This window comes from Cetorhinus maximus, chromosome 22, assembly GCF_964194155.1.
Source record: "Cetorhinus maximus chromosome 22, sCetMax3.hap1.1, whole genome shotgun sequence".
Taxonomy (NCBI): domain Eukaryota; kingdom Metazoa; phylum Chordata; class Chondrichthyes; order Lamniformes; family Cetorhinidae; genus Cetorhinus; species Cetorhinus maximus.
This window is the reverse complement of record NC_135900.1, coordinates 10,221,737-10,365,915: the sequence shown is the minus strand read 5'-3', so window position 1 is coordinate 10,365,915 and position 144,179 is coordinate 10,221,737. Positions and strand designations below refer to the sequence as shown.

Sequence of the window (144,179 nt, the reverse complement as noted above, 5' to 3'; positions counted from 1 at the left end):
AATGAAATATTAGCCTTCTTGTTAACCAATGCAGCCTGCCCTAGTGCTTTTCCTTTGTAGCAGTTTGATAGAACTGATTGGCTTGCTACGCCATCTCAGAGAGCAGTTAAAGAGTTAACCACTTTGCTGTGGGTCTGGAGACACATACAGGCCAGACGAGGTAAAGATGGCAGATTTCCTTCTCTGCAGGACGTTAGTGAACCAGATGGGTTTTCAACAACAATCCAGTTGTTGTTTCAAAATCGTCATTACTGAGATTATCTTTTTATTCCGGATTTATTAATTAAATGAATTTAAATTCCCCCAGCTGCCATGGTGGGATTTGGACTCATATCCCCAGCGCATTAGTCTGGGCCTCTGAATTATGAGTCCAGTAGGTTCCCAATGGGAAAAATCAGTAAAATCTGGCAAATAAGAGTACTGGTCCAAACTAGTCTTGTATACCTTAAAATGGAATGCCAGTTCGGACCAGTACTCTTATTTCCCAGCTTTTACTGTTTTTTTTTCCCCCATTGGGTATCACTGTGCAAGTGTTGTGTTCGATTGTTTGGTGTTTGTGTTTGTTGAATGCTTACTTTGTTGTCAGGCCTGTTGGGTGTGGTTACAGAGAAACCGAAAGCAAACAGTAAGCTTGTGGCTGCGGACATTTTAAAAGCTTTGGAGTAAGTCTCCTGTTCACACATGGAATCTGGTGAGAGTCATCGCTGCATATCTCAGAGACACAAACCACAATATTACTGCCCTAACCCCACCACCACCTTTGATAGCTCTGTGAGGGTTCCTTTTGAGTAACTGAGCCACGCAGACCAGGGAGGCCCTCATTGATTTGCTGGTTTATGCTGAGCTAGCTGATCTCGATTTGGGTGATATTTGGCCACAGTTGGCCTGGGGTCCATAGCCCCCAGCTGGAAGTCTGAGTAGGTGTAGATATTACGTGGGACCAGATCAGGCTTGGTTGTAATGCCTCCTGTGGATGTACGTCCGGATAACTTACTGTCAGGACTCATACCCATTGTGTCAATTGGGATGAGGTACTAGCTATTGAGTGGCTGTTATATATTGTATATTTGTAAAGAGCTAGGAACTAGTTGTTATAGGTAAGTGTTCCAAGGGTCCACATTTCACAGCTGCACTGGAGATTGAGGTGATGCATAACAGAGCCAATTCAAACTGGTTCTTCTAGTGTACAAGTCAGCTGTGATGACTGTCATTTTAAGATCAGTTCAACCAACCGTGTGGCTAGCACGGGGAATAAATTATGGGGAGGGGTTTCTGAGGAAAAGAAGGACTGCATGAAGGGCTGGCTGGATACGAGCAACCACGGAAGCTCTCGTGTAATTAAAGTTTGTTTTGATTTACTAAGAAGCCTCCCAGAGCGTGTTTCTACAGCAGCACGGCAAGATAAAGAGTTTTGATCTTTCCAAGCTTGAAGTATGAATATTACCAACATCTGGGAACCAAAAGACAACAAGAACACACAGCAGTGGCCATAAGTTAATAATGGTTAACACCGTTAGGGGAGAGTAGGCAAGGGGAGGTGAGAAATTGGTGAGCAAAGATCAACTTCCTAAAGAAAACAAAATGGACCGAAACTACAGACAGGCTGTCAGTTTTAAAAATTCATTTACAGGATGTGGACGTCGCTGGCTAGGCGACCATTTATTGCCCATTCCTAATTCCCTTGGGAAGGTGATGATGAGCTGCCATCTTGAACCGCTGCAGTCCATGTGGTGTAGGTACACCCACAGTGCTGTTAGGAAGGGAGTTCCAGGATTTTGACCCAGCGACAGTGAAGGAACAACGATATATTTCCAAGTCAGGATGGTGAGTGACTTGGAGGGGAACTTCCAGGTGGTGGTGTACCCATCTATCTGCTGCCCTTATCCTTCTAGATGGTAGTGGTCGTGGTTTTGGAAGGTGCTGCATAAGGAGCCTTGGTGAGTTTCTGCAGTGCATCTTGTGGATGGTACACACTGGTGTTACTGTGCATTGGTGGTGGAGGGAGTGAATGTTTGTGGATGTGGTGCCAATCAAACAGGTTGCTTTGTCCTGGATGGTGTCAAGCTTCTTGAGTGTTGTTGGAGCTGCACTCATCCAGGCAGGTGGAGAGCATTCCATCACATTCCTGACTTTTGCCTTGTAGACGGTGGACAAGCTTTGGGGAGTCAGGGTGTGAGTTACTCGCTGCAGGATTCCTAGCCTCTGACCTGCTGTTGTAGCCACAGCATTTATATGGCTAGTCCAGTTCAGTTTCTGGTCAAAGGTAACTCCAGGATGTTGATAGTGGGGTTTCAGCGATGGTAATGTCATTGAATGTCAAGGGGCGATGGTTAAATTCTGTCTTGTTGAGATGGTTATTGCCTGGCACTTGTGTGGCACAAATGTTACTTGCCACATTTCAGCCCAATCCAGGATATTGTCCAGGTCTTGCTGCATTTGGACATGGACTGCTCCAGTATCTGAGGAATCGCAAATGGTGCTGAACATTGTGCAATCATCAGCGAACATCCCCACTTCTGATCTTATGATGGGGGAAGGTCATTGATGAAGCAGCTGAAGATGGTTGGGCCTAGGACACTATCCTGAGGAACTCCTGCAGTGATCTCCTGGTGCTGAGATGACTGACCTCCAACAACCACAACCATCTTCCTTTGTGCTAGGTATGACTCCAACCAGTGGAGAGTTTTACCCTCGATCCCAATGACTCCAGTTTTGCTCGGGATCCTTGATGCCACACTCGGTCAAATGCTGCCTTGATGTCAAGGGCAGTCACTCTCACTTCACCTCTAGAGTTCAGCTCTTTTGTCCATGTTTGAACCAAGGCTGTAATGAGGTCAGGAGCGGAGTGGCCCTGGCGGAACCCAAACTGGGCATCAGTGAGCAGGTTATTGCTAAGTAAGTGCCGCTTGATAGCACTGTTGATGACCCCTTCCTTCACTTCACTGATGACGGAGAGTGGACCGATGGGGTGGTATTTGGCCGGATTGGATTTGTCCTGCTTTTTGTGTACAGGACATACCTGGGCAATTTTACCGCTGGGTAGATGCCAGTGTTGTAGCTGTACTGGAACAATTTCGCGGCAAGTTCTGGAGCACAAGTCTTCAGTTCTATAGCCAGAATATTGTCAAGGCCCATAGCCTTTGCAGTATCCAGTGCCTTCAACCGTTTCTTGATATCACATGGAGTGAATTGAATTGGCTGAAGACTGGCATATGTGATGCTGGGGACCTCTGGAAGAGACAGAGATGGATCATCCACTTGGCACTTCTGGCTGAAGATTGTTGCAAATGCTTCAGCCTTATCTTTTGCACTGATGCGCTGAGCTCCCCCATCATTGAAGATGGGGGTATTTGTGGAGCCTCCTCCTCCAGCGAGTTGTTTAATTGTCCACCACCATTCACGACTGGATGTAGCATGTAATGCAGAGCTTAGATCTGATCTGTTGGTTGTCGAATTGCTTAGCTCTGTCTATCACTTGCTGCTTATGCTGTTTGGCACACAAGTAGTCCTGTGTTATAGCTTCATCAGGTTGACACCTCGTTTTTAGGTATGCCTGGTGCTGCTCCTGGCATACCCTCCTGAACCCTTCATTGAACCACGGTTGATCCCCTCGCTTGATGGTAATGGTAGAGTGGGGGATATGCTGGGCCATGAGGTTGCAGATTGTGTTCGAGTACAATTCTGCTGCTGCTGATGGCCCACATTGCCTCATGGATGCCCAGTCTTGAGTTGCTAGATCTGTTCAAAATCAATCCCATTTAGCATGGCAGTTGTGCCACACAACACGATGGAGGGTGTCCTCAATGTGAAAGCGGGACTTCCTCTCCACAATGACTGTGCGGTGGTCACTCCTACTGATACTGTCATCGACAAATGCATCTGCGGCAGGCAGGTTGGTAAGGATGAGGTCAAGTATGCTTTTCCCTCTTGTTCCCTCATCATCAAAGACCCAGTCTAGCAGCTATGTCTTTTAGGACCTGGCCAGCTCAGTCTGTAGTTGTGCTACCGAGCCACTCTTGGTGATGGACATTGAAGTCCCCCATCCAGAATACATTGTACCAAGAGCACAATGTACCCTTGCCACCCTCAGTGCTTCCTCCAAGTGGTGTTCAACATGGAGGAGCACTGATTCATCAGCTGAGGGAGGGCGGTATGTGGTAATCAGCAGGAGGTTTCCTTGCCCATGTTTGACCTGATGCCATGAGACTTCATGGGGTCCGGTGTCGATGTTGAAGACTCCCAGGGCAACTCCCTCCTGACTGTATACTGCTGTGCCGCTGGTGGGACAGGATATACCCAGGGATGATGATGGTGGTTTCTGGGACATGATCTGTAAGGTATGATTCTGTGAGTGTGACTGTCAGCCTGTTGCTTGACAAGTCTGTGAGACAGCTCTCCCAATTTTGGACCAGAGGAGGACTTTGCTGGGTTTGCCATTGTCGCTTGATCCACTAACCTATTTATTTTGACAGTTTTGTATTAATGCAAATGGTTTGTGTGTACAAAAATAGCGACAGATAATCCGGGAAGCAACCGATTGCATAAAGATACAATTGAGTGGCTTGCTAGGCCATTTCAGAGGGCAGTTAAGAGTCAACCACATTGCTGTGGGTCTGGAGTCACCAGGTTTTACAACAATGGTTTCATGGTCATCATTAGACTTCTAATTCCAGATTTATTATTGGATTCAAATTCCTCTCTGGGAATTCTATCTGCCATGGTGGGATTTGAACCCAGGTCCCCAGAGAATTACCCTGGGTCCATTGTCTTTGAATTACCAGTCACAGTGACAATACCACTATGCCTCCGCTATCCTCTCCGTTCTTTACAGGATTGCAGGTAAAGCTTTCATTGGCAGTAGTGCCTTTAACCATCTAGAACCTAAGCTTTGGAATTTGTTCCATAAACCTCCTTTGAGACACTCCTTAAAACATTTGACCAAGCTTTGTCCTAATATCTCCTAATGTGACTTGGCGTCAAATTTGGTTTGCCAATAGCTCCTGCGAAGCATCGTTGGAGCATTTTGTTACATTAAAGGTGTTATATAAATGCAAGTTGTTGTTACAAAGTGCTCCTTTGTATCAGATAATTCATCTGCTCATGTCTAAAAATCCAGCTTCTATAGTCATGGGTATGAGTCAGACAGCGTTGGTAGAATAAGGCTACATTTATATTGGCAGTTTTGCATTGATGCAAATGGTTTGTGTGCACAACAACACTAAAATGGTGATAGATAATCCAGGAAGCGACTGATTGCACTAAACCCTGAGGTACTGTATAAGATAATACTCCAAAATAGCACCTTACACCAGTATGAATTCCCAAAGTGTACAATCTAAATCTGCACTAGATAGATTCTTTGACTAGGATGGCTATCCTATGATGAGAGATTGAATAAAATGGGCCATAGTCCCTGTAGTTTAGAAAGGTAAGGAGTGATCTCAGTGAAACATATAAAATTCTGAGAGGGCTTGACAGGGGAAATGCTGAGAGGCTGTTTCCTCCTGGCTGGAGAGTCTAGAATTAGGGGATCATAGTCTCAGGAACAGGGGTTGGCCATTTCAGACCAAGATGAGGAGAAATTTCTTCACCTAGATAGATGTGAATCTTTGAAATTCTCTGCCGTAGAGAGATGTGGCTGCTCCGTCATCGAGTATAAGACTGAGGTTGATAGATTTATGGGCACAAAGGGAACCAAACGATATGGGGATAGGGTAAGAAAACGGGGTTGATGTAGGCATTTAACCATGATCTTATTGAACGGTGCAGTAGTGTAGAGGAGCCATCTGCCCTACTCTCACTCCTGTTACCTTCCTAAATCTATCCTAACCCATGTCTTGCTAGCTGCTCAACAGATTGGTTTCCCAATCCAGTAAATATGGGAGACATTTAGGTTTAATTATCGTAATGTCTCACCTCAAATAACTAAGCCCTGCTGCTCATTCATTCTGTGGATTCTTGTTTTCCAAGAAGAGATAAATGTATGATTGCTAAATTTGCTGATGACACAAAGATAGGTAGGAAAGTAAATTGTGAAGAGGACATAAAGCATCTACAAATGGATTTAGATAACTTAAGAGAGTGGGCAAAAAAAATTGGCTACTATATTCACTACTTTCTCTTGTTGGAGGTAGCCATTATTTGGTATGAATGTAACCTGCAACCTCTACCCTGGAAGTTATCCAAATGTTGCTGTGTCATTACTGCAGGAGTTGTGAATGGAGCTGAACACTGAAATTGTCAGTGAGCAGCCTCCATCATGACAGAAGAAAGATAATTGATGGAACAGCTGACAATTGTTGGGTTGAGGATGCTTAACACAGCAATGTCCTGGAGTGATGATTGCTTACCGATAACGCCGACTAGCCTCCTTTGTATCAGGTAAGACTCCAGTCACTGGAGGGTCTTCCTCATGACTCCCATTGACCTCAGGTTTTGGCAGAGCTCCTTGCACGGGAAAATGATGCCTCAAAGTTGCAGGCAGATTCTGGGGGTTACCATTGATCAGACACTGAACTGGACTAGCCATAGAAATACTACAAAGAAATGGCTACAAGAGCAGGTTAGAGGCTAGGAATCCTGCAGCTACTAACTCACCTCCTGATTCCCCAAAGCCTATCCAACATCTACAAGGCACAAGTTAGGAGTGTAATCCCCACTTGCCTAGATGAGTGCAACACCAACAACACTCAAGAAGCTCAACACCATCCAGGACAAAGCAGCCCGCTTGATTGGCACCCCTTCCACAAACATTCACTCCCTCCACCACCGACGCATAGTGTGCACCATCTACAAGATGCACTGCAGGAACTCACCAAGGCTCCTTAGGCAGTACCTTCCAAACCCAGCACCACTACCATCTAGAAGGACATGGGCAGCAGATAGATGAGAACACCACCACCTGAAAGTTCCCCTCCAAGCCACTCGCCATCCTGACTTGGAAATATATCGCTGTTCCTTCATTGTCACTGGGTCAAAATCCTGGAACTCCCTTCCTAAAAGCACTGTGGGTGTACCTACACCACATGGACTGTAGTGGCTCAAGAAGGCAGCTCATCACCACCTTCTCAGTAGCAATTAGGGATGGGCAATAAATGCTGGCCCAGCCAGTGGCGCTCACATCACATGAACGAATAAAAAAAAAATCTCACTCCTCCTCAGCTTGTTACCTTTATCTGAATCAAGCTGCATTGAGGTTTGACAGAATGTAAACTGAGCATTGGTGAGCAGGTGTTGCTTGATGACATTATTGATGACTCTGTCCATCACTCTACTGATGATTAGGTAGAGTTTGACAGGGCAGTCATTGGCTGGGTTAGATAGGTCCTGTTTTCTATCGATATAACATATCTTGGCATCCTCCAGATGGTTGGGCAGATGCTGGGTTCCTGACTGTACCGAATCAGCTTGGCTAGGGGTCTCCAGGCCCAAGGATAGAGTGTGTAGTTTAAACACTTTTACTGGGGTGCCATCATCTTGTTGTCTGCCTCGCTCAGGTTGCTAATCTGAGAGGAACTAGTTAAGAGGGTCTATGACAAGAGGGTTTATGCCCATTTAAGACAGAGATGAGGAAAAAAATTTCCTCTCAGAGGATTGAAAGACTTTGGAATTCTCTTCTTCAAAAGGTGGTTGAGGCAGAGTCTTTGAATATCTTTAAGGCAGAACGAGATGGATTCTTGATAAGCAAGGAGGTGAAAGGTTATCTGGGCAGTCAGAAATATGAAGTTGAGGTTAAAATTAGATCAGCCATGATCTTATGGAATGGCGGAGCAGGCTCGAGGGGCCGAGTGGCCTAATCCTGCTCCTAATTCGTATGTTCATATGACAACTGGGCACTTCTTGAAATGGATGTGGCATTGGGATTTAGAAAGGAAAGTGAGGCAGGAGAGCTAGTTTTGCTTCATTGCATCTCATGAACATGGCTGCAACATTTTGGACCATAACTGCTCACCACCCCACCTCCGTCCCCATGGGATTGTTTGGGAAACATAAAGGAGGCAGGAACCTTGTGTTCCTTCTGCTCCATGTCTCGAAGTGAGCCAGCTTCTGGACATAAAAACTGACCATACTGCTTTTATATATGCTGTTGTGACTCGCGCAAATTGAGCCCTCTATAGGTAAGAGATTGTACTCCTCGGGTGGCCCTCTCTTGGTTCGGAACACCTCGCCTGCCTCCCAAGCATCATCCATTGATGAAGAAAACAGATGGGCTGTGAATTTTCCCAGGAGGCTCCTGGTGAAAATGGCGGGGTGTGGAGGGAGGGGCGCAGGGGAAGTCCAAAACTAAGGGCCGAATATATAAGATTGTCGCCAGTAACTCCAATAAAAAAAATCCGGAGAAATTTCAATATCTAAAGAACAGCGGGATGTGGAATAGTTGAGACATTTAGCATCAAAGCTAGACGAGCACATTAGGGAGAAGGGAATAGAAGGATATTTTGATAGATATAGATGAAGTACGGGCACGAAGAGGCACGTGTGGGCCACAAACACCAACGTAGACCAGATATAATTCTCAAATAACACAAAGGACATGTCCTTCATATATCTGACACAAGACTCCTGAGCCAACTGCTCTACTTGAAGCCCGGTCATGCACAGGAAATTCCCAGCGGAAATGCTTTATCGGCATGTCCTCAAAGCGTCCCTGAAGAGGTCAAACATCCCCGCTGAATCATGAGAGACCCTGGCTTGTAACCGGCCAAAATGAAGAAGACTCATTCGGGAATGTGCAGAACACACCAGGAACACACAAAGGTGAAGTTGAGGAGTTGGAGAGGGTGCACAAATCTCCATACAGCTCATCTACCAAACCCTTCAACACCACCTGCCCCACATGTAGCAGAGTCTGCAGATTGCGCATTGGACTTATCAACCATCTCAGAACCCATTGAACTGGAATGGAAGCAAGTCATCCTCGATCCTCTGTCTAAGAAGAAGAGAAGATAATACAATACAATGCACGCTTAGTTCATATAAGGAAAAAGAGTATTGAGAGCTTTCATTTGACTCAAGTTTGTTTTAGAGGATGAAGTACCAAGTGCTCCCAGTTTCTTTTCAGCATTAAAAATGCCAGCACAGTGTACAGTGGACCACATTGTGTGGTCCAGCAGTAAGTTAAGGAAGCTTCCAGGTTTGGTGCACTGCCTGTGTTGACATAGACAATCACAGCTAGGTCAACATTGGTGACATCAAACCTGGCCTCAATGTCCGTAAAGTTATGGAAGGGAATATTGACCATATTGCTAGTTTTGGTTAACATTTATGGCTCTCCCGTGAAACGTCTATGTATTTGAGGTTTTGCGAAGCCGTGGTTAGGTTTGACTGCAAAGTCTTCGCAGTTGACTAGAATGGAATGAGTTGTTACCTTCAGCAAAAGAAGGGAGAAACTTAAAGTGGGCGGGAAGGGAGAAAGACTTATTTTTTGAAACAAGTTCTATAAATTTGCTTAGAATGGAATTCCCTAGTTGCTTAAGAAGGAGAATATTAAACGATATGGGGATCAAGCAGGGGAACGGGGTTAGACTAGGATGCTTTTGTGGAGAAGCAGATACCAGTCCAGGCTTGATGGATTGGATGGCCTATTTCGGTAACATTCCATAATTTTATGAAATGTCAAGGAGATTTTTAATTATGAACAATAAAAAAGACTCATTGAGCATATTGCACACTGCTGCTTCCATCTTGAATAATTCTTGAAAACCTTGTCTGTTTCCATGAAGTTTTTTCTTCATTAGATTTTGCTCATCCACATTTAATTTCTGAGAGAATGCCTCTTCTTACCCTGTAAACATATATCTTTGAATGTACAATTAGGAGCTAGGAGTAGGCTGTTCGGCCCTTCAAGCCTGCTCCGCCATTTGATAAGAACATGGCTATTCTGATTGTGGCCTCAACTCCACTTTCTGTCTACCCCCAATACCCTTTGACTCTTTTGGCAGTCAAGAATCTATCTAACTCAGCCTTAAAAATATTCAATGACCCTGCGTCCACTACTCTCTGAGGAAGAAAATTCCACACAGTAACAGCCCTGTGAGAGAAATAAAAACTAACCCTTACTTAGCCCTACTGCCTTCAGCTGCTTCATCAATGACCTTCCTTCCATCATTAGGTCAGAACTGGGGATGTTCGCTGATGATTACACAATGTTCAGCACCATTCGAGACTCCTCAGGCACTGAAGCAGTCCATGTCCAAATATAGCAAGACCTGGACAATATCCAGGCTTGGGCTGATAAGTGGCAAGTAACATTTACGCCACACAAGTGCCAGGCAATGACCATATCCAACAAGAGAGAATCTAACCATTGCCCCATGACATTCAATGAATGATACCATCACTGAATCCCCCGTTATCAACATCCTGGGGGTTACACCATTGACCAGAAACTGAATTGGATTAGCCATAAAAATACTGTGGCTACAAGAGCAGGTTAGAGGTTAAGAATCCTGCGATGAGTAACTCACCTCCTGACTCCCCAAAGCATGTCCACCATCTACAAGGCACAAGTCAGGGGTGTGATGGAATACTACAAACAGCCTACTCCTAGCTCCTAATTGTACGTTCAATGGAATACTCCCCACCTGCCTAGATGAGTGCAACACCGACAACACTCAAGAAGCTCAGCACCATCCAGGACAAAGCAGCCCACTTGATTGGCACCACATCCACAAACATTCACTCCCTCCACCACTGACGCACAGTGGCAGCAGTGTGTACCATCTACAAGGTGCACTGCAGGAACTCGCCAAGGCTCTTTAGGCAGCATCTTCCAAACCCACGACCATTATCATCTAGAAAAACAAGGGCAGCAGACAGATGGGGACACCACCACCTGGAATTTCCCCTCCAAGTCACTCACTATCCTGACTTGGAAATATGTTGCCGTTCCTTTACTGTCACTGGGTCAAAATCCTGGCACTCCCTCCCTAACAGCTCTTTGGGTGCATCTACACCACATGGACTGCAGTGGTTCAAGGCAGCAGCTCACCACCACCTTCTCACTGACAATTAGGGATGGGCAATAAATGTTGGCCCAGCCAGCAAAGCCCACATCCTGTGAATGAATAACCCCTTACTTGTTTAAACTCAAGAAAGCCTGTCTGACTGAATTCTTTGCAATTAGCATGTAAACAGGTAAGTACATACACTGAATTGGCACTGTCATCCTTTTAAATACATTTCAAAAAAACCTGTTACAATCACCTGAGGAATGGATAAAAAAGGGGAGTTCTTGCACCCTTCCTCATCTGGTTGCAACAATAGTTTAAAATAAAGTAGAATTTTGATAACTTTAGCAGAACATCGACAGGAATACACGAGGATCAGAAGAAAAATAAAAAGGTTTCTATTTCAATAGCACCCTCCACAACCTCCGGAATTCCCAAGGTGCATTGCAGCCAAAGAAGGACCCTTGAACTGCAGTCACCGCTGCCATGCAGGAAACACTACAGCCAACATGCACACAACAAATTCTGATGTTCATCGAAGGGTGAATGTTGGTCAGGAGACCGGACCCAACTGCCCTGTTCTTCTTCAAAATTGTGCCATTTTTTCTCCCGCGTCCAACCGAGTTGGCAGACACAGCCTCATTTTTAAAAAATATTCTTTCACAGGATGTGGGCTGGGCCAGCAATTTTATTGCCCATCCCTAATTGCCCTTGAGAAAGTGGTGGTGAGCTGTCTTCTTGAACCGCTGCAGTCCATGTGGTGTAGGTACACCCGCAGTGCCGTTAGGGAGGGAGTTCAAGGATTTTGACCCAGCGACAGTGAGGGGACAGCGATATAGTTCCAAGTCAGGATGGTATGCGGCTTGGAGGGGAACTTGCAGGTGGTGGTGTTCCCATGCATCTGCTGCCCTTGTCCTTTTTTTTAGGTGGTTTTAAATGTGCTGTCAAAGGACATCTTAACATCTCATCCGAAAAAACAGCAATTTCAGCAGTGCAGCACTCCCTCAGTTACTGCACTGAATTCACAGTCTGGCATGTGTGGAGTGATACTTCAACCCACAATCTTCTCTCTCAGATGTGAAGGTGTTTGAACTGATAATTTGTTTGTAATTAGCACTGCTTTAAAGTTTCATATCCTCCCAAAAGAGAACAAAAGACCAATTTTGACTTGTAAAGATCCACTATTGTGCATATACACTGTAAACAAAAAGTGTGTTTTGTCCAGTTTAGAACTGGATTTAATGAGTTTAACAAAGGGGAAGGTTTGTAAGTATCACACCAGAAATGACAGATTTCCAAGAGTTGTTTTTTGTCACAGGTTGGGGAGGATGGATTGTAGTAAAGCAGGGAGACAAAGTGGTCCAGAATTACAGAGTAAAGAAACACATATTCACAATGATGGATGATGAAGCTCGATGAAGGGGAAGAGCAAAGGGGTTTGGTGAGTGAAGGTTCACGGGATATTAAAGGCAGCACCTCCAATTCACAAGGTTCAAAAGAACTGATAGAATTCTAGGCTTTAGCACAAGAGGTGTGGAACAAGACAAATCGCTATTTGCTGTATATACCAAAAGGTAATGATGAATTCAAATAAAAGCTAAATTAAGATATCAGTTAGAGTGCTGTGCACAGTACTGGGCTCCACACTAGAGGGAGGACATTCAGGATTTGGCAAAAGTGCAACACAGACTCAGGAGGTTGCTGCCTGATGTGAAGAAATGGAAAGAAAGATTTAAAATATTGGGTCTTCTTTCATCAGAACATTGCAGGTTGTAAGGTGAGATGATAAGTGCAGAGAGAAACAGAATTTCCAGGAATTGAGGGGACAAGAATGAGAGATCATAGATGCAGATTAAGTGTAAGAGATTTAAAACAGAGGGGCGGGAGAAACATTTTCATACAGAGGTACAGGACTATGGAATTCACTTCCAGAGTCAGTGGCTGAGGCAGAAACCAAACCAACATTGAAGATTAGATTGAACAGGTGGATGAAGAAAGGAAATGAACAATATGAGAATAAAAGAGATGGAAATAGGATAAATCAATGTGACTGGGATAATTTAATCACATGGAGAGTAAATGCTACTATGAATCAGTTGACCTGTCTCACATTTTGCATTTAACATATTTTGATGTGGATATGATGAAAGTAAATTTTATTTGATGTAAACTGATTGTACTTCACGTTTGATGCTTTTGGACCTGGGTTTGATTATACATTGTAAATACATCGGTATGAAATCACATTCTCAGCTAGTCACCTTTTGAAACAAACTAGCCAAAGTCACAACAAGATGCCGTGGCACATTATCGCACCTTGTCCTCTCTGCAGCCTTCCAAAACAATTGGCCACTCCATCCTCCGCCAATGGCTCTCCTATGCTTGATTCTGCTTTTTACCCAACTAACCACAGCCTGAACTTCTCTAGCTTACACATCACCTCAAGACTCCCTCAAGAATCCATCCTGGAGCCCAACATCAGGAATGTGCCACACAGATGACAAACAGGCCATCCACAAGCAGTGGCCCCTTTAAGATGCAAGCATAGGAATCTTAAAGAGACCGTGCAGTGCAACAGACGGCCCATGCACAGGGAAGGGAAATCAGGACAAACATTGCCAGATTCCAACTTCCTTATCTCCTTCTGTTTACATATAGCCAAATCAACATAAGTAGCAACTTACATCAATGAGGCCTTAAAACTCAGACAAGAATTCATTTCAAATAGAGGAGGGGGGAAAGAGTTAGTGTTGTAGGTATGGAGTTTATCATAAGAATTGAAAGACAATGGCTTCACTCTTCCCACTTTAGATGGAAGAAGTTGTGGTTCATTTCAGACTGGATTTTGGATCGCCTGACAGCACAGAGATGGTTCTGGTGAGAGCTGGTGCTGGGTGTCATCAGCGCACATGTGGAAGCTCATTCCATGTTTATGGATGATAAGCTGAATGGCCTGCTTCTGTGCTGTACATTCTATGTAACACTGCAACTGACAATATGGTCTATGCCAGTGTTAATGCTACACAGAATTCTCCTCTCACCCCTTTTAAACTAATCCTGTCAATACATTCTTTGATTCGTTTCTACCTCATGTTTTTAATCTAGGTCCAATTGAATGCCTCGACCATTTCCTAATTTAATCTCTCTGAATAAAGAAGTTTTTTTTTCCTGCATTTCCTATTGGATTGGTTAGTAACTATCTTATATTTATGGTCCCTGGTTTTGGCAATTTCCACTCTCCGTGGTCTTAGGTGAATTAAAATTGTATGATACAAAGTTAAGATTGAGAGGTATCCTCACCATCATAAGAACTGCCTCCATCGAACTCACATTGCCCAACTCTATTGCTGGCTTAACCATTTGCTGTTGGCACCTTCATTATTGCTTTTATCACATCCAGAGCCTATTACTCAAATGCTCTTGGTAACTAATTTCCCTCCAAACTTGAACTCATCCAAAACTCTACTATACAAATCCTATTCTGCAGCAAGTTGCAATAGCCCATTACACCCATATACCATTGGCAGCTGCACTTTCAGTCTCCTAGGTTCCATTCATTCTACACTCCCCACACCCCCCTCCTCTCCCAAGTCACATCTACAGCCCTTCCAGCCCCCTCAAATTCTTTAAGGTCCTTCATAAAACCCACTTCTTTGACCAAATTTCTGATGAAGAGTCATACGAACTCGAAACGTTAATTCTGTCTTCCTCTCCACAGATGCTGTCAGAGCTGCTGAGTTTTTCCAGCTATTTTTGTTTTTGTTTCAGATTTCCAGCATCCGCAGTATTTTGCTTTTATCTGAAACCTTCTCTGGTCCTACAACCCTCTGAGATCTCTCTGGGTTCCTCCAATTCTGGCCTCTTACACATGCTTGAGTTCCATTACTCCACTATCGGAAGTGATGCTTTCAGTTGCTTATAGGCCCTAGGCTCTGGCATTTCTTCCCTAAACTTCTCTGCCTCTATTTCTCTCTCTCCCTTCAGATGCTCCTTAAAACCTACCTCTTTGACCAAGCTTTTGCTCACCTGTCCTAATATCTCCCCATGTGGCTTGTTGTCAATTTTTGTATATTGGCACTCCTGTGTGGCAGCTTGGGATGTTTTAACCATGTTAAAGGCGCTATATAAATGCAAGCTGCTGTTGAAAGGCAGTTTGATTGAGTCAGTGGTGTTTCCACCTAACTTCCATCAAAGTTATGAGGCAGAATGAGAGAAGCCATGAAGAAATTCACCCCTTAGTGTAGGCTTCAGGTAAAGCTAACTGAGGAGGGCAGGCGATTAATGGACTAGGCCACACAGATGTAATTCAGCCCCATTTTAAAATCACACACTTTGTTCTTAGGTTTATACCTCAATTGAATTTTTTTTTATTTCCACATGTTTAATGACCATTTGAATTGAAGCATGACAAGTCTATATCAGCAGTTTCCATTATAAGCGTGGACTTAGGAATTTATAATGGATAAGCTGACAGAAAGTGTGCACAGACATTATGCTTTGCAATATATAAAAGGGTCGAGTCCGTCAGATTTTAAAGTGCTTTTCAAAAAAAGCCAGTCATTGACGTTCCATTCTTCTGACCTGGAGCTGGAAACTTAAATTACCTGACAATGTGCAGAATTCACTGACCAATAACAGTTCACCTCCAAACGACCTCAAGATGTCCAGTATAGACAATAAATAGACCTCGTGCTTCACAAGCCAGCTCAACACAGCAGAAGGAAAGTCTTTCATTTATATAGAGCCTTTTGGAGCACCCTTAAGACATCCAAAAGCAGTTCACAGACAATGAATTACTTTTTGAAGTAAGGTCACTGTTGTAATGGAGGCCAACGCAGAAGCCAATTTGCACACAGCAAAATTTCACAATCAGTAGTGAATGACATTGGTTGAGGGATAAACATTGCCCAGGACACCAGGAGAACTCTCCTATTCCCCGAGTAGTGCCCAGGATCTTTTATGACAACTGAGTAGGCATCCAGCGTCTCGATTTACCTTCTCATCCAAAAGGCAACACCTCTAATTATAAAGCACTCCCTTAGTATCAGCCCGGGTTATATGCGCATGTCCTGAAGTAAAGGAAGAAAAGCTTGCAATTATATAGCCCCTTTCATAACCTCAATACATCGCAAATGGGTGCTATTCAGCCAATTAATTCTTTTGAACAGTTGGAAACACAGCAGCCAAACTGACACACAGCAAGCTCCCATAAACAGTAATCTGTTTTTAGTGATGTTAGTTGAGAGATATATATTGGGTCAAGACGCTGGGGATAACTCTCCTGCTACTCCTTGAAGTAATGTCATGGGATTTTTCTTTATTGTTTTGACTGAAAGATGAAAATTCTCACTGGGTACAGAGAAGCCCTCTCCCTTCTCCAACATAAACCGAGTCCTGCCTAAAATAAAGATTTACGGACCGAGACTATAAAGGTGTTGGAAATACTTTTTGAGTTTAGGTACAAAGAATTGAAGGAGAGGGTTGAATGAATGTGCCGGAGCAGCATTTAAAAAGCAGGGAGCAGCCTATTGATCAAAGAGCCTAGATAACAATTGTTTGAGAAATAACCTTAGAATATTTGAAATTCCTGAAGAAGAGATGGACGAGATACAGAACGTGTGTCCCTTTATTCGCAACTAATGCTTCTCAGAAGCGTTTTAGGTAAATTTTGATGGTGGGAGTCTTTCGTTTAAGAGAGTATAGAGTTACACATTTCCTTTCTAAACAGAGAAGGATGTCCATCAAACTCTTGTCTTGTTGTAATGAGAAATTTCTCACAGAGGATGTCTGCAAAGCAGAAAATCTGCTGACATTCTGAACACAATGATTTTATGAATTTCTGCCCAGGAATAATATGAGAATTTCAAGACCAAAAGACATTTCCAAAACATTTTAAGATTTGAATTCTTTCCTACATCACTCTTGTATGATCTACAAGACATTTTTTAGCTGCAATTGGTTCTGTAATTTATGCTACTACAGATGGAGTCTGGCTGAGCCCAAGTGTCTTGACCCAATATTTATCCCTCAACTAACATCATTAAAAAAAGATTATCTGGTCATATGCTCCTCGAGCTCTGACTGACTTAATTCCATTATCTGCCATCTTGACTCACAGCTGGCACTCTGATGTGAGACAGAAGTTTGTGGGTTCAATTTCCCCACAGACACTGCAGTTCAATATGAGGGAGCCCTGCACTGTCAGAGGTGCCACCATTTGGACAAGATATTAAATCGATACTGCGTGTGCCCTCACTGCTGGATGTGAAATATTCCCACTCTTCTTCAAAATAGTGCCATGGGGATCTTTGACATCCAGCTGAGAAAGCAGGTGGGACTTTTGTTTAACTTCGCAGCTGAAAAATGGCACCTCTGACAGTGGAGCACTCCCTCAGTACTGCACTGGGGTACCAGCCTGGAATTCTGTGTTCCAGTCTCTGGAATAGGACCTGAACCCACAACCTGTAATTTTGTTAGCTGGACAGAAATTCTCCTGTTTTTCATTAAACATTCTTTTTTTATAGCCACTGGGACTAGATGTGTATATATATATATATATATTTAAAAAATCAATGGACCTCAATTTATTCTTTCAGGGTACTCATTATGATCAGGTTTTACACCACCTTTAAGATCATAAACTTACAGCCAATAATATGTGAACTAAGCTTTAGTGCTAATGAGTAGCAATAAGTTTTATTCATGGCTCCCCAGCTAGTTTGTGTCTGGTTGCTGGCTCAGACTGCCACATGATGATGTAATTGGGCTGGCAGACGGCACAGTTTAAGATGTACTACAAGTACATGTCTTAGCTAGAGACTTGGCTTTTGACCACCAGAAATAAATTTACCAAAGCTCTATTAACATCAACAAAAAATGTAGGAACTCTTTTACTAATACTGGCCAGAATACGGATTTTAAATTTTATATACACATCAGTGGAAAACACTGTATATATTGTCTTGGGAGGTTTGGTGTTTGTAGTTTGTAATAAATTCTGCAGTAGAACTGGTTTTACTCTCTGTATTGAAATGCAGTTGAGTTACGCATGTAACATTTCTGACATGGTTTACAAAAACGATACCGGGCAAAAGGGTTTATTTACGAAGACAGGCTTCACAGACTCACAGACTAGGCCTGTGGCTCCTTGAGTATTGAAGATTAAGGGGTGATCTAATTGAGATGTCAAAGATGATTAAAGGATTTGATAAGGTAGTTAGGAAGGAACTATTTCCTCTGCTGGGTGGGGGAGACCAGAACAAGGAAGATTAACCTTAAAATTAGGGCTAGGTATTTCAGGATGATGGCAGGAAGCACTTCTTCACACAACATATGGAATTCTGGAACTCTCTTCCCCCAAAAAGCTGTTGAGGCTGGTGGGGTCAATTGAAAACGTCAAAACTGAGATTGATAGATTCTTCTTAGGTAAGGGTATTAAGGGTTGTGGTACTAAGCTAGGTAGATGGAATTAAGGTTCAAATCAGCCATGATCTAATGGCACCGGATCAAGCAACTGATTGGCCCACAGTTGTTCCAATATTCTGAAATAAAACTCAGACTCGAGGAACTGTTCTATTTTGATGCATTAAGCTGCATGACAGTATAATTATTTACTGTCCGAACTATATATAGCTTTGGAGAAGCACTGTGATGTCTGGTGAGGCAGGCTGCCAATAAAAGGCTTTCCCAGATTGACGGTGCTAACTTTAGTGAATATTTGAAGTGTGCAGAAAGAACGGAATAGAAAAGGGAATATCCCACCTGCTGTACCAAAGGTTTCAGAAAACTGGGATTATCATGGCTGGATTGTGGAAGATGGTAAGGACAAAATAAAAGAGGGATTGTGCTGGCACAGAATATCCAAGTGCGGGAGGTCTTGCAACTCAGTGGGTAACATCCCTGCCTCTGAGCCAGAAGTTCCAGGTTCAAGTCCTGTTGGCCACAGAAGGATGCGACCAAAGTAGGTTGATGATCAATCTGCTAATCATTCCAATATGCCCATGGCAGACGGTAAGAGCAAGAGATATTCCTGGTCAGTCATGACTGACAACACACCTTGTCAGGGCGTCAGTATTCGGCAGAACACCCTTATGAGAAAAGGCATGAGGAAGGCTACAATCCTAACACTGGATAAACACAGACAATGAAGAACATCTGAAGCACACCAAAGTACTAAAATACAAGTGGAATCAAAGATTTGCTTCTAAATGCTTCAATCCTCAACTGCAAAAGATAATTTGCACTTCTGTAACAGAATCCAAAATATGTTTACTAAGGGGTGAAATTGATCTTCAAATATAGGCACAAACTGGCACGTGAATTGGTAGGCTGATTTTCATCTCAACAGAGTGCAAAACGGAATGGCAGTTTGCAAAGCCAAAGACCAGTTTCACTTTCTTCAACTATACTACAAATTGCAGACACCTTCCACAATGCATCTATCCGACAGGAAAACTGCAAAGGACTCTGGCCAAGAGATTTTGGGTCCAAAGGCCTAAAGTGGCACTGGCCACGTCAGGCATGGTGCTCCATGTTGTCAAAGGAGCCAGACCAGGCGTGCTATGCTATTGCGGCATCAAGCAGCCGCTAAGGCTGATCTGATGCTTGCATTCCTTCAACTTGGTCCGCGGATGCCCACTGAATGCCCGTGCTAATCACTCAGCTGAAGAGCTGTTCAGCAGCTTATGTGGAACCCCCGCCAGCAGTCCCCACCCCACTACCCTCACTATTTATTCAAAAGGGCCAACTATCAACTTGGATTGAGGTGTGTTTGGCTTACTTCTGCTTGGGCAAAATTAGTATAAGTGCTATGGATTGTGTTTTGAGGTGTTTTGTCCAAATTGGACTCTCCAACTGCATTCTTTCAAGGAGGCAACAGAATTTGGTGACACAATTCTGCATGCAATATGGGGGCTTTGGTCACAGTGCCGCTGGACCCCCAACATATCCAAGAAACAGGGTGAAGGCTGCAGAGAAGCGAATATCTGCAAAGAGGCAGCAGGAGGGCGGCTTTTCACAGAAAGCCCTACCCACCACGGGCTTCTCAAAAGCACTTCTGCTACCTGCATCTCATCCAGGAGCAGTGCCTCAGCCAACTCAGGTTCAAAAAGGAAGTGGTGGCGGAACTCTGCCACCTCCTTCAACCCAAACAGAAGCCATACATCAGGATGGTGTCACCAGTGACTATAAAGGTCAGTGGCATGAACTTTCATGCGTCTGGATCTTTCTAGGTGGGACCAGGTGACATTTCTAACATCTTCCAGTATGCTGTCCATTGATGCACTTTGGAGGTGATAGAGGCCAACTTTGCCAAGAGTCGAACATATTGTTTTCTCCCTCAGCAGGGAGAAACACATGGCACTGCAGGCTCCCAATGTATAGAAACTGCAAGAGTTACCTACCTTTCAACATGCAGGTGGTGGTGGGGGGGTGGGCAGTGGCGTAGTGGTAATATCACTGGACTAGTAATCCAGAGGCCAAGGCTAATGCTCTGGGAATATGGGTCCAAATCATGGCAGCTAGTGAAATTTAATTCAATTAATAAATCAGGAATTTGAACCCAATGGCTAGTCTAATGTTGACCATGATACCATTGTCGTTAAAAACCCATCTGGTTCACTAATGTCGTTAAGGGAAGGAAATTTGCCATCCTTACCCGGTCTGGCCTACATGTAACTCAGACCCACAGCAATGTGCTCTCCAAAATGGCCTAGCAAGCCACTTAGTTGTATCAAACTGCTAGGAAGTCTAAAAGGATTGAAACCGTGTGAACAACTCGGTATCAATCTAGGCACCTGAAAGGACAATGGCACACACAGTACTGTCGACTCTGGAAAGTCCTCCTTACTGGGGGCTTGTACCAAATTTGGGAGAGCTGTCTCACAGACTAGTCAAGCAACAGCCTGACACTCATCCTCACAGAATCATACTTTACAAATTTCCCACACACCACATCACCATCCCTGGGTGCGACAGACCCAGTAGAGGTGGTGGCACAGTGGCATACAGTCGGGAGGGAGTTGCCCTGGGAGTCCTCAACATTGACTCGGACCCCATGAAGTCTCATGGCATCAGGTCAAACATGGACAAGGAAACCTCCTGCTATTACCACGTACCGCCCTCCCTCAGCTGATGAATCAGTGCTCCTCCATGTTGAACACCACTTGGAAGAAGCACTGAGAGTGGCAAGGGTACAGAATACACTCTGGGTGGGGGACTTCAATGTCCATCACCAAGAGTGGCTCAGTAGCACCACTGCTAACTGAGCTGGCCGAGTCCTAAAGGACATAGCTGCTAGACTGCATCCGTGGCAAGTGGTGAGGGAAAGAACAAGAAGGAAAAAAAAAGCTACTTGACCTTGCTCTCACTGACCTACCTGTCACAGATGCATCTGTCGATGACAGCATTGGTCAGAGTGACCACCACACAGTCGTCGTGGAGACAAACTCCTGTGTTCATGTTGAGTAAACCCTCAACGTGTTGCATGGCACTACCTTTGTGCCAAATGGGATAGATTTCACACAAATCTAGCAATTCAAAACTGGGCATCCATGAGGCACTGTGGGCCATCAACAGCAGTAGAATTGTACTCAAACACAATCTGTAACCATATGGCTTGGCATTAACCTCCACTCTACCATTACCACTAAGCCAGGGGATCAACCCTGGTTCAGTGAAGAGTGCAAGAGGGCATGCCAGGAGCAGCACCAGGCATACCTAAAAATGAGGTATCAACCGGTGAAGCAAAACTACATGCATGCAAAACAGCAGAAGTAGCATGCAATAGAGCTAAGAAATCCCACAACCAACAGATCAGATCTAAGCTCTGCAGTCCTGCCACATCCAGTCGTGAATGGTGGTGAACAATTAAACAAATAACTGGAGGAGGGGACTCCACAAATATCCTCAACCTCAATGATGGAGGAGCCCAGCACATCAGTGTAAAGGACAAGGCTGAAGCTTTTGCTGCCATTTTCAGTCAGAAGTACCTTGTGGATGAACCATCTTGGCTTCCTCCTAAGGTCCCCAGCATCACAGGTGCCAGTCTTCAGCCAATTCAATTCACTTCATGTGATATCAAGAAACAGCTGAAAGCACTAGATAGTGCAAAGGCTATGAGGCCTGACAACATTCTGGCAAACTGAAGACTTGTGCTCCAGAACTAGCTGCGTCCCTAACCAAGCTGTTCCAATACAGCTACAACACTGGCATCTATCTGCGGAAAATTGCCCAGGTATGTCCTGTCCAGAAAAAGTAGGACAGTTCCAACCCGGCCAATTACCACCACATTAGTCTACTGTTGATCATCAGCAAAGTGATGGCAACTGTCGGTGACGATGTTATCAAGCAGCACTTACTCAGCAATAACCTGCTCAATGACGCTCAGTTTGGGTTTCGCCAGGGCCACTCAGCTCCTGACCTCATTACATCCTTGGTCCAAACATGGACAAAAGAGCTGAACTCAAGAGGTGAGGCGAGAGTGGCTTGACATCAGGGCAGCATTCTAGCAAGTGTGGCATCAAGCTGCCCTAGCAAAACTGGAGTCAGTGGGAAAGCTCTCCACTGGTGAAGTCATACTTAGCACAAAGGAAGATGGTTGTGGTTGTTGGAGGCCAATCATCTCAGTCCCAGGACATCAGGGGAGGCGATGACGTAGCAGGGGAGGTGATGGCGTAGTGGTAGTGTCACTGAACTAGTAATCCACTAGTAATGCTCTGGGGAACCAGGATTGAATCCCACCATGGCAGATGGTGGAATTTGAATTCAATAAAAATCTGGAATTAAAAGTCTAAAGATGGCCATGAAACCATTGTCAATTGTTGTAAAAGCCCATTTGGTTCACTAATGCCTTTTAGGGAAGGAAATCTGCCATCTTTACCTGGTCTGGCCTACATGTGACTCCAGACCCACAGCAATGTGGTTGACTCTGAAATGTCCTAGCAAGCCACTCTGTTGTATCAAACTACAAAGCTACAAAATCTCAAAGGAATTAAACATACAAAGGATGGACCACCTAGCATCGGAAACAACAATGGTAAACTCAGCTCTGTCCACCATGCAAAGTCCTCCTTACTAATATCTTACTAACAAATTGGGGGAGCTGTCTCACAGACTAGTCAAGCAACAGCCTGACATAGTCATCCTCAGCGAATCATACCTCAGAGATAACGTCCCAGACACCACCATCACCAGCAGAGGTGGCAGCACAGTGGTATACAGTCGGGAGGGAGTTGCCCTGGAAGTCCTCAACATCTACTCCGGACCCCATGAAGTCTCATGGCATCAGGTCAAGCATTGGCAAGGAAACCTCCTGCTGATTACCACGTACCGCCCTCCCTCAGCTGATGAATCAGTGCTCCTCCATGTTGAATACCACTCGGCAGAAGCACTGAGGGTGGCAAGAGCGCAGGATGTACTCTGGGTGGAGGACTTCAATGTCTATCACCAAGAGTGGCTCAGTAGCACCACTACTGACTGAGCTGGCTGAATGTTAAAAGGACATAGCTGCTAGACTGGGTCTGCGGCAGGCGGAGAGAGAGCCAACAAGAGGGAAAAACATACTCAACCTCATCCTCACCAACCTGCCTGCCGCAGATGCATCCATCCATGACAGTGTGCGGTGATCACTCCTACCGATAGTCATTGTGGAGACGAAGTCCCGCCTTCACATTGAGGATACCCTCCATCGTGTTGTGTGTCACTACCGCCATACTAAATGGGATAGATTTCGAACAAATCTAGCAACTCAAGACTGGGCATCCATAAGCAGAATTGTACTCGAACACAATCTGTAACCTCAGGGCCCGGCATATCTCTCACTCTACCATTATCACCAAGCCAAGGGATCAACCCTGGTTCAATGAAGAGTGCAGGAAGTAGCACCAGGCATACCTAAAAATGAGGTGTTAACCTGATGAAGCCAGAAAACAGGACGACTTGCGTGCCAAACAGCATAAACAGCAAGTGATAGACAGAGCCAAGCGATCCCACAACCAACAGATCAGATCTAGTCCTGCCACATCCAGTCGTGAACGGTGGTGGACAATTAAACAACTCACGGGAGGAGGTAGCTCCACAAATATCCCCATCCTCAATGATGGGGGAGCCCAACACGTCAGTGCAAAAGATAAGGCTGAAGCATTCACAACAATCTTCAGCCAGAAGTGCCTAGTGGATGATCCATCTTGGCCTCCTCCGGAAGTCCCAGCATCACAGGTGCCAGTCTTCAGCCAATTCGATTCACTCCGCGTGATATCAAGAAATGGCTGAAGGCACTGGATACTGCAAAGGCTATGGGCCCTGACAACATTCCGGCAATAGTACTGAAGACTTGTGCTCCAAAACTTGCCGCACCCCTAGCCAAGCTGTTCCAGTACAGCTACAACACTGGCAGCTACCCGGCTATTGGAAAATTGCCCAGTTATGTCCTGTACACAAAAAGCAGGACAAATCCAACCCGGCCAATTACCGCCCCATCAGTCTACTCTTGATCATCAGAAAAGTAATGGAAGGGGTAATCAATAGTGTTATCAGTGAGCAGGCACTTGCTTTGCAATAACCTGCTCACTGATGCCCACTTTGGGTTCCGCCAGGGCCACTCAGCTCCTGGCCTCATCACAGCCTTGGTTCAAACATGGACAAAAGAGCTAAACTCCCGAGGTGAAGTGAGAGTGACTGCCCCGACATCAAGGCCGCATTTGACCGAGTGCGGCATCACGGAGCCCTAGCAAACCTGGAATCAATGGGAATCAGGCGGAAAACTCTCCACTAGTTGGAGTTATCTTAGCACAAAGGAAGAAGTTTGGATCACCAGTTATCTCAGCTCCAGGACATCACTGCAGATGTTCCTCAGATGAGTGTCCTGGGCTCAGCCTTCTTCAATGACTGCTTCATCAATGACCTTCCTTCCATCATAAGGTCAGAAGTGGAGATGTTTGCACAATGTTCAGCACCATTCGTGACTCCTCAGTTGCTGAAGCAGTCCATGTCCAAATGACAATATCCAGGCTTGGGCTGACAACTGGCAAGTAACATTTACGCCACACAAGTACCAGGCAATGACCAACTCCAACAAGAGAGAATCTAACCATCGCCCCATGACATTCAATGGCATTACCATCACTAAATTCCCTACTAACAACATCCTGGGGGTTACCATTGACCAGAAACTGAACTGGACTAGCCATAGAAATACTGTGGCTATAAGAGCAGGTCAGAGGCTGGGGATCCTGCGATGAGTAACTCACCTCCTGACCACCCAAAGCCTGTCCACCATCTACAAGGAACAAGTCAGGAATGTGATGGAATACTCCCCACTTGCCTGGACGAGTGCAACTCCCACAGCACTCAAGAAGCTTCACACCATCCAGGACAAAGCAGTCTGCTTGATTAGCATCTGATCCTCAAACATTCACTCACTCCATCACCAATGCACAGTAGCAGCAGTGTGTACCATCTACAAATTGCAATGCAGGAATTTGCCAAGGTTCCTTAGACAGCACATTCTAAACCCACAACCACTATCAACTACAAGGACAAGGGCAGCAGATAGATGAGAACACCACCACCTAGAAGTTCCCCTCCAAGTCACTCACCACCCTGACTTGGAATTATATCGGCGTTCCTTCACTGTCGCTGGGTCAAAATCCTGGAATTCCCTTCCCGGCTCCTACAAACACATGGACTGCAGTGGTTCAATAAGGTAGCTCACCACCACCTTCTCAAGGGCAATTAGGGATGGGCAATAAATGCTGGCATCGTCTGTCAGCACCCACATCCCATGAACAAATAAAAAAGAGTTGGTTTGCAACGATGCACAAAATATCAGCTCAGTGATTGCCTGCTATCCTAGCTTCATTCTGAACCTGAGTTGGCTGAGGCACTGCTTCTGGGTGAGGTGCAGGTAGGAGAAATGCTCTTGAGAAGCCTGTGGTGGGTAAGGCCTTCTGTGGGGCTCCCTCCTCACAGAGCTTTCCTCTCCGAAGTCTTCACCAAATTTCTTGGTCATGTTGGATACCCAGTGGCACTGCAACCACAGCCTTCATATCACATGTAGAATTGGACCACCAAATTCTGTTGCCTCCTTGAATTGGAGTGTCCAATTTGGACAAAACACTTCCAAACACATTCTGTACCAGTCCGTTGTTCCCACTGTCTTTACACCTCCAGGGATAACCAGTGGCTGGCCCCGTGCACATGACTCACGATCACCTCTCTGCCAATCAGCCATGTAAAGACAGCACACATATAACAAAAGCCACGAGGAGCAGACCATTGCAGCGCTTAAACATCCCTAAAGCATTTCTGCTGCCATTCTGGGAGTCTCCTCCACAGCTGAATTACGAGTAGAGCAGTTGCTTTGTGAATTTGCTGTCTAGCACGCAAACATGTCCTGCCTGGCAGAGCTCGTTTTCAGTGATTAGCACCTTGATGCTAAGTATGTTGGCTTAGGAGAGGAAACTGCTGTTAGATTGCCTTTCTTGCCATTGGATTTGGAGGATCTTGCACAGGCACCGCTGGTGGTACTTTTCCAGTGCTTTGAGGTGCCTCAACAGGTCAGACGGCAAACTCTATAATCTATCCAGATTGAAGGCTAGACAAAAATACCGAACGTCTGGATCAGAGGACTCCTCTACGCTGATGCCATGTTATTCGCTCACATGGAAACTCGGTTACAAAGACTCACATATTGTCTCTCCCATGCTTGTAACTTGTTTCCCAGGACTATAGCCATCTAGAAAATGGTCGTCATGGGACAGGTCGTTACATCTCCGCCCCTGATCACACTAAATAACACCACAACCAACAACAGGAAGTGCTTTGGGATGTCCTGAGGATGTGCTAAGACATTGCACGTAAATGCTCAAAGGGTGTAAACATGTTTATAAAGCACATGCTTATGACTTCACTACAAATAGTGGCTAAATTAAACTTTTTTCCAAAGGAGTCTGCTTACTTATTGTAATGAGGCACATGTTGGCACTTGTGACTAAATTGCAAAGCCCACACCCTGGGTCAGGATGTAAAGTGAACCAAAGTTAAGGCAGCATGTGGGTGTTTCTATTTCAATGTATTTAGAAATCTCAGCCAGGATATTATACCTCTCTGCCTCCCAACCCTTGCACCCTCCCTTCACAAAATGCAATTTCCTGCCCATTCACTTAAATCGGCTGGAAAATCACACGCTGGCAAGCTTGGAGACAAAAGACCTGTCCTGACATGCAGAAATGGGTTCAGAGTTCTTTCCTTCACCACACACCAGCATCAAAATACAGTTCACACATTACGGGAGCTTAACTTTTCTGGGACATGTAAACATGTATGACATCAAACTGGTTAGTGCTTTTTATCAGTTTCAGTAAACAGGAAAAAATTAGTCATGGAAAAACTCAGCAGGTCTGGCAGCATCGGCGGAGAAGAAATCAGTTAACGTTTCGAGCCTTCATGGCCGAAGGGCCATGAAGGCTCGAAACGTTAACTGATTTCTTCTCCGCCGATGCTGCCAGACCTGCTGAGTTTTTCCAGGTAATTCTGTTTTTGTTTTGGATTTCCTGCATCCGCAGTAGCTTTTAGATTTTTGTTTTTAAAAATTAGTCATGTATTGCGATGCTTAATGTAAAACTAGGAACTGTAAAATAATTTCTTTATAGGGCTTATCATACAGTTTATTAAAGGACAAGACCTCTAGTTGTCTCATTGCAAATAGCATTTGCAGTTGTGTTTCAATTTATCAACAGAAATGTGTCAAAATGCCTCACATGGTGAATTTCTTTTGAAGTACGATGACTGTTGTGGTTTCTGCAGCTAACAACCGGAACACATTAGAACAGAACAAAGGGTCCACACCCAAAATGTTAACTCATCCATCGTCTCCATGAAAACAGGCAGATCAATTCTTTGTTTTGAGCGCTTTATGGAATCTGTTTCAGGTTTTCAGCATTTGCAGTTGCTTTGCTTTCGTTTACGCTTTTCATACTATGCGTTGAGTTGTTGCTTTTGTTAATTGGTTAACACTGTTAGCTATGCCACCATTAAAACACATCTTCACACCCCTCCTCTTTTAGCATCTAATGGCATCTCTGCAATAGCCTGGTCCACTCTTCCTTCACACCCAATATCTGCTCTCTTGCCACAGCACCCTTGCACCTGCATTTGCTTAAAACCTGTTACATCTCTAACTTGTTCCAATTCTGACGAAAAGTCACGGACCTGAATCATTAACTCAATTTCTCTCTCCACCGATGATGCCTGACCTGTTGAGTATGTTTATATTTTCAGATTTCAAGCACCCACAGTATTTTGCTTCTGTAATCCCAATATTTCTTCTGTTTTAAAATTCTAATCCTTAAATTAATTATAGTGCAAGTTCTAACATTCTAGGGAAAATTAAGAGGTTCCTGATTACTCCAGGGAATTAGATGTCTTCTGTACAGGTTGTACCAAAGCTATAAATATGTTTAAGACTTAACTACAAACTAAGTAAACCTTCCTCAGAGGAGCGGCAGATGATGTCACTAAATCCCACAATCAAGCTACAGGTACTGGGATATGGGAAGCCAATGAGAATGCTACCATTGAGCCGCAGCTAACTAGCATGGGCCAATTAGCAATATTAGAGGCTTGCAATAATTCAAATACAAGTAAAAAATATTTTTTCTTCAATAATTCTGCATCCACAAATTTATTTCATGATAGAGATTTTATTATAAAAGTTGCATTAAAAAGCATCTGTGATATAAAGGGCCACTTTCTGATGGTAATGAATACAAGTCAAACAGAATTTGAATCAATACAAATTCAAAGTGACGGTTTTAAGTAGTTGCATAGAATCATGTGAAAAACAATTCACATTCACTCTCGTTTTAGCTTTCACCCTGATTATGTGCCTCAGAGTATACACAGCCTTGAACACGTCATACGATGTATGAAGGAATTAATCCTCATTACAGAAAGGAAAATGTCATGATAAAAAATGTTCAGGTGTCCAATTTATTCCACTTGGATAGTCTGTGAAATAGTCAATATAAAGAAATATATACAAAAGGAAATAGAATAGGATAGTCATGTCGCACACAAAATAGATCTGGCGAGATTTGGTAGCAGCTATTTTCCAGTTTCAGTGCCAGAACCCATCTGAGTGCAATCTGCATCCTACAGGACAGGAAAAGCTGATTGTTCATTCCTTACTTTTAACAGGATGCCATCTTCAATATCCAAATTGTTTTGGACAACCAAAGATTAAATACAGAGGCTCAAAATCCAAAAATCTAGGATTCTTTTCTCATTAACTAGGATGATCTTACTTGCTGCACAGTCTGTTGATTATCTAGACACTCCTGGAGTTTGTCCTCTGTCATCGTTAAACGCTGTTCTAAGATTGACACTGTCTGGAAACAAAGTGTAATGCTGTAATTAATTGCTTGCACACATTTACTGCAGATGAGGTAATACATTAGTAGACATTTATTAAGGGACCGGATAAAACAGTGGTTAACACAAGAACATTATTCTAGTGAGCGATTATTCGGTGTGGTTTTTAACATCTAACACTAGCAGGAACTTTAGAACTCCAAGTGTCTGTACTAAGGGGAAAACAAAACCACCCATTGGAATTTTCCCATACTGATTTTTCACCAGCGCTGATGAGAAACCTGTGACATCTTCAAATAATGGACCCATTATTGAAAGAAGCTGCCCGCAGGGACCAGAGTTTAAATTCAAACCAGACTGATGCAATGGAAGTCGCTGGCTGTAAGGAATTTACTAGATTATAGAAACTGCTTGGAAGCAAAGATATAAAAATGATATTATAATAAATGCTTAAAAAGGCTACAAACATTGTAATTGATGGATAGAACACTTCTATGCATGACTTCTCCAATGCCAGTCTCCCATTCTACTGATCCCTTCAGAAAATCCCACCATTTTAGAACCCAACGACCCATATCCTGTTCTATCTTAAATCCCACACTCACTTATCACCTCCATCCTCACTGACCAATGCTGGTTTCCTGTATTAAGTTTAAAATATCGATCTTCATAGCTTTGTCCCATCTTACCTCTGCAATCTCCCCCACCTTACAGCTCCTCTGAGTAACATTTTCCATGTAAATACAAGTTGCTGTTACTGTTATTGACACGAGATCTCACCACAAATCACAGCTATGGTGATTTAATGAGGCATTTAATGAAAGCCAGAAATCTTATGAGGTAAAAGGGTAAAATTAGAGTCCAATATTCAACTCACACCACTCATATTCCCTAATATGAGGTTGGCAGGGCTGTCAAACATGTAATAAAATCTTGAGAGTTGAGAGATAAATGGGGAGGGGATATGGTATAAAAAAGTGTTAAAAAATAATAGCCTACATATGCATGGGGACATGAGGAAGAATAAAATATATTAAATATTCTCATGTTGAGCAGACATGAGAATATTACAAATTGTTAAAAAGTATACTCTCTTAAAAATGGACATTGTTGGGACTTTTAAAATGGCTGTTACAGATCACCTGACTTTTTGGAACTGCAAGTTGGCAAAGCTTCTAAAAGTGGATTACAATGACCACAGTCTTGTGGAATGTAACACCTGCCATTGTAAAAACTCACCCAAAAACAGCAAGGATAATAAAGCATCAGACAACCTGCTTCCTGAACTTCCAGGTAACAAATGGTAGCTACCGAAACTGATTATGCACAAAGAAGTGCTAAGAACTCCTATCTACCTCCGTTGTATGTCGATGGTTTTGACCATGGGAGGTGGAAGCTACTTCACCAATATGAATAGACTATGCATTGCTTCCCATCGTGTATCAATGGCCAGTTGTCACCTGACCAAAACTCCTTTGCTGAAAGCTTTAATTAAAAGTTTCCTTAGATAATATCACCACCTTCAACACCTCTTTTGTCTATGACATCTTTTGCCTATCTCCACCTATCACTGGCCCTCTATCCAGCTCTACCATCTCTCCGCCCCCTCCTCCCTAAACCAGCTTATATTTCACCTCTTTTCTATTTTTACTTAATTCTGTTGAAGAGTCATACGGACTCAAAACGTTAACTGTGTTCCTCTCCGCAGATGCTGCCAGACCTGCTGAGTTTTTCCAGGTATTTTTATTTTTGTTTTTAATTAAAAGTTCTGCTTGCTTGCAGAAGACAGACAACACTGCAGAATGCAGAAGTAGCCTCACTGCAGAAATCTGGCTATAATATCTAGCCTTTTTTTTAAACCAGGCCACAAGGCTTAGAATTTAAGGCCTCCTCGAAACCTGTTTCGGAAAGATCCTAAATTTGCTTGGGAAAGCAAATTGGTCCTCTGGCTACTTGCCTCTCTCAACTTGTTGCGTTTCTCTTATTCCTAAGAAAACTCTACAAAATCCTGTCTTCAGCTATCTGGACTCGTCTGGATTTTAACTTCTGAGTGAAAGAACCAATCTCACTGGACTCTGACAGTCACATGAACTGTTAACTATTCGGTTTGGTTTTAATATTTGTAAAAATGAGATTTCTTTCTCTTATTGTAGCTTTCTTGTGTGTATGGTGCGTGCGTGTGTGTAGTAGCGGTGACTAAACCTTTTCCGGCATAGTCTGAATAAATAATCCACCTGGTTTATATATCCAAGAAAGTCTGCTGCTAGTGACTTTGTAAAAAAAAGCTGATTACACATTAGTGGGGTTTGGCAAAAACATTTCAGCCTTTATCAAAATGAAACCACTCCGATTACGGACAGAAGGTTAGAAGAATTGGAGGGTTCAGTCCTTCTCCCTCCCTTGTCCATAAGACTATATTATTGCAATTTTGTGAATTATACACCATAACCTTGACAAAAATTAATGCCAAGTCATCCAGTAATCTCACTAACATATTGAAAGAAAATTACCAAAACTTAATCAATTAGTTTTGGGTACAGAGATTTGAGTCATGAATTCATGCAAACTATATAATGGATAAGTACTTACCAGCAGTTACTCCAAGAAGCCTGGTATCTCTTGTGATCCTTTCTGGTGCACAAGCAAATTGCAGCAAGTATCCCCCCAGAAAAATGTACTTGGTTAGTATAAGGGTATGTTAACAAAAGCTTAATCAGCTCTGTGATTTCTTCAGCAACATTTCTGAATGCACTGTGTCCTCTGAGTGACCTAAGGGGAGTTTTCCATTACTGGATTGATAATTACCTTCTTGAAGGAATCAAGTGCAATTTTCAATTGATTTACATAGAATTCAGTGCCAATGGTTTTGGTTGAACCTTTGGCATTATGGACAATAAATGTTCTCTGAGCAACTGCCTGACTAGCCATGCTGGATTTATTCAGCCTAGTCTGTTGATCAATCTTGTACTGAATAATGTGGAAGGCACGGTGCAGCTATTGCTTATTGGTGCGATTTGGATAATGTGCATTTTAAGCATCGATTGTGATCATCAGGGATAGAGAATAATTACGTTTTACATAGTTTCTAAAATCTTTGGCAGGTGTTGGTACAGACAAAGCAATCCAACTGCAGTCAGCCTAGTTTGCCTTTGAGGCAGATGATGGTATTAATGGGTTAGTGCCAAAGGTCACTTCACAGTCAGAAAATGATGCAGCATAGGAGACATCCATTCAGCCCATCCTGTCTGTGCTAGCTCTTCAGTAGAGCTATCCAATTAGTCCCAGTCATCTGCTCTTTCTCCTTGGCTCTATAATTTTTCCCTTTGGGTTTTTATCCAATTCTTTTTTGAACATTACCATTGAAACTTCCTATATTGAAACCATTTCCACCACCATTTCAGGCAGTGCATTCCAGATAACAACAGCTTGCTGTGTTTAAAAAAAAAACAGCTCTCTTATGTCATCTCTATTTTTTTTTGGCCAATCATCTTGCCCTAGAAGGGTAAAGTATCTCAAAAATTTGAGCAACAGGTAAAGCTAGCTGTTTCACGCTGCTACTATGCAGTAGCAACACAAGTGGTATTTGCCACTAACAGGCTGCTGCCATCAAGCCAAAAAGACATTCTGTCTATCACACAAATGATTAATGTGGTATAAGAATTTCAGTGCCAGTGTGACGCTTGGTATGTAGGCTGTTTGTCCCAAAGACTGGCGGATCGTATTAAACAGCATGTCCAACTGCTGTTCGCAACAGGCAAGGTACTGACTGTGCCCAACCAACCCATGCTTGAAAAACTCAAAGCAGTGTCCAACATTAGACGTGATTCTGTGATTGGTCAATATTTGCTAAATAATCCTCAGTGTGCTAAGAATTACGCTGACAACCAATTTAAGATTGTCATTTGGCTCGCAGTGTGGTGCATTGGCGTGTACTGGAAGCTACATATATTAATACACAGGGCCCTGTTCTTTGCAGACAAAAAGAACATGTACACACATTGCGCTGTTTCAGCGAAACAAAATAAGTGACAGCTATTCGCTGACTCATTCCTCAGGGCAATGCCTTGACCAATCAGGATCAAGCTGCCTAGTTTAAATTTCAAACAATGCTTGGCATTTAACTGTGTCACCTTCACTGGTGCATTCCCCATGGCAGCGCTTCTGTCAATCAGAGTCTACTTGCCAACCAATTAGCACTCTATTCTCAAGAATAAATTGCTGTTTTCCCTTTATATTGGTATTCTTGCAAAGTGTCCTGATGAGTGCAAGACGAGAAACTTCAATATGTCTCTTTTTTTCAAGCAGTACTCAAGTTCTGTACTACCAAATGACTAAACATGATTAGTTTTATACCTAGCATTTGGTGGTGTGTAAAGAAGAATCTCTCTGCAATCATGATTGGAAAATTGGCAACGGGTCTAAGGTACACTGATATTGGAAACCAATTACCAAATTATCCAGACTGTCTTGCATAACGAGTTTGCAGTACAGGTTGAAAAGATTACATGACAACTCATTATTAGGCTTACTCTTCTTTTTATTAACTGAGTTAGGATTATAATTAAAATAGCACTCATGTAAATAATGCTATTGTAATGGTACATGCAGACAACAACAATCTACTTCAGCCCTTAAAATATTGGTTTCAGCAACTCTGATTCCGAGACTAAGTGTTACAATGCTGTTTAAAATTTAGTTGCTGAACAGGAATAATTTTTTTAGCAAATTCTGAAAAAATTGCTCTCCACTGGGAAAAAAAAGTCAAATTCAGGGTCCTTTACTGGCAGAAACTAAAGTACATTTGAAAACTATTTTTCCCAATAGGTTAATAATTACTGACGCGAGTAAAAGCTGTGTTTATTTCTCATTCCTAGTCAGATCAACAAATTAATATCCTGAGTTCATTTGTAAGAGTTAATTTGGTCATGGCAATATCCCAGATTTTGGTTTAGGTCAGAAGTTAAACGGGACATGTTTAAGGTGTCAATTTTGGCACAGTGGTAGCACTCTTGCCTCTGACTCAGAGGTCATGACCTTGAGACCAATTCCAGATATTAAAACACAATTTTTCTGATATTTCAGCATAGTACTGAGAGAGTTCTGCACTGTCAGGGATGCCGTCTTTCAGATTAGATGTTTAACCAAGAAGTTATATGACATTATAAAATGCCATGGCACTCTCTGAGCAGCAAAATAGTTCTCATGTCCTGGTCAATGTCATCCCTCAACCAACACTGCCTAAACTGTCTCAATGCTGTTTGTGGGGCCTTGCCGTGTACAAATTGGCACAGTTTCCTATTTACAACTGTTACTTCACTTCAGAAGTACTTCATTGGCCATGAATGCTTTGGAAAGTTATGAAACTGTGGGAGATGCTACATGAATGCAAATTATTTTTATGCTATCGCAGTCTTGTGAGGGCTTAGGACAGAAATTAGTTCTGGATTTTTTTTTAAATCATGTTTTGAGTAAGGCTAGCAACAACAAAGTGTTTCACTAACATTCCACGTGTGATCCATGTGCAATGACTCAAAAGTAAATACTCACATCTGTAAAACAAATGGAAAACCACGACACACTGAAGATTAAAGTGTAATTTCTGTTTACTGATATCAATGAATATTTAAGGAATATTTATCTTCTGTCAGGAGAAGTTGTACAGGTTAAGTATTTACTCAATGCAAGTGGGATGAACTTATCATGAATATAATTTCTAAGTATTTGCATGAAATGGGGCGTGAACTATTATTTGAGTTTTATGACCTTCACAACATTCACATTAAACTAAACACCCCCTTTTTGAAATGTGTAAAAAAAACACTTTGTAAGGCCAGCATAAAACAGGGTTGGCCAAACTTTCTGAACATTAGTTGCATACAATTATTGCCATTTGAGAGCCGCAAGACATGGACAACTTTTACAGACACATTTTTATTACTTTTGCACGCACTTGTGTGCCCTCCCTCCCCACTCACTCGCACTCTTCCTCCCACCCCACTTACTCACTCATGCCCACTCTCCCCATTCAGCCACTCTCACTGATCTTCTCTTTCCAACTCCACTCTTCCGCTACCTGGATCTCACCACCTTGCCCAGATGTTGGAGAGGTGGAGTGAAGAGAAGCGGCTGTCAGGGCCCAAACCCCAAGGCTCAACTCTCAGCCTTGCCCTCACTCCCACACCCTCAGCTCCACTCTTGGCCTCCCCTACACCACCCTAAGGCTTTAGGCCCCTTCCCCTCACAACTCTCAGCCCCTTCCATCCCCTCCCACAAATCACACCCTACTCCTGGCCTCCCCTGCCACCCAGCCCAGCTCTCAGTCCTCGTCTGATCCCACTCTCACCCCAATCCAGTGGCATCGACTCCTGCAGCTGAGGCAGCACCAGGCAGAAAATCCAGAGCAGGAAGACACCCTTCAGTTTGTACGTGGGAGCACCAGCTACTGGGATGTGGCCTCTGCATCGCTGAATTACAGGAATCGGGTTGAATCAGTCAAGTTAGAATTGGGCCAATAGATGTGGCAGCTTTGTGTGCTCGGCCAGGGCCCTGCCCAATTCTTCAGAATGATCCAGATTAATCTACCCGCCTTAACAACCACCCCACTTGATCTGTAAAGCTGAACTTTACAGTATCTGTAGACGAGCCGCATGCAGCTTGAGAGCTGTGGTATGGCCACCCCGGCATAACGTATGCTTTGTTTTGGTCCGAATAGCTCGCCGATTGGTCCGATTTATTTTCCTTAACTGTCTTAAGTGTCTAGATTTCTTCTCGTCTGTTACTTAGAAAATCTTGGGTGAGTTCCAATTCCATAAGAAGTCACAGATGAAAATATCATTTGACCAAAGTTTATCCCACTTCTATCTAATTCTTCCTTTACAACATTTAATAATAGTGAACCAACCCAACATTTCACATAATTTTAACAGCACTGATTGCTATTCAGACCATTGTGCTTTTGCTAGAAACATAGAAAATAGGAGTAGGCCATTTGGCCCCTCAAAGCTGCTTTGCTATCAAATATGATCATGGTTGAAAGAGCCACAAACTTAATAATATTTCCATACCCTTTACTCATATCTGTTAACATTCCTCCTTTCTAAATTTTAAATTTTGAATTCTGCTTTCATTATTATTTCTGCTAGGGAACTCCTCCTCCTAACAACACTTTGATTAAACACATTCTCATAAACTGTGTTATTTTGGTTATACCCTCTAGTTACAGATTGTAGTGAAAATAGATTTTCCTATTTATCTTATTAGAACTGCTTAAAATTTTGAACACAGTTACATTTTCAGTGGGATAAATATTGGCCAGGACATTGAGAGACCTCCCCTGCCTTTCTTCAAATAGTGGGCAAGATATTGTTTTTGCACTCGCCCAAGAGAGCAGATAAGGGTCTCAGCTTAATGTCTCACCCGAGAGATAGCACCTCCAACAATACTATACTAAAATGTCAACCTACATTACATAATCAATTAAGTTCATGGAAGGAAATCAAGTAAAACAGCATACAAACTTCATTGTCCTTCATCTTTACCCCCATTATATAAAACATTGGTAGCTGATTGCTGCATTGTTACAAGATGGATAAGTTCTTTGTATTTATCCTTAATTCGCTTCTTTTGAAATAAATTCAATTAACACGCGTAACATGCTAGATGTCATTTTGCTTTACAGGATTGTAGCTACCACTGAAGTAACAGCCTTGCCAATTAGCAGCTCTTTAGATACGAAAAGAAATTCCCAGAGCTAACTTCCTCACCAATTATCAACTCTTTAAACGTGAATAGGAATCACCCACCTCATTCCCTAGCTAGCCCTCTGTGGTTCCTTTCCCTGTTGTGTGGTTGTCCTCAGTGCAGGATTCACTCCCACTCCTTTCTTCCTTTCAAAGTAATGAAAACTGGTGCCTACACATTTTTGGCAACTGTTAATGAATGTGTCCTGCAGTATAAAGCTGCTCTTATTTTGTGCCCAGTAGATTGTTACTGCCACTTTTACATGGGTCTTGTGGAGCCTGTGACAAACAACGTAAAGTTGCTGGATGTACATATTCTTCCCTCAAAGACCTCCTAGTGGCTACTTTAACAAATCTATCAAGTTTAATCTGGGATCGCTGAAGGCTCTCCAAGGATTGTTGCCAGGACCAGCAGCACTAAGATTCTGCCAAGTGCAATATAAAATCAAAGAAATTAGATTGATTTAGTGATAAGGGAATCAGCACTTTCATTGGAAGTAAAATAGTTACTAGAAAAGGTGAGGTGGGTGGGGTCAGTCATTTGACTGACAAAGTTGAATTTAGCAGGCTGAAGTTGTTGAATTCAATATTCAGCCCGGAAGGCTGTAAAGTCCCTAGTCGGAAGATGAGGTGCTGTTCCTCCAGTTTGCATTGGGCTTCACTGGAACAATGCAGCAAGCCAAGGACAGACATGTGGGCAAGAGAGCAGGGTGGAGTGTTAAAATGGCAAGCGACAGGGAGGTTTGGGTCTTTCTTGCGGACAGACCGCAGGTGTTCCGCAAAACGGTCGCCCAGTTTGCGTTTGGTCTCTCCAATGTAGAGGAGACCGCATTGGGAGCAACGAATGCAGTAGACTAAGTTAGGGGAAATGCAAGTGAAATGCTGCTTCACTTGAAAGGAGTGTTTGGGCCCTTGGACGGTGAGGAGAGAGGAAGTGAAGGGGCAAGTGTTGCATCTTCTGCGTGGGCATGGGGAGGTGCCATAGGTGGGGGTTGAGGAGTAGGGGGTGATGGAGGAGTGGACCAGGGTGTCCCGGAGGGAACGATCCCTACGGAATGCCACCAGGGGGGTGAAGGGAAGATGTGTTTGGTGGTGGCATCATGCTGGAGTTGGCGGAAATGGCGGAGGATGATCCTTTGAATGCGGAGGCTGGTGGGGTGATAAGTGAGGACAAGGGGGACCCTATCATGTTTCTGGGAGGGAGGGGAAGGCGTGAGGGCGGATGCGCGGGAGATGGGCCGGACACGGTTGAGGGCCCTGTCAACGACCGTGGGTGGAAAACCTCGGTTAAGGAAGAAGGAGGACATGTCAGAGGAACTGTTTTTGAAGGTAGCGTCATCAGAACAGATGCGACGGAGGCGAAGGAACTGAGAGAATGGGATGGAGTCCTTACAGGAAGCGGGGTGTGAGGAGCTGTAGTTGAGGTAGCTGTGGGAGTCGGTAGGCTTGTAATGGATATTGGTGGACAGTCTATCACCAGAAATTGAGACAGAGAGGTCAAGGAAGGGAAGGGAAGTGTCAGAGATGGACCATGTGAAAATGATGGAGGGGTGGAGATTGGAAGCAAAATTAATAAATTTTTCCAGGTCCAGACGAGAGCATGAAGCCGCACCGAAGTAATCATCGATGTACCGGAGAAAGAGTTGTGGGAGGGGGCTGGAGTAGGACTGGAACAAGGAATGTTCCACATACCCCATAAAGAGACAGGCATAGCTGGGGCCCATGCGGGTACCCATAGCCACACCTTTTATTTGGAGGAAGTGAGAGGAGTTAAAGGAGAAATTGTTCAGTGTGAGAACAAGTTCAGCCAGACGGAGGAGAGTGGTGGTGGATGGGGATTGTTCGGGCCTCTATTCAAGGAAGAAGCTAAGGGCCCTCAGACCATCCTGGTGGGGGATGGAGGTGTAGAGGGATTGGACGTCCATGGTGAAGAGGAAGCGGTTGGGGCCAGGGAATTGGAAATTGTTGATGTGACGTAAGGTGTCAGAGGAATCACGGATGTAGGTGGGTAGGGACTGGACAAGGGGAGAGAGAAGGGAGTCAAGATAACGAGAAATGAGTTCCGTGGGGCAGGAACAGGCTGACACGATCGGTCTGCCGGGACAGTTCTGTTTGTGGATTTTGGGTAGGAGGTAGAAGCGGGCCGTCCGAGATTGGGCGACTATCAGGTTGGAAGCTGTGGGAGGAAGATGTCCAGAGGAGATGAGGTCAGTGACAGTCCTGGAAACAATGGCTTGATGTTCAGTGGTGGGGACATGGTCCAGGGAGAGGTAGGAGGAAGTGTCTGCGAGTTGACGCTCAGCCTCCGCGAGGTAGAGGTCAGTGCGCCAGACAACAACAGCACCACCCTTGTCAGCGGGTTTGATGACAATGTTGGGGTTGGACCTGAGAGAACGGAGTGCAGTAAGTTCAGAGAGAGACAGATTAGAATGGGTGAGAGGAGCAGAGAAATTGAGACGGCTAATGTCACGCCGACAGTTCTCAATGAAAAGATCAAGAGAAGGTAAGAATCCAGAGGGAGGGGTCCAGGTGGAGGGAGAATATTGGAGGTGGGTAAAAGGAATGGTACCTCAGACAACTGAAGTTATTGGATTGTTGTAAAAATCCATCTTGTTCATTAATGCTCTCCAGGGAAGTGAATCTACACGTGACTCCAAAGCCACACTATATGCTTGACTCTTATGCTCTCAGGACAGGCCTAAGACTTGGAATGAAATTGACAATGTCAGTCATCGTAGGGACCAACTTACTTCTAGATCCCTGCTCCCTCTGCTCCATCATTGATGGCTACACCTTTTAACTAACGTTCCCACAGCCTTTGAATGCTTTTCTTCAGCATCTCTACTTTGCCACCTCCCTTTCAAGCCAATTTCAAAATTTTCCTCAAGACTTATTCTTTGTCTGTATTTTAGCCCTCCATTTCTTCTTTTGCCTCCCATAGCTCCACACTCAGTACCTTCTGTACTGCAAAGTGCTTTGAGCTGTCGCTTTGTATGTTGTAAGTGCGATAAAATTTTAATCTTAAGAGATGTGTTAAATTGTTACATAAATGCAATTCAGTCAGACTTCCTTTTCCCTTTCTGCCAAGTAACCTGAAGCAACCTTCAAGTTTAATCTTGCACAAAATTAATTAAGTTTTCTGTATACCACTTTATATTACACTAACTAGCTGCTTGGTAATGGAGGCATGGATTGAAATGGATTGAATAGCATAAAATGTCATATGACCTGGCTGTATTGCAAAATTGCTACAGAAAGCAATCTGTAACATTGCCCAAGACACACAGTGGTGTGGAAACCTCCTTGGTTATATTGCAGGCCAGAATCCAAAACTACAGAATTGCAACTGCAAGTGTTTTAAAGCCATGATTTATAAAATTGTTTTACACAGCCAACCTTCCTCAATGAGCAGTGAGCAAAAGAAACCTGGGGATTACCTCAGACACACCCACCACAGTAACTAGCTGGTTTTTGAAGTTCTTGCAGGATCAAGGGAAATGGAACAAAGGCTGATAAAGGAGGTTGAGGTATAGATCAGCCAAGATCTAAGGTTTGAGGGACTGAATAGTTTATTCCTGTTCTTAATACTTGTGCACATAACCAAAGTTGCATTCTCTTGCAGGTAGTACAGAGCGAGAATGCGAGAATGTTAAATCATGCCTGCTTAGCTGGAGGTAAAGATCCCTTGGTAATGCCACCATTCAAAGAGGAGCAGTGGTTTCTTATGGGGTCCTGGGCAAAATTGCTGTCTCAACCAAGACCATGAAAACAGATTTTCTGGTCATTTACCTCATTGCGGTTTATGGGATATCGCTATGCACAAGTTAGCTGTGATGTGCTTTGGAATGTCCTGATCATGTTAAAAGTGCTGCATAAATACCAGATTTCTTTCTTGAAGGCCACTGAAGTTGGAACTGCCATCAACAGAAGCTCAGTGAGGTTAAGTGGGGAATTTGACTATTACCTTGGTCTGTCACCGTATGACTATAACCATATGACTAACAGGTGAAAGTGAAATTTCACTAAGCTTTATCCTGTAATTTTAACCTGCAGTTATCTAACTTTCTTATGATAGCACATCGAGCTTCCATACACGATGTAAAAATAACCTCTTTCAGCTGCATATTTTTTACAATTTCACACATTTGGGCTTGGGAGGCAAGGGTTTTCTGGGGAGGGGAACAAGCATTGCTGCAATGGTCTTATTTCATTACAAGTTTACATTTTAACTCTACACAAAACTAGGAGTTGTACTCTTGATTGGTTAAAGTCTACAAAAGTACAGCATGTGTACGGGTAGTATGCAATAATTTTGACTGTAACAAATTCAATTTACGTTTCTGTGCCATCCCCGACCCTCCTCAAGACAAAAATGCAACACATGGAAAAAGGCATTGAAAGACTCCCAAAATAAAAACTGTAACAGATGAAAAATTATTAGTAAAACCATTAGTTGGAAGTTAGATCTTTCACCTCTATAATCACTCACCTGGGTTAAAACATCCAGCTGCTCCACAATGTGCCCTAATGTGCTGGCAAGCTTTGGTGGGATACCTGTGTGCTCCTCCAGAGGACTAGTTACAGGTTCACCCCTGGCTGGGTCCATTCCACGGGAGCTTACTGGGCATGGAGGATAAAGGGAGCTGCTCACCTGGTCCGTTAAGTGTGAGGCACAGTTCGGCTCCGCTGCTCTTGACTGCAATCAATTGACAGAAGGGGGAAAAAAAAACAAAGAAAATATCATTCCTGCATTCCAATGTGCTGTGTGTGCATAAAGACATTAGCTTAATTTGTCTTCCTGTATGATGTCCAACTTCAAACAGTTCTCACTACTAAGTGAAGTCTGGCAAAGGAAGACACTAAGCAACAAAGCTTACAGTATACACAGAGAATTTAGCGGCTCCTGACCAATTGCATTTACATCTGCAACCAATCTGTTCTTACTATCTGTATCTTATCCAGTGAACAGATTTAAAAACAGATCTATTCATGATGTAAAAACTACCTGAAAGAAAGACCATGTGCCAAGAATATAAGTTTTGCTATTTGGAAACAATTTTAATATTGATACTCACTAATAACAGTGTCACAGTATGTTTACAGTGCAGGAGGCGGCCATTCGACCCATTGAATCTGCACTGGCTCTCTGAAAGAGCATTCCATCTATTCCCACTCCCCTGCCTTATCCCCGTAACCTTACACATTCTCTCCCTTCAGGTAGCAATCCTCCCTTTTGAATATCTCGATCGAACCTGCCTCCACCACCCTTTCAGGTAGTTTGTTCCAGACTCCAAACAATCTCTGGGTGAAAAATCTTTTCCTCACATGTGCCAATTATTTTGAATCTGTGCCCTCTAGTTCTTGATGCTCTCTTGATTGGGAACAGTTTCTCACTATTTACCCTGTCCATACCCCTCAGGATCTTGAATACCTCTAGCAAGTCTCCTCTCAGCCTTCTTTTCTCCAAGGAAGACAGTCCTAACCTCTCCAATCTATCCTCATAACTACAGTTCTTTATCGTTGGAATCATTCTCGCGACTCACTTCTGTACTCTCTCCAAAGCCTTCATATCGTTTCTCAAGTATGGTGCCCAGAACTGGACGCAGTACTCCAGATGAGGCCTAACAAGTGTCTTATACAAGTTCAACATGACCTCCTTACTCTTGTACTCAATGCCCCTATTAATAAAGTCAAGATACTATATGCTTGATTAACTGCTCTCTCAACATGCCCTGCCACCTTCAATGACCTGTGTACCTATACACCGAGGTCTCTCTGTTCCTGCACCTCCTTTAGTGGCTCCCCCTTTATTTTTTACTCTCTAACCATATTTTTTCTGCCAAAGTGAATCACCTCACACTTCTCTGCATTGAACTTCATCTGCCACTTGTCTGCCCAATCCACCAGTATGTCTATGTCCTTTTGAAGTTCAAGACTGTCCCCTTCACAGGTGACAACATTTCCAATATTCCTATCATCTGCAAATTTTGAAATCATGCCCTGCACACCACAGTCTAGGTCATTAATATACATTAGGAAGAGCAAGGGTCCCAACACTGACCCCTGGGGAACTCCACTACAAACCTTCCTCCAATCTGAAAAACAACTGCTTACCTGTTTCCTGTCATTCAGCCAGTTCCTTATCCAAGTACTACTTTCCCTTTTATTCCATGACTTAGAATTTTGCTCACAAGTCTTATGTGGCGCTGTATCAAATGCCTTTTGAAAATCCACATCAACAGCATTTCCCTTATCAACCTTCTCTGTTACCTCCTCAAAACACTTCAGCAAGTTAGTTAAACATGATTTTCCCTTGATGAATCCATGCTGGCTTTCCCTAATTATCCTGCACTTGTCTAAGTCATTATTGATTTTATCTTGTACTAATGTTCCCAGAAGTTTCCCTACCATTGAGGTCAAACTGACTGGTCTGTAGTCACCAACTTTATCCTTGCATCCCTTTTTGATGAAGGGTGTAACGTTCGCAATTCTCCAGTCCTCTGGCACCTCCCCTGTGTCCAAGGAAGACTATCACTAGTGCTTCTGCAATTTCCACTCTTACTTCCCTCAGTACCCTTGGATGCATCTCATCTGGTCCTGGTGCCTTATCTATTTTAAGTAAAGATAGCCTAACACCTTCTTCCTCTTGATTGTAAGTTCTTCTAGTGTGCCAGTTACCTCCGCTCACCTCAGCCTGGGTAGCATCTTCTTCCTTTGTAAAGACAGGTGTAAGGTACCCATTCAATATCTTTGCTACTTCTGCTGCCTCCACATGCAAGTCCCCTTTTTTGTCCTTAATCGGCCCTACTCTTTCTTTAACTACCCTTCTATGATTTACATGCTTGTAGAAGGCCTTGGGATTCCCTTTTATGTTCATTACCAGCCTCTTTTCATGCTCTCTCTCTGCTTTTATTAGTTTCTTCACTTCCCCTCTGGTCCTTCTACATTCAGCCTGATTCTCCATTGTATTTTCTACCTGACATCTGTCGTATGTGCATTTCTTCCTTTTCATCTTCAGCTCTATCTCCCTCTTCATCCAGGGCGTTCTGGGTTTATTTGTCCTACCTTTCCCCTTCAAGGGAATAAACCTTGACATTGTCTACAATACTTTTTCTTTGAAGGTGGCCCATTGTTCAGCCACTGTCTTTCCTGCCAACATTTGATTCCAACTCATTCGACTCAGATGCATTCTCATCCCACTGAAGTTGGCTTTCCACCAATTAATTATCCCTGCTCTGAATTGTTCCCTGTCCTTTTCCATGATTAACCTAAACGTTATGATACAAGAGTCACTGTCCCTTAGAGGCTCTCCGACTGACATCTGATCCACTTCAGCCAACTCATTCCCCAGAACCAGGTCCAAAAGTGCATGTCCTCTCGTTGGACTGGAAACATGCTGCTGCAGAAAATTATTTTGAACACATTCCAGGAACTTTCACCCCTTTTGTCCCTTTGTACTATTCCTATCCCTGTCATTATTTGAATAATTGAAGTCTCCCATTATGATTATTCTATAATTCTTGCACCTCTAATTTCTTTGCAAATTTATTTCTCCACATCCCTTCCAATACTTGGTGGTCTATGAACTATACCAATCAATGTTATTGCACCTTTTTCATTCCTTACCTCTGGACAGAGAGATTCTGCCCTTGACCCCTTTGGAAAATCCTCTCTCTCCAGTACTGTAATGTCATCTTTAATCAATATTGTCACTCCCCCCACCCCCCCACCCCCACCACCTTTTCTTCCTTTCCTGTCTCTCCTAAACACCTTGTACCTGGGAATATTTAATGCCCAGCCCTGCCCTTCTTTGAACCAGGTCTGTTATAGCAATGATATCATAATTGCATTTGTCAACCTGTGCCTGCAGTTCACCAATCTTATTAACCACACTCTGTGCATTCACATACATGTCCATTAGCCCTGATTTAGGCTTTTTAACTTTCCCCTTTATTCTGACCTCATCTAATGACTTACTATTGCCTACTCTAACTCTATCAAACACTCCAAGTATTCTCTCTACCTTGATACTACTCTCTGATATATCCTCTTTATCAGTTAATACTTCACTACTTCCCACTGCCAGTTTTTCTCCTCTGCACTCTGAATATCCCCTCAGGTTCCCATTCCCCTGCCAATCTAGTTTAAACCCTCCCCAACAGCACTAGCCAACCTCCCTGCGAGAACATTAGTCCCAGTCCTGTTAAGGTGTAACCCGTCCTTCTTGTTTAGGTCTCACCTGCCCCTGAACTGATCCCAATGCCTCAGAAATCTAAAGCCCTCCCTCCTACTACGTTTCTCCAGCCATGTGTTGAGCTGCTCAATCTTCCTATTCTTATGCTCACAAGCGTGTGGCACTGGGAGTAATCCTGAGATTACTGCTCTTGAGGTCCTGCTTTTTAACTCCCTTCCTAACTCCTTAAAATCTGCTTTTAGGACCTCATCCCTTTTCCTACCTATGTCATTGGTCCCAATATGGGCCACGACCTCTGGCTGCTTGCTCTCCCCAAAAGAATGTCTTACAGCCGTTCTGTAACATCCTTGACCCTGGCACCAGGGAGGCAACATACCATCCTGGAGTCATATCTACGGCCACAGAAACACTTGTTTGCTCCTCTAACTATGAAATCCCCTACCACTATAGCACTTCCACTCTTCCAACTCCCCTCCTGTGCAGCTGAGCTACCTGTGGTGCCACAAACTTGGCTCTTGCTACATTCCTCTGAGGAATTCTCTCTCTCACCAGTGTCCAAAATGGAAAAGCGGTTAGAGAGCGAAATAGCCTCAGGGGATTCCTGCATTACCTGCCTACTCCTCTTAAGGTACTCTGACGGTCACCCATTCCCTCTCTGTGTACTTCTTAGCTGCGGTGTGACTACCTCTTTAAGCGTGCTATCCACGTAATCTTCAGTCTTGCAGATGCACCACAGTGACGCCAGCCACCGCTGCAAGTTCTGCTGGTAACACTTCCCGCAGATATAGTCATCGAGGGCACTTTGTGCCTGCATGACTTCCCACATCCTGCAAGATGGACATTCCACATGGTCAAGCTACACTGACATATCTTAAACTTTATATTAAGTGTTTACTCACCTATCACTCACCAATCGTCACCTCCTCTCCCTCTTGTGTCTCTTTATGAAGTCCCGCTGCTCCCTCCCTCTCACGTTCTTTTATCTCCTGGGCTCCTCTCTGGTTCCCTATGACATCACACTTGATTTTCTCCTAATCTGGTCGGCCCACTGAGACCTGCCACCAGCACCACAACTAGCTCCTTTTGAACTCCTGGCTCCTTTTGTGCTCTTTTATTACGTGCTAACTAATTTAATTATTTTTCTTAATTTACTTTATAATTAACTAATCCTACTACTCAGGGTAAGCTTACTACTATTTTTAAACCGCACTGATGCTAATCAAACCTTACAATTACAAATAAATGATCGATTTGGAAGACAAGCAAAGCAAAGGCAAAAACAAAGAGTGACATCACAGGAAAATCGTAAGTTCATTGGTTGGTAAGTAACTGCTAGTTTGAACTACCTATTCTAAGTTGATTTCAGATTAAAAGGTGAATACTGGGGCCCAGAATCGGAGGCTGAACACTTCAGCTTCAACTCAGCAGAGAGAGCGAGTTCCAGTTGATTTTAAAAAGATTTTAAATCTCTATTCTAACTTGCTATCAGATTAAAGGTAAATAGGAGAACTATTTTACGAACTGATAAACTAAAGACCAGTAGGAAATTTAAAAACAAATTGAAAAACTAAGTAAATTAAATAAAGATGCAGGGCCAGGCGATGTGTTGTAGCTGCATGATGTGGGAGCTGGTGGACCCCATTGTGGTTCCTAGTGACCACATCTGTAGCAAATGTTGGTTGCTCAAGGAACTCTGGCTCAGAGTTGATGAGCTGGAGTCTGAGCTGCAGACACTGCGACACATCAGGGAGGGGGAGAGTTACCTGGACGCTGTGTTTCAGGAGACAGCCACATCCCTTAGATTAACTACTTTAAATTCGACCAGTGGTCAGGGACAGGAGGGTGTGACTATGAGTGAGGCAGGTAGAGGGATCCAGGAAGTAGCACTGCAGGAGCCTCAGCCCTTGCCCTTATCCAACAGGTTTGAGATTCTTGTTCCCTGTGTGGACGAGAGTGGGGACTGTCGGGAGGATGAGCAAACGGACCATAGCACCGTGGTACAGGGAGCCATTCAAGTGGGGGGGAGAAAAGAGAAATGTAGTTCTAATCAGGGATAGCATAGTTAGGGGAATAGATACTGTTCTTTGTAGCCAGGATTGAGAGTCCTGAAGGCTGTGTTGCCTACCTGGTGCCAGGGTTAAGGATATCTCATCTGGGCTGCAGAGGAACTTGAAGTGGGAGGGGAAAGATCCAGTTGCCGTGGTCCACGTAGGTACCAACAATATAGACAGAATGAGGAAAGAGGTTCTGCTGAGGGAATACGAGCAGCTAGGGGCTAAATTAAAAAGCAGAACCAAAACGGTAGTAATCTCCGGATTACTACTTGAGCCACAAGCTAATTGGTACAGGGTCAATGAGATTAAAGAGGTAAATGTGTGGCTCAAAGATTGGTGTTGAATTCATGGCACATTGGCACCAGCACTGGGGAAAGAGGGAGCTATTCCGTTCGGATGGGCTCCACTTGAATCATGCTGGGACCAGTGTCCTGGCGAATTGCATAACTAGGGTTGTAGATTGGGCTTTAAACTAAATAGTGGGGGCAGGGGGGGGGTGGTGTTCAGTTGCATGGACATATAAAAAAATCAAAGTTTAAGGAGAGGGCAAGAGTGCAGGTTAGTGACGAGGCTGATTGTTACCAAAAAGTGAATGGAAGGGACAGAAGTGTGTGAACGCCATATTGCACCAAAGAATCATATAAGAGTAGGGAAAATTGACAATAGGGCAAACTTAAAGGCTTTGTATCTGAATGAGCGTAGCATTCAGAATAAAACTAATGAGTTAACAGCACAAATAGAGATAAATAGGTATGATTTGGTGGTGATTACTGAGACGTGGTTACAGGGAGAACAGGTTTGGGAGTTGAATATCCAAGGGTACTCAGTGTTTCAGAAGGATAGGCAGGAAGGAAAAGGAGGTGGTGTAGCTTTGTTAGTAAAGGAAGAGATCAGTGCTATAGTGAGGAATGATGTAGGCACAGGAGAGCAAGACGTAGAGTCAGTCTGGGTAGAAATAAGTAATAGCAAGGGAAAGAAGTCCCTGGTGGGAGTAATCTATAGGTCCCCAAACAGTAGTTCAGCAGTAGGGCACAATATAAACCAGGAAATACTGGGAGCATGTAAGAAAGGAACAGCAATAATCATGGGTGATTTTAATATGCATGTAGACTGGACAAATCAAATTGGCAAGGGTAGCCTCGAGGGAGAGTTCATAGAGTGTATTAGAGATTGTTTCTTGGAGCAATATGTTGTGGAACCAACCAGGGAGCAGGCTATTCTGGATTTGGTTTTGTGTAATGAAATGAGATTAATTAATGATCTCATAGTAAAGGATCCTCTGGGGAAGAGTGATCAGAGCATGCTAGAATTTCAAGTTCAGTTTGAGAGCGAGAAACTTGAGTCCCACACTAGTGTTCTGGAGTTAAACAAAGGTAACTACATAGGCATGAGAGCAGATTTGGCCCTAGTGGACTGGGCAGGAAGACTACAAGGTAGGACAGTTGATGAACAGTGGCAGATATTTAAGGAGATATTCAATTCCTCCAAAGTAAAATACATTCCAAAGAGGAAGAAAGATGGTAAGAGGGGGAAAAAGCATCCATGGCTAAGCAAGGAAGTTAAAAATAACAAAGGCAAAAACTAAGGCATACCAAATTGCAAAGGTTAATGGCAGGCTGGAAGATTGGGAAACTTTTAAAGATCAACAAAGGGTTACTAAAAAAAATAATTAAAAGAGCAAAGGTAAATTATGAAAGAAAACTAACGCAGAATGTAAAAACTGATAGCAAAAGCTTCTACAAGTATATAAAAGGAAAGAGAGTAGCTAAAGTGAATGTTGGTCCCTTGGAGGGTGAGACTGGGGAGTTAATAGTGGGGAATGCAGAAATGGCAGCGACGCTTAATCAATATTTTGCCTCAGTTTTCACGGTGGAGGACACTAGTACCACCCCAATAGTAACAGGTAGTGCAGAGGGTATAGAGAAGGAGGAACTTAGAACAATCACCATCACTAGAGAAAAAGCGTTGAGCAAACTATTGGGATTAAAGGGTGACAAGTCCCCAAGACTTGATGGCCTACATCCCAGGGTCTTAAAGGAAGTGGCAGCAGAGATAGTGGATGCATTGGCTATAATATTCCAAAATTCCCTGGATTCTGGAAAGGTTCCAGTGGATTGGAAAAATGCTAATATAACACTCTTATACAAAAAGGGGGAGGGGGGGGGGGGGAGGCAGAAAGTAGGAAACTATAGACCAGTTAATTTAACGTCTGTCGTTGGGAAATTGTTGGAATCTATTATTATGGAAGTAGTAATGGGGCATTTGGAAAGTCAAATTGCAATCCATCAGAGTCAGCATGGTTTTATGAAGAGTAAATCGTGTTTGACTAATTTGCTAGAGTTCTTTGAAGATGTGACAAGCAAAGTAGATAATGGGAATCCTGCAGATGTAGTATATCTGGACTTCCAGAAGGCCTTTGATAAGGTGCCACACAAAAGATTAATACAAGGTAAGATTGCATGGAGTTAGGGGTAATATATTAGCTTGGATAGAGGATTGGCTAACCAACAAAAAGCAGAGAGTTGGGATATATGGGTCTTTTTCTGGATGGCAAGCTGCAACTAGTGGGGTACCATAGGGTTCGGTCCTTGGGCCCCAACTATTTACAATCTATATTAATGAATTAGATTCAGGGATAGAAGGTACTATAGTTAAATTTGCAGATGACACCAAAGCAGGTGGAAAAGTAAGTGGCAATGAAGAAATAAGAAATTTACAAATGGATATTGCCAGGTTAGGTGAATGGGCTAAAATTTGGCAGATGGAGCTTAACGTGGATAAGTGTGAGATTATCCATTTTGGTTGGAAGGATAAAAAGGCGACTTATTATTTAAAAGGAGAGAAACTTCAGAATGCTTCAGTGCAGAGGGATCTGGGTGTCATCGTGCATGAATCGCTGAAAGCTAGTATGCAGGTAATAAGGAAGGCAAATGGAATTTTGGCATTTATTGCTAAAGGAATAGAGTATAAAAATAGGGAAGTGTTGTTGCAACTGTACAAGGCATTGGTGAGACCGCACCTGGAGTACTGTGCACAGTTTTGGTCCCCTTACTTGAGGAAGGATGTAGTTGCATTGGAGGCGGTTCAGAGGAGGTTCACTGGATTGATTCCAGAGTTGCAGGGCTTGTCTTATGGAGGAGGGATTGAGCAGTTTAAGCCTATACTCGCTGGAGTTTAGAAGGATGAGAGGAGATCTAATTGAGGTATATAAGATGCTAAAGCAGATAGACAAAGTAGACGTGGAGCGGATGTTTCCTCTTGTGAGCCATTCTTGAATGAGAGGCCGTAGTTTTAGGCTAAGGGGTGGTAGATTTAAATCAGAGATGAGGAGGAATTACTTTTCACAAAGGGTCATGAATCTGTGGAATTCACTACCTCAGAGTGCAGTGGATGCCGGGATGCTGAATAAATTTAAGGAGGAGATAGACAGATTTTTAATTAGTAATGGGTTGAGAGGGCGGGAAATTGGAGTTGAGGCCGAAATGAGATCAGCCATGATCGTATTGAATGGCGGGGTAGGCTTGAGGGGCTGAATTGCTTACTCCTGCTCCTAGTTCTTATGTTATGATACTCACCAGCCAATCATGTACCTGCTCCCCTGTGATGTCACACCTTGATTTTTGTTTTAGAATGTGGAAACTGGTTAGAGGTCAGCCCCCGCTGTTCTCGCCAACTCTCGTTGTGAACCCCTGCTCTCTCTTTCGCTCCGTGCTTTTAGCCCCTGCTGTTCTCGCTGACTCTCATTATGAACCCCTGCTCTCTCTCTCTTCCTCGTTCCATGCTTTCAGGCCCCCACTGTTCTCGCCAACTCTTGGAGTGAACTCCTGCTCTCTCTCTGCGCTTTCAGTCCCCGCTTTTAAAAATCATTGGATTAATACTAATTTGTTTCATACATTAACTCCTCAAAAAAATGAATACTTTATGATGTATACTGATCTTGACAGAAATAAGTAAGCTATTCAGATTTGGTTGAAGGAAGAACAGTTCTCAGAACAACGTTCTCCTCCATTATTTCCTCCTGACCTTCTTACAGCAATGAGGCACACATGGGAAACTAGGTAAAGCAACGGATCAATCGTAATTTCATTGTTTCCTGGTGCTGAACACTGGGACACAAATCAGGCCCTATATTGGTTTTTAGCTCATAAAACCAGTGGAATAAGTTCTACATTACAAAAACTGGGTGTATGCCATTTATTCCACATTAAAAAATGAAATGTGCAGAATCAATCTTTGACCTTACAACTCAGGTGTCAAAAAAAAAGATGAACTAGTGACTTACAGAAACATCCTTGTAAACACTTACTTAAATCAAGCGAGTTTCAAAATGACAAACAATGAGTACCATCACTGTGGTCAATGAATACAATGCAGACATGTTCCTTCAACACTAAGAAAGCACAAACTAAGCCAGTCATAGCTGGTAGATTTTGTGGAATTACTTCTGAGTCAGAAAAAAGAAAAACAAGACACAAAGCACGCTTGATGCATCAATGCAGGAAGCTATTACCACAGTATTACCAGCCGGATGTCATGCAGGAAATTAAACTGGTAGCTTCTGTAAATATGATATCACAGTGAACTGTCAGTAATTGATTAATATTGTTTCCTGTCAGGCATAAATGATGATTCTCACTGTGTGGTAGTGACACAGTAGCTTGGGTTTCTGAAGCAATAATTAAACACTATCCACTCTTCACAGTTCAGTGCTCAGGCAATGAACTCAGATAGCATAGAGTCATGGACATTTTATTCAAGAAAATACTCTTGGGAGAGAAACTTCACAATTTTGGAAAAACTGCTTTCAGTTTTACTCATTCTAAAACAGCAGCATTGAAAAGTGATGCTCTTGATATATTGCCATTGCCAGACATTAATTCTTTAACATTTGGAGAATGCATAAAAAAATTAGCCTGTAGGAAATGTCATTTTTTCCAGGTTGACAGACCTGACTAAATTAAAGCAAAGTTTCTCCATTTTACATAATATCACTGGATCCTTCTTACGGCTGGGTTTCTAATTCAGGGCAATTTCAAGGGGTGCCTCAGGGCATCAGATTTCTATATTCACTATCATAGTATATCTTATTGTTCTTCGCTTCTATGAGATGAAGCAACCCATTTCTTCAACTTCTTGATATCCACCACATCATGTGATTGTGTCCATTGTCATTGTGACCAAGTTCCTTTTGACCTGTACACTCTCACTGCCCGCTTTATAACTCCTTACCACAAAAACTGACTTGTTGCAATGGGCGGATCTCCACTCCACTCGACACAAGTACTCCATTGGATATCAACCCAGCGTTCAGAGGCTAGAGGCTGGTCTCCCGCTCGCCAGAACTACTCCACTCCTATTGGAAGTGTGCGCTGGACGTCAACCCAGTACCCAGTATTCAGAGACTGGAACTCTTCTCCAATCCCTGGTAGTGTCTGGCATGGGGGTCGACTCCATAAACCGCTAACTCAGGGGGTGGGAATGCTACCACTAAGCCAAGGCTCCCTCCATTGCTGTATATACCAAGATGAATGCATTTCCAGAAATAATAAATCTCTGAAGAAGGGTCATATGGACTCAAAACGTTAACTCTTTCTCTCTCCACAGATGTTGCCAGACCTGCTGAGTTTTTCCTCTAATTTTTTGATTTTATTTCAGATTTCCAGCATCCGCAGTATTTTGCTTTCATTCAGAAATAATAGCATTGCTTTCCCTTGGTTAGCTGACCAAAATCTTTCTGAGGTTTATAAGCGGGTTGGCTGGGAGTGTGCAAACATTTGCACATATTGAGGGGCAAGGGCTTCCTCATGCACAAAATTAAAAATCGTAACTGTACACAAAAATAGAAGGGTAGGGTAATGGGTTAGACAGAATCTTCCTCTATCTATACCGAAAAGGAATCTAGAATGTCAATAACATTTTCAATCCAAAAAGGGCTAAAATTGCTGTTTTTGTCTGAAATAATATCCAAGAGAGTACCAATGATACATGACACTGTATGAACTCCTAGTTTCATCAGACTCACTTGCTTACCAGAGAGAAAATATTGGCGAAACTTAAGAGACTAAAATCCATCAATTCCCCAGGACCTGATGGCCTACACCGTAGGGTTCTAAAAGAGATAGCTGCAGAGATAGTGGATGTGCTGACTATGATTTTCCAAAATTGCTTAGATTTGGGAACAACCCCATTAGATTAGAAGTTGGCAAACATTACACCACTTTTCAAACAAGGAGGGGGAGAAAACAGTGAATTATAGCCCAGTGAGCCTAATATCAGTTGTCGGGAAAATGCTGGAATATGTTATTAAGGAAGTCTTGACAATGCACTTAGAAAAGCATAGTATGATTAAAACAAGTCAACGTGATTTTACTAAAGGAAAGAGTTGTTTAACAAATTTATTGGAGCTTTTTGAGGATGCAACTAATAAGGTAGATAAAGGCAACCAGTCGATGTAGTATACCTGGATTTCCAAAAGACATTCGATAAAGTGCCACACAAAAGGTTAATAGGAAATATAAGAGCTCATGGAGTTGGGGGTAATATTTTAGCATGGATAGAAGATAGGTTAGCAGATAGAAAGCAGAGAGTGGGCATAAATGGGGCTTTTTCATGCTGGCAGGCAGTGAACAGTGCAGTGTTGCAAGAATCAGTACTAGGGCCTTGGCTAGGTGGGAAGGCAAGCTGGGGAGAACATAGAGGCTGCAAAGAGATAGAGACAGATTAAGTGAGTGGGCAACAAGATGGCAGTTGGGAGTATAATATAGGGAAGTGTGAAGTTATTCGCTTTGGTCATAAGAGTAGAAAAGTAGAATTTTTTTTTTAAAAAAGGTGTGAAGCTTGTAAGTTTGTTGTTCAAAGAGGCCTGGGTGTACTTGTACAAGAAATGCAGAAAGTTAGCATGCAGATGCAGGAAGCAATTAGGAAGGCAAATGACATGTTGGCCTTTCATTGTAAGGGGACTGGAGTACTTTCTTTTAATTCATTTATGGGATGTAGGCATTGCTGGCTAGGCCAGCATTTATTGCCCTAATTCCCCTTAAGGTGGTGATGGTGAGCTGCCTTCATGAACTGCTGCAGTCCTTGTGGTGTAGGTATACCCACAGTGCTGTTAGGAAGGGAGTTCCAGGATTTTGACCCAGCAACAGCGAAGGAACGGCGATATAGTTCCAAGTCAGGATGGTGAATGGCTTGGAGAATAAAGAAGTCTTGCTGCCATTGTACCAGGTTTTGGTGAGACCACATCCTGAATACTGTGTGCAGCTTGGTCTCTACATTTAGGATATACTTGCACTGGAGGCGGTACAACGAAGGGTCACTAAATTGGTCCCTGGGATGAGAGGGTTGTCCTCTGACTAGAGGCTAATTTGGACATATACTCCCTGGAGCTTAGAAGAATGCAGTCTCATTGAAACCTACAAAATTCTGAAGGGGCTCGATAAGGTGGGCACTGAGAGATTGTTTGCACTGGTTGCAGAGTCTAAAACATGGGGGCACAGACTCAGGATAAAGGGCCAATCATTTAGGATCGAGCCCAAGATCAGCCATGATTGCGCTGAATGGCAGAGCAGGCTTGACTGGCCATATGGTCTACTCCTGCTCCTATTTCTTGTGTTCTTGTACCATCTTTAGATTGTATATATAAAACAAATTCTACACAAGCTGTGGTGCATGAACAACTATCTTATAATAAAAAAAATAAAAGATTCCCAAGTAAATGAAACAATCCTGCTTTAAAATAAATATGCGAGGAAAAGAAAATATTGCCATACCCCTCCCCAACCCAAGGGAGCAGAATCCGTTCTAAATTTTCTCATAGCATTTAAATTCAAAGTTCTTGTCCTCCTTAAAGAAAGTGACTAACACAAAATATAATCATACAAAAAGTTAAGATAAAGGCGCTGCTTTCAGTGAGAAATAAAAGGACGTCAAAGGTGAGAAATACTCCAACAGGAAATACTCTAACAGAAACTGACACTAGAAATAACTGCACAGGAAGGATAATATGCTTGCATATTCACAAATTGCAGAAATACTGATGAAGCCAACAGGAGATAAAAATAACAAGGGGAAGTATACTTTCAGTGGAACATTTAAAAAATGCACGTAAATATTGCAATTACCCCATAAAACTTCAGCATGCAGCTCTTCTATACTTAACTGCACCAATGGATTATTTATTTCTCTCAAATTAATGGCTTTTTAAAATGTATTTTTAAAAAATTCATTACCAGGTCTATGTGGTTAGAAAGAGAGATTGTGGATCCTCACCTTTTCCTTCTCTGGAGGAAAAATAACTTGATTTGATTTTCTTCAGTATGTATCACAAAATTTAATTGTTTCCATGAAAATAATACGCAGTAGTTTGATATCTAACGTACTGCACTATCACTCATATGAATGGTAAAATTATTTGTAACATTTTCAATGTTGTGACTATATCAGGCATTTCAAAATAGAAGTCCTATTGCATTTGTCAGTCAAGTGAATGAGATTAAATCTGGTTTCAAAGCCTGGATTTTGTGTATATTAGCACTGGACAAGCTATTTCTGAAATGATATAGCTGCACTACAATATATTGTTATTAAAGGTATTCAAAGATGCTTTTGGATCCAATTGTCCAACTTTCATCAGGAAAGGATTAAAGTCGTAGCAACCTAGTACATCTGAACCTTATCAAAATAATATTTCCATACTTAGTTTAACTTCTTGCCCACTCTCACAATCCAAATACAGTTAAATGTATTTCGGATAAAATAAAATTCAACTTTATGACAAAGGTACAAAATTCAATTTTTGTAACAATCACTGCTAATACCAGGAATGGGCGGGTTGTCTTATGAGGAAAGGGTGGACAAGGTTGGTGCATCCACTGGAGTTTAGAAGAGTAAGAGGCGACTTGCTTGAAACCTTTATGGTCCTGAGGGGTCTTGGCAAAGTGGATGTGGAGAGGATGTTTCCTCTTTGTGGGAGAATCTAGAACTAGGGGTCGCAGTTTAAAAATAAGGGGTCACTCATTTAAGACAGAGAAGAGGAGAAATTTTTTTTTGAGGGTCATGCATCATTGGAATTCTCTTCTTCAAAAGGTAGTGGAAGCAGAGTCTTTGAATATTGTTAAGGCAGAGCTAGATAAATGCTTGATAAACAAGGATGTGGAAGGTTATCAGGGGCAGGTGGGAATGTGGAGTTGAGGCCACAATCAGATCAGCCATGATCTTATTGAATGGCAGAGCAGGCTCAAGGGGCCGAATGGCCTACTCCTACTTCATTTGCTCGTAAAATGGATTTTTAAAATTGGTACAAAAAACTATCTTCCTCTCCAAATATTTTATTTCTAAGCAAGTGTAATGTTTTACAAGTGAGTAGCTAAACACCAAACGTATTTGATATTTTCCCAACTGTTGCAAAAATGAGTCAGTTCTGATGTGGATCCGATGCTACATTAGTAATTGCTTTTTGTACAACATACGAATTAGGAGGAGTAGGCCATTCGGCCCCTCAAGGCTGCTCCGCCATCCAATTGGATCATGGCTGATCTGATTGTGATCCCAATGCCACAATCCTGCCTACCTCAGATACCTTTTGATTCCCTTATTAGTCAAGAAACAGAGGCATACCTCTGCCTTTAAAATATTTAATAGCAGGGTCAGTGAATATTTTTAAGGCAAAGGTAAATCGATTCTTGATGTATATGTATTCATTTTTAAATCATGAGCTTCATTTTGGAGGGTGGGCAGGAAAGTAAATCCGAAGCTGAAGATCAGCCATGATCGTGTTGAATCGTACGGCAGGCTTGAGAGACTGCGAGGTCTATTCCTGTCTTAAGTTCTTATTGCACTATGTGCGGTCACACCCCCAACTATTTCCAACAAAACAGCGGCTTCATCAACTGAGAAATTTAACCTTAAAATCATATTGTCATGAAATGTGAGAAAATTACAACTACAATTTTGTTTTATAGTTCGGTGCGGAAATAATAAGCATGCATGTATAAATTGAAAACTGAAAGCAACAATACACAAATTCCAGGCTTTCTAACCAGATTTATCCACTTGGACAAACACACCAGGATGCCCATTTTGAAACAAATGTCCAACATACAAGATTTAAGATACTACAAATAATTTTACCATTCATACAAATGATAGTGTAGTACATTAAACCCACAAACCTACTGTTAACACTGTAGTGCAGATCCATTGAAAATAATATTCATTATTCAGTGACTGTCACATTTACTGTCGGAAATATTGAGTTCAGTCTCACTAAAGAACACCAAGGAATGTACTTCTACAATTATAAATCTAATGGCACTGGGGGGAAAAAATCTGTAGCAGTTTGGTAACTGATGTGGACAACTGTTGGGTGCTAACTTTAGTATCCTCTGCAAAACTCTTTAACACACTTCTCATGGAAATGGCATTTAGATTAGTAAATCATCCTTCATGTCAGCAGGAAGCTCATTACAGCCTGGCAGGCCAAGTGACAAAAACACTATTCTGTCAGCACCAAACAGATACCATTTCCTGTGGAACTTCTGGACCTACATACCTTGGGGTGCATTTCTCCCTGAAGGAAGTTACTTTTAAACAGGAAGAGAGGAAAGAACAGTTGCTACAGACTATGTGGCTGATGGCTTGTTGAGCATTCTTTGAATGTTTCCTTATCAACTATGAGAAACAGCGACACAGACTCTATCCGTACACGGAACAAATTGCTATTATAGATACTAACGAGGGCTATTTGTGATTTCACAGCAGCGAGGTCAGGGGTGAGCAGTAACACAGGAAGTGAAGGAGCAGAAATAATTCCTGGAACTTGAGCGGTGTCTGGTTTTTCACACAACAAAAAAAATTCCAACCAAGTTGCAGTACTGAGCCTACTGACATTTCGAGCAGGTATTTTACAAACTGATTTTCAGAGGCCACTGCATAAAAAGCAAAAAAAACCTGCAAATACTGGAATTCTGAAACAAATGCTGGAAACACTCAGCAGGTCAGTCAGCAACTACTGGGGGAACAGGCAAGTTCAGGTTTCAGGTCTAGACCCTTCTTCAGAACTGGAAGAAATTACAGAGGAACAGTATTTACAAATGAGACAGAACAACGGGCAGAGGGGGAGAAAACACACACCCATACACACAGATATGGGTCCACTTGTAAAATGTTTTAAACAGATCATGAATAAAGAATTAAAACAATACGAGTCATATGGAGAATTATTAAAGCCATTTACGAGACAGAGAATGCTTGAGTGTTGATGCCGTGGGATGAGTGAGGTGGATAGATGGAAATGGGAACAGGGAAACTGGCAAAGCAGAACAAGATCCTGGCCCTGGAGAAGAAACAAGCAGGTATACATTAACGGTGCTGAGCATTCCCACAGCTAACCCCTTGAAAACACTGACATACCATCAACAATGCAAGAAAAAGCGGGAGCTATATTAAAGTCTGATTTATTAAAGTCAATATTAGGATCAGAGAGCAGCAAAGTACCTAAAACAAAGATAAGTTGCTGTTCTTCGAGGTTGTGTCAAGCTTCATTGAAACAGTGTATAAGATTAAAGATAGAGAGGTCTGAGTGGGAGAGGGATGGAGAACTGAAGTGTTAAGTGAGAGGAAGCTTGGGGGTGTTAGGCAAAGTGGTCATCTTTTATTTATTCATTGATAGGATGTAGGCTTCACAGGCTGGTCCAGCATTTTCTGCCTTTCCTTAATTGCCCTTGAGAAGGTGGTGGTGAGCTGCCTTATTGAGCTGCTGTAGTCCGTGTGGTGCAGGTATACCCACAGTACTGTTAGGGAGAGAGTTCCAGGATTTTGATCCAGCGACATTAAAGAAACAGCGATATATTTCCAAGTTAGGATGGCAAGTGAATTGGAGGGGAACTTGCAGATGATGGTGTTCCCATGTGTCTGCTGTCCTTGTCCTTCTCGATGGTAGCGGTCATGGGTTTGGAAGGTGCTGCTTAAGGGGGCTTTGTGAATTCCTGCAGTGCATCTTATAGATGGTACACACTGCTGTCTCTGTTTGAAGGTGGTGGAGGGAGTGAATGTTTGTGGAAGGGATGTCAATCAAGTGGGCTGCTTTGTCCTGGATGGTGTCAAGCTTCTTGAGTATTGTTGAAGCTGCACTCATCCAGGCAAGGAGAGAGTATTCCATCACACTCTTGACTTGTAGAATGTGGACAGGCTTTGGAGAGTCGGGAAATGAGCTACTCGCCCTAGGATTCCTAGCCTCTGATCTTCTTGTAGCCACAATATTTATATGGCTAGTCCAGTTCAGTTTCTGGCCAATGATAATCCCAGGATGTGGATAGTGGGAGATTCAGTGATGCCATTGAATGTCAAGGGGTGATGGTAAGATATTCTCATGTTGGAGATGGTCATTGCCTGGCACTTGTGTGGCGTGAATATTACTTCCACTTGTCAACCCAAGCCTGGATATTGTCCGGGTCCTGCTGCATTTGGGCATGGACTGCTTCAGTATCTGAGGCGTCACGAATGGTGCTGAACATTGTGTAATCATCAGCGAACATCCCCACTTCTGACCTTTTTTAAAAAATTGAATATTTATTTATACCGAAATAAAATTTAGAATCGGAGCTTCTGGAAAAACCTTTTATTCTTTCCTGTCTTGTACCTTTCCTCAAACTTTACTTTGGCTTCCCATCTGGCTTTGCGTTTCAAAGCAGGATCCCTAAAAACATCCTTGTTCACAATGGTCTTATCCAGAGGAACGTCAATTGAGTATCTGGTTGGCATCAGATGGTTGTTATATACTTTCACAAAGGACTTGATCTTGGACCTCTTGGTCACCTTCTTCTTGCCCATTTTGGCAGTCACTTTACAAGGGCAACGATCTATACCAGCAACAAGAGAGTGACTGTAGGGTCTGTCAGAGGTCCCATCATCGATGTCCTTCACAATGACACCTTTGCGCCCAGCGTAGTGTCCGGCCAGCACCAGAACCACCTTCCCAGGTTTCATAAATTTTTCCATTTTGGCTCCACTGCTGCTGCTCAATGGTCACTGCTGGAAGGAAGGTCATTGATGTAGATGGTTAGGCCGAGGGCACTACCCTGAGGAACTCCTGCAGTGATGTCCCTGGAGCAGAGATGACTGACCTCCAACAACTGCAACCATCGTCCTTTCTGCTAGGTATGACTCCAACCAGAGGAGAGTTTTCCTCTGATTCCCATTTACTCCAGTTTTGCTAGGGCTCCTTGATGCCACAATCTGTCAAATGCTGCCTTGATGTCAAGGGCAGTCACTCTCACTTCACCTCAGAAGTTCAGCTCTTTTGTCCATGTTTGAACCACGGCTGTAATGAAGTCAGGAGCTGAGTGGCCCTGGCGGAACCCAAACTGGGCATCAGTGAGCAGGTTATTGCTGAGCAAGTGCCACTTGATAGCACTGTTGATGACATCTTCCATTACTTTACTGATGATTGCGATTAGACTGATGGGGTGACACTTGGCTGGGTTGGATTTGTCCTGTTTTTTGTGTACAGGACATGCTTGGGCAACTTTCCACATAGCTGGGTAGATACCAATGTTGTAGCTGTACTGGAACAGCTTGGAACTGGACTAGCTATATAAATACTGTGGCTACAAGAGCAGGTCAGAGGCTAGGAATCATGCAACGAGTAACTCACCTCCTGGCTCCCCAAGGCCTGTCCACCATCTACAAGGCACAAGTCAGGAGTGTGATGGAATATTCCCCACTTGCCTGAATATGTACAGCTCCCTCAACACTCAAGAAGCTTGACACTGTCCAGGACAAAGCAGCCCACTTGATTGGCACCACATCCACAAACATTCACTCCCTCCACCATCGATGCACAGTAGCAGCAGCATGTACCATCTACAAGGTGCACTGCAGGGATTCACCAAGGCTCCTTAGACAGCACCTTCCAAACCCAGGACCACTACCATTTAGAAGGACAAGGGCAGCAGATAGATGGGAACGCCACGACCTGGAAGTTCCCCTTCAAGTCACTCACCATTCTGACTTGGAAATATATCGCTGTTCCTTCACTGTTGTGGGGTCAAAATCCTGGAACTCCTTTCCAAACAGTACTGTGGGTATACCTACACCACATGGACTGCAGTGGTTCAAGAAGGCAGCTCACCACCACCTTCTCAAGGGGAATTAGGGATGGGCAATAAATGCTGGCTCAGCCAGCGAAGCACACATCCCATGAATGAATAAAAAAAAGGTTTAATACCAATAAGGAGGAGGTATTATATGGCTGTCTGGACTCAAAAGTTATGAAGCACCAGGACCAGATGAGATGAATCCAAGGATACTGAATGAAGTGAGAATGGAAATTGCGGAGGCACTTGCCATAGTTTTCCAGGTGGTACTGGAGGACTGGAGAATTGAAAATGTTACACCCTTGTTGAAAAAAATGATAAAGATAAGCCCAGCAACTACAGGCCAGTCAGTTTAACTTTGGTGGTGGGGAAACTTCTAGAAACAATAATTTGGGATAAAATTAATACTCACATGGACAAACACAGGTTAATTAAGGAAAACCAGCATGTACTTGTTAAGGAAAAATTATGTTTAACTAACTTGGGAGTCTTTTTTTGAAGAGGTAACAAATTTGATGAGGTATGCATGGGCTTCCAAAAGACATTTGATACAGTGCCACACAACAGACTTCCGAGCAAAGTTATTGCTCATGGAATAAAAGGGAAAGTAGCAACGTGGATACAAAATTGGCTGAGTGACAGGGAACAGAGTAGTTATTAATGGATGCCTTTTCGGCTGCAAGGAGGTTTGTAGTTGAGTTTACCAGAAGTCAGTATTGAGACCCTTGCTTTCCCTGGTACATATTAATGACCAGGACCTTGGGGTACAGTTTCAAAATTTGCAGATCATACAAAACTTGGAGGCATTAGGAACCATGGGGAAGATAGTGTAGAACTTCAAAAGGACATAGATAAGTTGAAGGAATGGGTGGACAAGTGGCAGATGAAGATCAATGTGGTGAAACATCAAGTGGTTCATTTTGGTAGGAAGAACATGGAAAGAGTATAAAATAAAGGTTACAACTCTGAAGGGGATGCAGGAGCAGAGGGACCTGGGCATATATATATATACTTTTTTATTCGTTCATGGGATGCTAGCGTCGCTGGCTAGGCCAACATTTATTGCCCATTCCTAATTGCCCTTACGCAAATGTCATTAAAGGTGGCAGAATAGAACAGTTAATAAAGCATACCGGCATCCTGGGCTTTATTAATAGGGGTATAGAGTACAAGAGGAAGGTGGTGATGTTAAACTTGTATAAGACACTAGTTCAGCCTCAGCTGGAGTATTGTGTTCTGGGTGCCGCACTTTAGGAAAGATGTGAACTCTTTGGCAAGGGTACAGAAAAGATTCACAAGAATGGTTCTGGGATGAGGAACCTCAGTTATGAAGACAGATTGGAGAAACTGGGACTGTTTTCATTGGAGAAGAGAAGGCTGAAAGGAGATTTGATAGAGGTATTCAAAATTGTGAGGGGTCTGGACAGGGTATTTAGGGAAAAACTGTTCCCACTCGTGAAAGGATCAAGAATGAGAGTGCACAAATTTAAAGTAATTGGCAAAAGAAGCAAAAAAGTGACAAGAAGAAAAATCTTTTTCACGTGGTGAGTGGTTGGGGTCTGGAAGGTACTGTCTGAGAGAGTGTGGTGGAGGCAGGTTCAATCAAGGCATTCAAAAGGAAGAAAGTGTAGGGTCACAGGTAGAAGGTGAGGGAATTCCGCCAGGCAAATTGCTCATTCGGAGAGCCGGTGCAGCCACAATGGGCTGAATGGGCTCCTTCTGCACAGCACAATTCTGTGATTCCGAAACCACGTAGTGGGCGGCAGATGTAGTATTACCAGGTTGGAAAAGGTACACGTAGATCACTGTTGTGCAAAGGAGGAGTGTTTGGTACACTGGAGATGATGAGTGGGCAAATGCTTGCATGCAAAAATGTCATGAGGAGGAAAACAAGTGATAGGGGTGGTGGAAGAGTGAACCAGAGGTCATGCAGTGAACCGTCCCTTTTGGAAAGCAAAGGGAAGTGATGATGAGTTGTGAGGTGGGATCATTTGGAGGTGGTGGAAATAACAGAAGATGATCTAATGACTGTGAAGCCAGATGTGATAGAAGGTGAGGATAAGAGGAACCTGATCACTGCTTGGGAAGGGGGAAAAGGGGAAGTGCAGAAGCACAGGAAATAAGGCACACCTAACTGAGGATCCTGCCTACCATGGTGGAGGGCAAATCATTGAAGCCAACTGCTGGACAGTCAGTGGGATTCTGCCTGTCCTGCAGGAACACCTTAATTATTGTGCATTTAGTGGCTCAGACCGTATAGCCCCTACCCAGACCATAAGACGTAGGAACAGAAGTAGGCCATTCTGCCCAGAATACAGCTTTTTGCTTACATTAGGAATGACAATCTTTAGAACTGAATATATAATTTCAAAAGGTAAACACTCTGTTCATTAGTTCAACTTGTTCACATGGTAGGCTGTCTTTTAATGTGGTCAAGTGGTTTGGGTTCACTTATCATTACAACCCATTGTTGAAGGAAGGCATCAGCTATGCAATATGGAATTATGGCAAAACAAAAACAGAATTACCTGGAAAAACTCAGCAAGTCTGGCACAATCGGCGGAGAAGAAATCAGTTAACGTTTCGAGCCTTCATGGCCCTTCGGCAGAACTGCAGCATAGTTTCAACAAGGGAGAAATATAAATTGGTTTAAGGTGGGTGGGGGGGGGGCGGGGGGGGAAGTGACACATTGAGGGTGTGGTGTGAGCAGATAATCAAAAGATGTCACAGACAAAAGGGTCAAAGAGGTGTTGAAGGTGGTGGTCTTTGTCTGAGAAAAGTGCTAATTAAGAATGGAAAACAGGATATTCTAGTGGGGGTGGGGTGGAAAGACTAAAGGTTTTAGTTTTAGATTTAAAAATAATGGAAATAGGTGGGGAAAGAAGAATCTATATAAATTATTGAAAAAAAAGCGGGTGGGGGGGGAAAAGAAACGGGGTGGGGATGGGGGGAGGGGTAGTTTAAGATCTAAAGTTGTTGAATTCAATATTCAGCCCAGAGGGCTGTAAAGTGCCTAGTCGGAAGATGAGGTGCTGTTCCTCCAGTTTGCATTGGGCTTCACTGGAACAATGCAGCAAGCCAAGGACAGACATGTTGGCAAGAGAACAGGGTGGAGTGTTAAAATGGCAAGCGACAGGGAGGTTTGGGTCTTTCTTGCGGACAGACCGCAGGTGTTCCGCAAAACGGTCGCCCAGTTTGCGTTTGGTCTCTCCAATGTAGAGGAGACCGCATTGGGAGCAACGAATGCAGTAGACTAAGTTAGGGGAAATGCAAGTGAAATGCTGCTTCACTTGAAAGGAGTGTTTGGGCCCTTGGACGGTGAGGAGAGAGGAAGTGAAGGGGCAGGTGTTGCATCTTCTGCGTGGGCATGGGGAGGTGCCATAAGTGGGGGTTGAGGAGTAGGGGGTGATGGAGGAGTGGACCAGGGTGTCCCGGAGGGAACGATCCCTACGGAATGCCGTCAAGGGGGGTGAAGGGAAGATGTGTTTGGTGGTGGCATCATGCTGGAGTTGGCGGAAATGGCGGAGGATGATCCTTTGAATGCGGAGGCTGGTGGGGTGATAAGTGAGGACAAGGGGGACCCTATCATGTTTCTGGGAAGGAGGAGAAGGCGTGAGGGAGGATGCGCGGGATATGGGCCGGACACGGTTGAGGGCCCTGTCAACGACCGTGGATGGAAAACCTCGGTTAAGGAAGAAGGAGGACATGTCAGAGGAGCTGTTTTTGAAGGTAGCGTCATCAGAACAGATGCGACGGAGGCGAAGGAACTGAGAGAATGGGATGGAGTCTTTACAGGAAGCGGGGTGTGAGGAGCTGTAGTCGAGGTAGCTGTGGGAGTCGGTAGGCTTGTAATGGATATTGGTGGACAGTCTATCATCAGAAATTGAGACAGAGAGGTCAAGGAAGGGAAGAGAAGTGTCAGAGATGGACCATGTGAAGATGATGGAGGGGTGGAGATTGGAAGCAATATTAATAAATTTTTCCAGGTCCCGACGAGAGCATGAAGCAGCACCGAAGTAATCATCGATGTACCGGAGAAAGAGTTGTGGGAGGGGGCTGGAGTAGGACTGGAACAAGGAATGTTCCACATACCCCATAAAGAGACAGGCATAGCTGGGGCCCATGCGGGTACCCATAGCCACACCTTTTATTTGGAGGAAGTGAGAGGAGTTAAAGGAGAAATTGTTCAGTGTGAGAACAAGTTCAGCCAGACGGAGGAGAGTAGTGGTGGATGGGGATTGTTGGGGCCTCTGTTCAAGGAAGAAGCTAAGGGCCCTCAGACCATCCTGGTGGGGGATGGAGGTGTAGAGGGATTGGACGTCCATGGTGAAGAGGAAGCGGTTGGGGCCAGGGAACTGGAAATTGTTGATGTGACGTAAGGTGTCAGAGGAATCACGGATGTAGGTGGGAAGGGACTGGACAAGGGGAGAGAGAAGGGAGTCAAGATAACGAGAAATGAGTTCCGTGGGGCAGGAACAGGCTGACACGATCGGTCTGCCAGGACAGTTCTGTTTGTGGATTTTGGGTAGGAGGTAGAAGCGGGCCGTCCGAGGTTGGGCGACTATCAAGTTGGAAGCTGTGGGAGGAAGATCTCCAGAGGAGATGAGGTCAGTGACAGTCCTGGAAACAATGGCTTGATGTTCTGTGGTGGGGTCATGGTCCAGGGAGAGGTAGGAGGAAACGTCTGCGAGTTGACGCTCAGCCTCCGCGAGGTAGAGGTCAATGCGCCAGACAACAACAGTACCACCCTTGTCAGCGGGTTTGATGACAATGTTGGGGTTGGACCTGAGAGAACGGAGTGCAGTGAGTTCAGAGAGAGACAGATTAGAATGGGTGAGAGGAGCAGAGAAATTGAGACGGCTAATGTCACGCCGACAGTTCTCAATGAAAAGATCAAGAGAAGGTAAGAATCCAGAGGGAGGGGTCCAAGTGGAGGGAGAATATTGGAGGTGGGTAAAAGGATCTGTTGAATGGGGAGAGGACTCCTGCCCAAAGAAGTGAGCACGGAGACGAAGACGGCGGAAGAAGAGTTCAGCATCATGCCGAGCCCGAAATTCATTGAGATGAGGGCGTAAGGGTATGAAACTAAGTCCTTTGCTGAGCACTGAACGTTCAGCATCGGAGAGGGGAAGGTCAGGGGGTATAGTGAATACGCGGCTGGGGCTGGGATTGGAAGATGGGGTGAGGACGGAGGGACAAGCAGGGGTGGAGGGTCCCAGATGGGTGTTGGTGTCGATGAGTTGTTGGAGCTTGCGTTCCTTAGCACTTGAGAGAAAGAGAAAAAGTTTCTTGTTGAGGCGACGGATGAGGCGAAGAATAAAATGAAACTGGGGGCACGCGCAGCTTTGAAAAAGGGTGCGGCGGTGCTGCTGGAGGGAGAGGTCGAGTGTGTTCATATGGCGGCGCATGGCACTGAGTGTGGATCTCAGAATGCGACGGGAAAGTTTATTGTAACAGCACACATACAATTATCGTTCAATTGTGCCTTAGTATTGGCCTACTGCTCAACAATTCTCCATCCTCCTTGTTACAGGGGAGTGTTCTTCAGTGCACTCAGAGCTGACGTGTCAAAGATCCATTGACCATGGCAGAAAACGCCCGGTCATGTGAATTCTTTAGCAGGGCAGGGCAGGGGGGCTGCTGTGCTTATCTTAAATTAATTGGATCAGTGCATCAAGTCCATGAGTAAAGTTGGCTGGGACTGATGTCTGCCAGTGTTAGAAGGCTGAGAATCAAGAAGGGAGCAGTTACATAATGAGCTTTAAGCATGCTAATTTTCAGACACACTGACGAGCAAAATTTGGCAAAGCAAAAGCAGGCTTTGTGTGATTAATTAGAACACTGCTAGTACAAATCCACTTTAAAACTCCAATTTCAATAGAGTACTCCATATTCACATGAAGTTCATTTTAAGACCTTTTGGCTGAATTGCAGCATTGGTGAGTGAAGTTCACAATGACCCGAGAAGTGTTCAATGCTTTACAAGCGCAATACATTACACTGCATGTGGTGAAACTTACAATTTGAGCCTTGGAGGGCCTACATTTGAAAATATGATTGAGTTTCAAGAGGGTGAAAAGCCTCAGCTTCAAAGGCTCCAGGCTTATTTTTTTGTGGGGCTAGGAGAATTTATCTAGCTCCACAAAAATACTGTGACCCACCAATGGCTCCAGCTTCCATTTCTCCATGATTGTTCCCTCCACCCACCCAGCTAGATGTACAACACTGCCAATTTGCAGCCCTCCCACAAACAGTGCACTGCAGCACAGAATCTATTTCTCAATGGCTACACAAGTTTATGGCTAATAAGTATGATTGGATTTGGTGATGCCACAATTGCAGGGGGTGCACTTCCTGCATATGTAGTTGCAGTGCCAGTGATGTCAAAGCCAGCAGTGTCCCGGGTCAAAGATGGTGCAGGTATAACAAAGGCAGGAGGAGGGAAGGAGTGGGTCTGCCAGGTCAGAGAACGAGGCGCTGAGACCCAGGTCCATTGCAGTTATTTATTTAGCGAATGCAAATCCTTGAAACCAAGCAGTAGCCTCCTCATTTGCTGACTTTATGGTGTCTAGTCCACTACTTAGCCTGTAGAGAGGATACTCCTTGGTAATGTGCAGCATTGTTGTGTTTCTCCACAAGTGCATAGGGAGTTTGTACAGAAGCCCAAGGGGTAGAGGTTGGCTGCACAAGGGCCCTGACTTGTCCTGAACCTGTTTAGTAAGGACCACACTCGTCATGTAGTTCAAAGCCTGCCATTCAACAGATGGGGTTTGTCACAAGGAACTTGTTAGTGACTTACCACGTTTCCCACTCCTTGACCCAAAGGATGTTTACTGGTAGATCTTGCTCAGGAAGGGTGTTCCATATGAAGCCCTGAGATGGGGGACAATGGATCAACGTTTACATCACGCCCCCTGTCAGTACCCAGGTACTCCTGGGGAAATTAATGATCCTACAGCAGACTGAACTCCAAGAGAAAATTAAAAGGACTCTGAAAGAGCCTCCTTGCGGAATCCCAGTCTCACTGAACCGCCAGTCTCAACATTGAGCAACCATCTGGCTTTATGGCAGTAGGGCATGCTCTCCAAATCTTACAACTTAATGTTGAGAGCCGGTCGGCTGCCAAGCAAAACCTTATTGGTGGATTGCAGTGACTGTACTGCTCTCTTATTTGGGCTCAAGCAGGGACACTGGTTCTTGCCAACTTTGCATCAAATGCTCTGCTTTGCAATTTGATGATTGGGTCACAATGGGGTTAAAAAAAAATTAAACCTTGAACTGGAAACTGCAAACAATACTGCATCATTTTTCAGTGACTGGAAATTTAACTCCACCAAATGAGAAAGAGCAGATCGACAATAATATCTATATACAACTGCTGTGGATAGTAGCCTTTAGGCTTGCTGCATGAAGTGGAACTATCAACTCAAAGACCAGATTTTCACCTAGAGTGGGTCTGCTGGGCTAGGGACAGAGATGCAAGTCCCGGGGGGAGTGAGGCAGAGCTTGATAGACTGCAGCTGGCAATGGACAGAGACTGCAGCATCGTGCAGCATGCAGGAGAGGGGCCGAATGAGAGGCAGTGGAGGAAGGAGCGGGCCAGTGGCAGATAGGACAGCTCTCTGAGCTGCAGGCAGCAAGAGATGGAGGCAGAATGACTGACAAGCTGCTACCCAAAGGCAGAGAGAGCAGCTGGGCGAGTGACTTCACCACGTGCAGGCACAACCAGTGCTGGTACCAGCTGACAGGCGCACACCAATAACGGCAGCAGCCCAAAAAACCCTTGGCTTGCACTGTGTCTGCTGTGCATGCAAGTACGCATGTGTAACTGTGCCTGGTGCCTGGCTGATCGGAGTCAGGAGTTACAGTGAATAAATTTACCCGGAAATGGTAGAATAGTAGTTATTTTAATGATCCAGTAATCCAGAAGACAGGATTAATAACTCAGAGACACAAATTCAAATTCCAACATGGCAGCTGAGAAATTTAAATTCAGTTAAATAAATCTGAAATTAAAAGAAAAACCTTGTATCAGTAATGGTGACTATATAACTACTGGATTACCATTAAAAGCCCTCCTGGTTCACTAATGCCCTTTAGGGAAGGAAATCTGCCATTCTTAATCGGCTGTGGCCTATATGCAGTTGGGGTTGACCCTTCTCAGTTCATAGCACCCTCGCCTTTGAATCAGAGGGTTGTGGGTTCGTGTCCCACTCCCGGAAACCAAGAACTGTGATTGTACTCGAAAGAGTTGACTCTTAACTGCACCCTGAAAGGCCTAGGAAGCCACGCAGCTGTCAAGGATTTGGCTTACCACCACCTTCTCAAACGCAATTAGAGGTAAGCAATAAAGCCGTGCATGTGAATGGATTAAAAAAAATGAATTGCTGAACATGAATTAAAACAAGACATTCAAACCACAAGCGAACCTTCATGGCTATTTTGACCAGCAACTAAAAACCTTTTACAAATGAATCAAATACAAATTCCATAATAAGTGAAAAATATTTTGTATCTGTAGGCTCCTTAAGATGTTTTACTAACATTAAAAGGTGCTATATAAATGCTATAACAATGGGCACTCAGTAAATGTTTTTCTAGTAATGATGAATGTACTCATCATTCTATCAGCAAGAAAAGAGAACTCAATGAATCATTGTTCAAGAATTAGAGTCATCGCATGGGTCTATTTCAGTATGGGTTGGAGAATCTGGGTACAGGACATGCCACAGTAGATGATATAGATGATTTTCAAAGAAGCAGGTTTAAAAAAAATCAAAGGAGGCAGCACTTATGTTATCCTGTCATTGTATAGTCTGTTTAAAAAGGGAGGAAGGGATAGACTAAGTAATTACAGGTCAGTCAGTCTAGGTTTGGTGGTGAGCAAATTATTGGAAAAAATTTAAGGACAGTATAAGTTCTTATTTAGAAAGGCACAGATTAATCTAGGAGAGTTAGTACAGATTTCTTTTTAAATGGAAGGTTGCGTCTGATTAACTTTATTGAATTTTTTGTGGAGGTAATAAGGAGGGTTGATGAGGGTAGCACATTTCATGAAGTCAGTATGCATTTTAGCAAGTCATTTAACAAGGTCCCATATGGCAGGCTGGTCAGGAAAGTAAAAGCCCAAAGGCTTAAAGGGAAAGTGGCAAGTTGGATTCAAAATTGGCTCAGTGGCAGGAAGCAAGTCATTTTTGACAGATGTTCATATGACTGGAAGGCTGTTTCCAGTCTGGTTCCGCAGGGCTCAGCACTAGGCCCCTTGCCTTTTGTGGTGTGTATCAATGATTTAGACTTAAATGTAGGGGGCATAATTAAGGCATTTGTGGACAATACAAAAACTGACTGTGTGGTGGATAGTGAGGAGGAAAGCTACCAATGGATCAGTCAGGTGTGCAGAAAAGCAGTAAATGGAATATAATCTGCTGAAATGCGAGATAACGCATTTGGAGAAGTGAACAAGGCAAGGTAATACATTATATATAATAGGACACTGAAGTATAGAGTCGCAGAGGGTCCTTGGAGTGCACAGAATCCTAAAGATAGCAGGACAGGGAGCTATGGTGGCTAATGTATGAGCCATTGAATATAAGAACAGTGCGATGTTAAAACTCTATAAAACACCAGTTAGGCCACAGCCAGAGCACTACGTATTGTTCTGGACGCCACATTAAGGAAGGATGTGATCACACTACAGAGGAAATTTAGAAGGCTGTTGCTGGAATGTCAGTCGTGGCTCAGTTGGTAGCGTGCTGACCTCTGAATCACAAGGTTCCCAGTTCAAATCCACTCCAGGGCTTAAGCATAAAAAAAAATCAAGGCTGACACTCCAGCGCAGTACTGAGGGAGTGCTGCACTGTCAGAGGTGCCATCTTTCTTATGAGATGTTAAACCTAGGCCTCATCTGCCATGTTGACTGGATGTACAAGATCCCATGGTACTATTTTGAAGAAGAGCAGGGGTGTTATTTCTGGTGCCTTAACAAATATTTAATCGCTCAATCAACATCACAATGATCAGATAATCCATTTTTAAATCACACTGCTGTTTGAGGGAGTTTGCTGAGCACAAATTGGCTGCTGCATTTCCTACATTATAACAGAGACTAAGTTTCAAAAAGTACATCATTGTCTGTAAAGCACTTTGAGGCTTCTGGTGGTCATGAAAATGTAAGTTTTTTCTTTTTATGAGGAAAGATTGGATAGGCTATGATGGTTTTCTTTGGAACAGAGGAGTTGAGGGAAGGTTTATCTGAGGTGTATTAAATTTTGAAGGGCCCAGATAGAGTGGATAAGAAGGGTTCTCTTAGCAGACAGGGATGGACAGACTGGATGCAGGGATGATATTTCCTCTGACTGGGAGGGTCTACAACAAGGGGTCACAGTCTCAGGATACAACGTAGACCATTTGGGACTGAGATGAGGAGAAACTTCTTCACAAAAAGCTGGACAAATCCAACTCGACTAATTACTACCGCATCAGTTTACTCTCCATCATCAGCAAAGTTATGGAAGGGGTCATCAACAGTGCTATCAAGTGGCACTTACTCAGCAATAACCTGCTCACTGACGCTCAACTTGGGTTCTGCCGGGGTCACTCAGCTCCTGACCTCATTACAGCCTTAGTTCGAACATAGACAAAACAGCTGAACTCCAGAGGCGAGGTGAGAGCGACTGCCCTTGACGTGATGGCAGCATTTGACTGAGTGTGGCATCAAGCAGCCCTAACAAACTGAAGCCAATGAGAATCAGGGAGTCATACCTAGCACAAAGGAAGATGGTTGTGGTTGTTGGAGGTCAATCATCTCAGTTCCAGGACATGTATGCAGGATTTCCTCAGGGTAGTGTCCTAGACCCGACCATCTTCAGCTGCTTCATCAATGACCTTCCCTCCATCATAAGGTCAGAAGTGGGGATGTTCGGTGATGATTGCACAATGTTCAGCACCATTTCCAACTCCTCAGGTGCTGAAGCAGTCCATGTCCAAATGCAGCAAGACCTGGACAATATTCAGGTTTAGGCTGAGTAGCAAGTAACATTCATGCCACACAAGTGCTGGGGCAATGACCATCTCCAACAAGAGAGAATCTACCTATCGCCCTTGACATTCAATGGCATTACCATTGCTGAATCCCTCTGTCAATATCCTGGGGGTTTCCATTGACCAGAAACTGAACTGGACTAGTGTAGTCTCTATATTGATGTGAGCTTCGAACCTGGAGTCCCCATTGATAATGGAAAGGCGAGGGTACCATGATGCATATCACTGTCTCACCAGAGTGCCTGGCATGCACAGTGATGATGTCATGACTTAAACTAATGACATGTCCTTCTTCTCCCTTTTAGGCTCACCAGCAGGCGGTTGCAACGAGGAGCTTGAAGGCCCACCCCTGACCCTGGAGGACCACCATGCTGAGCACGCACTTGCGTCATATCCTCTCTGTCAAGCAAGCACCAGCGCAGATACCAGCACCTCGGTGGGCATAAGATTGCCGTCTAGTATCTCGGGTCACATTGGTGAGGGCACTTCACACTCGCTTGAGGTGCAGGCGGAGGCAGAGTGCACCCAGGGCGCTGGCAGTCAGAGGACTGCTGGGGGCCAGGACAACGCTCAGTCAATGGCTGATCAGCCTCTGGAGTTGTCCATTGGGCAACAGATGCTGGAAGTCCAGCGGGGTGTGCGGGAGGATCTGGCAGAGACACATGAGGGTATGCGTGCCATGGTGTCTGTTGTGGAGGAGTCCCTGTGGAGAATGACCACTGCATTGATCCTCATTGTCGAGTGTAATGCCTCCTCCATGGAGAGAGTGGTGACTCTCATGGAGAGGCTACTCCAGGGGCTCAATCAGGATGCCCTGGGGAGGCACTCGGACCTGCAAGTCCACATACCGGCAATGACCGCAGCTGGTCAGTGTCAGTGTGGGAGATGGATTGGACACCCAGTATCTCAGCTAGGTGCCCGGCCATCAATGGTAAGCAGGGAGGTCCAGAGCGACCTCACGGTGGGGCACGAGCTGCCTGTCGTCTTCGCGGGTTCCTCTCAGAGCACTCCAGATGACAGCAGCAGCTCCTCTGCCCCTCTGGCTGTGACTGTGGCATCCGATAAGGCTGCGGTGATTGGGGAGATGTCAGCCGTGACACTGGCTGCTCCCTCCCAGGCGGGGCCTTCACAGGCTCCACGGGCCAGAGGACAACAGCCAAGGTCATCAAGGCCAACAAGACAGCAGAGTGAGCAGGCTGTCTCCAATACCGGTGCCAGCGAGGTGGTTGGGGGGGGCGGGGGGAAACACCTAGACATAGCACCCGCAAACGTAAATGTAAAGCACCTTAAGCACAAGACGGACTTATCACTGGTGATATTCTGTTTTCCCATTTTGGTTTGAATATTTTTATGGCGTGATTAAAAACACCGGTTAATGTTCATTTCAGTTCTGTTTCACATTTACAATTAAATGAGATGTTATTTTGCGCTATTGGCCTCTATATGTTTCATTTGTTCTGTTGGTGCAGGGAAGACCATTATGTAATGATGGACATGTGTATCCTGATACACTCTGTGCCTGTGCAATAAAGTATATTGTTGGCCAAGGAAATGGTCCTGTCAGGGATCGAGAATGGAGCCTGCAGCTCTGGCATGTGGTGGTGGTTCTTATTTGGTAGGCTAGCTGAAGGAGCATTGCATCAAAGCATCCCGGGTATCCCTGTCTTCCTGGAGGTTACCCAGATCATGGTCCATGCCCTCAGCATTCTCCTCACCATGCTCGTCTTCACTACTGGACTCATCAATCTGTTGCCTGTGCAGCTGCATCAAGGTCTCCTTCCTCCAGTGGGTCCCCCCGTGCCAGTGCCAGATTGTGGAGAGCGCAGCATGCAACCACTGTCAGTGACGCACACTCTGGAGGGTATTGTAATGCACCCCCTGAATGGTCCAGGCATCGGAAGCGCATCTTGAGAAGACCTATGGTTCTCTCTACCACCGCCCTTGTGGAGCCATGGCTCCTGTTGCACCGCTGCTCGGCCTCTGTTCTTGGGTGGCAGAGAGACGTCATGAGCCATCTGTTGAGGGGATAGCCCTGGTCACTGAGCAGACATCCATCCAGTCGGGCTGGTGCACTGAAGAGCCTCTGAACCTGGGTGTGTCTCAGGATATAAGTGTAATGGGAGCTGCCAGGGTACCTTGCACACACTTGCAGAATCTGAATCCTGTGGTCACACACTACCTGCACGTTCATGGAGTGGAATCCCTTCCTGTTGACAAAGGCACCCGGTTCACCCTCTGGCGCCTTGATGGCCATATATGTGCAGTCGATTGCACCCTGGACGCGGGGGAACCCAGCAATCGCTGCAAAGCTTCTGGCTCGCTCTGCCTGGCTGGCCTCGTCTGTACGCAATGAATGAAAGTCAATGCATGCCTCAACAAAGCTTCTGTCACCAGCCTGACACAACTGTGGACAGCTGATTGGGAGACTCCACACAGATCCCCCACTGACCCCTGGAAAGAGACAGAGACTTAGAAGTTGAGGGTCATTGTGACATCCAGAGCCACTGGCATGGGGTGTCCACCCACACAATCGGGGCTGATCTCAGGGCCGATCCTCTGACAGATGGAGGTCACTGTCTCCCTTGAGAGACAGAGCTCCCTTCAGCATTGCATCTCGGACATGTAGAGGTAGCTGCACCGCCACCTGTAAACCCTGGCAGCAGGATAGTGACGTCTTCTGCGGCCCCTTCCACCTGGGACTTCCTGTTGGTCCTGCGCCCCTTGTGCCTGCGCCTCTCCTCCCACAGGTTGCTCCCCTGGAAGCTGCATTGGGACACCTGGTCTCCTCTCCCTCCTGCCCCTCTCTTCCTCCGCAGAGGAGGTGCCTCGAGTGGAGAGCACAATTCCCAATACCAGGGCAACAGAAGGCTGTGTGATACCTGGGAGGGCCCTTGTGGTGTGAATCCTCTGGGGGCCTGGAAGGCAACAATGAGTCCTGAAATGAAGCCTAGAAATGCTCAGAGTGCAGCTCTGAAGCGAGATGAAGCTGTCCAGTTCACAGAAGCAACCAGCAGCAAGTTTGATCCAAAACTCCTCACTACTCACATTGACACACACTGACCCTTCATATCCGGCCTGTGGATGAGCTTTTGCTAATTGCGGCCTGCCCGCCTGCCTGTTTTGCCCGTGCGACGGCTGAAAAATCGCACGGGCTACATAAAGTCGGAGACCATTGGTGTCTCAAGGGCCTTAACTGGTCTCTTCATGAATAGTTGGAGCGCCTAGCGAAATATCGCGAGTGTGCATTGACATCGGCACGCTCAACTGGCGTCGTCGTGTGTTATTTCACGCTCGAGCGAGTTGAGCATGTGTGCACCCACCGAGTGGAAAATTCTGCCCAGAGAATCAGTTCCAGCTATAGGTTATAGAGTAATTTAATTGCAAAGCTCCCTTTACTCATTTCATCAAGTAAATTGTTGATAATTCTGAGAAAAGGTCAGGAATGCTTTCCATTTCAAGAACCAACAATCCTTTTGCCACGTTTGTATTTCCCCCACTTTTTCTCAATTATGAATAGCTTTGTCCTGTGGATTAACATCCAAGCAATTCCCGCCCCCCCCCACCCCCCGAGATCCATTCAGGACAATTTTCATTCCATCAGCTTCAATTTGAACCTGGTTCTCAGAAGTAACATCATCAGACACCATAGTTCCTTCATCCACTTTATTAAAAAGTTGAATTAAGGCATTGGATAAATGCCTCCCCAAAAAATACTGATTCACTCAATGTATCAGCAATGGTTGGCGGTAGATACAACAGTGTCTGCGATACATGGTGCAACGTATATTGAAAAAGCTGTAACCAATGTAAGCCTAGCAATTAATTTGCATTACTTTAAGAGCATGCAGTTTTTTTAAATATAATTTCCTTATACATATGCTTTGGGCAGAGAGATAGCAGAATATTTGTTTTTTCCATTTTCTAGCAATAATGTTTACATTTGTCTGATATCATATACATCAATTGTTTGGCTTGGATTTTTCATTGCTCTGCTCAACGTTATAATGCTGTACGTAGGTTGCGGAACATGTAGACGGGACATTAAGTTACAGGCCCTGCTGCTGTTGTTTATTGCAAACCTAATGAAATTGTACATTTATTCAGTATTATGTGGAGTACAAAAAAGCTGGAGGGCATTAAGATATTAGCACAGCTTTAGAAAATTAAGCCCAGCAAGAAGCAGTGGGAACTTCAAAACACAAATTTATATCAGTCACATCGAAGTGCTGAATTGGGATACACAAAGTGGCTGCTTTCTGATTGAGTTTATAGCCCAATAGCACCATCTACAGGATGGGGAACAAAATTACAACATATACTGGGATAAACAGGTTTTGGTGAGCCTTGCCCCATAGAAAGCATTAACCGTGCAATTTCAAGACCCCACCTACCATTTAATCTGTTAAAGCCTGGGAAGCATTTGACGTGAAGACTATGATTATTTAAATGGAGAGAGACTACAGAATGCTATGGTACAGGGGGATTTGGGTGTTCTCTACGTGAATCACAGAAAGTTAGCATGCAGGTGGCAGCAAGTTATTAGAAAGACAAATAGAACATTGGCCTTTATTACAATGGGAATGAAGTATAAAAGTAAGGAAAACAAAAACAGAATTACCTGGAAAAACTCAGCAGGTCTGGCAGCATCGGTGGAGAAGAAAACAGTTGACGTTTCGAGTCCTCATGACCCTTCGGCAGAACTGAAGTATAGTTAGGAGAGAGGTGAAAGGGTCATGAGGACTCGAAACATCAACTGTTTTCTTCTCCACCGATGCTGCCAGACCTGCTGACTTTTTCCAGGTAATTCTGTTTTTGTTTTGGATTTTCAGCATCCGCAGTAGCTTTTAGCTTTTTGTTTTTATAAAAGTAAGGAAGTCTTGTTACAATTGTACAGAGCATTGGCAAGGCCACACCTGGAGTACTGCATACAACAGAGTTGCTGAAAAAAAGTTTTTTTTTTGTCAAAACATTTCACCCTGCACTCAGCAGGACAATTCGCAAGAATACCAAATGTACAGGGAACAACAATTTATGCTGTATGAGGAGAGTGATTGGTTGGCAAGTGGATTCTGGTAGAGGTGTTGCCATGGAGAATGCATGCCAACAATACTCGGCAGTTAACGGTCAGTCACCATCAATTGGTGCATTCTCCATGGCAACGCCTCTACTAGAGTCCACTTGCCAAGCACTCTCTTCTCATGCAGTATAAATTGTTGCTCCCTTTACATATGGTATTCTTGCGAATTGTCTGGATGGGTGCAAGCCGAAAAGCTTCAATAAAAAAAGTTCATTTTTCAGCAATACTCAAGTTCTGTACTACCAAATGACTTCTTACAATACAGTTCTTGTCTCCTTACTTAAGGAGCACTATACTTGCATTGGAAGCAATTCAGAGAAGGTTCAGTAGACTGATACCTGGGATGAAGGGGCTGTCATATGAGGAAAGGTTGAGCAGGTTGGGTTTATACTTTATTGGAATTTAGAAGAATGAGAGGTGATCTTATTGAAACATAAGATTCTGAGGAGGCTTGACAGGGTAAATCCTGAGAGGATGTTTCCCTTCATGGGGGAAATCTAGAACTGGGGGGCACAGGTTACATCCACGGGGTCTTGCATTTAAGTCAGAGATGAGAAAGAATTTCTTTTCTCAAAGGGTCATTAGTCTAGGGAATTCTCTTTGCCAGAGAGCAGTGGTCATTGAATATGTTTAAGGCCGAGTTAGACAGATTTTTGATCTACAAGGGAGTCAAGGGTAATGAAGGGTCAGCAGGAAACAGGAGTCATGGCCACAATCAGGTCAGCTATGATCTTATTGAATGGCAGAGCAGGCTTGAGGGGCTGACTAGCCTACTCCTAATTCTTATATCCTTTTGCCCTTTTACTCTCATAATGATTAATCAGTCTCTGAAGTAAAGTGCTTAATGCCAAAAAAAACCTCAAGTATAATTCAGTTCAATAAATGGAAAGAATTAGTTGTTGAGAAGACACTTTCTGCCTTCAAATAAAAGTTCTCGCTTCATCTTCAGAAAACGTTTGACACAGTTGCCAAAAAATGTAAATAACTGCAAAATCTTCATCCTTGTGGCATAATTTTTCCTTGTGCCCAGTTTACAACTCAAGCCCTGCATGACTGAATTCTATTCAGGTCAAAACAACTCGACTGAATACAGTGCATCACAACTTACACAAAGAACTGCTTCCAAGACAGATCGAGGGTCAAATGTATCAATTTACCTCTCTGCTGCATACACTGGTAATGTCCTTTTGTAAAACTCAGATTAAGCTTGTACATTTGGCCATTTATGGAAGTGTTACTCCAGTGTGCAAGTAACACCACTTACATTTGGTGGCTTGGGCTGCATTTGCTATAAATATACAAGCTGCTGAATCTACAGCTGTTTTACAGTGTGTTTCAGTTAAGTACTGCTGAAAATACTATAAAATCAAATAATACTCTATTGACATGCTGGTGTGACACACAATGAGAACAGTCATTTGACACTTAAGGCAGTGTAAAAATGATGGTTCTGACTACCCCCTCCCACCACCTGATATAACACAAATGTTTTTATGATAAGTGTTCTAAGCCTCAATTTTTGTTACTTTCCAGACAAAACAGTGTTGTTTTTATGTATACAAGAGTTATATTTTCACAACCACCTCAACAGCCTTTTAAATTGGCAAAAACTATGAGTTAAATTCAACTTTTTGAACAGTTGAATTTTTCACCTCTGTTGTCAAGCCCTCATGTCATCACCTCTGCCCCACGTTAATGTTTGAAAGAATTTGTTTTTCCCCCTCAGTAATCCTGAATTAGAAATCACATGGCTTCTACCACATCGTCCTCCTTAAGGTCTACCTCTGACCAAGGTTTTGGTTACCTGTCCTCGTGTCTCCTCATGTGGCTGAATGTCAAATTTTGTTTGATAACGCTCCTGCGAAGTGCCTTGGGCTATTTTACAATGTTAAAAGGTACTATATAAAAGTTAAGGGGTGGGATTTTCCGGTCCCACCGAAGTCAATGGGCTTATGTCTGGCTCGCTGCAGCGGGACTCACTGTGTAGGGACCAGAAAATCCCAACCAAGGTGCTGATGCTGGATTCGCCAGTGGTTCATGTTTATCCAATCTGTAGTTGAGCCATATAGACTAGGATGGGGCAAAATCACCCATCTTGTGCCAAGTTCTCAGTAGGATGCGGTAAGAAAGCTACAACTGGCTTCATCAATCCAATGAGCCCCGTTAGAAATGCAAATATGGACACTCAGGCGAATCATGATCTCCCCCTGATATCAGGTTGACACCCAGGCTCACAAATGAATAATGCCACTTGGGTGAGGTACTAGAAGATATTCAGCAATTGTGTTTCCATTCCAGAAGAATTCAATGCCTTCAAGGCAAAGGGAGAAAATTGGATAAAAAAGGTAAAAGGAATATCAAGGAAAGTGTTACTAAAAATTTGAGCCTTCAGGTGACAATGCCTAATTTTCATTAATAAGTAATAACATTTAAACCTGACCGTTAAACCATTTTATCCCTTTTAGACATTAAATAGTCACATTATGTGGAATCATAAGCTCACCGTGAGTTTAGAGGAAAAGCCGACTCCGAAGTCCACCACTGGGGGATCAGATGATTGCATGTCAGCTATGTGTTTCCTGGGATCAATCTAAACATTTACAAGGGTTAAAAATGGGCAAAGATCAACCCAATTATATAAGCTTCTCCAGAAATTCAAAAAAGCAAACAGATAAATTGAATAAAATCAAACAAGTTTGCTAACATACCCGCTTCTGTTGCAAACTTTAGAATTAGGTACTAAATCCTTAACCTAATAGGAGGGCAGGTGCATGAACAGTTTAGATTTAATTCATTATTTTACGCATAAGGTAGTAAACATTTAGAATAAACTATAATCAAGTAGGAGCATGGTGGGTATGTATCCTTGGGACTGACTAGATTGACTGCCGTTTTTGGGGATTTGTTTCATTTATGCATATGCAATCTGCTATTTAAAATTCGGGCAGAGACCCTGGAACAGATGCTTTAAAAAAAAAGACCTTTGCACTTATGAGCTAGGAGTTCATTTCGCATATATGCATAACACAAACATATTACTATTGAGTAAACTGAACGCTGTAATATGCATTGATAGCTAATTATGCTTTTTACATTAATGAGCTTCATTCATTTGGATTAGCTGCTATGCAAACAGGCATATAATACAATTACCTGTATCATCTGAGGTCCAGAAGTATGCAGATGAGGAATTCTTGGGTGAATATCAGTGATATGAGGAGCAGGATCAGGATTTGTTCTTATGCTATGGCTTTTCAAAACTTCATTATAAGGAATACGGTCAAAATTTGTCTTCCATACCAATATCTGAAAATAGAGCAACATTTTTTTAATATGTTAAACCCAGTTAAAAAAAGTTAATTAGAATACCAAAAAAATGTCTGAGGGGCAACAACAAAATTCAGTTCAACTGCAGGATGGAAAATGGGTCCAGATACATGCGACATTAGCATATTATGTTAATACCTTCACTCTGGTTACATTAGCTGAGTTTTAACTGACCGTAGGCCAAAGCAAAGAAGAAACCAATAGCTAAAACCTATGTGCCAGTAAAATTGAATGACCATACTGTAAGTTCAGTGTGTACAACTGAAGATAGGAATGAGAAAAACAATTCAAATACTATAATCTTCAGTTAAGTCCCTATACAGGACCCACTTAGATGACATTACTCTTCCTTTTGCCCTGGTGCAAAGTCTGCTGCCCTGCTGAATTAATTTTCTCTGCGAATGTTTTGAATAAATGAAAATGCTGGACAGGAAAAGACCCTTTGGTCCATCTAGCCCATCCCATACAGTTGCAATGTCCGACACATAATTTTCTGGGAGACACAAAAAAAGGTGCATGAAAATGCCAGGCTGATTAGAAAAAAATAATCTGGAAAATTCCTCTCCACTGGCAGACTGACAGTCTGTGACTGGTGGGGTACCGCAAGGGTCAGTGTTTGGAGCCCAGCTATTCACAATCCATGACTTGCATGTGGGGAGTAAATGTAATATTTTCAAGTTTGCTGATGATACAAAACTAGGTGGGAATAGGAGTTGTGAGGAGGATGCAAAGAGGCTTCGAGGGTATTTGGACAGGCTAAGTGAGGGGGCAAGAACATGGTAGATAGAATATAATGTGGAAAGGTGTAAAGTTATTCACTTTGGTAGGAAATACAGAAATGCAGAGTATTTCTAAATGGAGAGATATTGGGAAGTGATGTCCAAAGGGACCTGGTTGTCCTTGTTCATAAGTCATTGAAAGCTAACATGCAGGTGCAGCAAGCAGTTAGGAAGGCAAATGGTACGTTGGCCTTTATTGCAAGAGGATTTGAGTACAGGAGTAAAGAAGTCTTGCTGCAATTGTATAGAGTCTTGGTGAGAGCGTACCTGAAGTATTGTGCACAATTTTGATCTCCTTACCCAAAGAAGGATATATTTGCCATGGAAGGGGCAATAAAGGTTCATTAGACTGATCCTGGGGTAGCAGGATTCTCCTATGAGGAGAGATTGAGGAGACTGAGCCTGTATTCTCTGGAATTTAAAAGAATTAGAGGTGGTCTCATTGAAGCAAGGGTCGACAGAGTGGATGCAGGATGTTTCCCCTGGCTGGGGTAGGGTCTAGAACCAGGGGCAGGCCATTTAGGACTGAGATGAGGAGAAATTTCTTCACTAAGAGGGTGGTGAATTTTTGGAATTCTCTAGCCCTGTGAGCTATGGTGGGTCAGTTATCCAGTATATTCAAGACAGAGATTGAAAGATTTCTAGATTATAAGCTATCAAGCGATATGGGAATAGTGCAGGCAAATGGCATTGAGGTAGATGATCAGCCATTATCTAGTTGAATGGCTGAGCAGGCTTGAAGGGCCAAATGGCCTACTCCTGGCTCCTATTTCCTATGTTGTTTCTAAAGTCCAATGTTGCTCAAGTGAGGAGCCCAAAACTGGGCACAGCATTCTAACTGATGCCTAACCAAGGTCCTGTACAAGGACAAAATGGCATGCTTTATCTTGTAGTCAATTATACTGTGAATACAACCTAGAAACCCATTTGCTTTAGCATCATGACATTGTTCAGGAATCTTTAGAGAGCAATGCATCATAATACCAAGATCTCTTTTTTCCATTACTGGCTTCAATCTGTCTCCTGCAAGGAATATGTATAATTAGCATTAGGCCTGCTCATGTACATAACACTACATTAAACAAATTGCCAAACATGGGGCATATCCCCAAAACATCAATATCTACTTAAAGTAGCTGAGCAGCCTCAACCTAGTTGTAGTCTGCAAACTTACATTGCCCCAATCCCTGTATCTAGAACATTAATGAAAATTGTAAAGAGCAAAGATACTTTTTGCTTTTCATTAATGTTATTGAAGATGCAGCAAGGGGCTACGTAACACATGTCCCAAAGCTTCCACGCTCATTATCAGCTGCAAGTTTAATTCAGGATAAACAACTCAAAGTACAAATAAATTCTCCACATCAATCTCACTAATTCCCTTCCTGGCTAAATACTTGAAAACCACATTTTAACCTGTTTATTTTTCACAATGAGAAGAGATTGAACTCCCTTAGTATCCTTCAATACAGGATCATCCTATATTTATTTATGCACAGAAACGCTTCTATAAGAGTTTCTCTGCATATGAATTCCAGCCCCCTTCTGGTGAAATCACACATTTACAATTATCAGTTTTAACAGTAGTGAAAGGCAGAAAGGGCAGCAAATACCCATGGCAGCAGGCAGTCTGAGTGATTGAAGCCCTCCCATGTCCCACCTCCTCCCTACCCTTTTTATACAGATAGTGAAGCATTTAAAAAAAAAACTCATTCACCTCTACAAAGTTTTGAAATGATTTAGGAAGATAATGAGAAAAATTGAACCTTTTAACAAAAACCAAACTGGTCATTTGGCTTAGAAATATTTTACGAAAAAAGGCTTTGTATTTACATCATGCCTTTCATGTCCTCAGATGTCCCAAAACGCTTTTCAAATAGCCACGATTGTAATGGAGGAAACGCAGCAGTCAAATTCTGTGCAACAAGCTCCCATAATCAGTCATGAAATAAATCAATCATTCGTTTCAGTGTTGGTTGAGGAATAAATGTTGTTTAGGAAAGTGGGAGAACAAGTTTTCTTCCTATAGTGCCATGGGATCTTGTATGTCTACTTGGGAGGGGCAGACAGTACTGCTGTTTCACAGCTCATCCAAAAGATGGTACCTCTGTCAGCACAAAACTTGCTCAGTGCTGCACTGGAGTGTCAACGTAGATTTTGTGCTCAAGTTCCTAGAGTGGGATGTTAATGTTGCAATCCTGTCATAATGAAGTGCATGCTCTAGTTGTGGGAGCAGCTGCTAGTAATGGGGTACGGTTAGGGCATTCATCTTAAGTATATACAAGACCCAGTTTCCACCTGTGAGGGGCAAGGAAAAGGGTTTCTGTGCCTTTGTTCTCTGGGTTATGTGAAATAACCTACGTTAAGGAAACACTGGCTTCAAATTCCTCCTTTGCTCAGTGGATGAGCAGCAAATTATAACATGGGATGTTAAAACCATAACCCTCTGGGTCAGAGGTAAGAGTGAGCCACAACTGACATTTAAGTATTTAACTGAAGCATCAAGTCTTTTCCTATCTACAGACACCTTCTCTAGTAGTTTAGTAAACTCTGTAGAGGTGGAGTAGTAACAAAGCTTCTTCAACACCTGCATAAGAGGGAAGCTTCATCCAGTCCCATGTTTTCTTTTGTTGCCTTTGTTTCCATTTGTACGTTCGCCTATATTAAAAGATAGGGCCCCAGTCTGTACCTCCAGAGACCAGTCCCACAGGTTGGTACTTAAAGAGTCGAAGGTAATAACGTTGCAAGATTCACATATTCACCAAGCAAACTTGCTTCAAGTTAAGTTGGCAGCACGCTCATGTCCTAATTAACAATTAAATTCTTTCCACTGTTTTCATGTTTTGGCAGTACTTTTTTGATCACTGTAGTTTCAGTGCAAGTCCAATACTTTAGAAGGCCAATATTAACTGTTTGCATTCATTATTGTGGATTCAAATAAACATTTAAGGCCCAGATTTGTGCTTCCAGGTTGGGTGTGCAGAGGTGGGAAAATTCCCGGTCCTGCGAACACGACCTTTAAAAAATGGCCGCCTGCAGGTCGGAATTTCGTTTCGGGGAATGGGTCGGGGGGGCTGGATTGGAAATCAGGCCTACCACCCCAGAATGAGCACAGAGGCTGCCTGGTGCAGAGGCAGGTGGTCAAAAGGCCTGCCTCTCGGCTCCAGCATTGTGCTGATTAAATTTTTTTAAAAAACAGCCCTCCAGCCCTCACCCCACACACATACTGCTTACATCCTATCCATACCAACCTATGCCACCTCATGCCCCCACCCGTGCCAAACTATGCCACCTCATAACCCCTCCACAACCCCCCATGCCAACATCTGCCCCTCAACCCACCTCCATGGCCCCTCATACCCCTTAATACCTCCTACGCCAACTTAGTGCCGATTCATGCCAACACATGCCCCCCACTCCAAAAAGGGTGCCTCCCCTCCCCCAAAAGGGTGACCTCGCTACCCAAACAAATCCAAGTTTAGACCTCCTCTTACTTGTTATAATCTGCACACTCCGGATTTCACACTCCTGGCCTACCACATTCCATTCCAGTGGAGACAGCTGGTGATTTAATTGACCAGCTGCCTCTGCCGACTGCTCATGCGCAAACCCCAGCCCGATTCCACTCCTGCCCCCATGAAAATGGAACATGCCATGTTCGGGGGCGGGACTTAAAGGTTTTCCAGGATTTTCACCACGGAGAAGCTCTCCATCGTGGCTAAAATCTGGACCTAACATTCTGCTCCTTTTGACATTGGTACAACACACATTAAGACATTTCAACAATTATAGTCAAAAATACTGAGCATACTTATTTTATTTAATGAGATAATCGTCATGGTATAATCTTACGTGCCTTGCTTTTGTAACGATATCTAGTTCTCAATTCTAAAACCCATTTATCTGTCCAATTACCAAGACTCAGTCCATCTTTATATCATGCTTCCCACACAGCTTTGTCATCTGCACGAATAGATATTCTTATAATACCGTAGCCCAAATCATTAGTAAATATTAGAAATAGCATAGATCTCAGGGTTGAGCTCAGAGGGTCCACTGGTCACGGCTAGAGCTGTTACCATTGAAAATGGCTTGTTCCCTCCTGCCTTGCTAATTAATGATTCAATTTACAACTTAACTTCAGAATCCAAGAGCTTTTAATTCAGCCAGAAGTCTCCTGCTGGGCCCTGCTCAAATGTTTTCCAAAGGTCAAATTTTCATCAACTCTGCCGTGATCAAAGAATTCCAATAAATTTGCTCGATTCGGCCCGCCTTTCATAAATTCATGTTCAATTGGATTTATTGCCTTTCTTCTTCCTACATATTTGAATTACTTCCTTTATGACAGACAGTAGTTTCCCGCCACAGATGTTAAGCTCATAGACCTACAAGAACCACAACCATGCTTCCAATCTGTTTTAAAGAGTGGGATCGAATTATCTGCCCATTCACAAGAATACATGCTGTATTCTTTCATTGTTTAACGTACAACACAAAATATACCAAATGCATGCAGAAGTAGGAAGTTGAAAAATGTATTTAACTCTGTAAAAGGGTTTGCATGAGAATGAAGTAGTGCAGCACACTGCCTATGTTTGTTTCTTACTGCTGTTCTTAGGTTTCCTTTCAAGCATCGTTTAATTATCAAAGTGGAAAGGGAACCTGTTCCCAGCTCTCTTCAATTCCTTATTGCAAATGAATGACAAATGATGCTTCAGATGCCATTTGGCCAAACAGGTCCATGTTGCTTTTTATGCTCCATACAAGCCCCCTCCCACTCTTCTTCACCTAACCCCATTAACATATCCTTCTACTCCTTTCTCCTCCACATGTTTATCGAGCTTACCTTAAATGCATCTATTCTAGTTATCTCAAATACTTCTTGTGGTAACAAGTTCAGCAGTCTAACCATTATCTGGGTACTGAAGTCCTAAATTCCCTATCAGGTTTATTAGTGATGATCTTATATTTATGGCCTCTAGGTCTGGTCTTGCCGCAAGTGGAAATATCTTCTCTACGTCTACCCTGCCAAATATGTAAATACCATGTAACCACATAAAAGGTCCATTTGAGATCAGGTCACACATGCAGTCTAATGGAACAAATTGCATGGCACTTTTATAGCAAGGCATATCTTGAAGATGATGCCCCCTTTTGAAAACAGTAACTGGTCAGCAGCAAAATATATAGGAGCAAAAAACTTGATTTTTTTTAAAAAAGGGGGTTAATGGCAAAACACATCACTCAACCATTATATAATCTCAGGTCTTTCATTTGATTGAAATCAATGGAAGGATAATTGGCTGGTACTACAATAGGTGGAAATCCACTCTGCGAAGATGGCCAGCTAGATGGTGAAGATGAAAATTTCCTTCATATTATTCTGCATTCAGGCAAAACAGAGCTTTGTATGCATTTGCATATACTGGCACACAGAACCAAGCGGACTGATCTGTCCATTTTTAATCTTTGCAATGGGTCGACCATTCTATGAGCTTTATGCCAAATTAATAACAAAGTAGGGCTGTCTCCCAATTAAATTTTTTAAATTCATGGTGCTAGTTTTAACATATTTAATTGATACAATTACTGCATCCATCTCATTCAAGTGTGTTTTAGTACTGATGCAATATTACCTAAAATCTTGTTTTCCTAATTCTGGATTCATATTGTTGATTACTCAATGGTTTGAATTTATTTACATGGAATTAAGTCAAAAAATTCAAGCAGAACTGCTTAATGCAGAGAACAAAATCTTTTCAGTCATTGGATCCAAAAATACAAATCAAAAAGGAAAATTGGTAGGCTTTACATAGCTACGTGCAAAAAAGGCAAAGAAACCTAAAATTAGTCAGATCTTCATTAGATTAAAAAAAACACAACAAAATATTGGCAAAACAACCGGCTTTTTGGTTATTTCTGCGAGTCACTGTCTACTGCTGTATATTACACACATATCAGCACTGAACCAATAAAAAAAATTAATTGCTGTTTAAGAATGTTGTTGCCAATAGTCCCACAGCTCTGCTCAGTTGGTGATCAAAAAGCACAATGATTTATTCTGACAAAAAGATCCAAAGACAAGCTGTGCTGGTCATTGATAACCACCACCTCCCTATGGTCTCTTTCTCCTCCCAATGATTGTGCCACTCCATCTGGCATACTGCATTCAGTTTTGAGCACCAAACCTTAAAAAATAGATTGGCCTTGGAAGAGTTACAGTGCAAATTCAACAGGATGTAACCTAGCGCTTGAAGCATTAAATCATGAGGACAGGCTGCATAAACTTTGCTTGTATTCTCTTGCCTTTAGAAAGTTGGACTGTTCCAATCGAGATACAAATTCAATTTTCATTTTATAAGTAAAGAGAAACTATTTCCTTTGGCAAGGTATTCCAGACCAAGAAGGGATAGCCTTAAAATTTGAGCTGCTGGTCCATTCAGAATGAAATAAGGAAGCACATTTTCACACAGAAGGCAGTGGAAATATAGAATTCTCCACCCTGAGGGCTGTGGCTGCTGGTCAAATGGAATTTATGATGGAGGTCAATAGATATGTTACGCAAGGGTGTCACGGGCTAGGGAACAAAGGCCAGTTAATGGAGTTGAGATATAGATCAACCACAATCTAACTGAACAGTGGAAAGGCTTGAAGGCTGAATGGCCTACTCCTATGATCTATAGTTACAATGTTTTTAACAATCTTAATCAGGATAAAGATGATGTGGTCCGGCAAACACATGGAATAAACAGAACTAGTAATTCTGAGCACAAGTAGAAATCCACTAAATTGGAGCATTCTAACGTTTCTTTAGCTGAAAAATTGTGCAGTTTGTCATCTGTCAATATGAATTTAAAATTTATTCTTTGCTTGACATTTGTGATTAATGTATCTTAAAAAGTTCAGTTCCAAAAGAATTAAACGCGTTAATTGTATACGTTAATTGCAATTAATTGACGGCATTAATGTAAAGCTGAAGTGGTGCTAACTCATTGTAGTGACATATTCTGATAAATCAATTTACACTTAGACCAGTTTCCTAAAATTACAGTTCTATTACAGATCTTGTACTGGCTTAACACAAGAAACTTAACTGGCCTGTAATACATTATCAATAGTAAAGTGATTGCTCTACAACAGCACTTAAGGTAACAGACTTATTTGGGTTTAAAACTAACTCTATTTACTTGAGGACATGCCCGAAAGCAATTCTTTTTAATATATCACCCACAATACCAAGAGCCTAATAACATCTTGCATGGTTCTTTATTGAATGTTTTTTGAAAATCCAAATAAATACACTACACCCACTGGCTCCCCCTCATTCACACCACTAGTTACAACCTCAAAAAGCTCTAACAAATCATGTTGACTCTGCCTAATCATATGATTTTAACTGTTGTGTTACTATGCTCCTAATAATCCATTCTAGCATTTTCCTCACTACTGGTGTCAGGCTAACTGACTTACAGTTCCTCGTTTTCCCTCTCTCTTTTCTTGAATAGCTGGATTACATTTGTTATTTTCCAGTCCATGGGAACTGTTCTAAAATCTAGGGAATTCTGGAAGATCGAAACCAGTGGATTAGGGGGAGACTGTGGGCTAACGGTAATGTCAATGGACTAGTAATCCAGGGAAACCTCAGGAGGTCTGGCAGCATCGGCGGAGAAGAAAAGAGTTGACGTTTCGAGTCCTCATGTTCTGCTGAAGGGTCATGAAGACTTGAAACGTCAACTCTTTTCTTCTCCGCCGATGCTGCCAGACCTGCTGAGTTTTTCGAGGTAATTCTGTTTTTGTTTTGGATTTCCAGCATCTGCAATAGTTCTTTGTAGTAATCCAGGGGCCCAGGCAAATGATCTGGTGACATAATTCAAATCCCACCACAGCAGTTGGTGGAATTTAAATTCAACTGATTATTTGGAATTGAAAAACTAGTCTCAGTATTTGGAATTGAAAAGCTAGTTTCAGTAACAGTGCCAATGAAACCATTGTTGATTGTTAAAGTGAACCATCTGGTTCACTAATGCTCTTTAGGGAAGGAAATCTACTGTCCTCAATGTGCCTACATGTGAATCCAGACCCAAAGCAATGCGGTTGACTCTTAACTGTCCTCTGAAATCGTCTGGCAAGCCACTCAGTTCAAGGGCAATTAGGGATGGGCAGCAAATGCTGACCTTGCCAGCAAAGCCCACATCCCATGAAACAGGTTAAAAAAATCTGTATAGCTATGTTTAGGTTAGAGGCAAATAAATAGTGTGCAGTGGTTAACCTTCCCTTTTCCAAAAAACTGATAACTCTCACAATGCGGAGTGACAAAATTAAAAAGAAACAAAATATTGTTTCAAAGCACTGAACTGCGAACCAGGCTTTTCATTCGGTAAAAAGTAAAGATGCATATTCCTATTTTATATAATCTGTAAGAGGTGGGAAAGATTTCATGCCGTTCATCAGTTAAGTGTTGGGAATCCAGCACAAAGAGAATTCTTAGGTACATGAGAATTGTCAAGGACGGGTAGAAGTTAGGAGGGCATAGCTAGTAGAATGGAGGGGGCCACAAGTACAAGGGGGAGGAAAAGAGGCCAAAAGTCCGAAATAGCCAGCTGGAAACAGCTGAGATGAGAGAGTCTGAATGCTGAGCTTAAGGATAGAGGAAAGGAAACTGGGCAAATTGGGGGATGGGGACAGTAGGGCAGATCCAAGGTCTAAATCAGAATCGGCTAGTTGCAAATGGGTCAGGCAGTAGAAACCAGCAGCCTAAATACTGGGTGGAGTAAATCAGGATGAAAAAGAAAATGGGAGTATGGATCTAGATGATGTAACTGGAAGGTGCAACAATGCAACCTGGTGTTAAGAAGCCCAACAATAAGTGTGACAACCAAATACACATACTTTTAGAGCTGACAGTTTGATGCAAATGTGCCTTATAAATGCTAATGTACATGAGCTAATTCCCTCATTGGGCACTCCTGCTGAGAAGCAGCACCTGCAGGCAGCATTACCAGGAAATTTCAGACTCACAGCCCTCGATTTTCCACCCATTAAACTGATGGCAAATTAGAGACTCCAATCCTGTGACTTCCTGATTAGGAAATAAAAGGTCTATAAAACAGAACTGAAAAACTATCAGAAACAGAGTGAAGATACTATATACAGTAGGTGAATGGCACCTGCCAGACTTTCATTGTTATAAATATGCATCTACATCAGTGACAGGCAACCTAGACTCGCAAGTGGGTCGCATGGGTGGCCCTCCACCTCTGTGGGCCGCAAGATTGAAATCGGGCATGTGCACTAACCATGACCCCGTGAATAAGAATTCGCGGGGCGTGCTGATTGAACCGTAGCAGCGCTTTGATTGAACGCAGAGGGTGCACACGGCTCTCACAGTCAATGTCGTGTGCAATCGGCACGCACCTCACTCCACATGCCCTTGCTTTACGTGTGTATCACTTTAGTAATACCGTTAGGCAAAAGACTATGCGGATAGAAACCAGTGGAATCTGACAACCTTGTGCGCGGGCAACTGTCAGCAAAATGTCTCACAGGCTGTGCTCAGAATCCTGATGGGCCACATGCGGTCCGTGGGCCACAGGTTGCCCACCGCTGATCTACATCATATTTCTGGGGTCACAGTCAATTATTGTTACAGAAAACAAAGTGGCAAACCTGTGAATCACTTCCACCAGAAGCAAAATACTCTCCATGCCTCGAAAATGTTACAGCAAATACAGGACCCTAAAAATAAACAAATTATTTTTAGTATGCTGTAAGCCAATTTGCAATTGAGTTTTCACTTAATTTATAATCTTCATATTAATGTACACTTCCATAATAATTTGAGGAAATATAAATGAAACTTCTTTGTAGCTACGTTAAGGTCTAGATAAAAAGCTACATTTCTTATAACTTTTTCTATTACTGCACAAGATTCCTTCAGATGAGAAAGTTCGTACAACTTGATAAATCAGTAAGTAAATTCAGCCGCAAGTAAAGGTTTAATTCTAATTGAAAAATAATCAGATCCTGATTACAGAGGAATTGGAGAACTTTAATAGACCATTCGTTATGTATTTAATATGCCACTATTTTCACCTGGTGTCCGTGAAGGGTGTAAAATAATCTTCCTTCCAACAAATCCATAATCTTGAGTGTACAGTCAGTAGATGCAGTGATAAGGTAGTTACCAGAAGGATGGAAAGACAAGCAGTTCACCGCAGCACTGTGGACTATTTAGAAGACAGGGTGGTCAGTCTGATTTAACAAGTTACACAAATCAATCCATTGGTGAGCTTCCTGAAATGACAACCAGCAGCCACAATTCTATCTCATACCTTACAGTTCTGTCTCTTAACATATACTTGCTGCCTTCTGCTGAGGTGGCTTTTCAGGTGGTAACATTTTAAGCACACTGGTATGACCTGATTTCTTATTGGATACACAATTATTATATGCAATAAGACTCCCCCAAACCATGCTGTAAATAGCAATATGTTGAAAATTAAATCATAATACAAATTTTATCATGTAATCCCAGTAGCTACAATTCCACACATCTGTAGTTATTCTGATCTTTAAACAAATGCCCAATGATTTATTAATTACTCGCTATTACTAGATCATAAAACAGATTAGAAGAGTACTCAATTTTTGCTTGGATCATTAAAATGTAATTAAAGAAATCACAAGTAAAACAGGTTCTTATTCCTTTGGAATTCAAAGGCTTTTCCTCCCATTTATAATTTTCTCAATGTAATAGGTCAAGTGTGGGACATCTTTCAATGCTCAGCAACCAGTAAAAGCAATGTATTATCGACAGTGCTGTGTGTTTTTAATATAGTATATAATTAAGTGTTATACTTTCACTAGTTGCAAAGTATTTTGATACTTAGCTCAATATGACTTTTGACATACTTTACAATTCATACTTCAGGAAAATAACTGCACTCCCTCATGTTTCCTTCTCATTCTCCCTCAGCCTCATTCCTTCCACCAATCTTTCCCATTCCCAGCCTCACTATTCAAGTACCCCCTTGTCTTTCTCCAGTTGCATTTCTTCTGCACTCCCTCATTCAATCATCTGTACGTACACCCACATGTAAGATAATGTAGCGGAGGTGCAACTAACAGCTGACAAGTCTCCTGCACCCGATAACCTGCATCCTAGGATCTTAAAGGAAGTGGCTGTAAAGGAAGTGGCTTCAGAGATAGTGGATGCATTGGTTGTAATCTTACAAAATTCCCTAGATTCTGGAAAGGTCCCAGTGGATTGGAAACCTGCAAATGTAACACCACTATAGAAGAAAGGAGGGAGACAGAAAGCAGAAATCTATAGGTCAGTTAGTCTAACAAGTGTCATTGGGAAAATGCTAGAACCTAGCATTTAGAAAATCATAATACAATCAGGCAGATTCAACACTGGTTTTGTGAAAAGGAAATCTTGTTTGACAAATTTATTAGAGTTCTTTGAGGATGTAACAAGCAGGGTGGATAAAGGGGAAATAGCAAATGTAGTGTATTGGATTTCCAAAAGGAAGTTGATAAGGTACCACATAAAAAGTTTACTGCACAAGGTAAGAGCTCATGGCATTGTGGGTGATATATTAGATTGGCTAACTAACAGGAAAGAGAGAGTCAGGATAAATGGGTCATTTTCAGATTAGCAAACTATAACTAGTAGAGTATCCACATCAACTATTTACAATCTATATTAATGACTTGGGTGAAGGGACCAACCGTATTGTAACCATATTTGCTAACGATACAAAGCTAGGTAGAAAAGCAAATTGCGAGGAGGATACATAAGACCATAAGACATAGGAGCAGAAATTAGGCCATTTGGCCCATCGAGTCTGCTCCGCCATTCAATCATGGCTGATAAGTTTCTCAACCCCATTCTCCCGCCTTCTCCCTGTAACCTTTGATCCCCTTACCAATCAAGAACCTATCTATCTCGGTCTTAAATACACTCAATGACCTGGCCTCCACAGCCTTCTGTGGCAATGAATTCCATAGATTCACCATTCTCTGGCTAAAGAAGTTTCTCCTCATCTCTGTTCTAAAAGGTCTTCCCTTTACTCTGAGGCTGTGCCCTCGGGTCCTAGTCTCTCCTACTAATGGAAACATCTTGCCCACATCCACTCTATCCAGGCCTTTCAGTATTCTGTAAGTTTCAATCAGATCCCACCTCATCCTTCTAAACTCCATCGAGTATAGACCCAGAGTCCTCAAACGTTCCTCATATGTTAAGCCTTTCATTCCTGGGATCATTCTCGTGAACCTCCTCTGGACCCTCTCCAGGGCCAGCACATCCTTTCTGAGATACGGGGCCCAAAATTGCTCACAATATTCTAAATGTGGTCTGACCAGAGCCTTATAAAGCCTCAGCAGCACATCCCTGCTTTTATATTCTAGTCCTCTCGAAATAAATGCCAACATTGCATTTGCCTTCCTAACTACCGACTCAACCTGCAAATTAACCTTAAGAGAATCCTGGACTAGGACTCTCAAGTTCCTTTGCACTCCAGACTTCTGAATTCTCTCCACATTTAGAAAATAGTCTATGCCTCTATTTTTCCTACCAACGTGCATGACCTCACACTTGCCCACGTTGTATTCCATCTGCCACTTCTTTGCCCATTCTCCTAACCTGTCCAAATCCTTCTGCAGCCTCCCCACCTCCTCAATACTACCTGTCCCTCCACCTATCTTTGTATCATCTGCAAACTTAGCCAGGATGCCCTCGGTTCCTTCATCTAGATCATTAATGTATAAAGTGAAAAGTTGTGGTCCCAACACTGACCCCTGCGGAACTCCATTAGTCACTGGCCGCCATCCTGATAAGGACCCCATTATCCCCACTCTCTGCCTCCTGCCAGACAGCCAATCTTCTATCCATGCTAGTACCTTGCCTCTAACACCATGGGCTCTTATCTTACTGAGCAGCCTCCTGTGCAGCAACTTGTCAAAGGCCTTCTGGAAGTCCAAGTAGATAACATCCATTGGCTCTCCTTTGTTTAAAAGGGAATATAGATAGGTTAAGTGATTGGGCAAAAATTTGGCAGATAACGTGAGATTGTTCACTTTGGCAGGAAGAACAGAAAAGCAGAATATTATTTAAATAGAGAGAGATTGCAGAATGCTGCAGTACAGAGAGATCTGGGTGTCCTTGTACATGAATCACAAAAAGTTAGCATGCAGGTACAGTGAGCATTTAGGAAGGCAAATAGAATATTGGCCTTTATTGCAAGGGGATGGAGTATAAAAGTAGGAAAGTTTTGCTAACTGTACAGTGCATTGGTGAGACCGCACCTGGATTAGTGTACAGTTTTGGTCTGCTTACTTAAGATATACTTGCTTTGGAAGCAGTTCAGAAAATGTTCACAAGGCCGATTCTTTCCTCGTGGCTACAATTTTCCAGTCTTGGCAACTCCCTCGTAAATCTCCTCTCCTGTGCGATCACATCCTTCCTGTAATGCGGCAGGATGGTCAGCAACCAGTTTTAAAATAATTGTTTTGGAAAAAAATAGGAACAAAATGTTTTTGCAAAGCGAGCTGTTATATGTTATTATCTGGAACATGCTTCCTGAAAGGGCAGTGGAAGCAGGTTCAGTAGAAGCTTTCAAAGGGGGGAATTGGGTAAATACTCCAAGGGGAAAAATTTGCAGGATATGGAGTGGGGGGAGGGGGGGTGCGTGAGCAGAGCAGGAGCTAATTGGATAGATCTTTCAAATAGTCATCCCAGGCACGATGGTTCAAATGGCCTTCCTCTGCGATGTGAGATCCTCTGAAGGGGTTGTCTTATGTGGGAAGGTCAAGTATGTTGGGCTTACACTTATTGGAGTTTAGAAGAATGAGAAGTGATCTTACTGAAACATAGGATTCTGAGGGGGCTTAACAGGGTGGATGCCGAGAGGAAGTTTCTACTCTTGTGGGAATCTAGAACTAAGGGACACATTTTAAAAATAAGGGGTCTCCCATTTAAGGTGCAGTTGAGGAGGAATTTCTTCTCAGTGGGTTATTAATCTTTGGAATTCTCTTCCACAGAGAGTAGAGGAGGCTAGGTCATTGAATATGTTCAAGGCTGAGTTAGACAGGTTTTTGATCGACAAGGGAGTCAAGGGTTATGGGGGACATGCAGTGAAGGCCATAATCAGATCAGCTATGATCTTGCAGAATGGAGGAGCAGGCTTGTTGGGCCAAATGGTTCTTTGGCCCATGAGTAGCACCTTAATTTCAGGTAATGGTTATCCTACTTTTTGTCTTGTTGAAGATTTGTTTTTGTGACAGCAGTGGCATTGACTCCCACATTTTCCCTGCATTTGAGAGTCATCAATGCGTGGCAGACTTTCCACTGGCTCTCATTGTTCATTCGGGTTGATATTATTTAGCTTATATTGCAGGTAATTGAAATTAAATTGATCAGCCAGGCCAAAATAGAAGATAAGTTGCTTGTTTTATTGGATTTTTAAAAATTCTACATCACACTTTGGAACTGATGCATGGAGAAGGGCTAAAACAGTGTGTCAAAAGAGTCATACTTTAACACAAAAAAAAGTGTTGTGTAGGTTGGGAGACTGTGGTTCATCTTTGCCACTTTTAAAAAAAAAATGAAGTGAGCTTTAAAGAAAGGAAATTATTTGACTATATTATTTTAACTTCTCTGGTCTAGCATTAGAACCTATTGTCAAATCTTGCATATAGTTGTAAAGTAGTAAACCACTGCTTAAACCATGGAGATTGAATGATAGTATGAGTTATCCACCAAATTTTAAATGAACACCAGTGAATCGGCACATTGGTCATTTCTCCTACAGTGATGAATTCAGGGTAACAGTTAGACTTACTGTGGCCTAGCAGAGTATAATTGGTAGCTAGAAAAGGAGAATCACCTTGAGACTGAGTATTAGCAAATGAATAGGAATCAACAAATTAAAGAGAATGCATTTATTAAGTGAAAGTAACATAGTGCGAGGCCTGAAGACTTCAGGCAGGAGAATATGAAAATAACTTAAAAAATCAAGATCTAGACAGAGGTCAGTAAGGGAGGCAATGACAGGGAAATTCTCAATGGGCTTGGGTGAAATTAGATATAAAGTAAATATTGGAAAGAAAAAAGTCAAGCTTCTGATGAAGTCAAAGAATGAAGATAGGTAATCTCAGGCACTGTAAGTAACACACCCTCACTCCTAGACCTCAAAAGATACCTCATGCCAGAAGCAGCATCAGGCATACCTAAAAATGAGGTGTCAACCTAGTGCAAGTACAACACAGGACTACTTGCATGCCAAACAGCATAAGCAACAAGTGATAGACAGAATGAAGCGATTCTACAAACAACAGATCAGATTAAGCTCTGCAGTCCTGCCACGTTGCAGTCATGAATGGCGGTGGACAATTAAACAACTGTGGAGGAGGAGGCTCCACAAATATCCCCATCCTCATGACGGGGGAGCCCAGCACATCAGTGCAAAAGATAAGGCTGAAGCATTCATAGCAATTTTCAGCCAGAAGTGCCGAGTAAGATGATCCATCTCGGCCTCCTCCGGAGGTTCCCAGCATCACAGGTGCCAGTCTTCAGCCAATTCGATTCACTCCACGTGATATTAGGAAACGGCTAAAGGCACTGGATACTGCAAAGGTTATGGGTCCTGACAATATTCCGGCAATACTACTAAAGGCTTGTGCTCCAAAACCTGCCGCACCCCTAGCCAAACTGTTCCAGTACAGCTACAGCACTGGCATCTACCTGGCAATGTGGAAAATTGCCCAGTATGTACTGTACACAAAAAGCAAGACAAATCCAACCCGGCCAATTACTGCCCTATCAGTCTACTCTTGGATCATCAGTAAAGTAATGGAAGGGGTCATCAACAGTGGTATCAAGTAGCAATAACCTGCGGTTCCGCCAGGGCCACTCAGCTCCTGACCTCATTATAGCCTTAGTTCAAACATGGGCAAAAGAGCTCAACTCCAGAGCTGAGGTGAGAGTGACTACCCTTGACATCAAGACAGCATTTGATTGAGTGTGGCATCAAGGAGTCCTAGCAAAACTGGAGTCAATGGGAATCAGCAGGAAAACTCTCCACTGGTTGGAGTCATACCTTGCACAAAGGAAGATGGTTGTGGTTGTTGGAGGTCAATCATCTCAGTTCCAGGACATCACTACAGGAGTTTCTCAGAGTAATGTCCTAGGCCCAAGCATTTTCAGTTACTTCATCAATGACCTTCTTTCCGTCATGTCAGAAGTGGGGATGTTCGCTGTTAATTGCACAATGTTCAGCACCATTTGTGACTCCTCAGGTACTGAAACGGTCCTGTCCAAATGCAGCAAGACCGGGACAATATCCAGGTTTGGGCTGACAAGTGGCAACTGACCTTTGAACCACACAAGTGCCAGGCAATGACAATCTCCAAGAGAGAATCTAACCATCACCCCTTGCCATTCAATGGCATTACCATTGCTGAATCCCCCATTATCAACATCCTGGGGTTTATCATTGGTCCGAAACTGAACCGGGCTAGTTGTATAAATACTGCGGCTACAAGAGCAGGTCAGAGGCCAGGAATCCTGCGGCAAGTAATTCACCTCTTGACTGCCCAAAGACTGTCCACCATCTACAAGGCTTGTGTCAGGAGTGTGATGGAATACTCCCCACATGTCTGGATGAGTGCAGCTCCAACAACACTCAAGAAGCTTAAAATCATCCAGGAAAAAGCAGCCTGCTTGATTGGCACCACATCCACAAACATTTACTCCCTCCACCACTGACACACAGTGGCAGCAGCATGTACCAACTACAAGATGTGTTGCAGGAACTCACCAAGGCTCCTTAGCATCTTCCAAACCCTACGACCCCTACCACCTAAAAGGACAAGGGCAGCAGTAACATGGGAACACCATCAGCTGGTAGTTCCCCTCCAAGCCACTCACCATCCTGACTTGGAAATATATCATTGTTCCTTCACTGTCGCTGGGTCAAAACCCTGGAACTCACTCCTTAACAGCACTGTGGGTGTACCTACAACACATGGTTTGCAGTGGTTCAAGGCGGCAGTTCACCACCACCTTCTCAAGGGTAATTAGGGATGGGCAATAAATGCTGGCCTAGCCAGCAATGCCCACATCCCATAAATGAATTTTAAAAAATCAACTGCACCCAAAGGCAACACAACCATAAATTTGAATGGCAGTGTTAAACACATATCTATATACACTTGACATTCATCATTTTGTTAATAAGTGCATAAAATCTACCCGAACTAAAACTTCTGTCCCTAGATATTTAACGAGTTTGTTCAAAAACGCCACAAACTCTTAACATTTAAGTTTGTTGAATATGGTAATTTACATTCCCATAAATCTTGGTTACAATTAAATTTACAAACTATTTAATGTAAAAACGTCGGCACTAATTTAGAATTCCAACTTGTTACCTTCATAATGTTGTAGCAGTTTGTTTATACGAACATCCCAAAGCTTCACGGTATTATCTGTCCCTGCTGAAGCTATACAGGTACCACTGGGGTTAAAGTCCACAAAATTGGCAAATCTGGATTATAATAAACATACTTTTGAGTATTAATACTAAGATCTGGTGCTATGTCATTTACAGCAAATCAGTGATGGAATCATTACAAATATTTACATCAGACAGACAGAATCCTTGTGCCTATCGATTGTCTGTCACACTTTTGCTGCAGATGCAAAATATTGTACAAAAAGGAAATCAGCAAGAGACCTGAAGACTAAAATTTACAAGCTGTTCCAACTATACTGAATAACCAGAGCAGTTCATAAGTAGCTACAATTATTTGGATTTGCCTAGCAAGAGAAGTGATATTAGAGGGTGAATGGAATATCGATATAAACTAATTTAGATTGTTTTATGACGCAACTCGAGATTGGAAGATTAATGCCTTTTGTAAAGAAGAAATTTTAACTTACCCTCTGTGATCAGTGAAAGTATTGATACATTCTCTGCTCACTGTGTCCCAAATCTTAACAGTTTTGTCATCACTACAGGAAACTACAAGTCTTCCATCTGGAGAGAACCTAATGGATCAAAGTACATAACAATATTTGAAGGAGGGTTAGGATATTTCTTCAAACCATGCAAAATGACTTGCACATTTAAGCACCATTAGAATCAGGGCCCTTTATGGATAAAATCACAAACTTGATAATAGATTTGCTTGCAAGAATGCTAAACCACCGACACCCCCTCCCCACCACTTGTGCAACATTGAACTAATTGAATAAAACTAGACTGGTTTGAACTTTACAGTGTAATCGCAACATTTTGATTAAAACTGAGAGAAAATAAATACAGCCCAATACATAAGCAACAGAATTTTTGGCACAACAAATTAGTGCAGTTATGTTACACTTGTATAACCACTAATCAGTTACTAAGATTCACACATCATTCTCAAAAATATATGACATAAATTAACATTGGAAATAGTAAGTTAATTCCCTGAGATAGCTGGGAACCACTTCTGCAAAGAAAATGCAATGAACAGTAATACTGAACAATTTTATCCTCCCTAACCCAGTAATTTATACAAACTCTAGCAACCCCCGTTGAAATCATTACAGGCCAGGGATCAAACTGTATAACTTGGTTACTCACTTATTTCAGCCCCTGAGCTAGAAAATCAAAGCTAAATTAACTGCTATACTAAGAAACCTCTGACTCATAAGATTTTACTTTAGTATCATTTTTTTTTTGATTCGTTCATGGGATGTGGGCATCGCTGGTTAGGCCAGCATTTATTGTCCATCCCTGAATGCCCTTGTTCAGAGGGCAGTTAAGGCTCAACCACATTGCTGTGGGTTTGGAGTCACATGTAGGTCAGACCAAGTAAGGTTGGCAGATTTCCTTCCATAAAGGACATTAGTGAATCAGATGGGCTTTTACGACAATCAGCAATGGTTTCATGGTCATCAGACTTTTAATTCTGGATTATTAGTGAATTAAAATTTCACCATCTGCCATGGTGAGATTCGAACCTGGGTCCCCAGATCAATACCCTGGGTGTCTGAAATACTAGTCCAGTGACAATACCACTATGCCACCACCTCCCCCTAAACGTTGAAACATATTAGGCTAGAGACGCTGATCAGCAGTGAGTCAATAGCATTTGTTACTGACCTGGAAGAAAGCTACCCGCAAAGATCTAGCAATCTCTGCGTTGTGGTTTTCCCCTTTCTCAATAGCAGTTTAAATCTGGTGCCAAGTCAAGGGATGTTTTGGCATGCAGCAGCAGTAATATCAGCGAAGCGGCAGTGGCATAGTGGTATTGTCACTGGACTGGTATTCCAGAGACCCAGGGTAATGCTCTGGGGACCTGGGTTTGAATCCCACTACGGCAGACAGTGAAATTTGAGTTCAATAAAAATCTGGAGTTAAAAGTCTGATGATCATGAAACCATTGCCCATTGTCATATTAAAAAAAACACAATCTGGTTCACAAATGTCCTTTCGGAAAGGAAATCTGCCATCCTTACCTGGTCTGGCCTACATATGACTCCAGACCCACAGCAATGTGGTTGACTCTTAAATGAACAAGGGCAATTAGGGATGGGCAATAAATGCCTAGCCAGCAATGCCCACATACCATGAGCGAATACATTTTTAAAAAGCATCTAATCACATTGAAGTACAGGTAGTTAAAAACTACTTAATTTCACTTTCAATTTATATTTTCAGAGAGTGAATAACTGTTTATGATTGGATTAAGATAGAAGCTAAAATGAAAATAAACAAACAATCTTAAAGGAAAAATGTATTTTTTAAGTATGTGGAATATTATGAAGAAATCTTACATTACACCGTTAAAAAACCAGCTTCTCTGGGATAGCGCGAGGTCTCACAGTAATTATGAATTTAGTATGCTTTAAAATCCCAATTACATCTCATTCAACATTGTGTTTAGAGGGACTAGCAACATAATAGTCGATGTTCATGTCAATTCAATTGATTTTCCATCGATTGCAGTCTGGGTGGGTGGGGGGAGTGTGCGGTTCTCAACAATTGTATGTGCAAAATCCAGAAATTACTGTCAGTTTCAGTGACATAACAGTGGCGAACACCGACAGTTTTACTGTCATTACCAATGAAAAGGCCAGGCTATTGAATTGTTGTTTTCAAAATCAATGATGGCTTCAACACACACAAAAAATAAAGAGACGATGGTTGGTGCAAAACACACATCAACACTGTTGCGGCATTAATATTTTTCGTTATTCTTTCACGGGACGTGGGTATCTCTGGCAAAGTCAGCATTTGTTGCCCACCCCTAATTACCAATGAACTGAAAGGCTTGCTAGGCCATTTCAGAGGGCAGTTAAGGGTCAACCACATTTCTGTGGATCTGGAGTCACATATAGGCCAGACCAGGTAAAGGACATTAGTGAACCAGATGATAGTTTCATGGTCACCATTACTGAGACTAGCTTTATATCCCAGATTTTTATTCACTGAACTTAAATTCTACCAGCTGCTATCATGGGATTTGAACCCATGCCCCCAAAGCAATTACCTGGGCCTCTGGATTACTAGTCCAGTGAGATTACCACCATCTCCTCCTTATAAAAGGACAATATTGCAATCTTAACGTTTCAATTGCAATTAGAATATAGCAAGTTGTGATTTAATTCAGCATGGACTCCTCCGAGGGTGCAATCCTCAATATAACTTGCCATTTAAAATTGTATTACAATGTTGGGTCATCTCAGTTAACTTTCAATATCTTCATTGTACAGTTTCATCACAAGTAACCAGCTGACTTTATCCTTTGATTGCTAGTAAGTCAAACAGAATGACTCATCAGGAGAAAGTGGAGCTTTATTCTATCTGGTCTCTGTGAACAAGGCAAGTTGAAGGAACTCCTGATCTGTCTGGTCATTCTAACATTCCAGCTCCACAAGCTGAAGTAAAGGATGATTTGCAGAGCTCTATGGGAGGCCTTTCAAAGAAATAAATCAAGAAGAAATTTGGAGGAAAAATAAATTACACACGCTGCTTTGTCTGTGTTCAGGTGGCTCCGGTGAAGGAGCCTGCAGAATGCTTGAAGATTTCTGTGACCAGCGAGAACAGCAAGGACTGAGCTGTGCAGTGGACACTGGAAACAATTTTATATTTATAGATTTCCTTTGTTTTATAGTTAGCTCCTTACTAGTTGCACCCCTCTTTTTTTTTTAAAAAAAAGGGCATTCTTTCATTTGTTTTTTGTTTAATGACAATGAGGTAACCTTATTGGTTTTATTTAGAGAGTATTGCTGGGTATCGGTTAAGCGCACATTTGGGGTAGAAACTTTCTAATAAGTTAACATCTCGTTAACAAAACTTTTGCATAATTTTTGTACTAATAATGGATTCTTGCTTAGAACATGAAATAAAAATATTGCCACAGGAAAACAACTTCAACTCATGAATTCAACAACTTTTAGGCATTGTGTAACACATGCCTAGTTGAGCCTTCCTATTGTAGCTCTGGGTGAAATCAGCAAATTTAGCAGAGATTCAAAGTTCTAAATCTCTAACCAGAACGTTTCAGTTATGGCAAAAAAGGCATGAAAAATATTCAAAAATGAAACAATGTTATAACTCAAATGCACAATGGGCACCTGATTTGAAATGAAGGCCCAAAATCACTACTCAAAAAAAAAGTACAAATACTAAACCATCTTTATGATCTGACTCTAATATACATATAAGTCCCTCATCAGTCGATCTATTCCTTAAATTAAGTTTACCTGGCAGAACGAACCCAGTTATTGTGCCCTTTGAGGGATAACAAAAACCGCAGTTGATGAGCGTTCCACATCTTTATTGATTTGTCATCGGCTGCCGTAACTAGGAAATTCCCATCACAGGAGAAGTTAACACTGCGAACTGCGGCACTGTGGGCTGTGAATGCGGTTGATGCTCCCTTGCTAAGTAGAAGATAGCAAAATCATTTCAGTGACTTCTAAATCAAGCAATACAGGCTGTCACTATAACTGAATTTTGATAAATGCCAATGCTGTTTTCAACACCTAAAAAGTGACGAAAAACCCATCTACTGTTTCGCATTTAGGAGGAAATCGCTACCTTCAATTCACTTTTCATTTTAGAACCGGATTTAAAGCAATTTTCTGCGCAATGCTGATCTCTTCATTTGGTTACAGGATAAGAAATAAACTTGCTGAAACTCAATGGGGTTCTATTGGATCAGTCAGGGCGTGCGAGGAGACAGGAGATTATACCCGAGTGAGATGGGGACCAAGTGATTAGCAAATTAGGTTCACATGGTAAGGTCTGGTGAGTCTTGTTCAGGTTTAAATATAGATTAAGAATCAAGCTCTGACATAGAATTTACCTTCAATTAATTAGATTAGCTTGTTAAACAGGGAACTGCCTGGTAGTGGCAGTTTTCTGTCAATCAACTGAAAGTAGTTGGTTTGATTGGTGTTAATTACTGTAGCAGGAAGCTAAACTTGCTAGTGACTCAGAGGTTCTATATAAGAGTGAGTAGCAAATTAGGTTGGTATAGGAATTCTATGCGCGGAGGAAAGAAAGAGGTGTAGTATACATAGGAATTATTTTAAATTAATTAAGAAGGTAATTTAATTAAGTTAACTAAATAACATAAGTAACAATGGCAAGACAGGTGTTATGTTGCAGCTGTGGAATGTGGGTGCTTTTGGACACCAAAGCAATCCGTAACAAAACACATTTGTAGAAAGTGTAAGCAGCTAGTGGATAGAAGATTGGCTGGCTGGCAGAAAACAGACAGTATGTATAAATGGGTCTTTTCCTGATTGGCGAGATGTGATAAGTGGAGTCCCGCAGGGGTTTGTGCTGGGGCCTCAACTTTTCACAATTTATATCAATGACTTAGATGAGCAGAGTGAAGGCTTGGTAGCCAAATTTGCAAATGACGCAAACATTGGTAGGAAAGTATGTTGTGAAGAGGGCATAAGCAGGTTGCAGGCAAACATACATGAGTGGGCAAAAATCTGACAGATGGAGTACAACGTGGGAAAGTGAAGTTGTTCACTTTGGCAGGAAGAAAAAAATGTAGAGTATTGCTTAAATGGAGAACGACTGCAGAATTCAGAGGTGCAGAGGAATCTAGGTGTTCTAGTGCACGAGTCACAAAAAGTTAGTATGCAAGTACAGCAAGTAATTAAGAAGGCTAATGGAATGTTATTCTTTATTAGGAGGGGAATTGAACATAAAAGGAAGGATGTTATACTTCAGTTATACAGTGTATTGGTGAGACCACATCTCTGATACTGTGTGCAGTTTTGGTCTCCTTACTTAAGGAGAGATGCGAATGCATTGGAGGCAGTTCAGAGGAGGTTTACTAGATTGATACCTGGAATGAGTGGGTTGTCTTACGAGGATTGGTTGGACAGACTGAGCTTGTTTCCACTGGAGTTTAGAAGAGTGAGGGGTGACTTGATTGAAACACATAAGATCCTGAACGGTCTTGACGTGGTGGATGTAGAAAGATGTTTCCTCTTGTGGGTGAGTCCAGAACCAGGGGCACTGTTTTCAAATTAGTGGTCGCCCTTTTAGGACAGAAATAAGGAGAATCTTTTTCTCTGAGGGTTGTGAGACTTTGGAACTCTCTGCCCTAAAAGGCAGTGGAGGCAGGGTCATTGAATATTTTTAAGGCAGAGGTAGATTGATTTCCTTGCCTAACCAGAATCTAAGGTTATTCGGGGTAGATGGGAAGGTGGAATTCAAAACACAAACAGATCAGCCATGATCTTATTGAATTGCGGAGCAGGCTCGAGGGGCCAAATGGCTTACTTCTGCTCCTATTTCGTATGTCCGTACGTTCTAGAAATAGCTGTAATGTTAAATTTATCAATTTAGTGTTCTAGTTATCATTCTTTGAATTCTTATTGTACAATAAACATTGTGCTGAGGGGCCTGGACTTTGAATATAACAGCTTGTACTGGTGTGAAAACGTATTGAAAATACAAGACTAGATATAAAGAGGAAAAGCCAGCATATTATTTGGAAAGCCATTACATCCAAAAAGATTTCCCATAATTAGATACTTCAAAAAGTATTGGATAGAACACTACTAACGGGTTGTGTTTTTTTTTTCCATAAAAACTGTAATGTGAAGAGCAAAGCATCCAGGAAATGTTTCCTTTTAAATTTCTGGACAAACTCCTTTAAGATATTTCATTTAAATTCACTCTTTATAATCAAAACTAAAAATAGCATATCTGCCAAGATGACTTCATTATGGAACATCATTTTGACAGATACTTTGCAGTTCCTTTACAGTCAGCTTTGGAGACTGCAAAATATCTGCCAAGAGTATTTTATTTGATTAAATCACCTTGGCAACTATTATGCAATTTTAAATCTGACTAGAGAGAGAGAACGGAGTGAAACGTATAACAGTGTCTATGATTTATAAATGATCTTTTCAAGTGTCTTATATCTAATGCAAATCTACTGTGCCATGTCTTCAGTGGAGTCACATCTCACAATGTCATATGACTGTAGGGGAAAAGTTAGTGACAGGCTAAAAAAGACATGCATATTTCAACTCAAATATTCAATATATTAAATGCGAAAAAAAATCAAGCTGGTAACAATCAATAAGGATAAAGCAGCTGAAAACAAAACAATCACATTGCTTTGACTTAACTCTTTACCTACCAAACTTAAACACTTCCTGATTTGTCTGCTCACCCGTTGTGTGCCCAGCTAATCTCTTCCCCACACTCAGGTTCTTCCTTGTGTCTATTTGCTTGTCCACCCATCCCTTTAGCTATGTACAGGTCCATATACCCCAAATTTTTTTGAATATTGTCTGCCTGCCTGAGTTCTTGCTGAAAGAAAGCTTTAAAAAAAGAATTAAACAAAAGCTAGAGTGAGAAGTGAAGTAGGAGACAAAGAGAAATGGACAGTGTAGAATGTTTAAGAGCAAGTAAAAAAGTAGAGAAAAAGGAAAAATAGCATATCTATCTTTATGCAGATGAGAGAAAGGAGTGAAAGGGAGAGCACAAGAGAGAGCAAGAGCATGTGTGAGAAAGCAAACAGTGAGTAATGCCATAGGAGGTCCATTTGCTTTGCAATTTGAGCAAAACTCTTGCAAATTTCTTTAAATCATTATATCGCAACAGTGCAATCTATAACTTGCTGCAAATAACGCCATAAGAGATGTTATTTCTGTAACATTCTTGTAACAGATATATCCGTTACCTATATAAAACATTTGTACATCATCAGATTAAAGGTTCACTAGCATTACTCACACATTTGGAGTCCAGAGTCTAACAGTTTTATCTCGTGAAGCAGATGCCACCAGCTGGCCTGACGGGGAAAACTGGACACACATCACAGCATCCTTGTGTCCTGTAAATCGGTAAGCTCTGGTTTGTGGCTTCAAGTTCCATATCATAAGGCACCTATCAATTGAGGTAGTCGCTTCAGAAATAAAAAAAATAATCAATATTAGAACTTCAAGTCTTTTCTGCCCAGGTTCCACAAGTCAGGTGTGTGATGGAATTCCCTCCATTTGCCTGGATGAGTGCAGCTCCAACAACACTCAAGAAGCTTGACACCACCCAGGGCAAAGCAGCCCGCTTGATTGGCACCTACCCACAAACATTCACTCCCTCCACCACCGACGCACAGTAGCAGCAGTGTGTACCATCTACAAGGTGCACTGCAGGAATTCACCAAGGCTCCTTAGACAGCACCTTCCAAACCCACGGCCACTACCAGCTAGAAGGACAAGGGCAGCAGATAGAGGGGAATACCACCACCTGGAAGTTCCTCTCCAAGTCACTCACCAACCTGACTTGGAAATATACCGCTGTTCCTTCACTGTCACTGGGTCAAAATCCTGGAATCCCTTCCCTAACAACACTGAGTGTATCTAACCACATGGACTGCAGCGGTTCAAGGCAGCTCACCACCACCTTCCTAAAGGCAACTAGGGTTGGGCAATAAATGCTGGCCCAGCCAGCGAAGCCCACATCCCGTGAATAAAAAAATTCATCTGTAAAGTGCTCAAACCGCTTGATATGTGGGAGTTGAATCACATTGTCTTATGTCTGTTTGTAAAAAAAGTGTGATTCAGAGTATAACAACAATATCCAAACTTGAATCTTTTTAAAGATGGACTGTGCAAACACTTGACGAGATGAGGACAGATAGAAATTATTAAGCTGCTTCACAGTAAGATGAACATATTAAAACTTATAAAGCAGCCATCGTCCAGGTGCACAAACAATTGTTATATCTTATCTTTATGTAATGTAGTAAAGAACATGCTAAGTGAGCCTGTGCTGTAAAAATATTATTTTTTCCAATATTACAATGGGATACTGTGAAGGGGTGGGTGTGCGTGCATGCGTGCGTGACTAATTTAATTAAACTGAAGACAGCATTTAAATCAAAGGGTTAGGATAAAGAGTGCTAGGGGAGGGCCCCGAGCCAAGCAGTCAGCAGCTCCTAGAGTAGAGTGTAAGAGGACCACCCAAGGACAGGCAGTCAGCAGCATCTAGAAGAGCTAGAGAAGTAAAGAACACGAGAAGTGGCGAGAGCTCGAGAGCAGAGGTAACTGAGGGAATTTGATGGGGAGGGAGGAGCTGCTCCTTTTCTTTTCTACCTTTCCTCAGGAAGAAGAGCAGCAGCCTTGGTAAGTAGGACCTGATGAGTAAATTAGAAAAGTGTAATACTTTTAAACAAGTAGCTATACTTGGGTTTAACTGAGAAGCGCCAGGAATAAGGGAAATTTATGGCCAATATAATAAAGTAATATAAGTAATTTAAAAAATAGAATAAAGTTAACATAAGGGAAGTAGAATTAAGACATGGCAGGGCAGCTCAGTCATATGGAATGTGTGTCCTATAATGTGTGCAAAGTCATGGACTCTACTGGTGTCCTAGACGACTACATGTGCAGGAAGTGCTACCAGCTGCAGAAGCTTGAGCTCCAGGTTTCAGAACTCGAGCGGCGGCTGGAGTCACTGTGGTGCGTCCAAGAACTTTATGGATAACAAGTTCAGAGAGGTGGTCACACTGCAGCTTAAGAAACCTGGAGATAGAAAGGGAATGGGTGACCACCAGGCAGTCCAAGAGAAGTAGGCAGGTAGTGCAAGAGGCTTCTGGGGTCCCGCTCACAAATCGGCTTTCCATTTTAAAAGCTGGTGAGGGCGCTGGTTCTTCAGAGGAGTGCAGTCAGAACCAAGTTTGTGGCACCACGAGTGGCTCGGCTATACAGGAGGGGAGGAAGAAGAAAGGAAGAGTGATAGTGATAGGGAATTCATTGGTTAGGGGAACAGACAGGCGTTTCTGTGGCTGTAGACGTGACTCCATGATGGTATGTTGCCCCCTGGTGCCAGGGTCAAGGATGTCACAGAGCAGCTGCAGGACATCCATCTGGGGTAGGGTGAACAGCCAGAGGTCGTAGTCCACATTAGTACCAATGACTTAGGTAGGAAGGGCCCTACAATCAGAATTTAGGGAGCTAGGTAGAAAATTAACAAGCAGGACCTCAAATGTAGTAATCTCCAGATTACTCCCAGTGCCACATGCCAGTGAGTACAGGAATAGAAGGATAAGACAGATGAATGCGTGGCTGGAAAGATGATGCAAGGGGGAGGGCTTTATTCCTGGGACACTGGGACTGGCTCTGGGGAAGATGACAGCTGTACAAGCTGGACAGGTTGCACCTGAACAGAGCTGGGACTGAGTTTTGCTCGTGCTATTGCGACAGCTTTAAACTAAATTGGTAGGGGTGTGGAAATCAGGAGAGTATACTGGGGAGGAATACCAGGGTGCACAAAATACTGAGAGAGACAGATAACACTAGAATAGAGAATAGTAAGTTAATAGGGGAGTTGGGGTGAAGGAGAAAGTAACAAAATCTAAATCAAGGTTACTATGCATGTATGTGAATGCACGGAGTATAGTAAATAAGATTGGAAGTCACAGGCGCAGCTTACCTTGTGGAAATGTGATGTGGTGATAACAGAGACCTGGCTCAAGGAAGGGCAGAACTGGGTGTTAAATATTCCTGGGTACAAGGTGTTCAGAAAAGATAGGAAAGGAAGGAAAGGAGGAGGGGTGGCAGTATTGGTTAAGGAGAGCATTGCAGTACTGGAGAAAGAGGATACCCCAGAGGGTTCAAGAATTGCTCGGTGTAGTCTATGGACCGCCAACTAGGGAGAAGGATGTAGAAGAACAAATCTGCAGGGAAATTGCAGAGAGATGCAAACATTATAGAGTAGTTATAATGTTGGACTTTAACTACCCGAATGTAGACTGGGACAGTGGTAGTGTAAAGGGCAGAGAGGGGCAAAAGTTCCTAGATTGTGTTCAGGAAAATTTTCTACAGCAGTATGTGCACAATCGAACAAGAAAAGACACATTTTCAAGAACCAGGTCCAACAATGAGGTGGGCCAAGTAGATCAAGTGTCAATGGGGGAACATTTAAGAGACAATGATCATTGTATTGTACATTTTAGAATGATGATAGAAAAGGACGGTAGGCAATCCAGAGCAAGAATAATTAACTGAACAAGAGCTGAGTTTGATGGGGCAAGAACTGAGCTGGGCCAGATAGACTAGAACGAAAGATTGGCGGGAAAAACTGTAGCTGAACAATGGGTTACCTTCAAATAAAAATAAAAAATTGGTTCGGGCACAGTCAAGATATATTCCATCGAAAGGGAAAGCTGGGACAAACAAATCCAGAGCTCCCTAGATGAAAAAGGAGATAGAAATTAAGATAGAAGGGTGCAAAATTGATAAGAAGGAAGCGTTGAATAGACTGTTGGTACTTAAAGTTGACAAGGCACCGGATGAGATGCATCCAAGCATAATGAAGGAAGTGACAGTAGAAATTACAGGGGCACTGGCCATAATGTTTCAGTCTTCCCTAGCCTCAGAGGAGGTGCCAGAGGACTGGAGAATTGCAAACATTACACCCTTGTTCAAAAAAGATTGAAAGGATAAGCCCAGAAATTACAAACCAGTCAGTTTAACTTCAGTGGGCAAAATTCTAGAAACAATTATTCAGCATAGAATTAATAGTCACATGGAAAAATATGGGTTGATAAGGAAGAGCCACATGGATTTCTAAAGGGGAAATTGTGTTCAACTTGGAGTTTTTGAAGAGGTAACAGAAAAGCTCGATGAAGGTAATGTTGATATGGTGTACATGGACTTTTAAAAGGCATTTGATAGGGCCACACAACAAACTTGTGAGAAAAGTTATTGCTCATGGAATAAAAAGGGACAGTAGCAAAGTGGATACAAAATTGGCTGAAAAATAGGAAGCAGAGAGTAATGGTCAATAGATATTTTTCAGGCTGGAGGAAGGCTTGTTGTGGAGCTCCCCAGGGGGTTGGTATTGGGTACCTTGTTTTTCCTGATACATATTAATGATCTAGATCTTGATGTGCAGGGGACAATTTCAAAGTTTGCAAATGATACAAAGCTTGGGAGTGTTGTAAACTGTGAGGAGGACAGTGTAGAACTTCAAAAGAACATAGGCAAGTTGGTGGAGCATGCAGCCCGGTGGCAAATGAAGGTCAACACGGAAAAGTGTGAGGAGATGCATTTTGGTAGGAAGAACATGGACAGACAATATAAAATAAGGGGTGAAATTTTGAAGGGAGTGCAGGAGCAGAAAGACCTGGGTGTATATGTGCATAGATCATTGAAGGTGGCAGAGGAAGTGGAGAGAGCAGTCAATAAAGCATAAAGTATCCTGGGCTTTATTAATAGGGGCATAGAGTACACAAGCAGGGAGGTTATGCTGAATTTATATAAGGCACTTGTTAGGCCTCAGTTGGAGTATTGTGTACAGTTCTGGGTGCCACATTATAGAACACACTGCTTCCAGGGATGAGAAACTTCAGTTATGAAGGTAGATTGGAGACTGTTCTCCTTGGGGAGAGGGCGGCTAAGAGGAGATTTGATACAGATGTTCAAAATCATGAGGGGCTGGACAGAATAGTTAGGGAGAAACTGTTCCCGCTCATAAATGGAGCAAGAATGAGCACAGATTTAAAGTGATTTGCAAAAGAAGCAAATGTGAGATGAGAAAGACTTTTTCACACAGCGAGTTGTTCGGGTCTGGAATGCACTGCCTGGAAGTGTGGTGGGGGCAGGATCAATTGAGGCATTCAAGAGAGCATTAGATGATTATTTGAATAGAAACAATGTGCAGGGGTATGGGGAAAAGGCAGGGCAATGGCACTAGGTCATAATGCTCATTTGGAGAGCCGGTGCAGACATGATGGGCAGAATGGCCTCCTTCTGTGCTGTTAAAATTCTGAGATTGTGAAAAGCAGGCATTTCTGAAGTGGAGATGTACGACCTAAGATGGGACATCAGTAGATACAGCATGAATAGGAATCTGCATGAGTAGATAAACGAAGAGTTGAATTTTTAGCTGTTGAATTTCAAAAGGAAATAGAAGAAAGTTTTACAACTGGCAACAATCATAAATGAATGAAGCAAAGTTACAAAGTTTATTTTTCTCGAAAGTAGTGGCCATAATGACAGCAAGAAAGATTTTTATATCCTGGGAATCTCCAAAGAAAGCAAAGAAATCGGTTTAAAGAGGAAAGAGAGAAAACATACTAAAAGATTGAAAGCTGTATGGTGTGTGGCCATGTGATCTTAAGGAATGTGCTGTGCGAGGACAGACTTGTGAAGGGAGCAGCCTCTAGCCACCCTGGAGAAGTTTTGTTTGTTCCAGAAAGCAAGGTTTTGTTACAAGCTTTGGGTGGGATGGGGAAGAAAGCGTGCGAGAGAGCGCGCGAGTGGCAGTAATATTACTGGATTCTTTATAGATTAAGAATCTACAGGGAATGTTGCCTGGAAAAGGGTGTTTATTTGTGAGTCTAGCTAAGTAGAAATCTTTTGGGAAATGTTATAAGACTAAATTTAACTGTAACTGTGATCTTCTGTGTTTAAGTTTTCATTTTTGCTAATAAATGTTTTTAATTTAAAATCTCCAAAAGTGGTAGTGGAATTTTTACTTCTGACTTCAATACACATACCTTTTCATAATAAATACAAATTGCAAATTGTTGTGATAGCTTGAGCAAGTTTCCCTTTGGGATTTGGTCAGCCCGGCAATGAACCACCTGCCATAACAGTGCCAATAGGTTATTTTACCTGACTCCTAGCAATTCTCCACAATTTCTAACCTCTAACCTTAGTGAAAGCCCTCACCTAGTGTTCTCTTTTACAAATTTGGCTGTCATCACAGCCTTCTTGTTTCAAACTCTGTGTATTGTCTCTCCTCAAGTCATTAATTGCAACAGAAATCAAAGAACTTTCTGACACAAGTGGGTGACAGATGTTTTTCTAATTGGTTTTTGTTTACTCTTTGGGGAAAACAATTTCCATTCAGCATATTAGACAGTTTACTAAGAAACTTGGAGAGGTAATCGAGTCGTATTATTGTCACTGGACTAGTAATCCAGAGACCCAGCATAATGCTCTGGGGACCAAGGTTCAAATCCCACCGTGGCAATGGTGAAATTTGAATTCAATAAAAATCTGGAAATAATAATGACCATGAAACCATTGTCAATTGTTGTAAAAAAACCCAGCTGGTTCACTAATTTCCTTACCTAGTCTGGCCTACATGTGACTCCAGACTCTTAAATGCCCTCTGAAATGACCGAGCAAGTCACTCAGTTGTTTCGAACTGCTAAAAAGCCTATAAGGAATGAAACCGGATGGGCCACCCGGCATCAACCGAGGCGCCAGAAATGACAACGGCAAACTCAGCCACGTCAACTTTGCAAAGTCCTCCTTACTAACATCTGGGGGCCTGTGCCAAAATTGGGAGAGCTGTCTCGCAGACGAGTCAAGCAATAGCTTGACATAGTTATATTCACGGAATCATACTTACGGACAATGTCCCAGACATCACCATCACCATCCCTGGGTATGTACTGTCCCACCGGCAGGGCAAGCCCAGCAGAGGTGGCAGCACAATGGAATACAGTCATGAGAGGGTTGCCACCGCCACCACACCCCATCCCCCTCAGCTGATGAAGCAGTGCTCCTCCATCTTGAACACCACTTGGAGAAGGCACTGAGGGTGGCAAGGGCACAGAATGTGCCCTGGGTGGGGGACTTCAATGTCCATCACCAAGAATAACTCGTTAGTACCACTACAGACTGAGCCCTAAAGGACATAGCTGCAGGACTGGGTTCTGGGGCAGGTGGTGAGGGAACCAACTAGAGAAAAAAATATATTTGACCTGCATCTAGTTATACTTGCATTTATTTGTGACAGTATCGGTAGGAGTGACCACGCACAGCTCTTGTGAAGACGAAGTCCCGTTTTCACATTGAAGATGCCCTCTATCATGTTCCGTGGCAACACCGCTGTGCTAAGTAGAATAGATTTCAAACAGATCCAGCAACCCAAGACTGAGCATCCATAAGGTGTTGTGGGCCATCAGCAGAATTGTACTCAGCCACAATTTGTAACCTCATGGCTCGACAATAACCCTCACTCTACCATTACCATCAAGCCATGGGATCAACCTTGGTTCAATGAAGAGTGCAGGAAGGCATGCCAGAAGCACCAGGCGTACCTAAAAATGAAGTGTCAATCTGGTGAAGCTACAACACAGGACTACTTGTGTACCAAACAGCATTAGCAGCAAGTGATAGACAGAGCTAAGCAATTCCACAAACAATGGATCAGCTCTAAGCTCTGCAGTCCTGCTATATCCAGTCATGAATGGTAGTGGATAATTAAGCAACCCACTCAAAGAGGAGGCTTCACAAATATCCCCATCCTCAATGATGGAGGAGCCCAGCACATCTACTCTCCATCATCAGTAAAGTAATGGAAGGGGTCATTAACAGTGCCATCAAGAGGCACTTGTTTAGCAATAACCTGCTCACTGACACATGCACAACTTGGGTTCCATCAGGGCTCCTCAGTTCCTGACCACACTACAGCCTTAGTTCAAACATGGACAAAAGAGCTGAACTCTTGGTGAGGTGAGAGGGACTGCCCTTGACATCAGGCTGCATTTGATCGAGTGTGGCATCAAGGAGCCCTAGCAAAGCTGGGGTCAATGGGAATCAGGGGGAAAACTCTCTGCTGGTTGGAGTCACACCTAGCACAAAGGAGTATGGTTGTGGTTGTTGGAGGTAAATCATCTCAGTTCCAGGACATCACTGCAGGAGTTCTTCAGAATAGTGTCCTAGGCCCAGCCACCTTCAGCTACTTCAATGAACTTCCTTCCATTATAAGCTCAGGAGTGGAATGTTTGGTGATGATTGCACAATGGCCAGCACCATTCGCGATTCCTCGGATATTGAAGCGGTCCATGTCCAAATGCAGCAAGACCTGGACAACATCCAGCCTTGGGCTGAGAAGTGGCAAGTAACGTTCGAGCCACACAAGTGCCAGGCAATGACCCTCTCCAACAAGAGGAAATCTAACCATCGCCCCTTGACATTCAATGGCATTACCATCACTGAATCCCCCACTATCAACAGCCTTGACATTACCATTGACCAGAAACTGAACTGGAATAACCATATAAATACTGTGGCTACAAGAGCAGGTCAGAGGCTAGGAATTCTGCAGCATGTAACGCATCCCTGACTCCCCAAAGTCTGTCCACCATCTACAAGGCACAAGTCAGGAGTGTGGTGAAATACTTTCCATTTGCCTGGATGAGTGCAGCTCCTACAATGCAAGAAGCTTGACACCATCCAGACAAAGCAGTCCGCTTAATTGGCATCCCATCCACAAACATTTACTCCCTCCATCATCAAGGCACAGTGGCAGCAGTGTGTACCTTCTACAAGATGCACTGCAGGAATTCACCAAGGCTCCTTAGACAGAACCTTCCAAACCCACGCCCACTACCATCTAGAAGGACAAGGGCAGCAGACAGATGGGAACACCACCACCTGGAAGTTCCCCTCCAAGTCACTCAACATCCTGACTTGGAGGTATATCGCCGATCCTTCACTGTCACTGGGTCAAAATCCTGGAACACCCTCCCTAACAGCACTGTGGGTGTACTTACACCACATGGACTGCAGCGGTTCAAGGCAGCTCACCACCAACTTCTCAAGGGAAATTAGGGATGGCTAATAAATTCTGGTCTAGCCAGTGACACCCACATCCCATGAATGAATAAAAAAGGAAAACACTTATGTGAATACAGTTTGCTTAAAAAAGACCAATGTTTTAAAAATTTCTTCTGTAGAAAAATGATCAAAACGCCCTGAAACCTTAAAATACTCGTTTATGAGAATGTGGGGGAAAACATACACTGATGTATTAAACCTAAACCTAATGGTTCTGTTGTAAAAAGTGATTATCTTTGGCCTTTATTTTAAAAGAAAGGGAAATAGGAAGAAAAAATTAAATAAATTCTAGTATAGTCTCTGCTTTTTTTCCTTAAGGGAGATACAGAATGAAAATGTTTAGCATACCCTAGACAGTCACAGATGTCAAGATAGAGACACCAAGAAAGTGCAGAAAATAGACAACGCATGGGAATAGGAAAAGACTGCAGGGGTACGTCATAGTATAGTGCAATGGAGCAATAACAAAATCACATTCAAATGGGACACATGAAATCCCCATGCAATAGAAAAAGGACAGTGAAACAGAAAACAGTGAATGCAGAAAGAGAAAAGGAAATGGCATGAAGGCAACATTCTTCCATACATTTTGTAAAATATGCACAAGGCATCACTTCTGAAGAGCTTCATTTATTAGATTAAAAATATATATATATATATTGCAGCTCTGAAGAGTCACATGGACTCAATGTTAACTCTGTTTCTCTCTCCACAGATGCTGCTGGATCTGCTTAGTTTTTCCAGCATTTTCTGTTCTATTATTTCACATTTCCAGCATCTGCAGTATTTTGCTTTTATGCTTATAATTTACAAGGTCATTTATTCCTCCTCTTGCTAATTCTTAAGTGCTAGTTACAGTATTTATAATGCCAATTGTAGGGAGTTTGTTGACTCCCAGCAAGACATGAAACACAGTTGATAAATAATTCATTTTCTTCCTTGTCCTTATTCTGCAGCACAGCCAGAGGCCTAGCTAATCACTTGCTAATAATGTACTTTGCCCTTCCATATGGTGCATCAGATTCACTTGATTAACTTCTACCTACCATCTGACAGTAAAGCCACACATTTAATTGCAAGTCACTGTTCTGTCTGCCTTCTCTATGCTGCTTTTATACATTCATTGGTCATCTAGTCATATCGTCTTACAAATTTTTATTTGTTTTAAAGTGAGAATAATGAATACCAAAAAGAGTGCTTACAAGGGTGATTACCTCACTGACAAGCTCCAGGAACATTATAAGTAATTGGAATGGAGCTTAAGTGGTTTACAATCACGCACGGTCTCCTGGGATGAGATTATAGCCACAACCTTTCACCTTTGAGTCAAAAGCCTGAGGGTTCAAGCCTCAGTCTGGGAACTTCACTGAATAATCAGCAGGATATTGAATGAGATGCTGTTACTCACATAAGAATTTCAATGAATGCCTCCTTTGCTTGGTTGGTTCTGGTAGAAATTAAAGATCCCAATGTAGGATTTGAAAGTGCAAGGAATGCTCTGTGTTCAGAGTTTAACCAACTTCTTGAAAAACATAATTTATCTCACTGCTTATGGGGTTAGAAAATGGTTCTCGTATTTACTTTATGATCCTTGGCCAGGCCAGGTTGTTGGTCAATAAGGTTTTGTTTTAAGTAGACAAAGTATGAGGTTCAAGACACTTGCTAAGTGAAGAAAACCACAAGATTCCATGGCTTTTCAGCAAAAAAATGAACTTTACTTTACAAGGTCAAAAAGATAAAAACAATTTACAATATAACATTCAGGCTAAGTACATGAGGGACATGAGGGAATTAACAAGCCCAACTGTGGTCGAACACAACACACAATAAATGACAGATGCAACCAAAACAGATTCCATGGATTTCTCAACAATCCACCCAGATGTAAAGTCACAGAGTCAACTAATCTCTGTAAAACTCAGTCTCTCTCACGAGGGTTTCCAATCTTCACCTTGGAAGGTCTCACCTTAGAGTGACTTTTGGAGAGAATTCCAACAACAGCCCACCTTGAAGGGTTTCAATCTCGTCTTCTGAGATTCATTTTCTCCAGATTCCAGAGTACACTCAAGCATCAACTTACAAGCTTAATTTTAGCTCTTCAGCCATGCCAAGCAGAACGCCACTGTCCCAAAGGAATACTTTTGCCCCTGTGGCCCACAACATGGAACTGCCAACCTTCAGCAGCCTTCTTAGATCTTTAGGGCTTCTCTTGAGCCCTCTTCAGCTACCAAAGACTCTTCTGAGCCTACTTCACTTAAGGCTGCAGGGAGCAGACTTTTTCTATAATTGGAGCCTTCTCTTTTTCTTAACTTAACTGGAACCTGTTTCTGCCCCCTCTCCCGTGTCCCTTACCTGGGACACTTCTTGGGACCTCTCCCTGTCCCCCTGTCTGAGAGGCTTGCTGGGTCTGGTACTCTGCACCTGGTCACCTGACCTGAGTTTTCACACCCTTCTTTCTCCCTCAAGCACAGGTGCTCCACTCCAGAGACTCCTGAAAACAATTTAGGTTGACACTCCAGTACAGTACCAAGGCAGTGCTGCACCATTGAAGGTGCTGCTTTTCAGATGGAACATCAAATCAAGGTCCCATCTGTCTTTTTAGCTGGATGTGAAAGACCACATAACAGTATTCAAAGGAGAACAAGGGAGTTCTCCCCAATGTCCTGGTCAGCGTTTATCCTTCAATCAACATCACAAAAACAGATTATCTGATCATTCATGTCATTGCTAATATTGGGACACTGTCATGTGCAAATTAGATGCTGTGTTTTCTACAATACAGCAGCAAATACAGTTCAAAAAGCACACCATCTGCTGTGAAGTGTTTTGGGACATCCCAAGATCATGAAAGGTGCTATATAATAGCAATGAACCTAGGAAGAGCATAACACAATATAACAGCTAAAAACAGCACAACACACATAATACATTTCATGTAGTTGATGGATAGTGAAAAAGCAATTAGTCAATTGTACTACAGTTGTTAAAACGTACATCTGACCTTCGATTTCTGATGGTGGAGCAGGAGACAGGTATTATTCTAAAAGTACTCTTGAATCTGTCACTCACCATAAATTTGACTGATATTCCTTGAGCCATGCTCCATCCCTGCTTGTGCAGTGGAGCAGGACCACCAGCTGCCAAAAATCAAAGGGAAGTAATCAATTGCATTAAAGAGATGGGTGCTGGCATTATTTACAGCACTCTTGGGCGCCTATCATTTAAGGGGTCAGGAAAATCAAAGCCAGTAATTTATCTATAGCTGCTTTCTAAAGTCAATCAATTGCTCCTTGGCTTTGTTTGACCTAAAGCCATGAGACTTCATGGGGTCTAGAATCATTAATAAGGACTTCCAAAACTAAGCTTATCGAACTGCACACCACTTCTGGCAGTATATTAGTCCAATGGGACAGCATATACCCCAGGGTGGTGTTTGGAATCGGAGATGCTGACCAGAGATAGAACTGATTATAACTGTCAGGCTGCAATTCGGCTCATTTGTGGAGTAGCTCTCCCAACTTGTACACTAATGGTCAGATGTTGGTAAAGTGTTTACTGAGCTGGGATTGCACAAGTCATATTCTGATAAATGTTTAGGTTGAGACACATCTTGAGTACTGTTGAAAAAAGAGACGACATGTCTAAGCTTTTCGTCTTTCAACAACAATTTATACTGTCTGTGAAGAGAGTGCTGTTTGGTTGGCAAGTGGCATTGCCATGGAGAATGCACCACTGATGGCGACTGACAGTTAACCGTCAAGCATTGTTTGAAATTCAAACCAGGCAGCTTAAACCAGGCAATGCCTTGACCAATCAAGGTCAAGCTGCCTGGTTTAAATTTCAAACAATGCTTGTCAGTTAGCTGGCAGTCGCTATCAGTGGTGCATTCTCCATGGCAATGCCACTTGCCAACCAATCCGCACTCTCTTCACATACAGTATAAATTCTTGTTTTCCCCTTTTATTGGTATTCTTGCGAGTGTCCTGATAAATGCAAGACGAAAAGTTTAGACATATCTTTTTTTCAGAAATGCTCAAGCTCTGTATTATCAAATGCCCGCTGACACATCTGTTCAATATTTCTCTTATATTACCTAGCAAGCGTTCACAGTTGAGTGGCTTGTAAGGTCACTTCAGAAAGTATTAAAAATGTCAATCACATATTGCGGATCTGTGGTGACACAAACCAGACTAAATACTGATGGTAGACTGAAGGCCTTGCAACTATACTCGCATCTCTCATTAGAATTTGCACTCTAAGCAGGTTTCCACCAAGCACAACAATTGTCAAAGGCACTGACAACAAGTAGCTTACTGCCATTTTTATGACATAGTCACTCCAGTCTCTTTGTGCATCTCTTTTTCACAGTCCACGGAACTCCCTCCAAACTCTAATCCGACTGGTTGGTTGCACTTCACATTGCTTCTAATGCTTTCTGCAATAGTAACTACATGGCTGCCTCTGTACCCCAAGTTTCCATTCTTTTCATCATTTGCCCATGTAACTTTATATGGCAACATAGGGGTAATTTTCACATCTAGGTGTATAATGCCCAGCTCAAATCTTATTACCTCCTCCCCTCAACCTCACAACTACTGTCAACATTTTCAGCTTGCTATCCAAAAATCCTCCAGCTTAATGTTGTAAAAACTATCTTTGGCTCCTGTAACTATGATTGTGTCTCCTTCATGGCCATCGGCCCAGACACAACTCAGATGTGCAGAAACTCGATATTTTGCTTAGTCCCGAACTCAGTTTCCTTCCCCATATCCAGTTTCTAAGACTATTTTCTTTCATCCTAGCTGCATTAGCCACATCACCCTATATTTCCCCCTCTGCTATTAATCAAATCTTTCATCACTTCACATTCAGACTTTTCTGATTTTTCTCTGGACCAAGCCTGAAGTGATAGCCAAAATTATGGAGCCTTGGTAAATTGATTCCCAAACTTTCCTACTGGCTCAACACCACTATTTTTCACCTCCTCAATTTTCCTACAACCATCACCTAACCCATGCTTTTATCACTTCATAATTGGAGTTCTCCAATACCCTCCTTGTTGACATCCCTGCTTAAGCCATTTTAAAACTACAATCCAGAAGGCTACACTAAGTCCTGCACCACCATCACCTCTGTCCTCATCAAGCTCCAGTGTTCTGAGAACTGATTGAAGGTCCTTGTGCTCAACTTTAAATCGCTTCATAGCCTTGCCCATTCCTACCTCCATGACTGGAATACTGAAAGGTGGCATATAGGAAACAATGTCACAGACTGTACTTCCTCCCTTCCATCATCAGGTGGTTGATTCTTTAGCCATCTTAACTTTGTGTGCTGACTTGCCTGCCTCATCAACTTTGCTTTGCCTTCCTGCAAAAAATATGCTTAAGATCCTCAGCGCAGAACTGAAAGAATGCTGCACTGTCAAAGATGTCATTTTTCAGATGAGGCATTAAACCCAGTAACTCTCCATTCCCTCAGGCGGACAAAGATCTCATGATGCTATTTTGAAGAAGGGCAGGAGAGTTATTCCCAGTGATCTGACCAATATTCAAATTTATCACAAAAATACATTATCTGTACATTATCATATTGCTGTTTGTGAGATCTCACTGTGCGCAGATGGCGGCTGTCTTTGTTTTACAGGAAAGCACTTTGGGGCATCGCGAGGTTGTGAAATATGCTCAATGAAAGTCATTTTTCATCAGGTTTTCAACACACCCTGAATTTCCTTCACTCTGCTCAGCAACCATCCAGCTGCTCTGTAAAACATATTTTGTACGTAATGAGCACTATAGAAGTATGGATGTTGTGTCTAGTCAAAAATTTTAAAATGGAACTGTTTAAAAATACAAAAGCAAAGAATCATAAAGTTTTAATATTTAAAAAACAAACTTTGATATTTTGGTTGACATCAACTCAATTAAATTACAGCCTTAGCATCATGTTTGATTATTATTAAATTCTTTAATAATAAATTCTTTAATAATAAAGTCATATCTATTTCTTCATGTCACCAACCAGAATTGGGATAAAATTAGACTTTAAAAATATGTAGCATAACTAAATTTGTAACACCCACCAAAGAATTTAATCAGCTCAAAATATTTTCTATTCTGATAAAACCTATTCGTTACTGCTTACACTAAATATATTCTATTGTGTAATTAAATCTGGCTCTAGGAAGATGTGGTTAATGCCTGTACTGTGGACAGCTTTGGTCACCCCACTACTGAAAAGATATTGGAGCTGTGGAAATAGTCCAACAACAACTTGCTTATATGCAGTACTTTGAATTAAAAACACACAAGCGCTTCACAATTTACTAAAATTATAACAATGGTGCAGAGAAATAATTATTTTTATTCATTCATGGAATGTGGGCTTCGCTGGCTGGGTCAGCATTTATTGCCCATCCCTAGTTACCCTTGAGAAGTGGTAATGAGCTGCTTTCTTGAACCGCTGCAATCCATGTGGTGCAGGTACACACAGAGTGCTGTTAGGGAGGGAGTTCCAGGATTTTGACCCAGTGACAGTGAAGGAATGGCAACATATTTCCAAGTGAGGACGGTGAGTGACTTGGAGGGGAACTTCCAGGTGGCGTTCTCATCTATCTGCTGCTCTTGTACTTCTAGATGGTAGTGGTCGTGAGTTTAGAAGTTGCTGTTTAAGGAGCCTTGGTGAATTCCTGTAGTGCATCTTGTAGATGGTACACACTGCTGCAATTGTGCATCGGTGATGGAGGAAGTGAATGTTCGTGGATGTGGTGCAAATCAAGCAGGCTGCTTTGTCCGGCGCTGTGTCAAGCTTCTTGAGTGTTGTTGGAGCTGCACTCATCCAGGCAATTGGGAAGTATTCCATCACACTCCTAACTTGCTCCTTGTAGATGGTGGACAGGCTTTGGGGAATCAGGAGGGGAGTTACTCATCGCACGATTCCTAGCCACTGACCTGCTCTTATAGCCACAGTATTTATGTGGCTAGTCCAGTTCAGTTTCTGGTCAATGGTAACCCCCAGGATGTTGATAATGGGGGATTCAGTGGTGGTAATGCCATTGAACTTCAAAGGGCAATTATGGATGAGAGTCTGGTAAAACTAAAGCAGTATAAAGTAAAAGTTTCAGTTCTTTTTGCCTGGCCTGGTAAACTGGTTATCAATCTGGTGGCCCAGCACTGAATCTTTTCCAGGGAGTCTATAAATTCCATCAAGTCAGTGAACAGAAACTAGGCACTAGATGTGGCCTGACCTAAGCTAAATGCAGAGAAAGGATAGTACTCCTCGTATTATCCTTAACTGCCCCATCAATACACCCTCTTTTCTTTTTCAGTAGCTTTGCTTCACTAGTCATGGATCTCCAATGACCACAACATTAATGTCCCCAGGCCCTTCTCCCATTCAGTAGCCTTGGCTTTGCAACCTGCAAGATTCAGGCCCATTCTGTCGCTGCATCTAGATCTGCCCGCATCCTATTATTTTCATCTTTATACCAGCACATAAAGGAACATAGAAATTGCTAGGCGAGAAAAAACTTTTGCCATCTCGGAAGTCACATGACACAGTAATGGAGTTGTTGACTAATCACAGGAAAATCAATCTCCAATTAGAATAAACAGCCTCAGACATGACCCAGGAAAACTCCTAGTGATGCAGTGCTCTTGGGAGCTGTAGTTTCCTGTCCCTCCTACGCAAGTTCCACTTATCACATTATTGCATCTCAAATGATACATATACAGTATCCCAAAATGTTATTTTCAGAAAGAATGCTATCTAATTTGCGTTTGAATGAATCAATAGTAACTGCTTCCACCATCTCCCGAGGGAGTCTGTTCCATAGATTGACCACTCACTCACTAAAATATTGTTTCCAGATTAGCTTTGAATTTAACTTGCTTGAAACAGTGTCCTCTGGTTCTACTGTTCTAGACAAGGTGAAATAGCCCGTCATGGCCAACATTAACTAGTCCCTTTAGAATCCTAAAAACAGCAATCATATCACTTCACAAGCTTCTTTTATAGTCTGTTAATGGCGATTTTATGACTCCAATTTAAATATGATAATATTGCATCTTTATTGCTCACTTCTCTTAACTGGACTCAATTTAATAACCAGGAGTAATATTCAATTATCTCAGCTGCAATCCCAGAGCCTCTGAAACCCCAAACAATTAAAACAGTGAAAGATTACTTCAAATGATCAAGGTTTGCAAACTGGTAAGAAATGGTATGATACTAGATACACAAAACTGGTCAATAATTTTTTCACACAAAGTGTATTTCAAGTATGGAATACAATACCACACAAAACTATTGAAGACAATTCACAATATTTACAAGGTCCTTACTATGATTAACAGCAAATTGCATTTATACAATGCCTTTAACATAGTAAAACATCCCAAGCTTAAACTCAAGGATATAGGGAAAGCTGGGGATTGAGGGGATGTTGGAGGAGTGGGACTAGACTGGAAAGCTAAGCTATTGAACCAACAGAGCCACAGGTATGATGGACGAAAACATTGTCCCTCTGTGCTTACATTTCTGAGGTACAGCACAAGATATCCAGTACTTACCTAGCTGCTTGTTGTTTGGGTTAAAATCAACACTGGTGACCACATCTTTATGACCTTTAAAGTTGTGTTCTAAGGTTGGATCCTCCTAGGACATTAAAAGAACAAATGTCTCACTTCAGTACATTTGATAACCAGCAATAGAGTAAGTTAAAACTGCAATTTTTGTCAAAAGCTAAACACTTTAAGACCTTTTAAGATCTTTCTACTAATTGTGATTTCACCACTCATTTTAAGTTTTGAGATAATGCATCTTAATTATTTATCACACTTAACCTGAGTCAATTCAACCAATAAAAAGCTTCAGCTACAATTACAAAGCCTCCGAAAAAGCCATAGAAATTATGACACTTGAATAATGTTGAAGAAATTGATTATCCCCAAGTTGAAAACATTATGCTAATGTTCACAGTAAGTTTACACAAATCATAGAATATGTTGCATTAACTAAAATCAAATTATACAAAACATTGTCTCATAATACAAAAATAACTCAAGATTTGAGCTTAACAAAGATATCAAACTCTACAACGTCATAATGCTTATCGATAGCTTGCATGTTTAACAAAGAGAAAGCATATGTGAAAAACAAAACTGACTACACAGCTAACATACATATCAAATTTTAAAAAAGCTTCCTCTATTCAGTTCATGCAAAACACAAATCTAATATTACACTTTTCAAACTAATGTATGGGAAAATGCTGATTAAAATATAACTAAAGAGGAATTTCCATATTTCAGCTGTAACTTCAGGTTTCAGTTCTGTACAAGCAAATTCATAACCTCAAATTTACACAAACATCTTTTACTGCAACCTCTTCCCTCAGTCTGTAGATGGTGCTGTATGTTTTTTTGTGTGGGATTATCTTATTGTTTGTAACCATAACCTTTTTCCATTTGCTATAAATGTTACTGTGTGATTATATTGGGCTAGACAACTACTAAAACCAAGGACAACAATGTAAATAGGAAAAAACAGAACAGAACACTGAAAGACAACAAAAACTGTCTCTCAAAACGTATACAAATGGTTAATATGATCCACCAGTTATATTTTCTAATACTCAGGCAGATAAAGTTTATCTGTGTCTTTGCAAATTGCAGAGCAACCCATGTACAGCTTCTTTCATTCTTGGAGGATTTAAGACTGCCATGTTTGAAATGGAAGGCTATTTTAGGACTAAAGAGAGATTTGTTTAACATCTAACCAACTGAAGAATGCAAAATAAAGAAATTGATTTTCATATTTTTCAAGTTATATTCTTTTGAAGGGCATCTCAGTCTGGCTTCTAAAAGAGTGTCATTTCAATCAGGTAACACGTACCAGTGAGCAAGAGGATATTGGCAGGCTGGTGGAATGAGTGGACACATAGAACATGAAATTTAATGCAGGGAACTGATCTATTTTAGTAGGAAGAACGAGAAAAGGTAATATAAAATAAAGGATACAATTCTAAACAGGATACAGGACCAGAGACCTAGAGGTATGCGTGCTAGTGGAGGTTGAGAAAGTGGTTAAAAAGATATACAGGGATCCTGGAATTTATAAATGAAGCAAAAGAGTACAAAAGCAAGGAAGTTATGATGAACCTTTCAGCCTCAACTGGTGTATTGTGTCCAATTCTGGAGACTAGTATTTAGGAAGAATGAGAAGGCTTTATAGAGAGTGCTGAAAACATTTATGAGAATGTTCAAGGGATTAGGGACTTCAGCTACATGGCTAGATTGGAGAAAACAAAAACTTCATTTATATAGCAATTTTGACAAAATTTTGAAGTGCAGTCACTATTAGTGAGAGAGAGACAGAATGCACCAATTCCCTGCACCATTATAAATTCTTCCATTCCCACACTTGTTCTGTTACTATTCTGTTTGCCAAGTCTGTTAAGAACTAGACTTGTATTGCCCAAGCTTATTTCACATTGGACCACAACTAGCAACAGAAAGGCAACTTATATTTCTTCATGCTGAGCGGCATCTGAGGACGTCTTGAAGCAAACAGATAGTATATATATGTTTTTACACCACATTATGTTGCTCAATTTTTTCTGTCAGCTTACCTCTGCTACATGGTCATGTGTTTGCAACTGATGCTGACAAGAGAAAAAGAAGCTGGCGAATTAAAGCAGAAGTGGTTGGTCATATGGACACAGCATGGAAGATCAAACGGGGATCTGTAAACTGGAAGTCATCTAAAACTCTGCTCCCCATGTTTTTATTTGCACCAAGTGTCGTTTACCTATTACCCCTGACTTAGGCTAGTTCCCAGTGAAGAAAGGCCTTCAGTTTAAAATTCTGATCCTTATTTTCAAAATTCCTCCATGGCCTCACCCCTCCATATCTCTAATCTCCTCCAGTCCTGCAACCCTCAAATACCTGCGCTCATCTAATTCTGGCCTCTTGAACATCCCTGATTTTAATTGCTCCACCCTTGTTGGCCATGCCTTCAGCATTTGGAATTCCTTCCTTAAACTTCTCAAACTCTCTACCTCTTTCTTAGTTTAAGCACTCCTTAAACCCTACAGCTTGATCAAAGTTTTGACCCTACTATTGCCATATGTTGCTTGGTTTTTAATTTTGCTTTATAATGTTCCTGTGAAGTTTTCTTGTGCTTAAGGCTATACAAATGTAACATGATGGAAACAATTTTTAAAAAGTACATCTTCCCTGCTTTCCTATCACACATTTTACCGATTATTTTATTCAGTTACCTATCACACATCAAATATTTGCGCCTTATCACGTCTCTCAGAAGCTTCACATGTAATGAATTATTTTGAAGTAACTTATGTAGGTAAAGATGGAAAAGATTCCAATTTAGATTTATTTTTTAACAAGTTAGGCAGCCTGAATCAGTAAAATTAATGCTCTGATGGGAAAATGTATATTGATAAGTAACTTTTGGAAAATTATAAAAAAGTGTTTCTACTGCTGTTTTGCATTAAAAAAGTGGTTTTTCCCCCTCTTTTCAGAACACTTGATTTCACTAATGCAAGAATTGCCAAAGCAAGTGTAACCTTGAGCAGACTTTGAACACCAGTCCGGTAATGAAGAGGAGTAAGTCAGCTTACTAAACTGAAAGCCTATAGAGCAATAGACCTGCCCACTCTACTCTATGCATGTGAGACTTGGATTGTGTACCAGTGTCATACCAGGAAGACCAACCACTTTCACTTGAGCTGCCTTTGTAAACTTCTGAAAATTAGACAGCAGGACAAAATACCAGACACTGGAGGTGCTCACCCAATGCATCCCAAGCATCCACGTCATATTGAGACAGTCACAACTGAGTCATGCAGCCAGAATGCCTGACATTCACTCACCAGAGCAAATCTTCTATAGAGAGCTTCAGTCTGGGATGTGGTCAAAGGAGGCGCTACAAGGACAACTCTGAAGGCTTCACTTGGGGGTGCTGTTATTGACTCAGAGTCCTGGGAGAAGCTCACCCAGGATCAATGCACCTGGTGCAACCAAATGAAAAAGTGCAGCCTCCTTCAAAAGCAAGCACACATCAAAGAAAGCGCAAGGAGAGGAAATCCTGAGCCAGCAGCTTATACAAAATTCCATTTTCTGCGGTGTCCTGTCCTATTTGCAGCTGAAATTTCTGAGTGAAGATCCGCCTTAGCAGTTACTTACATACCCATCAGAACCTTACCAAACACTCCAGATATTGAATATGACATTATAAGTGTTCCGCTTTCCTTAGTTACCAACTGTCTTCCTTATTAAATAGGCATCACCGCTTCCTTCAAAAAACTCACCCTCAAACCATCCATCCTTTCCAACTAACGACCCATTTTTAACCTCCTAAGCTGCATTGTTTCACAAGTGTGTTATTGGCTTCCAACCCCTCTCAAACACCTTGCTAAATCCCTCTATTCTGGATTCCACCCTATTCAGCACTGAAATGGCCCTAAAGTCACAAACCATATCCTCTATGACTGTTAGTTTCTCCATTGTGTCTGACACGTTTGATCATACCATCCTCTTCAAGCATCTCTCCTTGACTTCCAGCTTTTGTGGGGCAGGGGAGAGCTGCTGTCACATGGCCCCATTCTTAACTATCCAAACATAGCCATAGAATCTCCAGCAATGATTCTGCTTCTCATTAATGTATTGGCACCTGTGCAGTCTCCCAACGATCTAACCATACCCACCTTCTCTGTTTCATCTACATTCACACACAGTCGGTCAGCGTCTCTGTACTGATGATGAATAGTGCTATCTACTACCACCGAACACCCGACTACCCCCACACTCTCAAACTTCTCTGCTTCGCTACCTCTCATTAGCCTTTATTAAATAAAAGCCTTCTTAAAACTTTGACTGAGCTTTTAGTCACTGTTTCCAACCTTCTTTTCTTGCTCAGTAACCAGTTTCCATTTCCCATTTATGAAACTGTTTTTTTTAAAAACACATTAATAGCAATGGAAGTTAATGTTATCATGACTCAGACGTGTCCAGATACTTTTTTTCTTAATGCAAATACAAATCCAATTACTGGTCAAGCCCACATCTCTCAAACTGAATTAAATCTTGTCCACATAATCTGTGACTGTGAGCCCTGGGCAAACAGCAGGCCCATTAATTGGACCCTGGGTTAAACATTGGATTTCCACCATGCATATCCTTCACTTTAGAAAACAAATATTGGTTAGGCCAGACACTCTCAACAGACTATAATACCAAACTGCTTATTCAGAATAATTCAAAGAAACAAGCAGCAACAGCAATTATTGAAGTCAGCCCATTAACAAAGGCTCTGAACCAGATGACAAGACTAATTTTGTGTGTACAATCCCTGATCCAAAACAATAAAACACCTCCAACCTTCTCATAGTCAACACCTTGTTTGAGGCCCAATCTATGATATTTTTATATAAGTGTTAGAATCATATCTTTCAAGACTGAAGCTTTTATTTTACAAAATGGAAGGACATGGCAGGATCTGGACATGTGGATGCTAACCCAGGGTGTTTTTTTTTAAAAAAGGTCATAAACTCACCTTGGAACTGTAAACAAGCAGGCCTCTTCCAATAACTCATTTGACCTATACAGTGTTTGAGGAGGAGTTGTTTGTTTGTATTGAACTGCAAAGCACTGTAATTAATGAAAAATTGGGATACAAAAAGGCAATCACATGGGAGAGGGGAAAAAATTTATGTTGTGAACCTGCTTGTTTTGAAGGTGGTCTTGTTGGAGAACAAGCTGAGGAAAGAAGGCTACATTGGCTGGTTCTCTGTCTCTATTCTTGCCTAAAATTGTGTGGGGCTATCAACCTGCAGCCAGTGAACCCTTATCAGAGTGTAACTAGTCTGCATTTGAACCTGCAAAGCTGAAACCAGTGATGAAACTTCCAAGCATCCACCAGGACCAGCCCGTCTTCACACAAGGTCAACAGCGTCAAGACCCAACAGACTTTATCCTTTATTTTATTACACCCATCTTCCAAAGCCCATCTCTGCAGAAAGACTCTATCCATTTATCCTTTCTTTGTTTGTACGTGCACGCGTATGCATGCATATGGCATGCGTGTGCAGTGGGTGCATTCTTCAGGAAGAGATAGGTAGTTATGCTTACCGTTCACAACTGTGTGTTAACCAGTACTTGCAACTTGTTAAAAGAAGTTTTGCTTTAAAATAAATTAACCATTCTGAGTTTTTGAAAGAAGCCTGATCAGAGTCTCTTTTCTTCTGGGTACTAGAGGTATAGGTACACAATTGGTCATTTCAGTGAGAAAATTAAACATTTAAATTAATGGTACGACCTGCGGAGTAGTGGGGCTTGTGAATTCCCGCACATCTCCCATCCCGATCATAACATAAATTGGGGGCTCTTGCGGGATTTTGAAACAGGGACAGCGGATGATAGGACGCAGAATAATAATTGGTAAGGGATAAAAGGGCGGAGACCAGGTTTCTTATACATTGGTTAACTAAAATGGCATTGGAAGTTGCTAAGGCTTTTTTTTTTTACAGATGGAAGATGTAACCCTGACCGGTTTACAGAAATTAATCAAGAGTAAGCTAATGGAATTGGCGGATAAGCTGGACTTAGAAATACCCGAAGAGGCAAGGAAGGCAGACATAGTTGAGATAGTAGCGCAATATTTGAAATTGGAAGGGGTACCAGAGAGACCACATTGTCCCAGGGGTGAGTTAATTGAGTTAGCTAAGATTCAGTTGCAAATGAAGTAACTTGAACATGAAAAGGAATGGCAAAAAATTGAATTGGAGGCAAAAGGAAAAAAGGAAAGAGAAAGAGGGAAAAGCAAACAGAATTGGAATTGAAAAGGCTGGAGGCAAAAGAAAAGGAAAGAGAAAGAGCATTTAGGAAGCTGGAACTGGAATTTCAGGCAAGGGAGAAGGATAAAGAACGTGAGGCAAAGGAAAGAGAGAAGGAACAAGAAAGAGAATACCAGCTTAAAGGGCTGGACCTTACAAAAAAGGCCTCAGATGCTGAGGAAAGTTCTGATGGTAAAACAACCACCTTCAACTCAAAGCAAACAGTGGAGAAATGTTTCAGTTTGTGCAAGCCCTCCCAAAGTTTAAGGAAAGATATGTTAGAGGCATTCTTTATTTCATTTGAAAAGGTAGCTAAGCAAATGAAGTGGCCAAACGAAATCTGGACATTGCTCTCAAAGAGTAGGTTGGTGGGTAGAGCTCATGATGTTTATGCTTCGCTTTCAGAAGAGGTATCGGTGGATTATGATGGAGCAAAAAGGCTATTCTTTGTGCATTTGAGTCAGACCCTGAGGCATACAGGCAGAAATTTCAACTTTTAAGGAAACAGCCTGGGCAGACTGATATTGAGTTTGAGAGGATAAAGCAAAGTAATGTTAACCATTGGATACAGGAATTAAAAGTAGAGACAACACATGAAGCTCTTAGAGAAACAATTCTCTTTGAAGAATTTAAAAATTCACTTCCTCTAGTTGTTAGAAACCATACTGAAGACCAAAACGTTAAACAGCTAGACAGGCAGTGGAAATGGCTGACGATTATGAGCTGGTCCATAAATCTAAACACTTTTTCCGTCGTCCACACAAACCCAAGAAGGATAGAAAGGGGGAAGGTGAAGGGAAGGGAAGTAGCCAGAGAAGAGAAGGGACAGCTGGGAATACCCCGGAAACTCCTCCTCAGGCCAGAAAGGAAGGTGCTGAGGGTGGAAGTGATACTTGAAGGCCTAAGTGTATCCACTGTAACAAGGTGGGACATGTTCATGCTGATGGCTGGAAGTTGCACAGGAAATCCACGGGACTTATTGGAGTACATAAGGTTGATTCAGGAAAAGGAGCCCTGATTGAAAGTACAACAGGTCAGGTTGTAGCGTTCACTGCAGCTGTAAAACTGAGTGTGAACACTGCTGAGAGTTCAGGAGAGTTGAAGGAGATACGTGAGAGTTATAAAGGACTTTTGTAGAGGGAAAAGTAACTCCTTAGCCCTCAAATGAGATCATTAAGCCTATAATCATACTTAGAGATACAGGAGCCACTCAAACACTTTTGCTGGGGAAAAGCATAAATTTTCCACCAGAGAGCGCATTAAAAGCCAAAGCTTTAGTCATTGATATTGGTGGGAAGTATATACCCCTACCTTTGGTGCACCAGGAATGTGACCTATTGTCTGGGACAATAAGTGTTCAGCAGTTACATAGAAACACAGAAACTAGGAGCAGGAGTAGGCCATTCGTCCCTTCGAGTCTGCTCCACCATTCATTATGATCATGGCTGATCATCCAGCTCAATAGCCTGCTCCCGCTTTCTCCCCATACCCTTTCATCCCTTTCGCCCCAAGAGCTATATCCAACTCCTTCTTGAAAACATACAATGTTTTGGTCTCAACTAATTTCTGTGGTAACGAATTCCACAGGCTCACCACTCTCTGGGTGAAGAAATTTCACCTCATCTCAGTCCTGTCCTCAGACTGTGACCCCTTGTTCTGGACTCCCCCACCATCGGGAACATCCTTCCTGCATCTACCCTGTCTAGTCCTGTTAGAATTTTATAGATTTCTATGAGATCCCCCCTCATTCTTATGAACTCCAGCAAATATAATCCTAATCGACTCAATCTCTCCTCATATGTCAGTCCCGCCATCCCAGGAATCAGTCGGGTAAACCTTCACTGCACTCCCTCTATAGCAAGTACATCCTTCCTCAGATAAGGAGACTAAAACTGCGCACAGTATTCCAGGTGTGGTCTCACCAAGGCCTTGTACAATTGCAGCAAGACATCCCTGTTCCCGTACTTGAATCCTCTGGCTATGAAGGCCAACATACCATTTGCCTTCTTTACCGCCTGCTGCACCTGCATGCTTACCTTCAGCAACTGGTGTACAAGGACACCCAGGTCTCGTTGCACATTCCCCTCTCTCAATTTATAGCCATTCAGATAATAATCTGCCTTCCTGTTTTTGCTACCAAAATGGATAACCTCACATTTATCCACATTATACTGCATTTGCCCACTCACTCAGCTTGTCCAAATCACACTGAAGCATCTCTGCATCCTCCTCACAGCTCACCCTCCCACCCAGCTTTGTGTCATCTGCAAATTTGGAGATATTACATTTAATTCCCTCATCTAAATCAATATTATATTGTGAATAACTGGGGTCCCAGCACCGATCCCTGCGGTACCCCACTAGTCACTGCCTGCCATTCAGAAAAAGACCTGTTTATTCCTACTCTGTTTCCTGTCTGCCCACCAGTTTTCTATCCATCTCAATACACTACCCCCAATCCCACGCACTTTAATTTTACACACCAATCTCTTATGTGGGACTTTGTCGAAAGCCTTCTGAAAGTCCAAATAAACCACAGTTAATCCACTGTTACACACAGATGGAATTGATTTATTCCTGGGTAATGATTTAACAGGAGCGAAGGCAGTAGCTTCTCCCATAATTACAGAAAGCCCAAGTGAGGTTAAAGAGACAGAGCGGTTACAGAAAAAGGTTCCAGGAATGTTTCCCGAATGTGTGATGACCTGAGCAATGGCTAAGCAAAGTCCATCATCAAAGGTCAAAGTGATACCACAGACAGATATTTGGCTGGTTGAATCTTTCTTTACAGATTTAGATAATCTGAAAGAGATGTTTAACAAATCTCTTCTAGTTAAGGCTCAGCAAGCTAATCCAGAATTAAGTAAGATAGCACAATTAGCTCAAACTGAAGCCCAAGCTAAGGCAGTTCCAGAATGTTATTAGATTAGAAATGGAATTCTAATGAGGAAGTGGAGGCCTCCTCACAGACCTGCAGATGAGGAGTGGACGCTTGTTCATCAGGTAATGGTACCGCCCAAATATCATAAAGAAATATTATTGATAGCACATGAAATTCCTAGGACATGTAGGAAAACCCAAGCGCACCTAAACCGGCAGTTTTACTGGCCAGGTCTTCATAAGGACGTGGTGCAGTTTTGTAAAATGTGCCAGATGGTAGGAGAACCACAACATGCAATCAAAATGGCACCCTTAATTCCTATACCAGTTTTTGAGGAACCATTCAGTAGCGTGTTAGTGGATTGTGTGGGACCGTTGCCAAAAACCAAAGCAGGACACCAGTATATCCTTATTAAGGTATATAAGATGTTAAAGGGGATAGCCAAAGTAGACGTGGAGCGGATGTTTCCCCTTCTGGGGCATTCTAGAACGAGAGGCCATAGTTTTAGGATAAGGGGTGGAGGAATTACTTTTCTCAAAGGGTCGTGAATCTGTGGAATTCACTACCTCAGAGTGCAGTGGATGCTGGGATGATGAATAAATTTAAGGAGGAGATAGACAGATTTTTAATTAGTAATGGGTTGAAAGGTTATGGGGAGAGGGCAGGAAATTGGAGTTGAGGCCAAAATGAGATCAGCCATGATCGTAATGAATGGCGGGGCAGGCTCGAGGGGCTGCACTGCCTACTCCTGCTCCTAGTTCTTATGTTCTTATGGATATGACAACTTGATTTCCAGCGACCATCCCTTTAAGGCCATTACAGCTAAAGTAGTGGTAGAGAAGTTAACACAATTTTTTTGTTTTATTCGATATGGATTACCGATAGAGATCCAGTCAGATCAAGATTCCAATTTTATGTCTAAAATATTTCAGAACATAATGAATAGTTTGAGTATAAAACAGTTAAAGTCCACAGCATATCAACAAACACAGGGAGCTTTAGAAAGGTACCATCAAACTTTCAAAACAATGATTAAAGCATATTGTCATGAATGTCCCCATGATTGGGACAGAGAACTGGATTTGGTTTTATTTGCTACCCGAGATTCACCAAACGAATCTACTGGTTTTAGCTCTTTTGAATTAATTTATAGATATAAGATAAGTGCTCCTCTGAAATTAATCAAAGAAAAGTTTTTGGGAGAGAAGGGCAAATCCTCTCTGTTAGATTATGTGTCTGTGTTCCAGGTACAGCTCATGGGGGCCTGTAAAATGGCTCAAGAACATCTTAAAAGCTTCTCAAACAAAGATGAAAGAATGGACAGATAAGCAAGCTGTGGCCTGAGCATTACAACTGGGGGGATGAGGTATTAGTATTATTACCATTACAGGGGGAACCTCTGAAAGCATTGTTCAGTGGTCTATTAAGGGTAATTAAGAGGGTTAGAAAAGTAAATTATTTGATAAATACGCCAGATCGCAGGAAAAAGAATCGGCTGTGTCATATCAATATGTTAAAAAACAATATCATCGTAGGGAGGAAGATAGGAAAGAGCAGGTATGTCAGGTGTATGCACAGTTTGGTAAAAAAATTAAACATCTGAATTAATGGTACGGCCTGTGGAGTACTGGGGCTTGATAATTCCCGCACTCCTCCCATTCCAGTTGTAACAAAAGATCAGGTATTTCATGCTGTATTCTAATTGGCCTTGCTAGACAACTGCTTGGTTGGAGCCTAGATACAGAAATAGTTACATATTCTTGAAATCCAAACTGAGACAATTGAACTGAATGATATAACACTGACACATTATAATTGGGCATTTAATCATGATTCTCCAGCCATTGTGATATGGGGCAGGAGCGACAGACCAGATGATTTTTTCCTATCGCCAATGTCATATTTTCAATAATGTTGAGCAACTGCCTTCGCCCCAATGTCAGCTGTGGTTCAGTGGGTAGCATTCATGGTCAAGTGCCACTCTAAAGACTAGATTAGAAAAATCTAGGCTGACACTCTTGATGTGGTATTTGAGAGTGCTGCACTGTCAGAGGTGGTGTCTTTCAGATGGGATGTTAAACTGAGGCCCCATATGTCCTCACAGTTGGTTACAAAAGATCCCATGGCACTATTCTGAAGAAAAGCTGGTGTCCTGGCCAATTTTATCCCTCAGTCAACATCACTCAAAACAGAGTACCTGCTCATTATCACATTGTGTGCAGCAAGGTCCCACAAACAGCATATTTGCTGCCACATTTGCTACAACAGTGACTGTACTTCATTGGCTGTAAAGAGCTCTGGCCTGTACCAAAAACAAATATTTCTTTTTCAGTTTTATTAATAGAAGCTGTCTCCAATACTCACGAATCCACTAAATAGAGGGCAATAGGGATTTACGACTGAAACGAGGAGGAATTTTTTCCACTCGGAAGATGGTGAATTCTCTACCCCAGAGAGCTGTGGAGGCTCAGTTATTGAGAGTGTTCAAGACGGGGATAGACAGATCTCTACATATTAAAGACATCAAGGGATATGGGGACAGTGCAGGAGATAGAAGATCAGCCACGAATGGCGGAGCAGGCTCATGGGACCGCATCACCTTGTGGAAAGACCGGCTCGCCAGTCTCGAACAACCCCCAGCGATGGAAATTCCACCGGATGAAAGCCTTCCCCCAGGAACTAATTGCAACTGGGTAACCTGGAAGTGCCTTAACAGACTTAGGACTGGTGTAGGTCAATCAAAGGTGTCACTAAGCAAATGGGGATATACAACCAGCCCGACAACTTGTGAATGCGGAACTGAGCCACAGACTATGCAACATCTCCTGCAATGCCTATCGCTAGAGGAACCCTGCACTGTTGCAGATCTTGCCAAATTCAACAACAAGGCGCAAAAATGTGTCCAGTTCTGGCTGGGCCATGTATAGACTGTCCGTGGACACGATAAGAAAGATGGGACCGAATACATACGTATGTACTAACGAATTAGGGGCATTAGCCCAATAAGCCCCTCAAGCCTGCTCCACTATTCAATAAGATCATGGCTAGTCTGATTGTGGCCTCAACTCTACTTCCTTTCCTACCCCCTAAACACATTGACTCCCTTGTCAATCAAAAATCGAACTCAGCATTAAAAAGGTTCAATGACCCTGCCTATTACTGTTATTAAATCGTATACTACCTATTCCTATTTCTCTAAGATAATTGGCAAAAGAATCAGAGGGGAAGAAGATGAAGAGAACTTTTCCCTTCTGCAGCAAGTTATGGTGATCTGGAATCAACTGTCACAAAGTGTAGTGGAAGCAGATTCAATGAAAAGGAAATAACTTAAAAAGAAAAAGTGGCAGGGCCGTGGGGAAAAAGCAATGGGGTTAATGGGGCTAAATGTATAGCTCCTTTAAGGAGCCAGTAGAGGCAGAATGGGCCGAATGGCCTCCTCCTGCCCTGTTTCAATACATCATCCACCCACCCTCCACCTCTTTTCTTACCAGAGCGGAGGCCATGACGCTCAAAGGGGCCCAGGGCGGTGAAAAATGCTAAAGCGGCCTCCCAAACCTCTGTCCGTCCCCAATTCGAGACATCAGGCAGCAACCGACAACTCCGCATCACTTAACAAACCGGTGATCCGCCATTTAATATGAGATACCCCCTATCACCGTCTGCCCCCACCACACACATATACGCATGCGCGCCCCTCTGCCCCGCCTCTCTGCCCTCTACGCGCACGCGTCTCTTCCCCACCCTACCCGCTCTCCCAGACTGCGCACGCGTACCCCATGCGCCCTGCGCCCCGCCCCCAGGGTGCGCGAGCGCGGCCGTTTGCAGGGCGGTTTTGAATTTTTGAAAATAAAACGTTGCTGCCGTTTGACCGGTGCCTGCGCCTGCGCGGTGACGGCGGTCCCTGGAAAGTTCGCTTAGCTTCGGTTCAGTTCCACTCTGGACCTGATGTTATTGGGAAATGCAGTTACGCAGAAGCAGAAATCTGCAGAAAAATTCTTTTGTCATTTTATACACACAACACACACAAACATACAACTATCGACATATGAAGGGAAGGGGGCTAAGGAAAAGACAGGTGAGAGTTTTTCTTTTAAAATCAGGAACTGCCGGTGCTAATAAATGACTTCAGGTGACTGGAAACGGACAGTGCATTGGGGCATATTTATGTATTTTTAACGCTTGCTTTGAGTGTTCTGCAGCTTCGGAGTTTGAAGCTGCAGTGACAGTCCTGCATCCAACCTCCTGCGTCAATGGTTTTGATAGAGCACCTTCACCGCTGCAAAGGATGCTGGGATTTGCGCCATCCATTGATTCTTCCAGTTGCCCATGTCTGGGAGAGGCAGAGCAGAAAAATAAAGTCTTTTGCTGACAAAACACACCTTGCAAACATACGACTGAGAAATAATTGGGTTATGGTCTATTCCAGTCCTAAGGTTTAAAATAGTATACAAACAGGTGGTAAAGTTAATTTTTTTTTGAAACAGCAAGGAGAGCCGGGAACTCAGTTTAAAACAGCAAGGAGAGCCGGGAGATGAGTTTAACACAGCGAGGAGAGAGCTGGGAGATCAGTTCAAAATAGTGAGGAGATAGCTGGGCATTCAGTTTAATACAGCACGGAGAGCAGGGAATTCAGTTTAAAACATTGAGGAGAGAGCTGGGCGTTCAGTTTAAAACAGCGAGGAGAGCCGGTAGTTCAGTTTAAAACTGCGAGGAGAGAGCCAGGAGTTTAATTTAAAACAGTGAGTAGAGAGCTGGGCGTTCAGTTTATAACAGCGAGGAGAGCCGGGAGTTCAATTTAAAACAGCAAAGAAAGAGCTGGGCATTCAGTTTAAAACAGTGAGGTGAGCCGGGAGTTCAGTTTAAAACAGTGAGGAGAGCCGGGAGTTCAGTTTAAACAGTGAGGAGAGCCGGGAGTTCAGTTTAAAAGAGTGAGGAGAGAGCTGCGAGATCAGTTCAAAACAACGAGGAAAGCCAGGAGTTCAGTTTAGTCAGTAAGGAGAGCCAGAGTTCAGATTAAACAGTGAGGAGAGAGCTGGGAGATCAGTTCAAAACTGTGAAGAAAGCCAGGAGTTCAGTTTAAAACAGCAAGGAAAGAGCTGGGCATTCAGTTTAAAACAGCGAGGAAAGAGCTGAGCATTCAGTTTAAAACAGTGAGGAGAGCCGGGAGTTCAGTTTGAAGCAGCGAGGTGAGCAGGGAGTTCAGTTTAAAACAGTGAGGAGAGCCAGGAGTTCAGTTTAAAACAGTGAGGAGAGAGCTGGGCATTCAGTTTAAAACAGCGAGGAAAGAGCTGAGCATTCAGTTTGAAGCAGCGAGGTGAGCAGGGAGTTCAGTTTAAAACAGTGAGGAGAGCCGGGAGTTCAGTTTAAAACAGCGAGGAGAGCCGGGAGTTCAATTTAAAACAGCAAAGAAAGAGCTGGGCATTCAGTTTAAAACAGTGAGGTGAGCGGGAGTTCAGTTTAAAACAGTGAGGAGAGCCGGGAGTTCAGTTTAAACAGTGAGGAGAGCCGGGAGTTCAGATTAAACAGTGAGGAGAGAGCTGGGAGATCAGTTCAAAACTGTGAAGAAAGCCAGGAGTTCAGTTTAAAACAGCAAGGAAAGAGCTGGGCATTCAGTTTAAAACAGCGAGGAAAGAGCTGAGCATTCAGTTTAAAACAGTGAGGAGAGCCGGGAGTTCAGTTTGAAGCAGCGAGGTGAGCAGGGAGTTCAGTTTAAAACAGTGAGGAGAGCCAGGAGTTCAGTTTAAAACTGCGAGGAGAGCCAGGAGTTCAGTTTAATCAGTGAGAAGAACCAAGAGTTCAGTTTAAAAGAGTGGGGAGAGAGCTGTGAGATCAGTTCAAAACAACGAGGAAAGCCAGGAGTTCAGTTTAGTTAGTGAGGAGAGCTTGAGTTCAGATTAAACAGTGAGGAGAGCCAGGAGTTCAGTTTAAAACAGTGAGGAGAGAGCTGGGCATTCAGTTTAAAACAGCGAGGAAAGAGCTGAGCATTCAGTTTGAAGCAGCGAGGTGAGCAGGGAGTTCAGTTTAAAACAGTGAGGAGAGCTGGGAGTTCAGTTTAAAATAGAGGAGTGCCAGGAGTTCAGTTTAAAACAGCGAGGAGAGAGCTGGGCATTCAGTTTAAAACAGCGAGGAAAGAGCTGAGCATTCAGTTTGAAGCAGCGAGGTGAGCAGGGAGTTCAGTTTAAAACAGTGAGGAGAGCTGGGAGTTCAGTTTAAAACAGCGAGGAGTGCCAGGAGTTCAATTTAAAACAACGAGGAGTGCCAGGAGTTCAATTTAAAACAACGAGTGCCAGGAGTTCAGTTTAAAACAGCGAGGAGAGCCGGGAGTTCAGTTTAAAACTGTGAGGAGAGCCGGGAGTTCAGTTTAAAACTGTGAGGAGAGCCGGGAGTTCAGTTTAAAACAGCGAGGAGAGCCGGGAGTTCAGTTTAAAACTGTGAGGAGAGCCAGGAGTTCCATTTAAAACAGTGAGGAGAGAACTGCGAGATCAGTTCAAAACTGCGAGGAAAGCCAGGAATTCAGTTTAGACAGTGAGGAGAGCCAGAGTTCAGATTAAACAGTGAGGAGAGAGCTGGGAGATCAGTTCAAAACAGTGAGGAAAGCCAGGAGTTCAGTTTAAAACAGTGAGGTGAGAGCTGGGCATTCAGTTTAAAACGGCGAGGAAAGAGCTGAGCATTCAGTTTGAAGCAGCGAGGTGAGCAGGGAGTTCAGTTTAAAACAGTGAGGAGAGCCGGGAGTTCAGTTTAAAACAGCGAGGAGAGCCGGGAGTTCAGTTTAAAACAGTGAGGAGAGCCGGGAGTTCAGTTTAAAACAGTGAGGAGAGCCGGGAGTTCAGTTTAAAACAGTGAGGAGAGCTGGGCGTTCAGTTTAAAACAGCGAGGAGTGCCAGGAGTTCAATTTAAAACAACGAGGAGTGCCAGGAGTTCAGTTTAAAACAGCGAGGAGAGAGCTGGGCATTCAGTTTAAAACAGTGAGGAGAGCCAGGAGTTCAGTTTAAAACAGTGAGGAGAGCCAGGAGTTCAGTTTAAAACAGCGAGGAGAGCCGGGAGTTTAGTTTAAAACAGCGAGGAGTGCCGGGAGTTTAGTTTAAAACAGCGAGGAGAGCCGGGAGTTTAGTTTAAAACAGCGAGGAGTGCCGGGAGTTTAGTTTAAGACAGCGAGGAGAGCCGAGAGTTCAGACACGGAGAGCGGACCTACGTAAGAGGGGCAGCGGGAGATTAAAAACCGGCAGCAGAGACGGAGGCCCAGCATACGGAGAGTGGACCTGTGCGAGAAGGGCAGCGGCAGCGGGAGATAAAAACTGATGGCAGAGCGCCTCATTTAACCTGTACCTACCTGTCAAGGCCGAAGTGTGAGGTCAAAGAAAAACAGGTAGGTGATTGGTGGGTGTCTCTTCCGTGCCTCTTTTAATTGGCCAGGTGGCTTAAATCAGGAGACGTTAATACAACTGAAGAGTACAGTTAAGAAATTCACTTCTAAGATATTTGGCATCCTAATTAATTAATTAAATAGAATATAGATGGCTGGCCAGGCAATGTGTTGCAGCTGGGGGAGCTGGTGCACACCGGTGACCACATCTGCAGCAAGTGTTGGCTGCTCGAGGAACTTCGGCTCAGAGTTGATGAGCTGGAGTCCGAGCTGCGGACACTGACACATCAGAGATGGGGAAGAGTTACCTGGACACTGTGTTTCAGGAGGCAGTCACACCCCTTAGATTAATTACATCAAATTTGGACCATGGCCAGGGACAGGCAGCTGTGACTGTGACTGAGGCAGGTGTAGTGATCCAGAATTTAGCTTTGGAGGAACCTCAGCCAGTGCCCTTGTCCAATAGGTAAGAGGTTCTTGGAGTGAGCTGTTCCGTTGGGAAGGGCTTCATTTGAACCATGCTGGGACCAGTGTCCTGGCGAATCCTGCTCCTATTTCATATGTTCCTGTGTTCTTATGGTGCAGGAAGTGATTCAAGTGGGGCGAGCAAAAAGGAATGTAGTAGTACTGGGGGACAATATAGTGAGGGGGTTTGACACCGTTCTCTGCAGCAAAGAGCGAGAGTTCAGATGGTTGTTGCCTGCCCGGTGCCAGGGTGCGGGACATCAGCTCAGGGCTGGAGAGGAACTTGCAGTTGGCGGGGGGTGGATCAGTTGTCATGGTCCAGGTAGGTACCAATGACGAAGTATAGAGAGTATGAGGAGTTAGGCACTAAATTAAAAAACAGAACTTCAAAGGTAATAATCTCTGGATTATTACCTGGTACATAAAATTAGGGAGATGAATACATGGCTCAAAGACTGGTGGGGGAGGAGTGGGTTCCAATTTGTGGGGCACTGGCACTAGTACTAGGAAAGTGGGGGCTGTACCGTTGGAATGGTCTATACCTGAACTGTGCTGGGACAAGTGTTCTAGCAAGCCTCATAACTAGGGAAGTAGAGAGGTTTTTAAACTAAATAGGGATCAAATTCAGGAAGTTGTGGTAAATCAAAGAGCAGAAAAAAGGAAAGAGAGAAAGGTATTAATGTGGGAAATCATAAACAGACCATGACAGGACGGGACATAGACTGAGTACAGGAAGCAAACATCTACGAGTAAATCAGCAGAAAAGGCTAGAGGTTACTAAAATAATCAAGTGATGAAAATAAAGGCTCTGTACCTGAATGCACATAATATTTGAAACAAAACAGATGAACTGAGAGTGCAAATAGAAATAAGTACATATGATCTGATAGTATTACAGAGACATGGCTGCAGGATGATGTAGATTAGGATCTGAACATTGAAGAGTACGTGGCATTTAGGAAGAACAGGAAGCTAGGACAATTTGGAGGGTTAGCTCTGTTAATTAATGATGATATTAGCACATTAGAGAGAGGTGACCTAGGTTCAGGAAACCAGGATGTAGGAACAGTTTGGGTAGAGATGAGAAATGATAAAGGCAAGAAGGCACTTGTGGGAGTAGTGTACAGGTCCCCTAACAGTAACCATACAGTAGGATGAGGTGTAAAGGAAGAAACAATGGGAGCTTGTCATAAAGGTACAGCAATAATCATGGGGGATTCTAATCTGCATATAGAATGGGAAAATCAGATGGCAAAGGTAGTCGAGATGAGGAATTCATAGAATATTTTCGGGATAGTTTCTTAGAAAAGCACGTTCTGGCACCAACCAGACAGCAGGCTATACTAGACTTGGTATTGTGCAACAAGATAGAGTTAACTGATGGTCTTATAGTGAAAGTGCCCCTAAGTTACAGCGATCATATGATTGAATTTTACGTTCAGTTTGAGGGAGAGAAGAGAGGTTCCCAAGCTAGTATCTTAACTTTAAATAAGGGCAATTAAGAGGGCACAAAAGTGCAGCTAGTTAAAGTGAACTGGCAAATTAGGTTAAGGGATAGGTCAATGAAGATGCAGTGGCAGACATTTAAGGGATATTTCAGTAAACACAGAATAAGTACATTCCAATGAAAAACAAAAATTCCAAAGGGAGCACCCACCATCTGTGGTTAACTAAAAAAATTAAAATTAGTATCAAACTTAAAGAAAAAGCATATAATTGCACAAAGGAGGGTGACTAATCAAGAAGATGTTTGTATTTATTGGAGGTCAGTCATCTCAGCTCCAGGACATCACTGCAGGAGTTCCTCAGGGTAGTGTCCTCAGTCCAACCATCTCCAGCTGCTTCATTAATGACCTTCCTTCCATCATAAGGTCAGAAGTGGAGATGTTCGCTGATGATTGCACAATGTTCAATACCATTCACAACTCCTCAAATACTGAAGCAGTCCATGTCCAAATGCAGCAAGACCTGGACAATATCCAGTCTTGGGCTGACAAATGGCAAGTAACATTTGTGCACACAAGTGCAAGGCAATGACCACCTCCAACAAGAGAGAATTTAACTATCACCCCTTAATGTTCTTTGGCATTACCATCACTGAATCCCCCAACATCAACATCCTGGGGGTTACCATTGACCAGAAACTGAACTGGATTAGCCATATAAATACTGTGGCTGCAAGAGCAGGTCAGAGGCTAGGAATCCTGCGATGAGTAACTCACCTGATTCCCCAAAGCCTGTTCTCCATCTACAAGGCACAAGTCAGGTGTGTGATGGACTATTCCCCGCTTGCCTGGATGAGTGCAGCTCCCACAACACAAGAAGCTTGACACTATCCAGGACAAAGCAGCCCTCTTGGTTGGCACCACAAACATTCACTCTCTCCACCACTGACGCACAGTAGCAGCAGTGTGTACCATCTACAAGATGCATTGCAGGAATTCAACAAGGCTCGTTAGACAGCACCTTGCAAACCCATGACCACTACCATCTAGAAGGATAAGGGCAGCAGATAGATGGGAACATCACCACCAGGAAGTTCTCCTCCAAGTCACTTTCCATCCTGACTTGGAAATATATCGCCGTTCCTTGACTGTCGCTGGGTCAAAATCCTGAACTCCCTCCCTAACAGCACTGTGGGTGTACCTACACCACATGGACTGCAGCGGTTCAAGAAGGCAGTTCACCACCACCTTCCTAGGGGCAACTAGGGATGGGCAATAAATGCTGGCGAAGCCAGAAAAGCCCACATCCCATGAATGAATTAAAAAAAGATTGGACAGAATATAAAAAACAGCAAAGAATGACCCAAAGATTGATAAGGAAGGAAAAATTAGAGTATGAGAGAAAGCAAGCTAGAAATATAAAGACA

The 144,179-nt window shown here is 42.7% G+C and overlaps 1 protein-coding gene and 1 pseudogene across 2 annotated transcripts; both read right to left on the bottom strand.

Moving 5' to 3' along the window:
* Positions 1–28,628: 28,628 nt before the first annotated feature.
* poc1b (POC1 centriolar protein B) lies at positions 28,629–137,124 on the bottom strand. 2 transcript variants are annotated; one of them, XM_078567769.1, is made up of 14 exons: positions 136,968–137,124; positions 127,638–127,806; positions 124,315–124,399; positions 106,899–107,070; positions 103,382–103,561; positions 99,566–99,673; positions 99,055–99,170; positions 91,714–91,847; positions 91,288–91,356; positions 80,669–80,821; positions 80,019–80,105; positions 41,547–41,753; positions 29,252–29,335; positions 28,629–29,099 (listed from the first exon to the last, which is right to left on the bottom strand). In XM_078567769.1, exons 4-14 carry the CDS (start codon positions 107,042–107,044, stop codon positions 29,052–29,054), a joined length of 1,332 nt encoding a protein of 443 aa, XP_078423895.1. In that variant the 5' UTR covers positions 107,045–107,070; positions 124,315–124,399; positions 127,638–127,806; positions 136,968–137,124; the 3' UTR covers positions 28,629–29,051. The 2 variants fall into 2 exon arrangements, with proteins under 2 accessions (XP_078423895.1, XP_078423894.1); XM_078567768.1 differs by lacking the exon at positions 127,638–127,806.
* LOC144696461 (large ribosomal subunit protein eL27 pseudogene) lies at positions 59,863–60,326 on the bottom strand (annotated as a pseudogene).
* Positions 137,125–144,179: the final 7,055 nt, after the last annotated feature.

Coding starts and splice junctions, on each gene's coding strand:
- poc1b (XM_078567768.1), bottom strand. Junction 103,562..106,898: donor AGACTCTGGACTCCAAATGT/GTGAGTAATGCT, acceptor TCTTCTACTTAG/CAAGGGAGCATCAACCGCAT. Junction 99,674..103,381: donor AACTGGGTTCGTTCTGCCAG/GTAAACTTAATT, acceptor TTGATCCATTAG/GTTCTCTCCAGATGGAAGAC.